The 144179-nt window shown below is 36.7% G+C and overlaps 2 long non-coding RNA genes across 4 annotated transcripts in view; both read right to left on the bottom strand.

Annotated features, from left to right (window-relative positions):
- The window catches only part of LOC143267465 (uncharacterized), a 9663-nt gene extending 7040 nt beyond the window's left edge, over positions 1 to 2623 (bottom strand). For both annotated transcript variants that reach the window (XR_013042606.1, XR_013042607.1), the window contains exon 1: positions 2473 to 2623. This is a non-coding gene — a long non-coding RNA (uncharacterized LOC143267465). The remainder of the gene's footprint in view (positions 1 to 2472) is intronic.
- Positions 2624 to 48388: 45765 nt separating this feature from the next.
- On the bottom strand, positions 48389 to 136682 carry LOC121832141 (uncharacterized). 2 transcript variants are annotated; one of them, XR_006075683.2, is made up of 6 exons: positions 135358 to 136682; positions 113809 to 113909; positions 113176 to 113312; positions 106424 to 106523; positions 100635 to 100772; positions 48389 to 48658 (listed from the first exon to the last, which is right to left on the bottom strand). It is a non-coding gene; the product is annotated as an uncharacterized LOC121832141 (long non-coding RNA). The 2 variants fall into 2 exon arrangements; XR_013042605.1 differs by lacking the exons at positions 106424 to 106523; positions 113176 to 113312; positions 113809 to 113909 and having other exon boundaries at positions 135358 to 135855.
- Between the last annotated feature and the right edge of the window lie 7497 nt (positions 136683 to 144179).

Raw genomic sequence — 144179 nt, 5'->3', positions numbered from 1 at the left:
TTATACCTTAAATTAACCCATTTCTATTAATCTATAAGTTGCTGTGTGGCTTGTGGCTTACTGGTACTTTTTTCTCAGTTATGCCTTCACATCTTGCTTCCTCTGTGTTTGGCTAGTGACTCCTGACTCAGCCTTCCTCTTCCCAGAATTCTCTTCTCTGCTTATCCCACCTATACTTCCTGCTTGGCTACTGGCCAATCAGCATTTTATTTATCAACCAATCAGAGCAACACATTCACAGCATACAGAACATATCCAAAGCACAGGGTAATGCTCCAAGTAGCAGGTAAGTCCATTACCTTCCTGGTTGACATTGGGGCTACCTTTTCTGTCATGACCTTTCACTCAGATCCCACAGTTCCCTCACTAATTTCTATCACTGAGGTGAATGGGATCCCCTCTTTTCCTCCTAAGACCCTCCACTTCCCTTTATTCTTGCAGGATGGTTTTTCTCACACTCTTTTCTAGTCATATCCATTTGTCAAATGTGTTTACTTGGCCATGATATCTTCAGGTGCTTTGGGGTCACCATCTCCTTGGCCCTCACACTCACTTTTGACTATCATCTTTTTCCCTTAATTGCCTCATACATCACTACCCCAGACTGCCCTGTACCTACCCTCTTGGATCCAGTCAAGCATGGTTTATCTCTACCCTGGTGATTGCTACTTTCTACCAGTCAGTCCTAGGTGATCCTTCCTCCTTCCCTTCCAGACACCAGTTTCCTATTTCTAAACCCCATCGTTGAGGCCTCAAACCCATTATTACCTGCCTCCTGTCTCAGGGGCTATTAATTTCTATGGACTTGTGTTGCAACACTCCCATTCTGTCCATGTGTAAGGCTTCCAGGGCCTACTGCTTAGTTTGAGACCTCTGCCTCATTAATGAAGCAATTGTCTTGCCCCACAAAGTGGTCATCAATTCTTATACCCTGCTCTCCAACATTCCTCTTACAAACTTCCCACTCTATCATCCTGGACCTAAAAGACATCGTTTTTACTGTCCCTCTACACCCTGACTACTATTTTCTCTTTGCATTGAGCTGGGAGAACCCTGATACATGGTCTGCTAGACAGCTCACATGGACTGTTATGCCTTAGCTTTTTCAGGATAGCCCCCATTTCTTTGGCCAAGCCTTGATCTGGGATCTTTCCACCTTTTGACTCAATCCCAGCACATTTCTCTGGTGTGTAGATAACCTCTTACTTTATAGTTCTTCCATATCTCTATCTCAGCAGGCTACCTCTTTGATCCTAAACTACCTTGTCTCCCTGGGATACCATGTTTCCGAATGTAAGGCTCAGCTGTGCTCTCCCATTGCTGTATATTTGGGCATTCAGCTCAGCCTGGAGTCTATGATCTTCTCATCTGATCAAGTCCAAGCCCTGCAGGATTTATAGGCCCTGACCACAGCGGACCAGATTCTCTCATTTTGGGGACCAATGAGATTCTTCTATCACTAGATCCCTATCTTTGCCATCACAGCCAAACCCCTGAATGAGGCAGCCAGAGAGATCCCCATGGGGCCCCTAACCCACCTAGCCATCTGCTGCTACTTCTCTTTACTGCAGAATCTGATCCTAACAGCCTTTACTCCAGGTCTCCTGGAGTCCACCTGCCCCTATCACCTCTTTACAGATGAAAAGGTAGGAGTGGCCACTGGAACTTTAGCCCAACCCTGTTTGGGCCTTCAAATTTGGCTGTTGCTTTCCTGTCCAAAAATGTGGTTAGAGGACTTGGTACACCTAGCAGGAAGGCCAGATAACTCAAAGTCTTGGGTGGAGTGAATTCCCATAGAGTGTACCTCTGTAGGAAACTGGAGGGCCTCCAAGAGCTTGGCTATAAGGGGTCCATTGACAATGGGAGAATCCTTGGCAGTGAGGAAGCACCTCTGCTTTTAAAGGACAGATGGGAATTGGCTACAAAAAGGCATATTTAAAGTAGGTGTTGATGTTGGACTGTTAACACTTAGCTATTTGGAGCATCTAGTCAAGGCCTAATTTGATCTTTTGTGAAGAGGTACCCACCTGCAGGCCTTCCTGCTTTTTGTACTGGGTCCTCCAGCCATGTGGGGGCCACGCCTTTCCCTGTATCTTCCTCTCCAACAGACATGATCAATTTTTGACTCGGGGTTAGTCACCCATTTCCAGCTACTGCCTACAGAGGTACCTGGTACCTCTTTCCAGTCCAGGAGCCCTGGAGTCTCCTGCAACTGCACCATGGCAAACCTGATCCATTTCCATAGCAGAGACATTCTCTGTTCTAGGGGATCTTTGTGATGGAAGAAGTCCTTACTAAAGGCTTCCCTGACTCCTACGACTCAACCTATCATAGAGGAGTACTAGTACCCTGAATTTGCCTGATGTCAGGGCTCTGTCAAGTGGGCAAGAGTCTTATCAATAAAAACAAACCTGAAGATATTGGGTGAAGGCTGGAAGATCAGAGAGACAGAACAAGGCACAGCTACCTCACCTTGCCAGTTCCTCAGCTGATTCTGTTTCCTCAGACTGGAAGCCTCTGAGTCCTGATCCTGAATGAATCTCACCTGAACTGCTGCTAGAAGCCTGAAAGCTTAACCAGCCAAATGCTTAACCAGCCAAATGCTTAACCAGCCAAATGCTTAACCAGCCAAATGCCTCTAGTTTCCAGTCCTCATGCCTTATATACCTTTCTGCTTTCTACCATTACTCCCTGGGATTAAAGGCTAGCTTTCTGGGATTAAAGGCATGAGTCACCATGCTTGGCTATATCCTTGAACACATGGATTTCTGCCTCTAGAATGCTAGGATTAAAAGCATGTGCTACCACAGCCTATCCTCTATGTTTAATATTGTGGCTGCTCTCTTCTGTGACCCCAGATAAGTTTATTAACATGCACAATATTTTGGGGAACACAATACCACCACACTGTGTGACCTCCAGTTGCTGATGCTTGATCCTAGAACTGGTGCCTTTTGCATGGTGCATAGAAACCAGGCTCATGCCAAGTCAGATAGTCACAACCCTGCCCTGCCTGGGAGGATGGAAGACCAGAGATTAACAGAGAACAGGGGTCCCACATTTTTGAGGCCCTTTTAGTCACCGCAGTCTTGGGTTAACTGTGTCCTGCTGCCATGCAGCCCGAGGACCTGATGGACATTTAGCACTGTAACCTTCTGTGCAGGCCAGAGAACTACCAGATGAAGTACTATTTCTATCATCGTTTCTCTCGGCCCCAGGTGGGCAGCTTTTGTAAGGGTGTAAGGGACACAGCAGAGAAACATGGATCTGAGTGGGCCAAAAGCAGTGGGCAGTGAAGTAAAGTGCCTTGGGACAGTAAGGCCCTGGCTAATGTGGAAGCCTGGCAAGTGAAAATGTGTATGTAGGGACTGTAAGCTAGACACAGGTTGGAGATAGGATTCCCCCCACCTGTGCCTGTGCTCTTTCAAGAGAGGACACAAGTGTGGAGTAGGGAAACTGTAGAGTTCGGTGCCAATTGTACCCTGAAGTTTTTCTGTTTTCCATCTGGTCTTCAGCAGCTTATAAAATAAACACACAGAGGCTTACATTAATTACAAACTGTTTGGCCCATGGTTCAGGCTTATTATTAACTAGCGCAGTGAGTATCTATTAACCTAGGTTTTGCCACAGGGCTTCATGGAATTACCTGTGTTTCATTATATTTTGCTCCTCAGCAGCACTGCCTCCTCTAACTCTGTCTTCTCCTTGTCTCTCTGCTTGGATTTCCCACCTTGCTGTATTTTGACTTGCCATAGGCCATAGCAGCTTCTTTATTAACCAATGGTAGCAACATGTATTCACAATGTAGAGAAAGACCATCCCACAGCACTTCCCCTCTTCTGTCTAATCAAAAAGGAAGATTTTCACTTTAACATAGTAAAATTATATATAATAAAACAGTTATCAGGCAAGAATTATAGTTACACTATCTAGACTATTTGTATTTAACAAAATTAAAGAAAATATTCTATCATCTATTCTATTTCTGTGAGTCTGAAGTTTCATATCTTGTGGTGATTTATTGTGTATTAAAGCTTGCCTGAGGATCAGAGGACAGAGCCAGTCACTACATTAAACAAAAAGGCCAGGCAGTGGTGACACACATCTTTAATCCTAGCACTCAGAAGGCAGTGATCCAAATAGATCTCTGTGAGTTCAAAACCACCCTGGACTAAATGAGATTAATTTAGTCTAGGAAAGAAAGAGATCAGGCAGTGGTGATGCACACCTTTAATCCCAGCACTTGGGAGTCATATGCCTTTAATTCCAGCACTTGAGATCTCATGCCTTTGCTACCAGTATTTGGGAAGCACACATGCCATTAATACCAGCACTAGGAAGGGAGTGCTCTGGCTGGGTGGAGAAAGGTATATGAGGTATGTGGGGACAGGAACTAAGGCCTTTCAGCTGAGGACAGAGAGGCATTCAGTCAGAGGATTTGTGGAGATAAGATCTTGCCTACCATTTGGCCTGAGGCTTTGGTAGTGGTGAGAAGTTTCTCTAGTGGCTTGTTCTTTTGCCTCTCTGATCTTTTGGTGTTTACCCCAATGTCTGGCTCCAGGTTTTTAATTAAAAGACCATTTTAGAATTTGTACAACATATGGTGCCCAATTGGCTAAGTTTTTATTGCAGACTCTCTGCAACAAACTCCCTAAGTTTGGGGGCTCTAAAAACTACAGGAGTTAACCATTTTTACCCATTTTCCTTTGCAGACAGCTAAGTCCACAGACTCAGTCCCAGACACAAGCCCAGGCTCAGGCTCAGGTGTAAGTGCAAGCCCAGACCCAGGTTCAGGCTCCAGGCATGACAGAATTAGCTGCTTTCACATATTCTCCCCCATGCAGACAGCTGGCTCTTTAGTTTCTTCCTCTTGGCTTTATCTGGGCCCCCTCCTCAGGCTGCTGCCACTCCATCATCTGAATCACCATTGTCAGCATATTTAGTGAGGCAATTGGGGTTTCTTTTAGGAAAGAAGTAGTTGAAAGAGAGTTTTTTCACCCACGTTAAAAATGGGAAATATTTTTACATTGGAAGGTATTTGGTCTCTATTTGATAATACGATTGATGGCCTGAAAATGGAACAATAAATGAGAGGATAATTAATGTTGATGAGTCTTATGTAATGTCAATTATAGATATTATTTGTTCAATCATTTCTAATTTATCATTTAAAAAGTTGATTAATATGAGTGCCAAGATAAAAGTTTTAGAAAAACTTGTTTTAACTGATCATAAAGATTTTCAGACACAGACAGAGAAATTTAAGGAGAACCAATCTCAGCATTGCATCATAAGGTTACTGAGAAACAGCCTAATGTTTTCAAATAGCCAACCTTACTTTATCCATTAAACTTACAGGAACTACCAAATGATAGATATTCCCCCAAACTGTGTATGAGCTGATTGGACTGCTATGCAAATGCTAGATTTGAGGAGATTCAAAGATGATATAGCCTCATATGGTTTCCTTATATATTATAGTCTCATGTAGTCTCAATCACATTTTGTGAAGCATATTGTAAACTCATGGTCAACTTGTAATAGAATCATCCCTCACGACTGGAGAGATTTGGTTAGAGGTGTCTTAAAGACTGGTCACAATTACAATGGAGGACCTGATGGAAGGATGAGGCTAGCTTCATTGGACAACAGATTAGGGCTAGAGGTCTTGAAATCTCCCAAGATCAACTTCTATGAGAGGGTGATTATGCTGATATACAAAGACAATCTTTATATGATGACCACACCCTAGATTTATGCCACGTGGCAGCCTTGAATGCTTTGGGCAGAATTAAAGAAGTAGGATGTATTTCATTATGCAAAATTGTCAAATTAAAACAAGTATACCATACCATTGATACATATTCAGGAAAGTCTGATTTTGAAATTATACATATATTTGAGGATATAGGCATCATGTGGATGCCTGTACAAATTAAGACTGACAATGCCCCAGCATATGTATTTACCAAAACAGTATTTTGCGTATAACAACATATAAAGCATATTACAGGTATATGTCACAATTTTACAGTGTAAGCAGTTACAGAAAGATCTAACTGAACTCTAAAAGATATGTTCAGTAAACAGAAAGAGGTAATAAAGACCCCCAGAAATAGATTGCACTATGATTTCTTAACTTTAAATTTTTAAATGCTAATGAGAAAGAACAAACAGCTGCAGAGAGACAATGGATAATAGAAAAAAAAACTGCTGAATTAAATCTACTTGTATACTTTAAAGATGTGTTGACCTCAGAATGGAAGGCAAGATATGTGTTACACTCAGAAAGAGATTTTTATTTGATTCCATAGAAGAAGAAAAGCTACAGATACCATCAAAATTGATAAAAATTAAATTTGAACAGAGGAGACCCCTTGATTAGGAGAGGTAATAGTTCAATAAGCAGCATGGCCATTCAATCTAAGGTAACTTATATGACTAACAAATGCCTTTTTAAAAAATCAGCTATGACTTGTGAAAAAGAAACCTCCCTTAAGTTAGGGTTGGTTCATGGTTTTCTTTTTATCTTCTCAGGAGAATGAAGGCTAAGTAGATCTGAAGATCTACTGCCACCAATCTCATAATTATTTGATTCCACTTTGATTCTTTTAACTATTCTTTAGGTATGAATTTTATATCAAAACTTATCATATAATAAAATATATATGATGAATATATATATTTTAAACTTTTGTTATGATATTAATGGTCATATAGAGTACTAACTAATTAGAGAAAGAAGGCTTCATTTACTTCATTTAGCTGCCTATACATGTTTTTGTGTTGGAGTCTCTCTCAGTTTTCTGCAGGGAATCATGACCATGCTTAACAGCAAATCTGAACTCTCCAAAAAGATGATGGGGCCCCATAATGACGATTCCACATTGACATTAATAATACCACTAAGCATACAAATATTATCCACAGATCAGCTTTGGACTACAAATTGCTCAGGACAATTTTGAGATGGCTAACTGAGATGATCCAGCCTCACAGACTACTCAAACAAGGACTTGAGATAAGGCCTGCACTTTCACATTATGCAGAGACTGAACAACAAAGGATACAGCTACCTCTCTAGGAACTTGACAATTAACCCCCTTTTTTAAGGTTCCTCTAAAGATGCCTTCACCCCCAAATAGCAGGAAGTAATTTTAAGAACACAATGCCCTTGAAGAGACTTATCATGGAGTTTCTTTGTGGCAAAAGTTAGCCACTGGGCAAAAAAGTGCCCTTGCATCGACTGCTTGACAGTATGTTGTGTTAAATGGACATGCAGGACCCATAGGAAGGTGACCACTGAACTTTTCAAGGTTCTTCAGGTTCCTGCTCTGAAGAAGAAACTGCCAGATATTCTACAGGACACAGAGAGAAGCAACTGAGAGACTCTAGGCCTATAGACTGAAGATGGATGCCCCAACATTGCAGATGAACTTTGGATTATTGTCCAGGCAGGCAGCTATCTTTTATTTTCCAGAATTTTGGAAGTTGCTTACAATGAATTTCCTGTTTACTTAGGTAATAGAATATCCTTCTGGGGTCTTTGATGTAGTTGAAGACTAGATAGTTATAATTTTCCTTGGTTATGATAAAAGATAAATTAGATTTGAAACTTTAGACTCACAAATATAGGATAGATAATAGAATGTTTTCTTTAATTTTTCAAAATACAAATAGACTAGATATTGTAATATAATTCTTGCTTGATAACTGTTTTATTATATGTAATTTTACTATGTTAAAGTTAAAACATTCCTTTTTGATTAGACAGAAATGGGGAAATGATGGGAGATGGTACTCTGTATGCTTTGCATATGTGTTGCATTGATTGGTTGATAAATAAAATGCTAATTAGCCAGTAGCTAGGCAGGAAATATAGGTGATAAGCAGATTTCTTTTTAATAACAAATACAGAGGAATTCCTAGAGCTGGATGATTCTTTAATATGAGGAGCACTTAACTGATCTTGTACCAGCTGTTCTAAGGCCAGCAGTTTCTCTATTGTTAAAAACCATTGCTGAACTCATATAGGCTTATCTGTTAACCATTTTAAAGGTAGAACTGTTGGTGTCTTTGAAAGATCAGCAGTGTTGTGTCCCATTCTTGTCCAATCTGGATGGTCAGTGACTCTTCTTTATAATACCTTCTAATATTTTTGTTAGAAACATATGTTAGTTTATGATTTGCTTATGAGATTGGAAGAACATTAATCTGGGTATTCCAATGTCATAATAAATCATGTGCCCATAGATTCATAGTTATATTAGCCACATATGGCTTTAATTTTCTTCACTGTTCTTCTGTACCTATTCATCTGACCTATCTTGTGCTCTGTTTCAGTTGAGATAATGTTCCAATCCCTAGCAGTTGAACATATACCTCCTCAAAAGGCAAATTTGGATGCGAAGATTCTGGTGTTTATTGTTATGTCCACACCTGTGTCAATAAGACCTTCAATGAGAGCATCATTTATTCATATATTTAATTTTGGTCTTTGTTCATTTATAGAAGTTTGCCAAAAAAATTGCTTTATGGCTTTTCCTGAATTTTTTGTTCACTCTGCTATAGCTATCCTATCACCATGAACAGTATGGTTTTTTTTACAATAGGCATTTGATTATTGAATTGCTATGGGAAGAGTTTTCTTCTATGAATGCAGGAAAGGACTGAACTGAATTTTCCATGGGCCCTGGGAGAGGCCCCTCAAGGAGTTACCTGGTGGCAAAGGCAAAGGATTACCTTATCTGTCCCTTGTTGATATACATTCGTTAGTCCAATGTTTGCCTTTACCACACCTTCTGCATAATCCAGAAGGGACTGGCATTCTGTTGCCATTGTTCCTTGAAAAACATTGTTTCTCCAATTAAAGCATCTGACATTATTTTTCTTCAAATCTCTAGAAATCACCTCTCCTAACCAAGCATCATCATTGTCATGAGATTCAATATTAACTGTATCTCAGATCTATTCCTCCAAGAGTGCTGATCTTGCCTTTAATGGCCTAGTTACCCTTTTGCATTCTGCATTATCATTTTCAAAAGCCAGAGATTCAATTATTTTCTGTCTAGCTTCTAAATTTGGTATCATTCTATTTATTACTAGAGACAGCCTTTGTAAGAAATCATTTAAGGTTTCTTTTGGGCCCTGTATAACTTTTTTAAATGACTACCTCTTTATTTCTGGCCTAAGCATTCAAGGCTGCCATGTGGCATAAAATTAGGATGTGGTCATCATATAAAGATCATCTCTGTATTTCAGCATAATTGCCTTCTTCAAGAAATTGATCTTGGGAAATTTCCATACCTCTAGTCCTACATCATTGTTCTATAGTCTTAGCCTTCTTTTTCCACTAGGTCCTCCATTGTAACTGTAGACCAGACTGTAGGACAGCTGTAACCAAATCTTTCCAGTCTTGAGTGATAATTCTATTATGAGTTGACCATAAGTTTAACATCTGCTTTACAAAGGGAGAATGCATACCATATGAAACTGTTGCTTCTTTGAATCTCCTCAAGTCTAACATTTGCACAGAAGTCCAATCAATTTGTATTCAGCTGTAATATTCCTGGATAGATTATAGTTGTCTGTCTTAAATCATTAGGCTATTTTCCTGTAACTATATAATTCACTGCTGAGATAGGTTCACCTTTAAATTCTTCTGTCTGGGTCTGAATAACTTTATAATCTGTTCTAACAAGATTTTGTAAAAGTTTTATCTTGACACTCATATTAACCAACTTTTTAATGATAAAACAAAAATAATCAAACAAATAATATTCATAATTGACATTATGTAAATCCCATCAATGTTATTAATCATCTCATTTAATTGTTCCATTTTCAGACTACCTAATGTGTTATCAAACAGAGACCAAAGTCCCTCCATTGTAAAACTGTTTCACATTTTTTAATGGGGGGGGGGGGAATTCTCTTTTAACTAATTTCTTCTTTTATGAAATCTTAATTGACTTATCAACTCTGCAGATTGCATAAAACAGTAGAAGTCCAAGGGAGTTTCAAGACAGCTACCTAGTGTGGTAGCAGTCCAAGATGGGGAACCAGAGAGAGCCAACAACCCTCCAGAAGTAAAGTCAAAGAGACTCTGGCCCACATGGGGTAGAGACCCTGGCCACATGCAGCTCAGGCCTGAGCCACAAGCAAGTAGCTTTTTCATGACTTCATGCCACAAATGTTAGGGTGCCAGATGTAGCACAAACTGATAAAGGTTCTTATTAATAAAAAACCTCGAATTAGATATTGGAGTGAAAGCTGAAAGATCAGAGAAATAGAACAATCCAGACACAAATTCTTACTGCTAGGAAATCCTCAGCCCAAGAGAGCTACTTCCTATATACTCAAACCTTATATACCTTTCTGTGCCCTGCCATCCTACTTCCTCTCTCCACCCAGCTTTATCACTTCATCTTTCTGCCCAACTCTATTACTTCCTCTTTTTACCTAGCAACTAGTAAAATATTTAGTCTTAAATATTTTACATTAGTAAATTTTTAGTCACTGAAAGATTTTATTACAACTATTTAGGATAATAGAGAAATGTCACTTAGTAGTTATTACTATCAAACTTGTAGTCGTGTTAGGTATGTTTTGAGGTCAAACAGAGATATATTTTAGATATACAGGTGGTTTTCAAACACTTTAGAGATTTATAGAATATGGCATTTAAAATGGTTTAATAATTTAAAGCTTTTTATGAAAATGAGACATGTCTGCTCCTGGCAGCACCAATCTACTTCAGAGAAGATGATGAGCATCAAAGAAACTCCATATGAAGTTTGCTTTCTTTGCACCAAAGTTAGCCACTGGGCAAGAGGCTGCCCTTTCCTCAACTTCTGACACGATGCTTTCCAAATTGGACAACAGGACACAAAGGAAAGTGACTACCTAACTTTGCCAAAACAAGATGGGACAGTCCTTTAAAATTTCTGCTTTACAGAAAAGTCTGTCAGATATTCTAGGCCTGTAGGCTAAAGATGAATGGCCCCAAATTACAGAGAAACTTTGAATGACTATCCAGACAGTGAACTGCTTCTGTGATTCCTTGGTTTTGGAAGTTGATTGCTTTGCACTTTTTGTTTACTCAGGTAATATTTATATTCTCCTCAGGTCTCTGATGGAGTTGAAGACTAAATTGTTATAATTTAGCTTGTTACCAAATTCAGAAAAGAATCTCACCAAAGATTGTAAATTGTATATACAAAAGGATAATTTTGGGTTGGTAATACGAGTTAGGGTAGAAAGTGAATTGGGCACAAAACTTTGTACTCACCAAGATATGATAGCTAATTGAGTATTTTCTCTGAATTTGCCAAATCCTAATTGAGTGGACATTGTTAATGTATTTCTTACCTGTATATGTTTGTATACAGTTATTGTACTTATTGTATATAGTTTTACTATGTTAGCTAAAACTAACTTTTTATTTAGACAAAAAGGGAAAATGTTGTGTGATATTTGGGTCATGTTCTGACAATAAAGTTTGCTTTGAATCAGAGGACAAAGCAAGCCACTAGCTGACCAAAATTAGCCCTAAGGATCTGAGGACAGATAGGATACAGGAAGTGGTAAGGCAGGGCTGAGAGAGGCTCTCAGCCTGTAGGATTGAGGGACTGAAGAGAGAGCAGGTCACTGCCTTCTTCACTGCATCTCAGATCATTCAGGGTCTTACCCTGATGTCTGACTCCCCCAATTATTCTTTTTTATTGATAAAGAATTATTAAGTAAACACTTTAGTCTTGAAAAAACAATCAGACAAATAAAAATACCATGAGAAGCAGCTAAAGAAAGGAAAGGTGCCTGGTTTGGGCCTTCTCTCTATCATGGAAGGTGAACATGGCAGAGAAACTAAGTGGGCTGGTCACTGTGTATCAGCTGTCAGGAACCAAATCTGTTTTGATGGGATCACATAGTGCTTGATCTGCATTTTATTTTTTTTTCTTCTCTATATTTTACAATTTGTATTCTAAAATTGTACCCTGTCTCCATATGTGGATGTGAAGGACACTGAAGCATGAATTATAATTGATCCTAATAATAAAAGCACAGAGCCAGATATTGGAGTAGATGCCTAAAGATCAGAAAGACAAAGGAGCAACGTGCAGCTACCTCTTACCTCACCAACTCCTCAGCCTGAAAGTCTCCTGTCTTCACCCTGCCTTAGCACTTCCTCTCTCTGCCCAGTCATATCGCTTCCTGTTTCCTCCTCCCAAGAGCTGGAATTAAAGGCATATACCACCACTGCCTGACCTCTGTGGTTAACTAGTGACTAGATCTGCCCTCTGATCTCCACACAAGATTTATTTGTTAGAGCAGAAACGAAATATCACCCCAGGACAAAAACCAATAAACTCTTTAAGAGAATATGCACATATAAATAATACATTCGGCCAAGGAAGACTCTATAAAGAATGCTTTAATAAAAGCTACAGCCTCAAACAGTTCTACATTTCTGGGAAACTAAACTGGCCAAACTGAGCAGTTCTAGTTAATTAGACATCTGTTGGAAGCACAGCAGAGTAGAATACAATATGTTTCAAATATTTTGCATAATGTAGATGACAGAAGCTTTAATAAAGCAAGCAACAAGGGGAATAAGTCTAGTGTTTTATTGACAATTAAGTATGAATATTTGTTCTTGTAAGGAAAGCAATTCAGAAAATCAGTTGTAAGCAAGCAGAGAGCATCTATAAAAATAGAATTTTAAGTAAAAGAAAAAGAAAATAATAATTAACTTAAAAAATCAATGTTCTAATAACTCAGATAAATATTTATGTCATTGTACAATAAGAAGCTGAAAAATTATTCAATATGATTATTTAAAAGCTAACTTAAAATAATATGAGAATAAACTAAACATATGCATATGCCTATATAACATACATAGTGTGCAAGCACCTAAATACATGCTCTAGAAACATATATTATATTATTATATGTTTTATATATATGTGTGTACATGTTCTCACACACATATATGTACAGATATAGATATTCATCACATTTTAAACAGTCTATTCAACAAGAAAAGTATAATGCCTTGCCTTGGTTGTACTTAAAATATTCACTTATTGTATGATGTTGAGATTCATACTGTTTCCCATGTCACATAATGTGAGGACTTTCTACATAAGCAACATTTAAATGAGTTGTTTGTTGGACAAATAAGTCTCCTGTGAAGAAAAGACTGAATTATAGTGAAACTGACCTTGGAAGTTCCTGACTGCTCTGCAGACTGGATTACAATCACTGAGCATATGAGATGTCTTAAGATTTTCTGCATTAATTCACTTGATTCTCTGTCAGTAATGGTTGGTTTTACCTTTTGTTTCACCGTTTACCTTATTATATTTGCATTTAGTTGCTGAGTTGTTGTTCATTAACTTCAAACATCTTAGCATAATATTTTAGTACGGTGAAACCTACTCAGACCCTTTGGTTTGCTTGTTCTCTAGGTCCAGAGGAAGGCACGATCTCAAACCCATTGCAGACAAGTAAATATGCAGTGAAACACTATTGCAGCCCCACAGTGACTACCAAAAATTGCAAGTAACTGATTCCATCTTCTCACATGTTTTCTCATTATTTTATTTTTCTAGGTTTAAGAGATCATAAATTCAAAACAAATGTATAAGTAAATATATTTTAATAAAATGTAAATTGTATAAATTCTATGTCATAGAAATTCTTACATGAAACTGATAATACATACTTACAAGTACTAAACTTAATGTACATATAATGAGATAAAACAAACATTCCCAAAAGGATGTTAAATAAGTTATGACAAGCAAAGTACAGAATTAAATATGTAAGGATAATAACAACATTAATAATAGAAATAAATAAACTCTATCACAAAAATACCAAAGTCATATGTCCAAGAAGTGGTTTTTGTCTTTGTATTGTATCATAAGACATAAAAGTAACTAATACACTTAAATAGATATCAATTTGTAATTTACTAAAAATATATTGGTAAAAATCAAATCATAGTAGTGTCCAAATGAGAACATAATTTTTTCTTTCATTTTCTAATTCTTTGACAATTTGATACACACACACACACACACACACACACACACACACACACACACACACACACATATGTATATATGGTTAATGTTGGTCATTTTCTCACATACCCAGGCATGCAGTTGGGTCTCTCAAACCCATTCTCTTCTGGAAGGAAATCTTCCCAACAATCCTCCCGCTATGCAGTTCCATGTCTTCTTGCATGAGACTGACAGGTTAAATAGAGTCAATTGTATGAACATGAATCGGGAGTTACTTACCTGAGCCTTTTTGAATATGACAAATTCATTCTTGTTTTAGCTATGTCATGTTTTTTTTCAACTCCTCCGAGCTCAATAAAATATCCTACTTTGTATATACCATGACAAATATGTTTGTACTATATATTTTATATTATTCATATTTATGCATCTGATATGTTCTATTTTAATAACACTTTCAGTTTTAAACCTGTTTTTGATAACTGCATAGTTTATTTAATTATTATCTTATTACTGTCACCTTCTAAATTTGGTGTCATATTTAATCTCATAGTATTCACTGCACACACTAAATTTTTTCCAGGATATTCTACTTATTAAAGTATTCTATTTCATTATGTCTCGATATTACTATTACAAAATACATCATAAAATACAAGTTAATATACTGAAATATCTTTATCTATACATTTCTTCTTTAATTAAGATAGAGAGCTAAATAATGATATATTTCCCAGGCTAATCACATATTTGACAGTACCTGGAGATAAAGTCTGTATAAGCAGGGTTTAGTTTCAAATGTTTAGTTGTTAACTGTTGTCAAGTCCCAACAATCCTTTCTGCTCTTCTGCCCGCACATGACTGTAGCTCACACAAAATATGATTATTCCATTGTTATGCATCAGGAAACTGAAGATCCACATACCTCTGCCTTCAAGTGAAATACTAGAGAAAATAATCATACTATGCCAGTCCCATTCTCTTGCATTACCTCCTCATTTCCACATGATCTTAGAAGCCCAGCTGTAAAATCCATGGAATTATTCCCATCACATTTTAGTTTCCAATAGATGTGGGCCACGAACAAAACAATAGATGTGTTTAATGTCATAAAAATCACATTTTGTTTTGTTAAATTTCACAAGTCTCATAAGGCTATTGTTGATAACAAATCCATCATCACTTTATTAATTATAAAAAGGCACTCTTTTGAGAAAAATCAGAAATGACTCACTCAAACCTCTTACACACACTTGTCACAATGATTTCAAAAACCTCTTACCCATCTAAACTGACATCACACATATTTCTAGTAATCCTCATAAAAAAACAATGTTGATGTGATATGTAGCAGTCACAATCGAAATATCTTCTATACACATATGAAAAGGTAATGAACTCACTATTTCATATAACTTGTATATGATAATACATAACTAAGCAAAAAATCTCTAGGTTTGCAGTGCATTCTTATCTAAGATGAAAAGCACATCCTTTGATAAAGCACACATACCATCCTGCCACTAATTGCTCTTGCAATGTTTATGGTTATTCCCACTCTTCCATTTGTTCAAAATAACACTCTGTCCTTTCTCATTTACATTTCCTTTTCTTACTTCTTTATTTAAATGTATCCTTGTGACTGTTTAAACACACTGTGATTTAATCCTTTTAAATAAGAAAAATATCACAAACAAGCTTATTTTAATTCAGTTTCTTTCTCAGTCAATTTCATTTCTCTCCTCTCCTAATATATGTACTTAACCATAACCTTCAATTCTTGTAAAAACTAGAGAATCTTCATGTCCTTCTTCTAGATTATCTTTATTAATAGAACTATTTAATATATATTTTTTCCAAAGAATCACAAAGTGGAATGATATACCAAAGTATCCAACTAGCTTAACTTTCTACATTTTTCTTTGTATCAGAAATATATTTTTCTTTTTTAACAAAAAATGCATGAAAAGACTGAATATTTCCATGAATGTTGATTGTATATTTACTTCAGTAAACAGAATATAGAAAAATTAAAAAGCAAACAAAAACACTAAGAGAGTTTGATTAGAAATAAAGAACATAAAGCATTTTACTTATATTTCTGGTGTGTCTGGCATTTTGAGGAGGAGTCATATCTAATACGTATTTTCAGAAATATATACATCATATAACAAACAGGTAGTAGTGTGTGTGTGTGTGTGTGTGTGTGTGTGTGTGTGTGTGTGTTTGCTGAGAGGAACCTCAATGAATCCCATTGTATGTTTATAATACAGTCTCATTAACATTATTACTTGTGAGAACATGACAGTTTCCATTTCTTAGTATTTAATAATGATAAATAGAATAAATATGCACATCATTAATTTTGTGACAAATTCCTTTGTTTAGTTTTTTCCCTGACCATTATCAATTAACAACTTGTATTCATAATTCATTGAAAGACCAAAACCACCCACCCCACCTCTTGGGAATGTGGGTGATGTGTTCTTAAAATTACTTTCTACTGTCTGGGAGCAAAGGCATTTTTAGGGGATCCTGAAAAGAAATTTTTGGAGTAATTGTCAAGTCCTGGGAAAGGTAGCTGTATTATTTGTTGTCCAGTCTCTGCATAATGGGAAAATGCAGGTCTTGTCTCAAGTCCTTGCTCGAGTAGTCTGTGAGGCTGTTTCATCTCAGCTAGCTATCTTGAAATTGTCCTGAGCACTTTGTAGTCCAAAGCTGATCTGTGGATAATGTTTGTCAGCTTAGTGGTATTATCATCGTCCTGATGGAATCGTCTTTGTGGGGCCCGTTCATTTTTGGGGGAGACTTCAAAGTCACTGTTAGGCATGGTCATGGTTCACTGCAGGAAACTTTTAGTGCTTATTCTATGGTTTGGAGCGATATCAATTGTATCTGTGGCAGAATCGTGTCTCACAGGCAGTCCCAAGTTTGCAACACAACAGGTTCCATTCTTTCTCACCAAGATATCCTTTGACTTCAAATCTCTGTTAGCAATAGTTTGCTTTCCTTGGGTACCAACAACCTCCATGTGAAGATGGACAAGACTGACTGCCATGGACATAGCAGTCTGATCATCCCCTCCACTGTAACAGTGTATCCATTCAAGTAATCCAAAAGGGGTCCACACTCATGGTAACCTGACACCAGCCACACCTGAGTCCATGGGCCATTGTCTTTGTGGTCTGCTGTTATGAGTCCTGGGATGTTTTCATGGTGTAACAACACAGTCTGATAAATCTCTGCCTCTCAGAATCAAAAACGTTCTTCCCTAGAAGAGAATATCTTCACAGCAACTTCTCTCCGCCACTTGCCTCTTCAAACTCCTCCGAAATGACCTTTGCCAATGCTTTGTTGTAATGTGATGGTCCTGGTAAGTGTTCGTCCCAGTAGTGGTGTCATGATGAGAAGCAGCCGGCAATGCAGAGTAGCAGCTGCCTCCTCCATGGTCCCTCTGCCACCTTTTGTGGCCTGGCCCGGCCGCATCTGCAACATCTCCTCAGCAAGCCTCCCAGGCTAGCTTTGAACTGGGGATCCTCCTGCCTCTGGCTCCCTCAGCAAATCCTACCTGCATGCGCCACCACAACCGGCCACATGCAGCTTGGGCCTGAGTTGGGGACTGCAAGGCCACAAGCAAGCATCTTTTTTCATGCCACAAACGTTGGGCAAAAAATGTAACTCAAATTGCTAAATGGTCTTATTAATAGAAAACCCCGGAGCCTGATATTAGGGTGGAAGCTGAAAGATCAGAGAAGCAGAACAAGCCACAGCTAACCTTACCTCACCAACTCCTCAGCCGATCTTGTTTCCTCAGTCTGAAAGTCTCTGAGTCCTCACCCCTGAGGGTCTCACTCAGTTGAACTGCTTTAGTTCCTGTTTCCTCATGCCTTAAATACTTCTCTTCACCCTGACATCACTTCCTGGGATTAAAGGCATGTGTGCTTCCCAGTATTGGGATTAAAGTTTTGTGCCACCATGCCTGGCTCTGTTTCCAGTGTGGCCTTCAATTCACAGAGATCCATCTGTCTATTTCACAATTACAGTTTATATTCCAAGCCAGGTGGGGAGAAAAGATGTCAGAAATCGAAATAGTGTGTCATATTTACAATCAAATGCAAAGAAAAGGTGAATGCTAGCATGGTAATGCTCAGCTAAGTCTGTACTTTTCATACAGTTCCAGGCCCAACCAATGAAATGGTGCCACTTAATCAAGGTGGGTCTTACCACCCAATTCACTCAAATGAGAAAATAATTTAAACAAAACAATTTATTAAGGCAATTCTTCATGTAGTTTCTCCTCAGGTGATTCTAGATTGTATCAAGTTGACTAAACTAATCTTCCTAGATATCTACAAATTATATTTATACTTTTATGTTTTATCTATGTGATACAGACTTACAAACTCAAATCAATGCATGTGCAATCATGTTTATCTTCTGAAAAACAACTCACTAAATATGACCAAGCACATGAAGTCCCCAATGTTAGCTCAAAAGATCAATTTGAAAACCTTTTTTCCAGGACTGATATTAGACAAAATAAAATTTTAAAAATATGACTACAGTGAGGGAAACCATTTATTGTAAATCAAAGTTCAAGAGATGAGTCTACATGGAATAAGTAAAGGCTTCAGCATAAAGAAAAGTGTGGTAGAGACATGAACATCAACTCCTTACTTTTTCAATCTGATTTTGAAGAACAAAATTATTATAGATGAAATGAAAGCAGCCCTGCTATGTGGATTGACTTACCCTAGTTTTAGAAAAGGTATTGATGTCTGTTCTTAGATATTGAAGGAATTTCACAGCAATGGGAGCAGTAAGAAGCAAAAGGCAGAAATGTTCTGAAGCAACGGCTTAGAACTGCTTTTTCTTTAACGTCATCACAAAGTAAGAAGAACAGAAACGAGAAAAACATGTCATGACTTTCAGACCTTAAGGAGAGCAAAAGAAGCAAAACCACAGAGGAGCAAACCCTAAATAGGCATGAAACGCTGTGGGGAGTCTGCCACTCAGACGAGGACATTGACTTGAGACATGTTTGTAATGATAAATCTGTATCATTTGCTATTAAAGGTTATACTATATATTAGGAATGTATAAAATGCATTACAGTGGCTTGAAAATCTAATGGAGCCAATTCAAAATACAAAAAAAAATGTTGGAATTGAACCACCTATTTACAATTTAAGAAGCCAATAACAGACAAAAGTTGTATTTTTATTAATTCTTGGAGAATTTCACACATTATTCTGATTGTGTTCACACTTAACTTTTCTCACATCCACCCCCACCTTCTCATCCTTGTAACTTTAGGTCCTCCATTTTTAAATTTAATAACCTACAAGTTTTGAGCAATTCATATACTTGTGGTATGGGATCATCCATTGGGGCATGGAGAACTTTCCAGGATCACACTCTTAAAGAGAACTGACTCTCCTTGGACCAGAAGCATTATCTATCACTGCTCAGCTAGGATCAGAGACACATGGACCCTTCCCACTCGATGCTGATGCTAGATTTTCAATGGCTTGGTCATGTGTCAATCTTTTGCAGGCAATGAAACCTGCTGTTAGTTCTTGAGCGCAGCAGTCGGGTCTAGTCATGTTTGGAAGATGCTGCTTCATTGTCATCATCCCTGACCTCATGCTCCTTAAACATTTCTGTCTTCTCTTCCACAGTGATCTCTGAGCCTTGAGGGGTGATATACTATTCCATTTATAAATGAGCATACCACAGCTGCTTTTTACATTTTGACCATTGTGTATTTCTGCAGTTACCATCATCTATTACACAAAGAAACCTCTCTGATGAGTTATGAGTTTGTCACTACACTACGGGTAGAGAGAGATGGATTTAGAGGCGGTTTGATACTATATCCACAGCCAATTAACAGTAGGTTCATATCTGGAGCTGGAGAGCTTCACAAACATTGGTTCTTAGCTAGATTTGCAGTACCAGACATGCCTTTCCTCCTGTAGAATATGAGGACTTTTGAAGTTGGATTAAATGCACTTTCCATTATGTTTTGGCTATAAGCCTATGGGATGATGGAGTAAAATGTGGTTGTTTGAATAAATATGGCCCCAGAAACTCTAGAGAGCAGTGCTATCAGGAGGTTTGGACTTGTTGTTGTAGGTAAGGACTTGTTGGTGGAAGTGTGTCACTGTGGAGGTGGGCTTTGAGGTTTTATATGCTCAATCCATACCCAGCGTGATAGTTTTCACTGCTGTTGCCTCTGGATTAAGATGTAGAACTCTTAGCTCCTCCAGCACCATGTCTGCCTTCATGTCACCGTGTCCCACTACGATGATAATGGACTAATCCTCTGAAACTGTAAGCCAGTCCTAATATAAAATGCTTTTTGTTTGTAAGAGTTGTCATGGCCTTGGTATCTCTTTACAGCAATAAAACTCTAACAGGAGGAAAAAAGAAGTCAGAAATCATACCCTTAGGCAAAAAAAAAAGTAGTCATTTCAGAGGCTGGAGAGCTTTGTCAAGGAGGTCAGCAACATTTCAAATTTCAAAACACTATAAGGTAAATATAATGTATAGTTTTATCTTATACATTGAGGATTTGAGGCACAGACTACTTAAAAAAACTCACATAACATACTATTAACGAAAGCATGAAATATCTATATAGCCCAATTTGTGTTTTAAGATGTAGTTCTCTTATATGAAGCAGTATTGCATGGATAAAGGTTATCAAGTTTCTCAACCAATTGAGTGTGTAGCATTATTTTCTTATCACTTATTTCTCTCATTTATTCTTAGAATTTTCACTGCTGTGTGAAAGTAGCAGGCAGGGTATCATTAAGCTCATCTCAGTTCTGCAACATATGGCTGGATGAACACCATCTGGTCAAAACATCCCGAATGAAAAACTTCACTGGCACAGCCTGTGTGGAATATTGGCTGCTGGGCTAAATGATATTAGGGTAGCCTATGTTTAAAATGCCCTATCAGTTAGTTGAATGTTGTGACACAGCATCACACTTGGCCTTATAAAAATTTTCTAATTCAAAACACTGGAAGGGGTTGGATACAAATGACAGGAAGGTAAAGTGGGTCAACTCACTGTTTACTGTCTCGGTGGAATATGTACGGGACTTGTTAGCATTTGGTAAATTCTAATGATTCACAACACCCATGAAATGAATATGGCAATTTTATGTATACTATTGCTCTTTGGAATAATAGTAAACTAGAGAGTATAGAATTTACTCAAAAAACTAATTTCCAGAAAGTTGTTTGTGTGCAATGTTATTATTGAGACCACAAAAGTGAACACAGAATAATAAACTGAGTATAACATACATTATATCTTATATACATCCTAGAAAATAGTGACATTATTGAGTCTCAATAATTTTAAATAATAAAAATAGTCTATGAATATACACCAACAATTCTTGCATTGCTTATTACCTAGAATTCTTGTCAATCATAATTTAGTCTTCACTTTGCATAATTCTGTAGAAACACCCATGCATAATCTATTGCCTTCAACCTAAGAGGTCAACATGTTGTTCAGACTAATGTTCTTTTAGTTAAAAATGAACAAATTCCTGGGAAATAATTGTGTTCAGAAATATAAATTAAAACAGTTAGAGAAAGGCACTTTTCCAGGCATTCTCCCTATCACCAAGAATGCTTTGAAATCTCACCTCCCGTCTCCTGGCCTTTCTCTACATGCCCTGGGTGTCACAATTGCATTCACTTGCTTCCTGATTTTATATATTATCAATATTAAAAATTAGAATTTCTTTCAATGTCCTGTACTCGGACTTCCTTACATTAATGAGCTATTGTTTCGTTTGAATCTTATGACTTTATATCAATGTGCAATTTAGTAGTTCTGTCATAATATTTATTTTCAGTACCATTTGACCAAAATGTAAAATTCATTCTTTGTGAGTAATTTGAACTATATATGTATATCTAAACATATAGTCTTATATGTTCTATATCTGAAGTTGAGGTAAAAATAATAATCCAATTTTATGTTGTTCCAAACCTCCAGAGTGTTATTTTACCCTCAACCTTCCTACTTCTGTACAGGCTTCCCTCCCCCAACCTCAATGAGACCTTACCTGTTTCTCATATTTCCTCTCTCCAAATAACTTTTATCCTTCTGTTACCTGCTCTTGTGCCCTCCCACAATATCCTTACACTTTCTGATTTCTGAGCTCACTTTTCACCTTATATTCACTTCTCTAAATACTTGAGTGAAAAATGAGGCATTTTTCTTTCTGGGTCTGGGTTCACTCACTCAATGTAATATGGTCTAGCTTTATCAATTAACCCTCAAATTTGATGATTTCCTTTTTTAAACAGCAGGATAGTGTTCTCTAGTGCATGTGTTGTACATGCCAGTAGAAGAATATTTAAATGGCTTTCATTTCTTAACTGTTGTAAATAAAGCCACAATGAACATGGCAAAACATCTGTGCAGTCAGATGTTGAATCCTTTAGGCAGATGCTAAAGAGTGGTATAGGTGGTCATATGGAAGATTCACTGTTAGCCCTTTGAGAATTCTCCACACTGATTTTCATAGTGGCTGCATTAGTTTGCAACCCGACCCACGGTGAAGAATGTGTGTTACCTTTCCCCACCCACTCCTTCAACTGTTGCCAGTTGTATTGTTAATCATCATTCTGACTGGGGTAAGATGAATTCTTGGCGTTGCTTTGATTTGCATTTTCCTAACTGCCGGAGGGAGAAAAAAGTTTTTTTTAAGATATTACCGAGTCACTTTTATTTCTTCATTGTAGAACTTTCTGTTCAGATCCCAAGCCCATTTTTAAATAGGTCATTTGTTTTGGAGTGTGTTAGTTGCTTTTAGTTCTTTATGTATTACGGAAATACACATCCTCTGTCAGATATACAGCTGACAAAAATTCTCTCCCATTTTCTAGGGCTTATTTTTACTCAATTCCTTATTTCACTGGCCAGGCAGAAGCCCAGTGGTTTTACAAATTTCCATTATTCAATTGTTGGCCTCAATTCCTGGGAAAATGGTGTCTTATTAAGAAAGTTCTTTCCCTTAACTCCAGCAAGAGAGGCCCTGCCTGTATTTTCTTCCACCAGCTTCAGGTTTTATATTTCAGTCTTTGATGTATTGTAATTAGTTTTTTTTATTTTTTGTTTTTATTTTTATTTTATTTATTTATTTTTTAAAAAGTAATAGGTACAGGTCTAATTTCATTCTTCTACATGTAGAGATCCAGTTTTCTAAGCTCCGTTTACTTAATGTTCTTTTTTTTTTTCTTCAGAGTATGTTATTTTTTTTTTTAATCATCTTTGGGAAACATATGAGTACTGTAGTTTTGGGTACTCATTTTTGGGTCTTCTATATTGTCCACTGTTGAAGACAACATGTACTTGGAATATAAAACCTAGAGAATCTGAGCTAGTACTGAAGTTAAAACCTCCTTTTAGAGGACTAGCTATCATAGGACTGCAAGCTGCTGTACATTCTTACAAGAAAAGAATGCAACAAATATCCCTACTTCTGTGAAATGTCTGTGAATCACAAATGATGAATAGTGCAGTATGATATCCCTAAAGAAGCAACAGTGGCATGTGTATCTTGGTTAAAGCAAAAAGCTCTCCAGCCGAAGTATGGCCTACTCAACAAGAGGGAAATCCTGCTGATAATGGAAACAGAGGCAACCACTTGGGGCTAGTGAGGTCATGAATCTTAGAGATGAACCTATTACTGTCAATTTATTAAAGCAGCCAAATTTATAAGTGCATTTTAAATATTTTGCACGTAGATATAGTATAGTTCTCAGTCCTCATCAAAGAAGGGGATCATTACATAATCATACTTAATCAAAATTCTAAGAGCAAATGATCATGGTAGGTCATACCCCTGCTGAGTAGGTCTGTGGAGTAGGATGTACACCTACTATCTACACCACATCTCCTGAACCTAAAGCTCATGCAACTTCTGGAAAAAGCAAACTATTGTTAGAGCCACAGAACCAAGAATGATGCTGTGAGAGTTTATCTCCTGGAAACTACAAAGGAGTTTCCCTGTGATTCCTCAAAATTACTTCTCTCTAAAGAAAACATGAATAACTTACTATAGGAAACTATGGAATGTTGAAAGCAGGAGATACAGTTTTCCCCAGGGATGCTCCACCCGATTCATTGCCCAATACAAAACCTAACTGGTAGTAATCATTACTCAATGTATTTCCAACACAATTTGTTAATTACCTAATTTGTTGGACCCACCCACCCACACACAAACTGACATAAAAATGGTTTAAGCAGTGTTCACTACTTTAAATCTAAAACTATAAATAATATCAAAGTGAATATTATCATGCAGCTTTTATGTATGCTTTAGAGAGCACAAAAGGAAACTGGAGAATGAAGAACATTATGGCTTGACATCCTTTAACCCACACTGAACTTCAAGTTGGCTTCTGATAGACTGCAAGAAAATTCCCAACAATAAAAGGAAATAGTTATTCATCTATGCAATTATAGTCAGTATTTGTGACAGATGAGCTACAAGACCTGCCAAAGCATAGGAGAGAGGAGGTAGTAAACTACAAAGAAAACAAGGGATAATAAAGGCTTTGTGGTGGTTTGCAGTTTTGTTCACTTATGTCCAGTCCTCTAAACTGATTCTTAAGTTAGAGTTTCTGATAGAGACAGAGCATGTAGAGGATTTTGTTTTTACAGCACAGTCCTTCTGTGGTGGTGTGTCTCCATGAACCAATCTTGAGAGTGAGATATGAAGAAGAAAAGAAGAAATAAACAAAGGTGAAAAAAATGGCAGGAAGAGCAGAGAGGCCCTTTTCTTTTACAGAAAACTAGAGAATAGACTTAGAATTGGTTATACATGTCTGTATTCTAAAACTCCACAGACAATTCACAAAGAATATTGAACTTTCCAGTTTGCTCATAGGATTGAGAAATTACCGTATCAAAGTTACAAATATTTAAACTGCTCTTAAATGGCCACGGTTATTTACAGTATTAGTTGTATTGTCTACAGCATTGCAAGTTTATTTTCTTACTTCTTGAATATAAAAAAGATTGACTCTTTTCCATTCTGCTGTGTCCTTCCTCATCTTTGGAGCCCAGCTCACATATATCTCTTTGTATGGCTTCCCTAGAGGAGGGCATATTTTATAAGATAATGATGATTGCCATTTTGAGCAATTCCAGTTAAATTTTAAGTAGAAGGAATCTTAGCAGTTAAAAATGCAAAATGAGGATCTAATGAATATCAAGACAGAATATATTGAGGTGGAATACTTTAAATAGAGGTGAAAATTGGAATGACTCATGTGAAAAGGGTAATCTAATTGAGCCACGATGAAAAGGAAAGAATAAAACATCGGTGAAATGATAGCTTCGAAACAAATAAAGGTTAAATCGCTAAAAATGCCAAGTACTGTGAGATATTTTTTGAGTTTACATTTTCAATATATTTTAAATGTTCCTTTTTTGTTTGGAGAGAGTAGTATTTATGTAATTATTTGTCACTTTGTATTGAAGAGACAATCTTTCTTCATCAGTTTGCAGATCCCTGGCAGAGGATATTGTGTGGCTGATATTACATATCTACTTTAAGATGCTCTCATGTTTTATTTTTTAATGTTCCATATAAATTTACATAAAATTAAATAATGCATATACACAGGCATACACACATACACCCCCACACAAAAATTCATCTTAATTCTCATTCTAATTTATTATGACTTTTATTTGGCCATAAAATTAATTAATTTATTTTAAGTAATTTTAAGTAATGCATTGCATTAGAAATTTTAATTTTTTTAATGAAGAAAAAAATTTAATTCATTTTATATACCAAAGATCCATCTCTTTCCTCCCCCCGTCCCAGCCTTTGCTTCCCAACCCGCCCCTTATTCTCTCCTACAAGAAGGTAAGGCCTCCCATGGGGAGGTACATTTAGTAGAAGCAGGTCCAAGCCCCTTCCCCTGCCCCAAGGCTGTGCGAGGTGTTCCATCATAGAAGTGGGCTCCAAAAGGCCTGCTCATGTACCAGGGATGGACTCTGATCCTACTACCAGGGGCTCCCCAAGAAGATTGTGCTACACAACTGTCTCACTATGCAGAGAGCCTAGTCCAGTCTCATGCAGGTTCCACAGCTATTGATCTAGATTTCATGAGTTCCCACTGATTTGGTTTGGTTGTCTCTGTAGGTTTCCCTGTCATGGTCTTGATGCTCCTTGCTCACAGAATTCCTCTTCTCTCTCCTTGACTGGACTCCTGGAGCTCGGCCTGGTGCCTGGCTGTGGATCTCTGCATCTGCTTCCATCAGTTACTGGAGAAAGGTTCTATGATGACAGTTAGGGTATGCACCAATCTGATTGCTGGGATAAACCAGTTCAGGCAACCTGACTTCAACACACTCACCTATGAAAACCTGATTTTTGACAAAGAAGCCAAAACTGTACAATGGAAAAAAGAAAGCATCTTCAACAAATGATGCTGGCATAACTGGATGTCAACATGTAGAAGATCGCAAATAGATCCATATCTATTGCCATGGACAAAACTCAAGTCCAAGTGGATCAAAGACCTTAATATATAACCAGTTGCACTAAATATGTAGAAGAGAAAGTAGGAGGTAGTCTTGAACACAATGGCACAGGAGACTACCTCCTAAATATAACATCAGTAGCACAGACACTGAGAGCAACAATTAATAACTGAGAAGCTTCTGTAAGGCAAAGGACATAGTAAACAGGACAAAAGAACAGCCTACAGAATGGTAAAAGATCTTCACCAACCCCACATCTGACAGAGGGCTGATCTCAAAAATATATAAAGAATTCAATAAACTAGACATCAAAATACTGAACAATCCAATTAAAAATGGGCTACAGAGCTAAACAGAGAATTTTCAACAGAAAATCTCAAATGGCTGAAAGACATTTTAGGAATTGCTCAACAACCTTAGTCATCAGGGAAATGCAAATCAAAAAGACTCTGAGATACCATCTTACAACTGTCAGAATGGCTAAGATAAAAAACACTAAAGATAGATTACATTGGAGAGGATGTAGAGCAAGGGGAATACTCCTCTACTGTTGGTGGGTGTGCAAACTTATAAAGCCACTTTGGAAATCAGTATGGCAGTTTCTCAGAAAACTGGAAATCAATCTTCCTCAAGACCCAGCTATACCACTCTTGGGCATATACTCAAGGAATGCTCAATCATACCACAAGGACACATGCTCAACTATGTTCATAGCAGCATTATTCATCATAGCCAGAACCTGGAAACAACCTAGATGCCCTTCAACTGAAGAATGGATTAAGAAAATGTAATACACACACACACACACACACACACACACACACACACACACACACACAAAATGGAGTACTACTCAGCAGTGAAAAACAAACAATGACATCGTGAAATTTGCAGGCAAATGGGTAGAACTAGAAAATATCATCTTAGTGAGGTAACCCAGACTCAGAAGGACAAACATGGTATGTACTCACTCATAAGTGGATGCTAGATGTAAAGCAAATGATAACCGGACTACAACCTACAACTTCAGAGAACCTAGTTAACAAGAAGGACCTAAAGACAGATGAATGGATTGCCCTAGGAAGGGGAAATAGATGAGATCTCCATGAGTAAACTGGGGATGAGGGGTGGGCAATAGAGAGTAGGGGATGGGGGATGAGAATATAAGAGAATGCCATGGTCAACCCGGAACAGGGATAGAGAGGGAGAGCAAAGAAAGAGATACCTTGATAGAGGGAGACATCATAAAGATAGGGAGAAAACAAGTGCTAGGAAAGTTCCCAGGAATCCACAGGATGACCCCAACATAGAAACTTAAACTATTTTTAACAGTGGAGATTGAACCTAGAGAATTATATATGCTGAACAAGGAGTAGACTACTGAGCAATTACAACCAGACAATAGAACAATTCCTTTTATGTGCAATTTCTCAATTCATCGTAGAAAAACTAACCTCTATAAAGACAAATTTCTGGGAAAAGAGGATTTTTCATTCTAGTATTTGAGCTTTGAAAGAAAAGTTTAACTATGGGTCCACCAACTCTGATAAATACAAAAGGCGACTTATTTTTTTCAACTTTTTCTCTTACTCATTAGGGAAGTTATACACACATTCGGAAATTATTCTTCCCTGCATTGTGTTCACACCTATCTGTAACTGGAAAGTTTTCTCTCTGGGTCTCACCAAGTCTCACCAGTCCCAGAGCCCACTTATAAAATAAACACACAGACTCTTACATTATTTAAACTGTTTGGCCATTAGCTCAGGCCTATCATTGTCTAGCTCTTACTCTTATATTTAGCCCACTTCTATTAATCTATACTTTGCCACATGGCTTGTGGTTTACCGGCATCTTCACATGCTGTTTGTTATGGCTACAGCTGGCAGTGTCTCCCTCGGCCTTCCTATTCTCTCAATTCTCCTCTCTGTTAGTCTTGCCTATACTTCCTGCCTGGCTACTGGCCAATCAGTGTTTTATTTATTGACCAATCAGAGTGACACATTTGACATACAGACCATGCCACAGCACCTGTCCTTCCATAGTATGTTATAGAGTGAGGCTTGTCTGTTCTCCAATTGAACAGTTTCATTGTCTAGTATACACAAACAACTGGTGTCAAGACAGTTATTGTATGAGATATGTGTTACTGTTTACTTCCCAGAAGAAGGTAGGTTGACTTGCTTGATACTTATTATGGTGTTTGCTCCTTTATGCAAACTGTAAGACCTTAGAAACTTAACCCTCAACTGTTCCACAGATATTTGTATGTGAAGAATGTTTTAATGCCTAACAAATCTATAGAAATTGAATATACAGAAACAAATACATATATATTGTAAATCTGACTATAGCTTATTCTGTGAGTAATGAAGTCTTGAGACTAATCCAAGAGGTTTTCTTTAATTTTTAATTTTTTTGGTTTTTTGAGACAGGGTCTCTCTGTGCAGTTTTTGGTGCCTGTTCTGGATCTTGCTTTGTAGACCAGGCTGACCTCGAACTCATAGAGATCCACCTGGCTCTGCCTCCCGAGTGTTGGGATTAAAGGAGTGTGTCACCACTGCCTAGCTCTAATCCAAAAGTTTTATAAGTGTCCACAGCATTGTGCCAGGCTGGTTCCTACCTTTAAATATGAGTAAAATTATAAGACTTTCAAAGTTCTTGATATGATAGAACTATTGATTGTATATTTTATTAAAATTTAATTTAACCATATCATATAAATCAAATTGTGTTTTATTGGACAGTTATAATCTCCACTATCTTTCTGATTATTTTTATGGGTAGAATTTCATTACTTATACCAAGACTCAGAAATATGTTCACGTAAATTATCCTTTTAGCTGTCCAGTTTTACTAGAATTCTTCTTTTTCAAGATCTTTCCTGTGTTTACTTGTGCAGAGTTTTCTTTTTTTCTGACCTTTTTAACCCTTTCACTTTTCAATACAAATACTGAAAATTTAATCTGAGGTAGTTTTAACTTGACTACACCTCCCTTATTTGCCATTCCATATTAATTGTGCTTTGTTGTACATCTTTAATTCAGAAATATTATGCTGTCAATACATCTCTCTTTTAGGATCAAATTTTTGCATGTTAACATTTTTCTCTGGAGGCTAAGTGTGTGTGCGTGTGTGCGTGTGTGCGTGTGTGTGTGTGTGTGTGTGTAAAAATCATTTAAAATGCTTTTACCAAGATGCTTTTTTGAAGTTCTCTTTATATGAGTTTTATACTTCAGAGATAAAGCCACCATTATAGATTATATGCATGTAGATCCACCATGAAGCAGACATATTTCTGAGGTACTTATGACTGATAATTCACATCCTTCCTAATTCCTAGAAATGGTTCAGTGAGTTTACCAAGTTTATGCATCAAATACTTGATAAAACTAAAACGCAAATTAGGTTTGCAAATCTTTTCCTAGCTATAAAGCTAGGAGGCATACATTTGAGTAGTGATAAACATAGAAGTTAATTCCAAGATTTTCATAGAGATCCTTTGAAAATAGGATGATGGTTAGTAACTACTGAAATCTGGAAACAGCTTTCCAACCCTAGCAATGGCCCCAGTAATACATATGCTATATATGTGACCTCTGGTGACAAGTAATGTTTTCAAGATATTTCTCAAAATTGTTGTCAATTTTTCTTTGTGGTACCTTCTAATGAAACAGCATTCTTTTTGAGTATAATTTAGTACTCATTACTTGGCATATAGGCAAGTTTCAGTTGAAGGCATCTATTGACCAATTTATGAACTTGAAGTACCCATAAGTTACACATTTCTTGGATTTCATTACTTTACTTGAAAGCTTGAGAGAATTATGGGTTTACAGATTTTTCTAGTCTATAAATGACACTACTATTTATTTTGTACAATATAAACCTACAATAAATATATTTTTCCTTCCTTTCAAAGTATATCATGGGTTGTTCTTTAATATCTGCCATCTGTTTCAATTTCACACATCACTGATCTTTGGTTTAGAAATCTGGAGGACATAACACACATTTGTTAAATTATTACAAAGAACATTACTTTGAAATCCATATCTTTATTCTAGTGTATTTCAAAATAAATTACCTGTGAGGAAGATAATATTTTTTAATCACCAATTAATTTTGTTTAATTTTTTAAAATTATTAAACCATCTTTATTGACAGAGATCAAAGATACATTTTCAGTATTTTTGTTTAATTAATGGAAGTAACTTATTTTTAATAAACATTGAGTAAAATGCTAAATTCCATATTACTTTTAGTTGTTCTCTGGAATCATTGTTTCTAAGAGAGAAATTCATTTTGTTACACTGGGATTTGTATTAGAAAACACTAAATTGTGGCTCTAAATTGGCAAAGCTCTAGGATGTTACAGGGGTGTTAGAGAGAATGTCTACAGAGTTAGCTCACCACATCCTACTGTTCTGTTTATTCTCTAATGAATATTTACTCCAATATCACATCCTACTGTTCTGCTTCTTCTCTCATGAATATCTACTACAATATCACATCCTACTGTTCTGCTTCTTCTCTCATGAATATCTACTCCAATATCACATCCTACTGTTCTGCTTCTTCTCTCATGAATATCTATTCCAACAATAGAGAACTGGTGTGGCAAGTATAGGAAACGAGGACAGACACTGAAGTCGACTGAGGCCTTTCAGGAAAGCACAATGGCATTCTTTTATGAATTACATGTTTTTGACAAGCTGCAGGATAGTTGCTTTAAACACATTACAGATGATCTTTAGACTAAGAATTGGGATCTTCTATTATAAGCTAAGAAATATGAAGTATACTGAACAACTTGCAGGCACTTCAAAACTGTAAACTGTTTCTTTGAGGAAACTCAGGGTGTGTGTGTCTCTCTCATGCATCTTAGCTGACAGCAGCTGCTTCGGGGTGGCTTGCCTACCCTTTGCTTCTTCCACGTGGCCTGATGTCTCCCCATAGTTCTTATTATCTATACATGCTTGTTTAGGGAGAGATCTAGAAACGTGATCAGTTTCAGTCTTACCTCCCTCTAAAACATCCTGTAACTAAACGTTTTTCCTTGTTGGGTGGTTTGTTAATGACTTCTCTGTTGTGATAAGGCACCATAGCCAATGATAAGCACCATATTCCTTTATAGGATAGTTTATTATGGGTTTATGGAGGATTGGAGTACATGACTATCAATGATGGGAAGCATAGCAGAAAGAAGGTAAGCAAGATGCTAGAGCAGTAGCTGAGAGATTACATTTTGATCCATAAGCATGAGGCAGAAACAATTAACTAGGATTGACATGGGTTTTTGAAACATCCAGAGACACACCTCTTCTAGTGATTCCATACTTCCTAATCTGTCCCGAACAGTTCTACCAACTAGAGATTTTTTTAAATTGGTTTTTTGAGACAGGATTTCTCTGTGTAGTTTTGGTGCCTGTCTGGGATCTCACAGTGTACACCAGGCTGGCCTTGAACTCACTGAGATCCGCCTGGCTCTGCCTCCCAAGTGCTGGGATTAAAGACATGTGCCACTGCTACCTGGCCCCAACTAGAGATTCAATATGGAAATATATAAACCTATGGGGACTATTGTTACTTAAACCACCACAGATGGAATGTTTAACCTCCCTTTAGGTTAGAAAATCCCTTGTCTTCAGGAGCTTCCCTCCAAGATTGATGGTTTTGTCTCAGGGGAAATTGTTGCATAAAACTACATGGAAAGAATAAATTCAGGAATAGGACTGCGTGATTATAATCTGAGACATGGAGACATGGAAACAAGAGTATCCCAGAAGATTTCTGGCCAGTTAGTCTTACCAAATATATGAGTACCAGGTTCATTGAGAGACTCTGTCTCAAATAATAAGGTGGAAAATAAACAGAGGAAGACAGTCAACATTAACCTTTCAGTTCCACACACATGCTTATACATGCGGGCATACACAAATTCAGAATGACAGAAGCCACTAGAGAATTTACCACACCATACACAATAACAGTAATAAATAAATGTGGTGAGCATCCTTAGAAAACTTGGAAGGATGATTTCTTTCCTCTATATTATCCTGGATTTAGATGGGAAGAAGTAAATTTAAGTAAGCTAAACTAATTGTAACTAATTAGAACTATGATGAATAATTGGGAAAATAATTAATGGTTTGACATAGAGTCAATGATATTTATACTATGTGAATTTATTTTGACATGTTTTATATGAAATATTTCTTTAGATCAACTACAATTAAAATTTAATATCATCTAAGATGTACTTTTAGAGTAGGAAGTCAAATTACAGTCAATGTCTAACAGCACATTTGAAAGAGTAGAAAAATGACTTTATCTTGACTTTGAATAGTTCAATTTATTCCTTGAATTTTTAAAATTTTTATAAATTATATTTTTCTATAAAATGAAGTCTAGAATATGAATCATCCTCATAGCTTTAGATTATGTAGTTTCTCAAATTTTTAATTAGGAGATTTTCTATTCATTTTACATATCAACTACAGATTCTCCCTGTCCTCCCTCCTCCCACCCCCCAGCCTTGCCCCCCAACCCACCTCCCATTCCTACCTCCTCCAAGGCAATGTCTCCCATGAGAAGTCAGCAGAGCCTGGTACATTCAGCTGAGGCAGGTCCAAGCCCCTCCTGCCTGCACCAACACTTCACAAAGTGTCTCACCATAGGCACTAAGCTCCAAAAAGCTGGCTCATGCACTAAAGACAGGTCCCAGTCCCACTGCCTAGGGGTCTCCTAAATAGTTCAAGCTAATCGGCTGTCTCCCTTATCCGGAGGGCGTGGTCCAGTTCCATAGGTGTTCCTCAGCTATTGGTTCACAGTTCATGTGTTTCCACTAGTTTGGCTAGTTGTCTCTGTACTTTTTCCAATCATGGTCTCAAATCTCTTGCTCATATAATCCCTCCTTCTCTCTCATTGATTGGACTCCTGGGGTTTGGCTGTGAATCTCTGCATCTTCTTCCATCAGTCATTGGATGAGATCATGACAGTTAGGGTGTTTGGCCATCCACTCACCAGAGTAGGTCAGCTCAGGCACCCTCTCGAGCACTGCAGTAGTTATGGTGGAGTCATCCTTGTGAATTCCTGGGAAACTCCCTAGTGCAAAGGATAACCAGACTGCAATCCACAGCTCCAGGGAGGCTAGCTAGTAAGGAGGACCCTAGGAAAGATGCATGGATCACCCAGCAATGGAGAAATGGATGAGATCTACATGAGCAAACTGGGGGTGAAGAGGGGTAATGGAGGGCAAGGGATGGGGGAATGAGAGCTTAGGGGAGCGGGAGGTTCGAGCTGGATCAGGAACAGAGTGGGAGAACAAGGAAAGAGATACCATGGTAAATGAAGGCACCATGAGAATAGGGAGAAATTATGTCATTTCTTAAAAGCCAAGCAGCCATACCATAATATTTTTTAATTGAAGTAAGATTGTATCCCATGTAACAAAATTCTTGGATGACAGTATTGTTTTTCACTGTTTGACATAGTGATTCCTCTTCATTGTTTCTCTCCTGCTATAAGAACTTTGTTTAACAAATGTGATGTTTGATGAAAACTGAAGATTTTTTAAAGTCAAAAATAAATAAATTGGAGTGCTTACTCAGACCCGCAGCAGCTGTGTTTTGATGTTTACAACCACAGATGTTAGATGTTTCCAGATGGAAACAAGGTTGTCAGTCATCAATTTTCTTGAGAAAAAAAAAAAAAAACCAACTATATAATGATGGGTACTTAACAACCACCACTTTCATAGTGTTTGTGTGATTCCAGTCATGAAATTTCACAGTCATTGGAAATAGTTTTTCGTGTAGCTTTTTCATTTCTTTTGCTCCTCTTTAGTTTGAACATTTTAAACCATCATTTTGTTTAAACATGCTTCGTATAAAATATAGTTCTGTTAGCTACTTTCCTCCTTGCTGTGATAAAACACCACAATCTAAGCACTTATAGAAGGAAGCCTTGAATTGGGTTTATGATTCTAGGGAGGTAAGACTAATGATAGCAAGGAAGTGTGGCAGCAAGCATTAGGCATGCCTACAGAAATTGGACGCTGAGAGGTCATCTGTGAAACCTGAAGCACACAGCGGAGAGTAAGCTGGGAGTAGGGAGAGGTTTTTACAAAGCCCTACCCAGCAGCAAGGCCACATGTCCTAAGTATTCACAAACAATGCCAGAAATAGACAACCAAGTGCTTCAATGCCCAATTCCACAGGTGACATTTCTCATCTGAGCAACTACATTCCACTATCCATTCCCACCACCCACCCCCCCATCCCCCAACCCCCCGCCACTACAGTCTTATGTCCCTTATCTTAGTTAGGTTTTCTGTTGCTGTGAAGAGACATGATGACCAGGGCAATTCTTAGAAATGAAGTATGAGTTGAGGCTGGCTTATGTTTCAGAGGCTTAGTTCATTGTCATCACGCTGGGAAGCATGGGGGCACCCAGCCAGACAAGGCACTAGAGAAGGAGCCAGAAGTTCTACATTGGGATTGGCAGGCTGAAGGAAGAACAAGTGAGCCACTGGGACTGAGTTGGGCTTCTGAAACCTCAAAGACCGCTCTCAGTGACACACTTTCTCCAACAAGGTGACACCTCCTCAAATAAGGCCGCATCTACTCCAAGAAGCCACACGTCTTTTTTTTTTTAATTTAATTTAATTTTATTTTACAATACCATTCAGTTCTACATATCAGCCATGGGTTCCCTTGTTCTCCCCCTTTCTTCCCCCTCCCCTTCCCCCAGCCCACCCCCCCATTCCCACTTCCTCCAGGGCAAAGCCTCCCCCGAGGACTGAGATTAACCTGGTACACTCAGTCCAGGCAGGTCCAGTCCCCTCCTCCCAGGCTGAGCCAAGCGTCCCTGCATAAGCCCCAGGTTTCAGGTTTCAAACAGCTAACTCATGCAATGAGCCCAGGATCTGGTACCACTGCCTAGATGCTTCCCAAACAGATCAAGCCAATCAACTGTCTCACCTATTCAGAGGGCCTGATCCAGTTGGGGGCCCCTCAACCTTTGGTTCATAGTTCATGTGTTTTCATTCATTTGGCTATTTGTCCCTGTGCTTTATTCAACCTTGGTTTCAACAATTCTCTCTCATATAAACCCTCCTCTTTCTCGCTAATTAGACTCCCGGCACTCCACTCGGGGCCGAGCCATGGATGTCTGCATACTCACTCATAGGAGGATACTAGATGTGGAACAAGGATGACTAGACTGCTACTCACATCACCAGTGAGGCTACCTGGAAAACAGGACCCCAAGAAAGATACGAGGATCGCCCAATGACGGAGAAATGGCTGAGATCTTCATGAACAACCTGGACATGAGTGGGAGCGATGAAGGACGAGGGTCGAGGGAAAGAGAACAGGAGATCCCAGCTGGATCAAGAGAGGGAGAACAAGGAATAGGAGACCATGGTAAATGAAGACCACATGAGAAAAGGAAGAAACAAAGTGCTAAAGAGGCCCACAAAAATTCACAAAGATACCCCCCAAAAAAACTGCTGGCAATGGTCGAGAGACAGCTGGGACTGACCTACTCTGGTGATGGGATGGCCAAACACCCTAATAGTTGTGCCAGAAACCCCATCCAAGGACTGAGGAAGCCACATGTCTTAATCGTTTCAAATGTCACTCCCTATGAGTTTATGAGGGCCATTTTTACAGCTAGAGTTTTCCTGCCTTGCCCACAGTCAGGACAAATCTCTGTCGCCCGCCAGTCCCACAGCCGCTCAGACCCAACCAAGCAAACACAGAGACTTATATTGCTTACAAATTGTATGGCCGTGGCAGGCCTCCTGTTAACTGTTCCTATATCTTAAAGTAACGCATTTCTACAAATCTATACCTTGCCACGCGGCTCGTGGCTTACCAGCATCTTCACATGCTGCTTGTCCTGGCAGTGGCTGACAGCGTCTCCTTCTGCCTTCCTGTTCTTTTATTTCTCCTCTCTGTTAGTCCTGCCTATACTTCCTGCCTAGCCACGACCAATCAGGTTTTATTTATTGACCAATCAGAGCAACTTGACATACAGACCATCCCCCAGTACAGCCAAGTGCAGACCATCTCAGACACCTGCACTCAGGCCCATGGTCCTAATCATCCTCTATGCAAACCTGCTGGTTAACACCACAAGGAACTCAAGAAGGGCTCCCACAGGACATACATTAACATCCCACAGCACATTTTCATTCAAACCACGACATCCATATAGTACAAATGCATTTATTCCCAACTTAAAGGTGTCTATAGATTTTTTCATGAGCTCAACATTGCTTAAAAGTCTAAAGTCTTTTCTGAGATTCAAGGCAATCTATGAGCTGTAATGCCTTATAAAATTAAAAGTCAAATCATGAACCTCCATCATATAATGGCACAGGATATACATTATCATTCAGGAAGGTAACAACGGGGTCATGGAGAGGACTCACTGGACCAGAGGAATATCAGAACTCATCAGAACAAACAGAAAATTCTGTATTGTCATGAGAATGGACCTAGACTTCTTTTCTTTAAGGATTACTGCTAGGAACCTACACCCCTTTCTTAGGCTGGTTCCAACTCCTATGTGCAGCTCTCCTTGGAAGTTATTCACCATTCTGTCTTCTCCATTATCTTGGGGACTCTAACACAACTAAGGCTTCACTTCCACTACTTCACATAATATTCTCTCAGGCCCTCTTGCCTTCTCAGGTTCTTCATATGGGATTACCATGACATGGATTGCCTGGCCTCAGCATCTCTCTGAAAACATGGAGGAAGAATCCCTGCTCCCCTTACTCCCATATACTTTGTGACTCTAAACCTAGCATCACGTAAAGGACACAATAAAATTGGATTTGAGCTTGGCATTGTCCCAGGGACATTTGAAACACAGTTAGAGCAGGTTTTCATTGTATGTCCACTCTAATCACAGAAAATGCTTTATGTTCTTTTTCAAAAGTTGGAAGCTTAGTTGAGTAGGGTGATGTAACATGAATCTTAAATGGTCTTAATGAAAAACCCAGAGCCAGATATCAGGGTGAAAGCTAAAAGATCAGAGAGGCAGAGCAAGCCACAGCTACCACCTCTTATCTCACCAACTCCTCAGCCTGAAAAAGCTTTCTAGTTGAAAGGCTTCCAGTCAAAATGGGTTCCTCAGACAAAAAGGCTTTAGTTCCTGTCTTCTCACACCTTATATACCTTTCTTCACCCACCATATCACTTCCTTGTTACTGCTGGGGTTAAAGGTGTGTGCCACAACTGCCTGGCCTCTGTGTTTAATCTAGTGGCTTGTTCTATTCTCTGATCTTCAGGCAAATTTTATTAGGGTATACAACATATAGATCAGGCTTCTCCTTAATATTGCCAATCTCATTAATATCAGGCCCAAAGGAAATGCCATTTCCCTAAATTCCAAAAGACAGAAGGGACAAATTAGCTGGCCTCCAGGTTTCCTCAGTATTACAAGTGCCTGTAAGTGTACCTTGTAAATGTAAACACACATCAGAGTCCACGCTAGCATCTTGCCCTTCTCACCTCCTCCCCGACCTTAAACTTCTCCAGCTCATGGCCTTCCCCATGTCACAGCTTCTCATTCAACTTATGACCCTGCTGTCTCAGCTCTGCTTCTTCTCTGCTTTGGCTCCTCACACTCTGCTATTTTACAACTTTGCTTTGGACTCTCCAGATGCCTCTGGCTGTTCTCTCTCTCTCTCTCTCTCTCTTTCATCTACAATAAAAATATTCCATTTAATCATAACATGGAGTTATCATATCGTCAGTTCATATACTTAATCATTCCAGCCTCTCTTCTAGAAAAAGCCTGGGCAGTAATAGTAAGATTGCCAGTGTCCATTTCTCTCCAAACTGTATTATTTCTTTCTAACACATTTGCCCTTTTTGCATTACAGGACAGCAGAAGAATGATTACTAACAGCCATGCAACGGTATTAGTCAATACTGGGCCATACTGAAACTTGATCTGCCTAACAATTTGTCCACGTCTCCTCCAAACCAGCCTCTACAATATTCTTATAAGCTAAACTTTGAATTCAATATTAGGGCCCAAAATATTTGCTTAAATATTTGCGAAACATTTACCTGCTGTGAGTCTTTCCTCAGGAAACTACTGGCAACTAAACTACTGGCAACTACTCATTACTAAAACCCAAGTCAGGTGAAGGAAAATGAAAGTTTAAGGAAAGTTAAACAACTATAAGGAAAGAGGAGGCCAGAAGGTGCTGAAGGAGCAGGAGTTGGGGGAGAGAAGAAGAGAGAAGAAAGAAGACCACGAGATGCCAGTGGAGAATATCTAGAGATCAATGTGCCTCTACCCATTAGGATGAAATTGAGAGATTGAAATTACAATTGTTGGGCTTAAACTGCTGTGTCTGTTAAAATTTTCAAAAAAATGACATAGTGCAAGATTTAAAATTATAAAATCAATAAATAAGTAACATCTATGCAAAATGTATAGCACTTTTATCATTACATAATAAATACCTGAACATATTAAAATACTAAATTAAAGTTGCTATTAAAATTATTATTATAGCTATATTGGAAGAGTACAAAAATATTTTCTTTCTGACAGTCACAGATATTGTCTTATAAAATTCAAAGATAATACATATAGAGTGTCAAAATTAAAATTTGTAGTTTAGAAAAAATGCCAACATATTTGGTTGGAAAATTATACTGTATAAGTATACAAAGTGAAATTATACAAAGGATTATATGTCATATTTATTGAAATTTTGGAAACTAACTTTATTTTTCAAACATGGGACATGATCCACTCTGATAGAAATAAACTTAAAATAATGAACAACCATATAGGATTTAAAGCATTATTTCTGATAGAGTTGAACAACACAATAAAAAATTTTGTGTATTCAAATTCCAATCCAAATCCAAACTCTTTTCATTTATATATTTATTTATAAATATTATATGACATATTGTCTCTCTGTCTCTGTCTTTCTGTCTCTCTGTCTTTGTGTGTGTGTGTATGTGTGTGTGTGCTATGTGCGTGCATATGAGACCTGGGCATTGAACTCAGATTGTCAGGCTTGGTGACAAGTATGCATCATCACATTCAGAACCATCTTGCTGGCTCTATTTTAATCTGTTTATGGTCAAACCACATATGTTAAAAATGTTGTAATATAGTTTTAAGCACTGATCTCAAGAAAGAAAAAGAGATAAGAAAAAGATTGCTGTATCACCATGTACTAGACACAGGCATATCAATAAATTCATTCATTTGAACCTTGGATTAGTGAATTCAATAAATTAGCCTTATGATCATGTATATATAGATTTATTGTATATTTTTGTATACCATGTAAAGTATTAATACATTTGTTTAAGATTTATATCCAGTTAGTAGTAAATTCTGCAGATAGAAATACCATGGATTCACTCTTCATTCAGGGGATCAGTGCAAGTTGTGAATGAAACCTTCCTCTGATGAGATAGGCTGCATTTTGTTACAGGTTCCAAGATTCTCAGCAATTTTTGTTTCACATACCTGTCACAGTTGGCACTAAATGCTTACTGATGGTGCTGTGAAAGCAATTTGCAAACATAACTAAAGCCCCAAATAATTGTTTTTTTAAGTTACAATCATTATTCTCCATGGGCATAGTTCTCAAAAAGAGATACATCTGCTTCTGTTTGGAAGAGTCCTTAACAGCTGAACAGGATGTGATGCAAGACACAGTCTCTCCTGCTGGTTTCAAGATATAAAGCACAGAATACAGAGGCTTCTGTGAGGGTGGAACATTCTCTCTTGGCAGCAGGAGAGGATACAGGGACCTCCAAGGAGTCTTGATGAAATTGAGTCAGTCCAGCATTGTTGGAGCTTTGAAGAGCATCTGCACTTCAGATGGGAGTGCTGCCTAACTCACTTTGATTTCAGGCTGAGGAGATGCTAAGCAGAAAGCAGTGAGCATTTGAACTTCCAGTTTGGAAACTGAGATCACAGAAGGGATTTGTTGCATTGTGCACCAACAGGAACTATTAACCTGGAAAACACAAGAGAAGTTTGTGGATATATTTGGAGAGATGAATCTCTTCAAAGTAACACCAAGTAAATTCTAATTCTGAAGTCAGGGTCTTTATAATGATCCCTTATGTTGGAGGTCCTAATCTGGATATTTGATTGAAAATCATATACTATAATTATTCACTAGCTCTTCCTAGTTACTAGAAGCTAACTTAACTTCTAAGGAAGAAAATGACAGAAATGCGAGGAGCAGTGTTTGGGAGATGCGTTCTCCGAGTTATTTCCTGATTATAAAGTTGCAGAGAAAAGCAATTGGGCTGCCAGTATAGACAAACAAACAAGCACCAAACTTACAACAGCCAATTCTTAAGTTGAATGTTATGGGAGTCGAGGAATACTCAGTCATAGAGAAGGTAAAACAGTTTTAGCCTTAGAATTTGCATATAATATAAATTAGTGTTTTGATCATAGAAAAATGAGGAAATTGAGAAAATATTTTTATTCATTGATGTTTTCAATGTTACTTTCTTTGAGAAAATATATATTATGGATTTGAAATATTTTTTGGGGGGGCGGGGAGGATCCAGCTTGGCCTCAACTGAACGTGCCAGGCCTTATTGACTCCACATAGGAGGCCTTATTCTTTCCGAGGAGTGCATGGGGGTGGGTTGGGGGAGGTAGGGAAAGCAGGAGGATGGGGGGAATTGTGGTTGGTATGTAAAATGAATAAAAAATAAATTTATAAAAAGATTATAATTTGTTGGAACAAATTACAATGTTCATATCTAACAAATTTAGGAACAATGATCAAACACTTAAAGATATTTGACCTTTTGGACCCTGTTACTTCACAGTTCAAGTTAAGTGATCTTAGGATCATGCATGTAAACAGTGCAGAGCTTCATGTGGTACTTATACAAATAGAAAATTCAGCATACAATGTATCTTGACTTAAGTATCTGTAAGAATGAAGGGAAAAACCATTTCCTTGTGCATTGAAATAGCAAAAAAAAAACAAATGGGAAATATAAGTTCATGGAAGGATTGACAGTATTCTTAAAAGCTACATTTTACTAAAAGTAAACTAAATCTCCTGTACACCACTCATAGTTCAGAAAGTATAAGGCGCAAAATGAGACTTGTTTTTGTTCTTGTTGTTGTAAACTCATGATATCTTCTTTTTTAAAATATTTTTATTTTATAATTAATTTAATTTTACATATCAGCCATGGATTCCCCTGTCCACTCTCCTCCCATCCCCCAGCCTTCCCCCTCAATATACCCCCTATTCCCACCTCCTCCAAGGCAAGGTCTCCCCTGGGGAGTCAGCTCAGCCTGGTAGATTCAGTTGAGGCAGGTCAAGTCCCCTCCTCCCTGCACCAAGGCTGAGCAAAGTGTCTCAGCATAGGCCCTAAGATCCAAAAAGCCAGCTCATGCATCAAGGACAGTTCCTGGTCCCACTGCCTGGCGGCCTCCTAAACAGTTCAAGCTCATCAACTGTCTCACTTATCCAGAGGGCCTGGTCCAGTTCCATGGGGGCTCCTCAGCTATTGGTTCACAATTCATGTGTTTCTGCTATGGCTATTTGTCCCTGTGCTTTTTCCAATCATGGTCTCAATATCTCTTGCTCATATAATTCCTCCTCTCTCTCGCCAATTGGACTCCTGGAGCTCCACCTGGGGCTTGGCTGTAAAACTCTGCATCTGCTTCCATCAGTCACTGGATGAAAGCTCTATCATGACAGTTAGGGTGTTTGGCAATCCAGTCATGGGAGTAGGTCAGCTCAGGCACTCTCTAGACCATTGCCAGTAGTCTACAGTGGAGGTATCTTTGTGGATTTCTGGGGACCTCTCTAGCACTCTGCTTCTTCCTATTCCCATGGGGTCTTCATTTATCATGGTATCTCTTTTCTTGTTCTCCCACTCTGTTCTTGATCCAGCTGGGACCTCTGACTCCTCTAAGCTCTCTTTCCCCCACCCTTGCCCTCCATTACCCACTCATCCCCAACTTACTCATGTAGATCTCATCCATTTCTCTGTTATTGGGTGATTCCTGTGTCTTTCTTAGGATCCTCCTTACTAGGTAGCCTCCCTGTAGTTATGAGTTGCAGTCTAGTTATCCATTGCTTTACATCTAGTATCCACTTATGAGTGAGTACATACCATTCTTGTCTTTCTGAGTCTTGGTTACCTCACTCAGGATGATATTTTCTAGTTCCATCCATTTGCCTGCAAACCTCATGATGTCATTGTTTTTCTCTGTTGAGTCAGAATGGCTAACATCAAAAATACTGATGACAGCTTATGTTGGAGAGGATGTGGAGCAATGGAAACACTCCTATACTGTTGGTGGGAGTGCAAACTTGTACAACCACTTTGGAAATCAATATGGCACTTTCTTAGAAAATTGGAAATCAACCTCCTTCAAGACCCAGCTACACCACTCTTGGGCATATCCCCAAGGAATGCTCAATCATACCACAAGGACACATGCTCAACTATGTTCATAACAGCATTATTTGTAATAGCCAGAACCTGGAAACAGCCTAGATTCCCTTCAACTGAAGAATGGATAAATAAAATGTGGAACATATACACAATGGAGTACTATTCAGAGAGCAAAATGAGACTTGTAAGAGGAGGTATCTCTAGAGAAGCTCTTACAGAGGCCACAAACACAACCATAAACTGGCACTTCTACACATACATGTTGTGCACATGTGTGGATGTTTGTTTTGTCTAGCATTACTGCATATCTTAATTTTTATTTAAAATATTTCATATTGCATTACATAGACAATAGAAGACTCAATAAAAGAATAAAGACTCCAACCATGGGAAAAATAAAACAACTTTTTCACTCTCCTCTTAAATACAGACAGTAGCTGTTTTGGACGTATTACCTGCTAGTCCATGACACTGTCAGCACAAATACAGAATTGTCAACCGCCTAACTCCCAGCTAACCTTGCTGCACTAAAATATAAGTGAATCCATCTAGGAAGAATACAAGAAGAGACGGACATACAAAGTATTCTGAAGACATTCAATTTCCTGGTTCCACTCAACCTCAGATTCACCCTTGTCCTTCCTGGATACATGGACCAATAAAGCTCACATTGAATCTGGGCTAGTTTGTGTTGACTTTCTGTTGAGTGTCACCAGAGGATACTCTTTGCTGCAGAGAAGTTAATTTGGCAGTAGGACACAGTGATCATAGACTTATAGACATTTTTTTCATCTCTTTTGTTTTACATTTCTTTTTTCTATTTTCTTGTCTTCACCTTTTTTTTTTCTTTCTTTGAGATAGTTTCTCATGTGGACCATGTTGGCTTTGAATTCATTATGTAGCTGAATCTGATCTTAGATTTTTAGCACTCCTGACTCCATTTCCCAAATACTGAAATTGTGTGTCCTCTGGTACTTATTTGTCGAAGAAAGTGCTTATTTGTTTATATATAAAGAGGAAAGAAAGGATTGAGGCATTTTACAAGTTCCAAAGTATACACTACAAGGAAAAACTACAAATGTCCTAGAGAACTTAAAAAAGAAATGTGACCATTAGTATAACATAAGGTTTATTTGAGATTATAGTATAATTACAACATTTCTCCTTTCCCCTTCCTTGCTCCAAACCCTCCTATTTAACTCTCCCTGCTTCCTTCAAACTCATGGCCTTTATTTTTTCATTAACTGTTATTTCATGTTTATATATGTATGTCAATAAATGTATATTCCTAAATATAACCTTTTCAGTCTTTTAAATGTTTATTGTAAGTATGTCTTCAAGGCTGACCATTTGGCACTGGACAACTACTTGGGCTGCTCTTCTGTGGGGAAGACATCTAGTCCAATCCCACCTTTCCTGAGCTAACTATAGTTCTTCGAGTAGGACTGAGGCTTCATAGGCTATTTCCAGTCCACTGTGGCACATCCTCTGGTGTCATCATTTTAAGATTATGTTGTTGAGACTTTATGGGAGTAGCTCCTGATATTACTAGAAGACACAATAAGATTATATAGTATGTAAAAGGTTACAATTAAAAATAAAAAAAACACTTTAATACCAGCTTTCATATATTATAACAGCATCCCATCAGGAAAACAGAAAAGGAATTGGGACATGGCATACTGAAGTTCTTTAAATGCACCTCATTAAAATAGCATAGAGTACAGTCCCTGTACTATATATTACCAAACTTTGTCATGTCAAGTTCCTGCTAAAAGTTAGGAAGCCAATATCCTTATAGGTTTCAATGAACTATCTAGAGCTCAAATGCTAAAGGAGAAGATCAATAACCCTGAAATACACACTCAACAGTCAAAAATATTTTAAGAAAAAAAATCAGGGCTTAACCTAGTACATTGAATTAAGGAAACAGTATGCTTATATACTGAATGTACTGCATGGATGGAAACATCTTGTAACCAGCCTTGCTAAACACTTGCTCTACAGGAATGTTAGAGTGAAAGAGGGAGCAGAAACATTCCCAGACTCAGCTGCTCAGAAATTCACAGTAACAAATGACTAGGGAAGGCTCAGCATGAAAGCACAAAGGCCTCATCAGAACTATTGATCTAGGGCAAGAGAAAGAACAATAAAATCTGTGCACATGAAGTTCTGAATGCAAATACAGCATATAATTTTAGGTGATAATAACTATAGATGAACTGCACAGAGCTATCTGGATACCCCAATAATCTGGAAACTCTTCCCTGACAAAATCTAACCATACTTCTATTTCTCAAATATTTTGATTTTCATATCTCAATTCATTAAATCACATCTAATGTTCAATAACTGGTCTCCATGACAACATTCATTTTAATCATGAGCCCATATCCCACTATATAACAAGGATGCCCTATCTAATATTCAAAAATAATGGGACTTAGTTCTACAATACTACATATCCTTGGATATAACAAAGTATTTACCCACTGTGCTAGATCCTATATACCTATTGAAAAGCATAGGCCTATTACTATTGATTTGTTATCAAGCCCTATAATTTTTATTGTATTTTATGAGCACCACTTATTATCATTTCTGAAGACCACATAATTTGCCTAGATTATATATCTATGGCATCAACCACTGTTATACAGATTCACACTTCCATATGAAAAATCACACACAGTCATCTTATGTAAGTAGCCACAATTCATAGCAAAACCAGAGATGACTATCTCTCTCTCCTTCTTCTTTTTCTTCTTCCTTCTCCTCTTTCCTCCCTTTCTTTATAGTAACATGATAAAATATAAATACAATATATATTAACGTTATAAAGCATACTACATTTTTGACTCTTTCATTTGTTTCTATGCGTTTGTGTGCAAGCGTGTGCCATAGCCCACATGTGTTTTACCTACTAAGCTACTCCATGAGCTACTAATCACTTCTAACCCTTAGTTTATTTATGTGTAAATGCTATCTGTTATTTCAATTATTTTGATAATTTTACATGAAACATGTAATGATTATTCTCATATTAGCTCTAAAATTATGAGTGGAGATAAATAACCTTCACTTTCTTTAATAAAATGCTTACAGCCTGCATTGTTATTATCTCAAAGATAAATCTGTGAGAGTATTTCACAACGATTTTGTAGGATATTTCTCACACAGTCTATCGAAGTTCTATAAATTTTAACTATTGCAGTATTTTGACTCATGTTAAATGTTGGTTTAAAGGATATAAGGAAACATAAGTATCAAATACTAAAATGAATGTTTTCTCTAAGGAAATATATTTGCTTTGGGAACATTCCAGATAGTCTCTCCTTTTGGCAACAAAACTCTAATCTTGCTCCTAGCCCCTAAGTATTGGATCAAAAAAATATGCTATGATCTATTTTGCCTAGTTAGAGTAAAATCACTGTGCTCATAGTTTCAGATTTCTTTACGTCCAGTGTGCCTGTGTGACTGCGATGTGCTCAGTACAACATTTTTTGAGAGTTTAAGTATTATTAGAAGCATCAACTTCTAATGCTTATTTCCATTTGCCTGTGTTTTGAGTATGATCAAAGGTTAATGTACCTTTAGTTATGGCTGCTCGCATGGGATCAGAAAACAGCAGGGCAAATCATCAAATATTGAAGATTTTAGAATGAAGAAATAGTGTGTCTCTGGTTCTGTGAGTATTATCTGAGTTTGTATATCCACACTGGAGCTTTCTACATGATGGTTCCTGTGAGGTCAACTTACATTTCTGTTAATACATTTTTGAATGATTTTGATGACTGTCTTGCTACCTGATATGATATTTGAGTAGAGAAGCCACTAATCTAGGAAAGAGATGAACTGAAGAGTAGTCTATAATGTAAACTCTGCAGACCTTCAAAATAACAGGTGGATATGAATTTTACTGGCAAGTTATCCAAGATAATATTTGTATAGACATCTCGTGTTCACCTTGGGTATGATGCATGATTAATTCTGCTCATCTCCACAATTGTTTCCTTATTGTTTAAATGCATTGACCCTTGGATTTGTGAAAATTTTAGTGAAATTTATTGCAACACTTACATTTATTTCCTTGGTTTTACTTTTCAGTGAGTTTGTGTGTAATTCAATTATGTTGTGATGGATTTTTGTGGTGGTTAGATAAACTGTACCTTTCACTAAAACACCTGATACTTAACTCCCATATAATTTCATTGTTCACATATCCAGATCCTTTGAATTATTATACAACATATATTGTGAAGAACAAGATAGCACAATCATAGCAAATGAAAGACTTATAAATGTCCCCACATGATTTAATTTTATTGGTAAATAATTGGATAAACCTTTTAAAGGAATGCACACATTCATCACAAGGATTAGAATTTTTTTATTGTAAAAACAAAAAAAAACCTGTGGTTGTCATGTCTCAACTAATCCTTAGGTGGCTCTAAACTAGAAAAGTGTGGTGCCTGGAACAGGTGCTTCACTGTATGTTATGGTGTAATGATACATAGATGAAAGATAAATGTAAATGAATATTTTTAATCAATAGTCCAAATATTCTGATAAAAAACAGATAATCCCAAAGCACTGATTCTTCTGAAAATATTTTAAGATGCATGAAACTGTTTCACCTGCATAATTTCAACATCTTTTGAAATAGCAAAATCAAAGAGTACTGTCCTTCAGATTAAACATATTTTATTGATTTCTGCCTTCAATGAAATAAAGGCTATTGAAGTTTCATTTGTAAAAGTCTGAAATACCTGTTTGGAAAATCTGTTTTGGCACTGTGAACTTCTCTGAGGAATACATTGATCGAGCAATTTTTTCTCCATCTTTTTTTTTTATTTTTAGACTTGGTGTTTATCTAAGAAGCAATTGATTCATATGGGTAGAATTTTAAAAAACAGACTCTTTTGAGAGGTATTTTTGATCATGAAAAGCTACCTAGAACTTAATCCAAATGAAATGAACCAGAAAGAAACTGCTGAATAATTACATTGAATTAAAACAGTAAGATCAGTTGTACACTATGGTGGTGAGGGCAAAAAAGAAACATGACACACATTGTCCTTTTTGTTATTTCTTTGTCGAGTTCATTTATTCTCAGCCTAAAGAATGCGAAGTTTCTTAGTGCCACATGTTAATTTCCCATTTCAAAAACAGAAAAGCCCGATTATTAGTGAACTTTTTTTTTTTTTTTTTGTTTTTTTCGAGACAGGGTTTCTCTGTGTAGCTTTGCGCCTTTCCTGGAACTCACTCAGTAGTCCAGGCTGGCCTCGAACTCACAATGATCCACCTGGCTCTGCCTCCCGAGTGCTGGGATTAAAGGCGTGCGCCACCACCGCCCGGCAAGTGAACTATTTTTAAACAACTGAAAAATAACATTTTTTCTTAAATTTTTAATTTTAAACACTTTACAATGTTGTTTGCTTCCTTTTACTGAAATAACTTTCAAAATAACTTTTAATTTACTGAACTTAAAAACTAAGATAAGTATATAACATTAAAAACTTATTTACAATTTTTACCTGAATTTATTTTCTAATAGTGCCTTTAATACTTTATTTCTCTTCTTCATGCTTTTCTGTTATACTTTTCCATTCCTTGTCCTTCTTTCTCCCTTATGCCTTTGAATATTGAATTGATAGTTTCATGAATATTTTTATAAGATAAAACGGAGCATGTAACCAAATGCAATAGGAGGTTACATCATTAAACAGCATAAACACATTGAAGAAAAAAATAGCTAAATACTATGAGTACTTCCAGGGAATCTTAACAATGACATGCCTCTGGATAGAGGGTCATGTCTTTGATAGAAGCTGGGCTACTTGCATACAGTAAAGACATCAGAAATTCTCAGTGATTTGATCATGTATTCAAGTAACCTAATGTGATCTCTCTTTTCCATCTCTTATTTCTTATCATTAGGCTTTTCAGGATGATGTTTAAAGCGTCATTAAGTTGTCTCAGTCCTTTTCCTTCATCTCTACAAATATCACATTAAGAACACTTTATGGGAGCAATTCAATGGGGCCTTAGAGACACTTGATGTTTGAAAATAGATGTTTCCTCTGTGCATGGCACTTTGGTAATAGTATACATCTCTACAGATCTTACTCTTATAGAATTAGTATTCCAAAAGTTTGGCTTTGCTTTGCCAACCAGAAGATCCATGGAAATTCAAGAATTTCCTGTTCTGTTTTTATGTAAATAAGTATAGCCATCATGAAGTAAAGAATTGGAGAGAATTAATTTATTAAATAGAAATTGTCCTGAACCTTATTCTATGCCTCTAGAATTCTCTCCTTATCATATTTTCTGGATATGAATTAATTTTATCCTACATCTTATTTTAGGGTTGTTTTGAATCAAGATCTAAACAAAACCCCCATCCCCAGATATTTTAATCTTTCAGAGTCCCATATAATGTAGTTTAGTAATATCCATCCCTTCCCCAACTCATTACAAACCCTCTACCACCTTTCTGTTCACTCAACTTCCTTATCTCCTCTGTTATAAGAAAAAAAATTCAATTCAAATCAAATCAAAACAACAAAACTACAGAGTCCAGTCTTTGTTGCTCATCTCCTTCTGCATGTGGGAATTTCCCTGGAGTGGGGTTGACATAGTCGGTGTTACCAATTTGAAATTAGCTGACTTTTCCTCTCCCAGAAGCTACCCATTGGCAGCATCTCCTTAGCGAGGTGTGGGACTACCGTGTGCTTACTGCTTTTCTCTGAGCTGGAGGTTGAGCTTCTGCTTGTCTGTACATACTGACATGGTCTCTGAGAGTTCACATGCACATCTGGCCTATTGTGTCTGGCAAATGCTGATTCTTTAAAGTCATTTAAATCTTCCAGCTCTTACAAATCTTCTGGGCCTTCTTACACATAGATGCTGGAGCCTTGAAGGAGGAGTTTGATAGAGATGGCTGTGACTCTCATAGGTCAGAATATAGATCATCCAGCCCATATGTTGAATTGTTTGAATGAAAAACATCTGTCTCAGTATGCAGAAGTGACTGAATCTGATGATCTCGAATTAGCTTAATACCACTCCACCAGAGAGTTCTCTGTGTCCTGCATCTTATTCACCAAAAGAACTTTGTAACTCTCCAGTCCTTATGAGACATCCCTTAAGAACTTTGTAGCACTCCAATTTTCATGAGACAATCCTTAAAAACTTTGTAACTCTCTAGTCCTTATGAGACAGCCCTTAAGAACTTTGTAATGCTCCAATCTTTATGAGATAGTCCCTAAAAACTTTGTAACTCTCTAGTCCTTATGAGATAGCCTCTATCCCTCATACAAAATAGTCTGGAGAAAATGACAAATGGCCTATTTCTCCTTTTAAGACTATTTCATCCAATTAAGGGAGTGCTTGCTTAATAGAATATTTTTCATGAGTGCATATTTAATCATGTAATAAACTGTGGGAGAAATCTGAATTATAGCAATTGCTAAGAACATGAACACATTTTCCTCCAGACAGATGAAAATATCTTTTCAGCTATTCCCGTTTTCATGCTCAACTGTTACATTTTCTAATACTCTTTTTCAATCATAAACTCCATTAAACAAAATAATCCATTTCCTATGACTTTGTAATTATATTAGAACAATTTTATATCTCTCCTTATTTATGCTGAAAATAATAACATGTACATTATTTTATATACAAAGTATCTTTACTAGTGGTACTTTACATTAAAATGCTTAAATGAAATGCAAGTAAAACCAAACAATTCGACTCATAACATATCTAAATACTAATTCATTTTTATTCATGCTTAGTGAGCTGGAATTCTTAATGACTGAAATAAATCCATATGATGAAGTAATGGCTACATTTCTAATTAACTAGATAAATGGATTCAAGAACTATTAATTCAGTGTTTTGTTATTAAAGTCTTTACATAGTTATCATGGAGTTAAACTATGAACATAGTCATAAACAACTGAACAGCCAATTTCAAAGAGGGTCAAGTTAATGATTTACAGAAAAAAAAGAGAAGAAATTGTGTGTTTTTCTACTAGTATGAATTGAGTAAACATAAAAATATTTGAGAAGTTGAAAATACTAGAGTTAAAAAAAACAAAGATTGCCGGGTGGTGGTGGCTCACCCAGCACTCACTCGGGAGGCAGAGGCAGGCGGATCTCTGTGAGTTCGAGGCCAGCCTGGGCTACCAAGTGAATTCCAGGAAAGGTGCAAAGCTACACAGGAATCCCTGTCTCAAAAAAACCAAAAAAAAAAAAAAAAAAAAGATTAAAAAATTCTATTTTAAATAGAATATGAAATTAATGGCACACATTTAAGTAATTTGAAGTTCCCAAAAGGAAGAAAAATTCACATAGATTTTGAAGAATCTACAGTGCTTAATGAATAGTTAGAATCTAATGTTTCTGGAAAGTTGATAAGTTGTAGATATACAACCAAACTATGCAACCAAATTAACAGCCATTCACAGCTCAACCTATGCTTAGCCGACTGTCTTTTTTACTCTTAGGTGAACCCTTTGAATAGACCACTGCTATCTACCAACACCAAAATTATGAACGTCATCAGATTACATATTAAACTTTCAACAAAGTTTTGCTAACTTTTTGTAGCCTACTTACTTGAAGTCATTATGACTACAATGGGCAAATGTATTAATTTATGTATTCCATTTGATCTATTACTAATAAGAGTGGCTTTTATAACAGAGAATGCTACTAAGACAGCCTGAATTTGTTTTAAGGTACTGTGGTCACTCATATTTGGCTCAAACATAAACTATTACACCCTCTGAGGTAAAGTCTCTTTTGCATCAACTATACAAATGAGTCAATTATTGAATAAATTTGGTCACTTATTGGATTTTATCAGGTGCATATTATGCCAGCTGGTCTCATAAACTGGAAGCCAGAAACACATTTTGAAAGCCAAAGGCCTTCTTATGAGAAACTACTAAATCTTGTCTTTGAGTTTGTGGGGATATTTTTCCTTAATAATTCCTATTAAGTGATATTTAAATGTATGTGTGAAGTGTTATCTTCAACAATGTGTGTGAATGATATTTTTGCTTTAGTTATGGTTTTGTTAAATTTGGAAGATAGACTTCCAATGATGATTGAGGGATGAAACACATTACCTCAGAAAAAAAAAAATTTCATGATGATTGCATCAAAACTAAGAATGTAGTTAAATGTTTGTTTAGATGCCTCTTTTCTCAGGATGACAATTTTTCTTTGTTCTTCATACAATTTCTACCACTATAATTAACTGTTTAATGTGTATGTTTCACAGAAAAATAAAGCTACCATTTTATGAAGATTTCTCCTATTTTTATTCTTAGCAATTAAACCCATATGCTCTGTGTGTGTGTGTGTGTGTGTGTGTGTGTGTGTGTGTGTGTGTGTGTTTAAGAAGTGTGATAGGCTGGGTGCAGCGGCACATACCTTTAATCCAGCACTCAGAAGGCAGAGGCAGGCAGATCTCTGTGAGTTAAAGGCCAGCCTGGTCTACAAAGCTAGTTCCAGGACAGCCAGAGCTGTTACACAGAGAAACCCTGTCTTGAAAACCACACACACACACACACACACACACACACACACACACACACACACACACAAACACACACACAAACACAAACACAAACACAAAAGTGTGACAGTCTGTGACTGAAAACTGGGATAGCACTTATAAAGGTAAAATCACAGTACAGAATAGAATCCCTATAATTGCCCTATATTCAGATACTTATAAAGTATGAATAAATAAGAAGGGTCAAAGCAACAAAGAAGTAACTGTATTCTGGGGTAAATCAAAAAGAAAGATTATTCTCACTTAATTAAAAAGAAAGATGTTCCTAGAATCAAGGAAGAGATGATAAGACTCTCATAGAAGCAAAGAGAAGCTCAGAGAAAATTATAAATCTTTTCTCAACTCTTATCCCATATGGTGAGGGTTGGGACCATGGTGCCATAATAGATTATAGCCTGCCATACTCATTAGCGATGATCTCACAAATGTACTCTCAGGAAAACCCTACGGTTCCTATGAGTTTTATGAACCTTGTGGCCAACCTTAGGGAAAGAACACTACTGCAACAAGCACCATAACTTTACTCCTTACTCTTTTGCTCTTTGGCTTTTTTTTTTGGGGGGGGGGTGCGCCACCCAGATCTCAAATAAATACACATGTAGGCTTATTATTTCTTTCTTATAAATGCCTGGCCTTACCTTGGCTTTTCTTTTTTTTTTTTTTTTTTTTTTTTTTGGTTTTTCGAGACAGGGTTTCTCTTGTGTAGCTTTGCGCCTTTCCTGGAACTCACTTGGTAGCCCAGGCTGGCCTCGAACTCACAGATCCGCCTGTCTCTGCCTCCCGAGTGCTGGGATTAAAGGCATGCGCCACCACCGCCCGGCTACCTTGGCTTATTTCTGACCAGCTTTTCTAAACTTAAATTCTCTCATCTACCTTTTGCCTCTGGACTTTTACTTTTCTCTGTTTCTGTATATATATTTTTTCCTTCTTATTTTGTGTCTGTCGGTGTGACTGTGTGACTGGCCCCTTCTTTTCTCACTCCTTGATCTTTTTTTTCTCCTTCAATTTATTCTGTCTGCCTGTCCTGCCAATCATTTCTCTTGCCTTGTTATTGGCTGTTCATCTCTTCATTAGACCATCAGGTGTTTTAGACAGGCAAAGTAACACAGTTTCACAGAGTTAAACAAATGCAATACAAAAGAATGCAGCACATTGGCCCAGAGGTGGTGGTACATGCCTTTATTCCCAGCACTTGGGAGGCAGAGCCAGGTGGAGTTCGAGGCCAGCCTGGTCTACAGAGAGAGATTCAGGACAGGCACCAGAACAACACAGAGAAATCCTGTCTTACCAAAATAAAGAGTGCAACACATTTTTGCATCATTAAACAAATGTTTCACAGCACAAAAAAAAAAACTGTAATACATCTTAAAATGTTCTACAACAGAGGACTATAGCAGAGACACTACTAAGAGGAGGGAGCGATTGACACTGTGCTACTTTTGGGATCAGAAAATGTTGAATGATACAATTAAAGGATGCTCCTCTGTAGTGAATATGCCATAAAATATGCCTATGTGTTAGGGCTTTAAACATGATTGGTGGATTACCACATTCAGATAGTGGAATAAGAAATAAGAAATTATCAGCAGAACATACATGATCTAAGAGATTTTCCTCCAAGAACATACCTAAACAAAGAAATCAGGGTGCAGGATAAAAGCCTACAACATAACCCCCTAAAGTGAAATGTTGAATGCTCCCAAATCTTATGAGAGATATGGACATCCAGATACATAAAGCATTTAGAATTCAAATAGACATTAGCAGAGAAGAAATCTTGTGCACATTTTAGTGAAACCGCCACCATTATAGAAGAAAGAACGTTGAAAGCAGTAAGGCAGAAGTGCCAGTCTGTTATAAAGAAACTTCATGAGAACAGCAGCTATTCTCACCAGATCTAATGACCAGAAGAGCAACAAGGGTTCATTTCAGAACCCAATAGAAAGCAAAGGCCAACCGGTATTTTTTACTGTCTCCTGAGGAATTGTAGTTTGTGATCAAAGGAGAAATAAAGATAACCTATCGTCACATACACTAAGAGAATTCTTGACCAATGTGTCAACATTGTAAAGAGACTTAAAAGAATTCTACACATAGAATAAGTGGCATAAAACAATCACAGGAGCACAGATAGAAATAAATCCCAATAGAAGCGCCAGCAAGCAAATAAAAATAAGAAAAGCATCAATGATTTATTAAAGTACCAAATACCCTAGATTAATAAGAAAAAATAAATTATAGATAATCCAAAAAAAAGAAGAAAATAACACAATGCGGGAAATCATACATAATAGCTTTCAATAATAGTGATTAATATAAACAATATTAATTCTTCGAAGGAAAAAATATAGATAGGCTGATTTATTTTTTTTAAATATTAAGAATATTTGCCATAAAGAAACATACTTCATGAGCTGAAACATTCAAAGACTTAAAATCTAAGGGCAGAATACACTGTCCTAAGCAAATGATTACAGAAAATAAATATTTCATATGAAAAAGATGACTGCATGACAAAAATTAGTCAATAAAGACAGAGAGAGTCTTTGCATGTTGGTAAAATGAAACATCCACCAATAAGACAAAGAAATGCAAATATACATACAGCAAACATCCAAACACCCTGTTTCATCACCCAATCACTACTAGACACTAAGGATCTGAAAGGTCACCACATAATAATGTTGCTAACCTCAGTCACATCCTCTCAGCAATGGTTGCATCAGCCAGACAAACAACAAGAATAAGAATATTAATTAAAAAAAACAGACAAATTACAGTGTACATATCCCAAGGGATACCTACAAACATATTCTACAGCAGCAATAGGAGACATACTCTTTCAATTTTCAGATCGAATTTTCCCAAAGTACATCATAGGAGGCCATAATGTAAATATTTACAAATATAAGATCATTGAAACAATTTCTTCATTCTTATAAGATCATAGCATAATTAAACTGAAAAACAGAATAGAGTGAAAATGCCCAATGCATGGAGACCAAATAATATCGATTTAAATTAGCAGTAAGCCTTTCAAAATATTAAGGGAGAAATGACAAAATTCTCAACACCAAACAAAAATGAGAGCAAACATGCCGGAACCTTTCAGACATATCAAGAGGGGGCCAAATAGAAAAAGTTTAAATCATAAATGGTTTGTTTCCCCATGTCTATGGGAACATGATTGCATTGGCTGTGTCGTGTCCACAAGATGGCAATACACAGCGCTTCTCCCATGGTTTGACTGTTACATTCCCTCTGTCCTCTCTTCTCTGATGTTCCACGAGCCTTAATGGAGGTGATGTGGATGTACTATTTAGGGCTCTTGACTGTCAGTCATTTTCAGTAACTTGGCTGGCCATGGGTCTCAGTATTTGCCACTTTTTATTATAAACAAGTTTTTATGATGAAGGCTGCAAACAGCATTGGTCTATGGACACTAAAATAGATATTTAGAGGGCAGCTTGCTGGGCAGTGGTGGCACACGCCTTTAATCCCAGCACTCGGGATGCAGAGCCAGGAGGATCTCTGTGAGTTTGAGGTCAGCCTGATTTACAGAGTGAGTTACAGGAAAGGCGCAAAGCTACACAGAGAAACCCTGTGTAGATGTAACCAATCGTCTTATTAAAATAAGAAACACAGAGCCAATGTAAAAGAGAAAGCCGAGAGGTCAGAGCTCAGAGATAAAATCTTACCTCCTGCAGTGCTCCTAACTTCCCCGAGAGAGAGCTACTTCCTGTTTGTCTGTGTTTAAATAGTCTTTCTGTTCTGCCTTCTCATTGGTTGTAAACCCAACCACATGACTGCCTCATCACTGCCTGTAAGTACCGCCCTCCAGGTCTTAAAGGCGTATGTCTCCAATACTGGCTGTATCCCTGAACACACAGAAATCTACCTAGCTCTTCTAACCACCACGCTCCTGCTATGGCTCTGATAGCTCTGACCCCAGGGCAACTTTATTTATTAACATAAAATTAAAATCACATTTCAGTACAAATAAAATATCACCATAACCCTGTCTCAAAAAAAAAAAAAAAAAAGGCAGCTTGATGCTGTGTCAGTTTATCTAAAATCAATGCTCTTTACCCCTGATGCTTCTTAAGTGTGGTTTTTAAACCAGGTTTACAGTATCAGCAGTGGATTCCATTTTGTGAAGTAGAACTCAAAACCAGGCTAAGCGTTTTGGTTGCCTCAACATCACTAATTGATGTGGAAGATTCAGCTTGACTGTGGACAGGACTATTCATTTGGCAGTATCCTTGACTGTTAGTAAAGAGAGAAAGCAAGCTGAGTATTGGGATGCATTTGATGCTCACGTCCCTGATACCTTTGTCTTCCTTCCAGCATGGATTGTGCCTTAAATTATAGGTAAAAATAACTTCTTTATCCCTTATCTGAGTTTTCAGAGAATTTTTCCAGTTCTTGAAATTATAATATTTGTTATTTATTCTTTGTTAATATGTGAACACAAACCAGTCCAATCTTGAAAGGAAGTCACAATTTTCTGGAAAATGTGTCCTCTTGGATTGGTAAGGGACTGGTCTTGTTTTTTTGTACCAGTTTTACTAAAACCAACATGTCCTCCTAATGTTTTTCCTACTAAATGTCATTTTCCCCAAAACTAAATCTTCTAGGGACCCTGATTTCCATGTTGTCCCATGTTCAGGATAGATGAGGTCATCACAAATGAGATTATCAACCCCATGGATCTTTCTTGAACTTTCTGAGAGAGTCTGTTTGAGAATTTTCAGTTCCTCTTGCCCTTTTCTACCTACCTGTAAGTACCTTTTCATGTACCTAGCTGTGTGTAGTAATCTGTGAAGGGTCACATTGAATCTACCTCCCAGCCCACCCCCATATACCCCAGGTCTCATGAAAATTGGCAAGAATTTTTATCCACTGAAGAATTTATATTTCATTACTAAAAAGAAAGCTGTATTCATCTTAAAATACTACCTGTGTGAGTTCTACATAGTAAATGCTTTTCAAATTACAAATGTAAAACACAATTAAATTTGAAAAAAGCAAGCAAGTAAGCAAATTAGAAAAAAAAGAGAAAGAAAGGAAAAAATATATAATATAGCTTTCACCCTGGTAAGTCTGTTTCATCTGTGTGTGTGTGTGTGTGTGTGTGTGTGTGTGTGTGTGTGTGTGTGTGTGTGTGGGTGTGTGTAAATAAATACCCCAGTGCTCAAATAGAGATCAGTGTTGTGGTATTGTGTTCACCAAAACATTGTGCACCCTAATATACTTATCTGGGGTCAGAGAAGAGAACAGCCACTAGATACAGAGGCTAGAAAATGGTGGCACTCATGCCTTTAATCCTAGCATTCCAGAGGCAGAAATCCCTCTGGATGTCTGAGTTTAAATCCACACTGGCAACAGCCAGGCATGGTAACTCATGCCTTTAACTCCAGGAAGTGAGCCTTTAATTCCAGGAAGTGATGGCAGAAAGCAGAAAAGTATAAAAGGTGTGAGGACCAGGAACTAGAGGCTGGTTAAGCCTTCAGGCTTTGAGCAGCACAGTTCAGCTGAGATCCATTTGTATGAGGACTCAGAAGCTTCCAGTCTGAGGAAACAGGATCAGCTGAGGAATTGGCAAGGTGAGGTGGCTGTGGATTGTTCTGCTTCTCTGATCTTCCAGCATTCACTCCAATACCTGGCTCTGAGTTTGTTCTTATTAATAAGACCATCTAAAATTCGTGCTATAGATCAGAGCATAGCTTATGGTTGGTTTTCTTTTCCCTTTGGGTCCTGCCATCAGGCTTGACAGTAATGCCTTTATCCACTAAACCACCTTGCCTGGGTAAGAGTACCTCAAATTACATCTCATGCCAAATTATGTAAAATAGAGAATCCAAATACTTGATATTAGAATGTAATACTTTCTATTTTCTTTTTTGATATTCCACTTTTTATTTTTATTTCTGTTTTGTTTTTTATTAAGAATTTTTTTATTTTTACATACCAGTCAAAGATTCCCCCTCTTTCCTCTTCCCACCACTCCAACCCACCCCCCATTACCTCATACAAGAAGGGGAGTCAGCAGAGCCTGGTACATTTACTAGAGGCAGGTTCAAGTCCCTCCCCCTGCCTCAAGGCTGTGCAAGGTGTTCCATCATAGGTATTGGACTCCAAAAAGCCTGCTCATGCACCAGTAATGGACTCTGATCCTATTGCCAGGGGGCTCCCAAGCAGATCAAGCTACACAACTGTCTAGCTATGAAGAGGGCCTAGTCCAGTCTCATGTAGGCTCCACAGCTGATGATCTAAATTTCATGAGCTCCCACTAGTTTGGTTTGGTTGTTTCTGTAGGTTTCCCCATCATGATCTTGATGCCCCTTGCTCATAGAATCCCTCTTCTCTCACTTTGCCTGGACTCCTGGAGCCCTGCCTGGTGTTTTGCTGTGGATCTCTGCATCTGCTTCCATCAGTGACTGGAGAAAGGCTCTCTGATGACATTTAGGGTATTCACCAATCTGATTACTGGAGTAAGTCAGTTCAAGCACCCTCTCCACTATTGCTAGTAGTCGAAGCTGGGGTCATCCTTGGGGATTTCTGGGAACTTCTCTTACACTCAGTTTCTCCCACAGCCACTTTGGAAATCAGTATGGCAGTTTCTCAGAAAATTGGAAATCAGTATTCCTCAAGACCCAGCTATACCACTCTTGGACATATACCCAAGGAATGCTCAATCAACTATGTTCATATCAGCATTATTTGTAATAGACTGAACCTAGAAACAACCTACATGCCCCTCAACCAAAGAATGCATTAAAAAATGTGGTACTTATACACAATGGAGTATTACTCAGCAGTAAAAAACAATGACATCATGAAATTTGCAGACAAATGCATGGGACTAGAAAATATCATCCTGAGTGAGGTAACCCAGACTCAGAAAGACAAACATGGTTTGTACTTACTCAAAAGTGGATATTAGATATAAAACAAAGGAAAACCAGACTACAACCTACAGCTCCAGAGAAACTAACTAACAAGGAGGGATGCCTGAATCACCCTGGGAAGGGGAAATAGATGAGATCTCCATGAATAAACTGGGGATGAGGGACAGACAATGGAGGGTAGGGGATGGAAGATGAGAACATAAGGGAACGGGATGGTCAAGCTGGAGCAGAGACGGAACGAGAGAACAATAAAAAAGATACCATGATAGAGGGAGACATGATGGGGATAGGGAGAATACTTGCTATTTTCATTTAGATAGAACTAATTCAGAATTATCTGTGCTGGAATGCATTATGAGACAGGCATTTGTCAGGAAAAATCTTCATTTCTATGACTATTACATTTGGTTCTGATCCTTATTTTTTTTAAATAGATGCACTATGTGTTTTATAACCATACATGCCACATGATTTTTATCCACTTAAATAGCAAATTAATTTGAATGAATATTACTTTCCTTCAGTTAATCTAAAATGTAGATTTCCTATATACTATTTGACTAAGTTGAAAAATAATTTTATAACATTTATTTCTGGAGTAGTGATTATATATTTTTCATTTATATAAATACATATTTATTCATGGCAAATATTGTTTTGGTTTGGGATTCTGCAACCACAAATCAAACTAAGATCCAAAAATGCCTACTCTACAAGAAAAAATAAAGCATAAAATAACTAGATGCCAACATTTCAGCAGTGTGTTATTCTTGCTGGTGCGGTCTGACCTAATCTTTTCAGACTGGGTTTGCTAGGCAGAAGGTCATTTCTAATGCTCTTCATTGAGCATCCAAAGGACAATTTTCTGAAACTCTCCTATATGTTTTCGTCTTTCTAACATTAGTGACCCTTTGCAGGATGACTCTTTCTGTCTACATGTGAAAAGTGCTGCATTTCCCTTAGCAATTTAAATTGCTTTTAGCAGGTCAGGTCATTTCATTTAATAGTTCCACGTTACTTTATTCAGCTTTCAACTCTTAGAAACACACAAAAATGTTTCACTCCAATTCTTCTTTTCAATGGAACTTAATATTACATTTGTATGGTTAAAAATTACTTCTGGAATAATTCGTTTTTCTGTCATTTTTAAGTGTTCCAAACCCTTGATTTTAAATTTAATCTTGGATAAAAGTTTAGAAATCCAGGTTTTAAATATGCTTGATGGATAAACCTTTGTCCTGTTCCTATAGGTTTTGTTAACCCAGAGAATGTTAGGTTATTCAATTATTGCTATATTTAAGTAGCATATATTAAACTACAGTCAAAAAATAAGATTTTACATAATTTATAAACTTTAAGAAAGAGGTACTTTCTCTTCTGCCAGCATCATTTTCTGAGTTTCCTCTTCTTAAATACTTACAGGAACTTAAGTTGAGTGTCCACCAACTCTGTGTTTATTGCAGTATCTTTGGGAAGTACCTAAGGCGTACTATACATACTGACTTTCAGAGGCATTTGTCCCAACCCTTCCTATATTAAATATTTCAAAAATCTCTCCCTCTGAAACAATAAGATTGCTGTCTAATTCCTATTATCATGTAAGTCTGTTATCTGAAACTCACAAACTGAGTCAATGAGGGCTAGGATGTTCTATAAAAGGGGATCCTGGTGTTAGGCAAATTCAGTCCATTGTAAGAAACAGTTGCCTGTCTAGGGAAGACAAGAGACTTAAATTGGAGGCAAATAAAGAACAGAATGCAGGATGGGAGGGGGAGGTGGAGTTAGGAGAATATGGAGTACTGTAAGAATAGGCATTTTACAAAGCCCCCTGTGTCCTCTCATTTGTCTCATCATCTCAAACATGGCTGTCCTTCAGCAGGTCGTCTTCATCCCATCATTATTCTCATGAGAAAAGAAGTGTCCTCTTAGGAAGCCATTACCCACTTATCTTTATCTGCCTCTTTTTGTGGCTCTTATTGTTGTTGGCTTTGTTTGTTTATATATACCTATACCTCAATTTTAGTCTAAACTTGTTTTATATTATGTTGAGAAAAAAGAAAAAGGTAGCATAGTAATAATTATCACAGTTCACTATAAGTTAATACAAAGTATATGTGGCATCTTGTGACTACACATTTGAAATTCTTTTTGTAATCTATTAAAATGTCAAATCTGAAAGATTAAATGTAGTGGGCTGTCTTTTGGGCCACCAACCAACTTTCAAATCATGACACGGAGACTAATTATTAGTTATGGATGCTTGGACTTATCTTAGCTCTTATTTTAATCTGTTTCTCATTCTCCTTATCTGTGATTTGCCTTGGGGCTTTTTACCTTTCTTTCTTTTTGTAAGTCCTGCTTTTGTGCTTCTCATGTCTGTCTGGATGGCAGCTGCCTAGTTTCTGGCCCCTGGCATGTTTTCTTCTTTCTCCCTCATTCTTTTCTGTCTCGTATCCTCTCAAGCCTAGATTTCTCCTCCTACTTATTCTCTCTGCCTACCAGCCCTGGCTATCCCTCTACTGTCTAGCTATTGCTCGTTCATCTTTTTATTAGACTAATCAAGTGCCTTAGGCAGGTGAGGTAAAACAGTAACATATCTTTACATAATTAAATAAATGCAGCATAAGCAAATGTAACACATCTTTGCCCAGCTAAAGTAACATTCCACAACAATTGTAATTATAACCTGAACAAATATTCCCTAGTGTAACTTTTCTATTTTCAGGAGACTTAAGGAAAGCAAAATATAAGGAGTTCCTATTTATCACTTATAAAACACTCCTTCATGTTAAAATGTTATGAAGTGTCAGGAAAAAAATACCTATCTGGACATAGGCAAGAAAAAATTTGCAATAGAGAAAACTTCCTAAATATAGTCCAGAAATTTCCTAAGACTAAGATGCAAAGTTTTTCTTTCATTCATAGGAAGAATAAACAATGCTAGGATTAATCAGATGTGGGAAATGAGATGACATTTTAGGAAATATATGACAACATGTTTTGACCTTGCTTCAGTCTACTCTCCTGGGTGTGTACGTATTGCTGTATATGGAAAATATATGGGTGTGGAATGTGTTGCTGAACCTGACTAGGGATGAAGATCTAGTGATTTAAATAGAATCATGAATACAAAAAACAAAAATCAAAACTTTGGTTAATAAACATTTTGTCATGAATGACCACTGCTGGGTATAGCATGAAGTTTAGAGGGTTTGTGTGCAGCCCTGTGGATAGAGGATCCATTTGTGCATCCTAGCTAGGACTCAGAAAGAAGAAAGACACAGAAAGACACAGGTGTTGGTGGCAGGCTTGCCTAATTGCAGCTGTTTTCACAATCATGTGGTTTTGGCATATTCACTTTAATGTAGAGTTTTTGGCTTACGATGTCAAAGGGATTAAAAGCCACCATGGTGGGAAGGAATGGGTAGAGATGATAGTGGCAGGAAAATTAGACAGAAAGGAAACAGAGAAAACAGAAGAATCAGGCATGGGTATAGCCTTCAAAGGCTTATTAGGGATCATCTACTTCCAGTCAAGGCCCGCCTTCTAGAGACTCGATGGCCTTCACATGATTCTATTCAGTAATATATGTGTTTATATGAATAAATATATACATGCAATAACAATTAATAAAAAGAGGCTATGAATTTGAATGAATATAAAGAAGGGTATATGGAAGAGTTTGGAGGGAGGGATTAAAGGGAAGGGACAAAAAATAAATAAATAAATCACAATCTCAATAAATAAACAAAACAAACAAAATCTTTAGATGTAACAGTTTTATTAAGTAAGAAACACAGAGCCAAATGCAAAGTTAAAAGCCCAAGAGGTCACAGCAATAGCTAAGAGCTGATACTAAAAAACCTTTCTTACTCTTCGCTGCCACTGTTGTCCTTCCCCTCAGAAAGAGACCTACTTCTTGTGTATCTGTCCTTTCATTGACTTTCTGTTCTACCTTCTTATTGGCTGTAAACCCAACCACATGACCTCCTTGTCACTGCCTGTCTATACAGACCTCCAGGTCTCTATGGTTGGTATTGAGATTAAAGGTGTGTGTCTCCATGCTGGCTGTATCCTTGAACACACAGAGATCTGTCTGTCATGTGATCACGATTAAAGGTGTACACCACCACTGTCCAGCTTCTGCTATGGCTTGCTATTAGCTCTGATCCCCAGGCAACTTTATTTATTAACATTCACAAATAAAATCACATTTCAGTACAAATGAAATATCACCATAAAAATCAATTCTAAATCAGAGTACCCAGCATTCAAAACATTAATTTTGGTGGGCATTTCAAAATCACACTATACAGTAAATTTTAAACTTGTCAGAAAATACAACATAACATAAAAAAGGTAAAACAGCAAAACAAAAAGTTCAGAATAATATTCTCAATGTGAGTTTTAACTTAGTCAATGCTATGTATTTTGCCATGGTTGGTATTTCATTCAGAAGAACAGGACACAGCTAACTACCACCACAATGTTATATAAAACTGTGACCATTAGTTTCTGTACCTAGTGTCACAATCTAAAATAAGTATTTGTTTAAGAAAACAGAACACAGTGATTAAAATTTCTCTCTTCATAGATCAAAGATACTACTTGTAAATTAAGAAGAAATATGCATTTTGAGATTTATTTATAGTTTGTATCTTATTTACCTTTCAGTAACCTATAAAAGGTTTTAAAATATTAATTTTTATTGATTTAAATTTACTGTGTCATTTTTTTATGTCACAAGTACCAAATGGCATGGAGTTTAATTAAAAGCAAACATTAAATGTATTGCCACTGAATGAAACCCTTCCCTCCAGCTAGTGTTCTTTGGAAGGCTTAACATCTGTGCTTTTCTGAAGAGTTCTAGGTAATTGCAGCTGATGAACGTGACCATGTAAGTCCAAATAACTAAGGACAAGCATTCTATATACATAAATTGATGACATGAGCACTCCATGGTGTGGGCAAGAGGAAACTTTTTATTGTAGATGTGAAAGAAAGAATAGTCAGAGGCATCTGGAAGCAGAGTACAGAAACAGAAAGAATACTGATCATGGCTTACTGACTGGACGGCTAGAGTTATCTGCAACAGAGTGGGGGGATAGCAGGGGGAAGACACTGATAGATAATGAGAGAACTAGGGGCAGAGTAAGGAGAAAATGTAGCAATAATAGCAAGGTTTTAAGGAGAATGAGTACCTGGGGGAGGGGGGAGCCTGTGAGCTGGAGGGAGTTGAGGGTAGATGAAGAATTGTGAAGGGCTAGGATGCTATAATGGGCTTTGAAATGCATAGCAGGTATTTGTGATACTGAGGGAGCCTGGAGGCCAGTATGAGTTTTAATTCGCTAAGAGGCTACTAAGGGGTAACCATAAGTCACTTCTGCCAGAGGGAAGGGAAATAACTCCTTTTGGTAGAAGGCAACCAGCCTCAAAGTTCCTGCAGAATTCTGGCTTTTATCTCACTGCCAGAAATCCTCCTGTAGCCCAGGCTAAGCTCATTTCTGGATATTTGGACAGCCTTTTGGAGTTTGGAGAACTTGGAGTTTCCTTCAGACCTGACAATATCACCAATTACTGAAAGAACATAATTTCTTTCTATAACATTTAAATAGATATATAATTATTATATAATATAGAATCATTTTAATATAACATTTACATAATATGAAATAATTTCTTTCTATAATAATGTAGTTTTGAAGTAATTGGTAAAATAGAAAGACACAATTTATCATCACTTGAACTGCAATGAAAAAATGCTCTATTGCATCTGAAATCTGATGTTTTATCATGTTGAATATAGCATGGTTTAGATTATGAAATTTAATTGAAAACAAAATTATAGACCTTATTCATATTCATTTTCCATATAGACTTCATAAACTAGGAAAGATTTTTCTTTATTTATTATTGAATAATTTCAACCATGGTTTCTAATAAGTATTTTTTAATCTTGATGTTCAATAACTTCACTTTCAAAAAGTAGATTCATATGTGATTTATATACATGATTATAACAAGAAAAGAGAATGATGTAGTCATAGGAGGTTTATAAATGCCAGTTGGTATCTTCTTAGTTAGGCTACCAAGGAGATCCTTCTTAGAATGCAGTTAAAGGAGTTATTGGACCAAGAACAGGACAAAGTTCAGCTTTTTCAGACTTCAAGTTTATGCAACTATAAGAGTTCATTTAAAAAAAATACATACTAAGTTGTTTAAAAACATAAACACTTGTGTCACGGTAGACATACATAAACCCCTCAATGCACTGGGAAGTTCACTCTAGTACAGCTGGGATTCCTAGAGCAGAAAGAACAGCAAGGATCTGTTTCTTCTTTTCAGTACTAAAGAAATCCAGTAAATTATTAATATGATCTCTTGCATTGTTAAAAAAAAAAGAAAGTCTTAGCTGATATTAAGTGGTTCTAGTAAGCTAAGGTTTTTCACAAACACCTTCCAAGTAGCACCTTGATCCAGCACTCTGCAGGGAGCAAATTGTGGACCTTCCTGAAGAAAGCTTTTAGGGAGTGGCAATGCCAACCCTTTAGATCACTTCCCATATGAGCCTGACATTGAAAAACTACTTAGTAAATCTTCAAGAGTAATAGAAGAACAAAATCAACCCATCAACTTTTTCTGACAGAAAATATTTTCTTAGGTACCAGAAATTTTGCATCATTCAGATATATTCTCAGTGACCATGTTTTTTGTATTCTCCGTTTTCAGCAAAATGAAAGAAAAAAATAAATAGAATTGTTTTTTCAATAACTCTTCATACAGTTTTAGTTCAATTCTGTCTTTGTTTACATAAGTGGTTGTAGATGAATTATATCTTCTTTTCTTCAGTGTCTCTTCAATTAGTTCTTTAGTTTTAATCTTAATTTTGGAGTAATAATACCCCAGATGTACAATTATAAGTTGGACCAATGTATCATTGCAAAGGTGGTTTTTATCACAGTTGTTTGGATGATGCATTAGTGTGCGATATCATCATATTGCTGTCCCAGGAATGATTTATTAGAATACTACATCATAGTGTAGATAGAGAATGGAAATATGCACAGAATGCTCTCGTCATTTACAATATGAAAATTATGTAATATATGTGGACATTTTGCAAATCTTTAGAAACAGAAGTTTCATTTAAGCCTGGTATCACTCAGGAATAATAAGTTAAAGAATGTTTCATTAAAATATCCAGTATTTAATACTTTTTTCCATGCATGTATGGTACATACAAATAAAGGTAAAACATTACAGAATTTTGTGGTAATTCTAATGGTCTCAAGTAATGACAGCTCTCTAAGTCAGTATGCTATTATTAAATTATGCTTTATCTGTGCACACATGACATATAAAAATATATTGTTTTATATGTCATGGTATCAATAATTTATAAACAAAATGTGGTACTGAATTTATTTTAAGATATTGAAATTATTTTTCCCATAGGTTATAAATTGCTTGCCTAGAAATTAATATCATTTATTTATTAGATAATCCCATTTTGGATTTAAAAATTTCATGCTGTTAATAGATATTTTGTTTTGATGATTGGTATTGCATTGAAAACATATGCTTGTAATCCTAGCAACTAAGGAGGCTCAGGTTGAAGGCACACATGAGTTCAGGGATTTAATTGGAGAGTAAGAGGGATGAATAACAGGCAGAATAGGACGTGGAGGCAAAAGAGGAAGGGGAAGGGCATGTCTGGGGCAGGAGAGATGAAGTAGAGAGAAGAGAAAGAATAAGTTCCGTGTCCTGTTTAAAATACCTAGGAATAGGAAAACATGAAAATTTCACACATAGATTATTTAAAATTAGGTAAGAATATTCTTTGCATCTGGTAAAAGTATTGTATGTGAATAATGAACTTATTTTGATTTACATTATTATTATTATCCAAATTCTCCTAGTTACACTACCCAAACCAATCTTTCATCTTTGAGTGGAAAGTTGGCTTTGTAATTATTGGCAACAGTAAGATTGGAAGACAGAAGGTATTTCCAATTGTTACAATCTCAACAAATAGGGTAACTTTGATAAATATGAAATTTAAGATATCGCAAGAGAAATATGACATGTATATGTTTATATGTAGATATGAGCTGTCAAGTCAGTGAGGATGAAGCTGCAGAACCACAGCGGTTGTGTTAGGAATATAGAAGGAGACTCTTCAAGGAGGGCTGCTGATTAATCTTGAGAGGTAAGGGAAATAGAATACTAGGGATGGCTGGAGTGGTTGAAATGGGGGAATCCAGTGGGGATTGGAAGGGAAGGGTGGGACAAGGGAGGAAATACAAGGAGAGACAGCTCAAAGTAAGTGCCATGTGAGGGCTAGTTTGGAACCCTAGTATAGTGGATGCTTCCTATATATAGGCTTCATTTCTATATGAAGGCAACTCAACAAATTGCCAAACAATTGGGAGAGGCAGAGCCTCAGTTGGCCATCTCTTGTCAAGAAATGAAGTTTCCAATTCCAGGAATGGGTTACCTCTAACTGAGTTTTTAGCCAAAGGGGTCCCATGGAAACTCCCAAATAACCCAGGCTGTCACTGCATATGGGTTGATCTCCACACATGATGTCAAGGCCCCTTTGGTGAAGACAACAGCTGCACAACTCATTTAATGTGGATAAGTCAAGCTGATGCCTCCATAGAGCTTTCATCCTCACATCGTAACATCTGTGGCACAGGAAGGTACCCTGCCTGCTACTAAAAAAGAAACATGACGCCAATTCAGCCACAAGCCCTTGGATCATCAATGATACCCTGCCTGCAAGATATGCTATTGTAATAGGGGCACAAAGCTTGGGGTAACCAACCAATATCTGATTTGACTCAAGGTCCACTTTATGAGATAAAACCCATCCCTGACACTGCTTGAGTGGTGGTGCCTTGCTCATCCATCACCCAAAAAGCATTGTATTGCAGTAGGTGGAAATAAATAAAGAGACTCACAGTCAGAAATTATGCAGAAAAGAGAGACCTTGGAACACTTAAAGTGGATATCTTGATCAAATATCTTCCCTCAGGGGTTAAGAATCCCTGTGGAAGAAGAGGCACAAATAGTATAAGAGTCAAGGGGTATGGAAGACACCAAGAAAACAAGGCCCCTAATCAACATGATCAAATCTCATACAAACTCACAGAGACTGAGGCAACATGCACAGGGCCTACACGGGTCTGAACAAATTTCTCTGTATATATATTATAACTTCCTCTTTCTGAGTGTACAAACGAGTGGGTCTTGTTTCGTGTGTCTCCTTTTGGACCTTTTTCCTTCTGTGTGATTTTTCCAGTTGCATTGTGTTAGGTTTTTTGGTTTTGTTTATTATATTTGATTTTATCTATATCCCTTAGAAGTCTGCCTGTTTTCTAATGAGGGAAGGAAAGGGAGAGCACCCAGATGGTAGAGGGGGTGAGGAGGAGCTGGGAGAAGTGCAAAGAGAGGGAGATACTCAAGAGATTGTGGGAGAAAAATAATTTTCAATTAAACAAAAAATGCAAAATAATCTTAAAATTCATGAAGATACTACGTTTTTATACAAAAAATTTTAAAATATATTAGCTGTTCTTATACTCCAATTAAATATTGAATACTGATAACATAGATTTAACTGACTCTTTGGTGTACATTATTACTTGCAGCATGATTTGTATTTAAACACACATTTTCAGAAGTAGTTTGGGAAAGACAGCTCAATAAGTTGGAGAGTGTGTCTCCTAGGCAGCTCTGCTGGTCTGTGCCTTCTCCAGATATTTGGGCTGGTTTGGCAACTGGTTAATACTCTTCCATGCAGTTTAGGGTAAGATTATTTTTTTTTTATCTTGACTACTTATATAACCTTACACAGAGAGGAAACTAGCACATTTAGTCAACTTTAGGGAGTTCATTGAACTTTTGTGTTGTTTTCTTCCTGACTTTTAAGGAGCATTCTTGAATCTTAACCAGTTTCCCAGTAAGATGCAAAGGTCTCTAGCAGGAATTTATAGGCAGGAATTACTATGCAATGATGCTCTGATCATGTACATTTTAATATTTGTTTTATATTAAAGTTTTATAGAACTAGGAGTTGCTTGTGTTGGTTTGTTTGTCTAGTTCTAATATCCTTATATAATAGAAGTTGAGCTTAATTTCATAAATAATTTCAACAAAAGTGTTTTCAGATACTTCCTATTCTCAAGCAGTCTTTCAGACACAGAGATTTAAAAAAAAAAGAATGGATAAATATTTAGAATGTGGTTAGGAATTATGGTGGTCTAGTAAAGGGTTAGTTGTTACTTTTCCTCCAAGAGCAAAGATTTCAATCGCTCCTAGTAGCTGGCTAGGTTTCCAGTATCAGGAGTGTTTTCTTTCTTGTTGAACAGGCCTTAGTTCAATTAGATAGCCAGTGGTTACCATCAAGGTGTGCCTGCCAACAGAGCATCATCAGGTATATTGTGTCATGCCAGTATTTAGCATCATAACTGCAGATAAGTCTAACCCATCATCAAAGAATCATCTCCTTGCAACAGAACCAAGACAATTACAGAAAACTGTAACCAATCAAAATGTAGAGAAATGACACTAATTCCCACTGCATATTGATATATCTACCAAACAGCCTCCAAACACATGTTCAGAAATCATAGTGGAAAAGGAGATAGAGAGATGGTAACAGCCAGAGGACTAAGAAGTTTGCTGTGAGATTTTACAGCCCTAAATAATCAGAAAGGCTACAGTAACAAAGTCTTACAAATATGATAGCATAATTAAGACCTGGACAAAGATGACCCAAATAAAGATGCCTACATGGAATGGAGGATAGGTCATCAAATTTCAACACTACACCAAGAGCTACAAATGCTACAACTACAGAATGCTCAGAGTAGAAGTAGTCTTGAGCAGGGAAGAACCCCTAAATAGCTATCTAATACTGAGTGAGTGGTCATATCTGAAATCAAATACACACAAGTAACAGTATACAGACTGAATGTGTTGTATTTATATATTTAGGAATAAATAAGCATACATATATATGTGTATTTGTGTTTATATATGCACATGTAACAACTATAAAAGAAAAAGATGCCAAAACATGGGATGTGTGGGAAGGTTGGAGGAAGGAAAGGAGAGAGGGAAATGGTGGAACTATATTTTAATTTAAAAAATGAAACCATGTTTACAAAAATATTGAATGCTTTCTGTTTCAAGAATAGTCTTTCACAATCTAGTAACCATCAAATAGGAAAAATAATTCCAATTTCCCCTCTGTTTTTTACTTTGCATTATCATTAGTAACAATAAAATCAAGTCATAAAATATACATAACAACATACCCATACAGTTATAAGAATTTAACATCATAGAAGAGGATGATCTACAAATACTTTTTTTTTTTTTTTGCTCCACAGGCTGTTATGCCTGTCAGTTGCTACCTTTGCTATGAACAATCTATGATATACTCTCACTTATTTTTGTGTTTATTTCCTGTGAGTTTTGTGTCATATCCAAGAAATCATTTCCAAGGCCGATGCCATAAAGGATTTTATGATTCTTTTTAGGGGATTTTCAGGTTTGGGTCTTCAGCTTTAGTCTTCAGTTTCAGTTGAATTAAAAGCACGGCACAAGACAATGGTTGAGTGTGTCTGTTTTATATGTTCACACCAGGCTTTCTCAATGCCGTTTGATAATCTACTCCTCACTGTGCATTCTTGGCAGTCTTACCTGGTTGCAGTTGATTATATATTCCTGGACTGATTTCTGAGCACTCTCTTCTGTCTCAGTGGCATATATGTTGTTCTGTATGCCAAGTTCAGGCTGCTCTGGTAGTTTGGGAATATGTTTTGAAATGAAGACTTGTGACAGTCCCAATTTTGTTTATCATTCTTAAAATTGTTTTGGATGTCTGAGGTCTGTTGTGGTTACATGTGAATTTTATGTGGTTTTTAATTTCTATTTCCATAAAATCCATTTGAGTAGGATTTGCACTAAATACTAGTCCTTGGCAGTATGGAGATTTAGCAGTCATAAGTCTTCTAACCCAGCACTATTGAATATCTTTGCATTTTTTCTCTTCTTTGTTTTACATCTGTTAAGTTCCAGTGCAAAATATTTTTAATTGCTTAATTTAATTTATTCTTCATCTTGTCTTTTCCTTTGTTTTTCATCAAAAAAATTCAGGCATTATATTCTTAAACTAACTCCTATTTTTTTCTTATAAGTGCTATTCTTTTTTATTTATTTTTGATATTATGTTATTTAGAATTAAAATTTATTTCATATATTAGGATTTTGATCCTGTAACTTTATTTAATTTATTAGTTCTAATAATACTCTGTATGTAATTCAGGCTTATCAAGATTAAGATCATTTTCCAAACAACTAATTTGTCTTTGGATATCCTGTTTTACTTCATTTTTTTCTTTTGTAATGTACTGGATAGAACTTTGGTGCTATGAAATAGACTTGGTGAGCCTTCATGCTTTCATCATTGAGTGCTACTAGCTTTTCACATAAGTTTCTATCCAAATGATTTCTCTCTAATCCTAGTTTGTCTCAGTCTTCCATTATTACAGCTTACTAATTTGTCTAAATAGTTTCTATCTATTGAAATAAGCATACAATCTGTATTCTTCATTTTATTTATTTATTTGTTGGAAGTTCTGAGACAGATTCTCACTATATTGCTCTGACTTTGCTTGATCTCAAGATCTTCCTGGCTTCTTCCTCTCCAGTGCTGGGACTCCCTGTTTGAGTAGCCATACTGAGTCTCTGTTAATCGCTTTTGACACACTGACATAGAATTGCATGCTATGATGACAAGGATGTATTTCAGTGAATCATGAACATTTGATCCTTATAACGTGTTGGATTTTTATGGCTCATTTTTATTCAAGATTGTTAGAACTGTATGAACCATGATTATGACACAGAATATTTCTTTTCTGGTAGTGCCTTTTTATAGTTTGAATTGGAATATATTTATGCCATAAAATTGCTGTACATACATATTTCTGCATATCTTACTTTGGATGACTTTCAAAAAATTGAAATTAATTTTCTTTTAATATGGAGTAGAATTCATCAGTGAAACATAGTATCTAGAAGATTTTCTCACTTGGGAGGTTTTGCTTATTGAGCCAATCTGTTTATTAATTGTAGATCTGCTCAAATTTGATGTGTCTTTCTGAGTTAGTCAAACTGGATGTATTCTTTTGGTTATTCGTCTATTTCTTTAAAGTTATTGAGTTACTTGATGTATAATCAAGTTTTTTTTCTTCTTGAGATGGTTTGTTATTTTAATAAATACTGTTATCTTCACTTTACAGAAAGACAAACTGAGCTGAGTCTTTTTCAATTTAGGTAAAAATAAAAAACAAAAACCCTCAAAAACTACCTAATTTCAAAACTAAAATCTGAATACAGGTGTTCTTTGTTATTCCTGTTTAACAGACTTATTAATTCACTGTACTATGTTATTGCTAAGATTTGTTCACTGGGATCCATCTTTAAAAGGTTATTGGGAGCCTCAGACACAGTGATTAAGGGCAACACATATAACACCAGCATTTTATGTTATTACTTGAAAGCATTTGGTTTTTTGAAATGTCATAAAATTATTTTACTTAGTCTTTCAATATTCAAAAAATAATTTTCATTGCAAAGAAAATGCATCAAGTGTATCTCAGTTTGCTTAGCTAAAATCTACATATACTATATATAATTATGGGATTATCAATGTATTTCAGTATAGTCTTAAAGCCAAGTGCAAGTTCATCTGTAATTGTTTCTTGAATTTAAAACTGCTTTCTACTGCTGACTTTGAGTCAGAATTTTATGGTTTTATTTTCACTTACCATGAGGGTCCCCCCCACCCTTCAGCTTTCAGCGCTGAATGAAATGTTAAACTAAAGATCACATACAGTATTAGTATCTCTCCAGTACAGAGTTTTCTTACAAAATTCCTTTGTGTTAAGGAGAAAGTTTTAAGAGATGATGATCCATGTCCATTCTTTCTTTATCCTTTCCCCGGGGTCCCTTGAATTCCCACAGACTTTTCTCTCTGCACATCCTCATTACTTACGTGGATATCGGCAGTGAACTCGGGACATGTCACACCTTTCATCCCCGGGCACACCCATGGCACCGCAGCTGTTCCTATTTTGTTGTTCTTGTTAGGTAATGCAGTAGCTGAATTGTGTGTTGCTTCAAATGGGGATGGTCAAAAAAAAAATATGTTGCTTACTCACGCAGCTAACTTTGTTCTCTCTGCTGCATCATACACTCTAGTTTCCCCCGCCCTCAATATTTATATTTCCATTGCTTTATTTTTATAAGTTTAATTTTTTTCACACAGTATATTCTGATCACGGTTTCCTCTACCTCACCTCCTCCTGGATCCTCTCCAGTTCACCAGCTTTCCAGCTCCACTCCGTTCTCCCACACTTAAGAAAACAAAGATTTGTGGGAGTGGCCAACCAATGACTAATTTGGAGTCAACTCCAGGAGAGGGAGCCCATGCCAGACACTGCCTGGATTACTAGGAACTGGACACTGGATAGCCCAGAGAGCTATGGTAGAAAAAAAAATCAGTGAAATGATTCCTAACTATACTCTAACTATAATGATTCTGCTATACTCATACATCGGCATCTAATATAATTAGCATCAGAGGCTTCCTCTGTTGAAAGTAGATGCGGAGACCCATAGGCAAACATTAGCCTGAAAGAGAGACCAAATTGGAGATCTCTATTTGTTCCCTCCCTTAGGAGATAGAGAACCCAAAGAAGAAAAGGGAGGAAGAATTATGGGAGCCAGAGTGGCTGAGAACATAGCCCACAGAACTGCTCATAGGGAGCAGAACCAGCAACTACGGAGGCTACATGGGTCTGTTCCAGGTCCTCTGCATATATGTTATGGTTATTAGCTTGTTGTTTTTTGTGGAACTCCTAGCGGTGGAGGTGGGGGTGTCTCTGACTCATCTGCCTGCTCTTGGGACCCTCTCCCGCATACTAGGTTGCCTCATCCAGTCTTCATATGAAGATTTGTGTTTAGTTGAATTGTAATTTGTTATGCTGTGTGTTTGGTTGATATCTGTTCTTTTTTGGAGGCAAGCAGAGGAGAAGTGGATCTGGGGGAAAGAGGAGGTGAAGGGAATTGGAGGAGTAGAGGGAGGGAAGAAGATTGTAATCAGGGTGCATTGAATGAAAGAATAATACATTTAAAAAAGAAGAAAAAAGACATTTTAAAAATAAACAAAATCTGCAATCTTTGTTGTTGTTTTTGGATTTTTTTCGGTGTATATTTTTAAAGAGACCTTAGTAAAGGAACATACTTTGTTGAACATTTCTAGATACTTATAAAAATAATATAAGTTTTATCAACTGGCTTTCTTCTCTCTTAGGAGACATAAAGGCTAAAGCCACTACTTTTTGACTGAACAAATTTCTCCTGTTGTCTAATAAATTTGACTGTAACTAGATTGCAAAATTAAATTAAAAACATTCTGAATTTTATATTCATATTTGGGAATATTATTTTTTATTCACTTATGGTTATACTTTATTTGTGCTGAAATGTGATTTTATTTGTATGTTAATAAATTTGCCTGAAGATCAGAGGTCAAAGAGAGCCATAAGCAGAGGCAGGTGGTGGTAGCACATGCCCTTAATCTGATCACATGGCAAGCATGGTGAGATGAACCTTTAATCCCAGTACCAACCATAGAGACCTGGCGGTCTGTATAGATAGGCAGTGATGAGGAAATCATGTGGCTGGGCTTAGAGCCAATGAGAAGGCAGAACAGGAAAGCAATAAAAAACACAAGTTGCACAGGAAGAAGCACTCTAAGGAAGCTACTGCTGGTGGTAAGCTAAAGCTAGTCATGGCTACTGCCCTGATCTCTTTGGCTATTTCCTCTGTATTTGGCTCTCTGTTTCATTTTACTAAGACTGTTCAGAATTTCATCTACATTCACTTCATTGTCATTTTTGGTAAATCTAATAAAAATTAGTTCATTATTCATAAATTCATCTTGGAATAAGAGCTTCTTTGAAATTATATATTTCTTGGTGTGAGGAGATAGATTATTCAACAAAGTACCTGCTATTCAATGTGAGGAAGGACCTGATGTGGTGACATATACCAGCTACCCCAGTGCTGGGGAGGAGAGGTGTGTGGAGAGACAAGCAGATCCTGAGAAATCCTGGCTCAGCTAGTCTAGCCAATCAATAAATGATGAAATTCAAGAGATAAGATCTGTAGTGATGAAGACTCAATATCTCCTCTTCCACATGCACACACACACACACACACACACACACAACCATATATATATATATATATATATATATATATATATATATATATGTGTGTGTAGACATAAATCACACATACATACACATGTGTACACATGTACAGATATCGACAAACCAAAGTTCCCGATATCAATAATATATTTGTCATAAGAGAAAGATAGAACAAAATTTAGGATTTATGTATTCTTAATTCTTTTAGCATTCTGTTACACATTTTATGCTCAATTCTGTATTAAGGAAATAAAAATAAATTTTATATTTCAAGTCATGAGAAATTTTTAGTTCTCGTAATGGTGGTAAACTGTTGTTTAAAACTATTACAAATACAATATTTGCTACTTTAAAAGTAGAATACATTTTTATTTACATGCTGCTTAATTAGAAAAATAATTTAACTTCAGTAGTCAATACAAACAAATGTTGAAAATGAGAATAATAAAAAACATTTTTATTTATTTAATTTATATTTTAATGTCAAACATTATATTTTCAATTATTTTGTTGAAAATGTTCAAATAGATCCAGTATCTTTTAGTTAAACATGTTATAAGATTAATACTTTTTAACCACAGTTGATATGTATGACAGTTTTAACTGTTTTTAAAATTCCTATATGTATTGATATAGCTTATGTGGTTGTTCCTATACCAGAACCTGTGTGGGGATGTCAAAGGATTGATTACTTGCAGGACTTTGTTCTCCCATTCCCACAACTGGGCACCAGGAAGTGCACTCAGGTCTTCAGGCTTAAACATAAACCTTTTCAAACTGAGCCATCTTGCTGGTCCCTTGATCGACTTGCCATTTTATTTTAAGGTGTGAATATCATTAAAACATGGCTGGTAATTTGTTCCATCAAAATGTGATAATGTATATATAAGACATAATTTATAATTAGATATTATACTAACTAGATTTTTTAAAACTATAATCCATCACTTGCTGGTCTAATTTGTGCTTAAAATTAAATTTCATATATTTACCTTGTATAATATAAATAATTAAAATAACTACATTTGGCTAATTTTTACCTTGTATCATTATCACTTGTGTTGTTGAAAATAACATACACTCAGTTCTTTTCAAACTGCACTGCATTGTTAACTGTAGACCATATATTGAACATTGAGCATTTCTCAATGTTATGATATATCATTTTTATCCTTAGCGTACTGTGTAACAGATCTTGACTTAGGATCATTTACCTTAACATCTTCCAAAGTTAACTTCAGCTTCTGGGAACCAACTTTTCACTTTCCCCATCTACAAATCTCTCTCTCTATTTTTAGAGTGTATGTGTATGAAAGTTAGAGCTGTGTTTGTAATTCTTACCTTGCTAAGTTTATCTAAGACACTGTATGCAAGATAATCCATGTTGGCACAATGACTCAGTTTCCTAATTTTCATAACTAAATTCCATTGTGTGTTGTCTGAGTTTCTCTTTCTGTTACGATGATAAAAACAACTTAAGTAAGATTTCATTGTAGCTCATAGTTGAAGGCATTCTGCATTTTGGCAAGAGCTTGATGCAACATTATGCTGCATTCATCAGGAATGCAGACTCACTTCACTTTCTCCTCTGTGTACAATCTGTGATAATTAGAGAATGAGCCTGTCCACAGGTAACTGGGTCTTCTTACAATCAACACAGTCATTCTTTCCTTGTTCTCCCACTCTGTTCCTGATCCAGCTGGGACCTCCTGCTCCCCTAAGTTCGCTCAACCCTTGCCCTCCATTACCCCACTTCACCCACCCCTGCTCATGTAGATCTCATCCATTTCTTTGTCACTGGGCGATCCCTGTGTCTTTCTTGGGGTCTTCATTACTAGGTAGCCTCCCAGGAATTGTGAGTTGCAGTCTGGTTATCCCCATGGGAATAGAAAGAAACAGAGTGCTAGAGAGGGGCCCAGAAATCCACAAAGATACCTCCACTATAGACTACTGACAATGGTAGAGAGAGTGACTGAGCTGACCTGCTCTGGTGACCAGATGGCCAAACACCCTAACTGTCATCATAGAACTCTCATCCAGTGACTGATGGAAGCAGATGCAAACATCCACATCCAAGCCCCAGGGAGAGCTAGAGGAGTCCAATCGGCAAGAGATATTGAGATCATGATTGGAAAAAGCACAGGGACAAATAGCCAAACTAGCGGAAACACATGAACTATGAACCAATAGCTGAGGAGCCCCCATGGAACTGGACCAGGCCCTATGGATAAGTGAGACAGTTGATGAGCTTGAACTGTTTAGGAGGCCCCCAGGCAGTATGACCAGGGCCTGTCCTTGGTGCATGAGCTGGCTTTTTGGAACCTAAGGCCTATGCTGAGACACTTTGCTCAGCCTTGGTGCAGGAAGGAGGGGACTGGACCTGCCTCAACTGAATCTACCAGGCTGGGCTGAATCCCCAGGGGAGACCTTGCTTTGGAGGAGGTGGGAATGGGAGTGGAGTGGCGGGGGGAAGGCTGGAGTAGGGGAGGAGAAAGGACAGGGGAATCCTTCTAACATGTAAAATTAAATTAATTATAAAATAAAAATATTTATTTAAAAATAAAAAAGACAATCATTCTTAGATCTTCTTAAAGGCTAAGATTAATGTGATTTAGATACTATATAATTCCCAACATTAACCTTCCTGTGTTTGCAGCCTGCCTTTGGTTTCATTGTTCCTCCACTGACTGATACATACGCATAACCTGATTTCGTCTTTTCAACTTTCTTTTTGTTTATTCTTTGTGTCTTTCACATCATGCCTCCCAATCCCACCCATCTCTCTTCATCCCCCAACCCAAATAAAACAAAAGAAAATTTAAGAGATAAAAGAGGACAACAGGAAGAGATAATCTGATCCTGGATGCTGTAGTGGTGTAATACAATGAGTCATGCAGTAAATCTTTTTATCCCCATACATTTTTACGTTCAGATATTCATCGAAATGAGTCATTGGTCTGATTTGAGGCCCCAGTCTCTGCTACACTGTCAATGGTCAATTCTGGGCCCTCAGTGGGCCTCTTCCTGAGCATCCTGTTTGCTGCCTGTGTCATGGAGATCCTGCATCCCTGTGTCCACAGGACATACACACACACACACACACACACACACACACACACACACACACACACACACACACACACACACACACCGTGCTCCAGTAGATCTCAGATGGGTTGGATGTTGGGGAGGCCAACATATAACCCTGGTTCTGGGTCTGAGTTGGTCAGCCCATCAGCTTCCCCTTCTTCACCACCAGGGTGAGTTCTTCAGCTCTTCCCTGGCTAATTCACCCCTTGCATAGATGAGCATTGCTGCTGCAGGGCCAGTTCTGCTTTCATGTCCTGAGGAACAGTTCTCCCACACATCCACCTTCAAGGCCAGCTCTACCGTACTACCCAGGTGAGATGTAGGGGCCACTGTACTGAGTGCTGCAGCAGATGAGGGGCCAGGTCAGCTCCCCTGCTCTTATGACCTCAGGGTCAGCTCTTGCACCTGTCTCAGGTGTCGATGTGTGCGGAGAGGGGCCATCCCTCCCTGCTCATGCTGCCATAAGGCTGGTGAGTAGTGGGGACAGCTCTTCCGTACAGCCTTATTTCTTAGTCTGGCAATTGTAAATGTAATTCATTCGGGAACAGACTTGGGGATCCCCTTGCCCTGTTGGTTTTATATCATTGGTCCCATGCCCAGAAGTTGGATTGCTGAATCATATATTAGTTCGTTTTTTATATTTTTGGCAAAATATTGTAATGTTTTTCTTAAGATCTGTATTATGTCTGTTTTCACTAACAGATGTAATGTGTGTACATGCCTCTGTTCTCCATATCCTCAATGATAACTGCAGTAACTTGTCTTTTTCATATTGGCCATTTCTTTTAAGTAGTAATGTGATGTTTCATTACAGTTTCAATTTGCATTTAGATAAAAAAATCTGTAATGTTAAGCATAATTTTATATATTTGTTTATCTTTTTTACTGCTTTTTGAGAAATCAGAGTATATATTTTCATCAGTCTGTGTTTTTACTAATAAGTTGATTGAAATTTATCAAATTATAAATAATATGTTTCCATTCTATATTTAATTTCTTTTCTTCATTTCTTTGCTGTTGTGAATTATTCTGTATGGTTATTTATCTGGGTTGCTTTGTTTGATTATATTCTGGTACTTAATCCCCGAATACCATTCATGTTACTTGTGTTACAGCAACTTCTCCTGTATTTTCTTTGGGTAATTTGATTGTTCTGGGCTTTCCATGGTATTTGTAACACATTTCAATTCAGGTGTGCTGTAAGGGTATAGGGTCTTTTTGGTTTTTTTTTTGGTGTGTGTGTGTGTGTGTGTGTGTGTGTGTGTGTGTTGGGAAATTCCATTTTCCCAGTGACATATATGGAAGAGGCTGTCCTTTCCCATTTGGTATTCATCTCATGTGTGTTAAAAGTTAAAAAAAAAAAAAAAAGAAAGAAAGAAAGAAAGAAAAAAGTCCCAAACCAGGGAAGATGTTCTTTTCTGACCAATCATTCTATGGTATTAACCATGCAGGAGAAATATTATATTTCACCGTGGTCAAACCGTGGTCTGCTGGAAGAGCAGCTCTTAACTGCTGAGCCATCACTAGCCCCATAATGATACATTTTAAATTTTAAAAACCTGGTACATCTTTTCATTAATTTGTGCTCAATTCAGTTTTTAAAGGATTTATGACATTGTCTTATACTAACTTTTATAATTTATATTGACACTTACAATGGAATTACTTTCATTATTTCACTTTTAGTCCATTTTTAAGAATGTACTGATACTAAAAATATTTCATATTATATAATGAATGTGAAAATTTTAAAATATACTTATAACTTCACCACTCAATATATTGAAAATAACAGACACCTGATTATAGAAAAGCATAAGGAACACTTGAAATTAAACAGAAAGCTTAAATTGAAAGTATAAAAACCCATTATGTTTTTAGATTCATTATAATTACACCTTTAGAAACTACTTCCAGTTCGGTTTTGGTGTCGTGCCGAAAATAATATCTGAAACTACTTGGAGATTATTATGACACTCTTCCCTTTCTCATATACATCAAGTAAAATTAATGCTCACAGATACCATTTACAGTAGATATATGTAGTCATAATTAACTTTAACGTATGTTTAACTGACCTGTAAAAAATGGAGTGCACAGCCTGCCCCTGACGACTTCCCTTCTGGACCAGAGAGTTGGACAAGAGCACTCCCTTTTGGACAAGAGAGAGAGTCTTCCTGAGTCTGTCAGATCTTTGTGAAACAAGTCCACTGATAAGACCAAGAAGGAATCACAAGGAGATGGGCAGACGTCAAAGCAGAAGTACATACAGCAAAATGAAGAGCAATACAGCATCACCAGAACCTAGCTCGCCTCCAACATCTAGACCTGAACACCAAAAATTGGAAGAAGCAGAAGAAAGTAGCCTTATGAGTAACTTCATGAAGAAGGTAGAGGCTTGTGTAGAGGAAAAGACAAGAAAATTGGAAGAACGCTGTAAACAACTAGAGGAAAGGGCAAACAAATTAGAAGAAAACAATAAAGCCCTCCAAGAAAACAATAAAGTCCTGGAAGAAAACATTAAAATCCTGGAAGAAAACAATAAAGCACTGAAAGAAAATCATGAAAAAGCAATGAAACAAACAAAGGAAACAGTCCAAGATCTGAAAAGGGAAATTGAAAAAATGAAAAAGACACAAACAGAGGGAATGCTGGAAATAGAAAACCTGAGTAAAAGATCAGGAACTTCGGATGCAAGTATAACCAACAGAATGCAAGAGATGGAAGAGAGGATTTCTGGCATTGAAGATACAGTAGAAGAAATAGTTCCATCAGTCGAAGGAAACACTAAAGCCAACAAAGTCATGAACCAAAATGTCCAAGAAATCTGGGACACCATAAAAAGACCAAACTTACGAATTATAGGGATAGAAGAAGGTGAAGAATACCAACTCAAAGGCACAGAAAATATATTCAACAAAATTATAGAAGAAAACTTTCCCAACTTAAAGAAGGAAATGCCTATGAAGATACAAGAAGCCTATAGAACACCAAACAGACTAGACCCCCAAAAAAAGTCCCCTCGACACATAATAATTAAACAACTAAATGTACAGAATAAAGAAAGAATATTAAGAGCAGCCAAGGAAAAAGGCCAAGTGACTTATAAAGGTAAGCCCATCAGAATAACACCCGATTTCTCAATGGAGACTTTGAAAGCCAGAAGGACCTGGACAGATGTAATGCAGACACTAAGAGACCATGGATGTCAGCCCAGACTAATATACCCAGCAAAACTTTCAATCATCATAGACGGAAGGAACAAGACATTCGAAGACAAAGCCAGATTTAAACAATACCTATCCACAAACCCAGCCCTACAGAAAGCACTAGAAGGAAAATTCCAACCGAGGGAAGTCAGATACACACTTGAAAACACAGGCAATAGATAAAGCCACAACAGTAAACCCCAAAGAAGAGAAGTACACACACACTACCACCAAAAATAACAGAGATGAAGAATCACTGGTCATTAATATCCCTTAATATCAACGGACTTAATTCACCTATAAAAAGACATAGACTTACAGAATGGATACGAAAGCAGGACCCATCCTTCTGCTGCATACAAGAAACACATCTCAAATTCAAAGATAGACACTACCTAAGAATAAAAGGCTGGGAAAAGACTTTTCAATCAAATGGTCTTAAGAAACAAGCAGGGGTAGCCATCCTGATATCCAACAAAATAGACTTCAAACTAAAATCAATCAAAAGAGATCAAGAAGGACATTACATCCTCGTCACAGGAAAGATCGACCAAGATGAAGTTTCAATTCTGAACATATATGCCCCAAACATAAGGGCACCCACATATGTAAAAGAAACATTACTAAAGCTTAAACCACATATAAAACCCCACACATTAATAGTGGGAGATCTCAACACCCCACTTTCACCACTGGACAGATCTCCCAAATCGAAACTTAACAGAGAAATAAAGGACTTAACCGATGTCATGACCCAATTGGACCTAATAGATATCTACAGAACATTCCATCCTAACAAGAAAGAATATACTTTCTTCTCAGCACCCCATGGAACTTTCTCTAAAATCGACCACATACTTGGCCACAAAGCAAATCTCAACAGATACAAAACAATCAGAATAACCTCCTGTGTTCTATCAGATCACCATGGTTTAAAGCTAGATTTCAACAACAACAAAAACTACAGAAAACCTACAACCTCATGGAAACTGAATAATGCTCAACTGAATCACCAATGGGTTAAGGAAGAAATAAAGAAAGAAATTAAAGACTTCCTAGAGATCAATGAAAATGAAGACACCACATACCCAAACTTATGGGACACTATGAAAGCAGTGCTAAGAGGGAAATTCATAGCACTAAATGCCCACATAAAGAAGTTGGAGAAATCGCACACTAGTGAATTAACAGCACATCTGAAAGCTCTAGAACAAGAAGAAGCAAAGTCTCCCAGGAAGAATAGACGCCAGGAAATTATCAAAGTGAGAGGTGAAATTAATAAATTAGAAACTAAGAGAATAATACAAAAAATTAATGAAACAAAGAGTTGGTTCTTTGAGAAAATCAACAAGATAGACAAGCCCTTATCCAAACTAACCAAAAGACAGAGAGAGAGAATCCAAATCAACAAAATCAGAAATGAAAAGGGGGACATAACAACAGACATTGAGGAAATCCAGAGAATTATAAGGTCATATTTCAAAAACCTCTACTCCACAAAACTGGAAAACCTAAAAGAAATGGACATTTTTCTGGATAGATACCACATACCTAAGTTTAATCAAGACCAGATAAACTATTTAAATAGTCCAATAACCCCTAAGGAAATAGAAACAGTCATTAAAGGTCTCCCAACCAAAAAAAGCCCAGGACCAGATGGTTTCAGCGCAGAATTCTACCAGATCTTCAAAGAAGAGTTAATACCAATACTCTCTAAATTGTTCCACATAATAGAAACAGAAGGAACATTACCAAACTCCTTCTACGAGGCTACAATTACCCTGATTCCTAAACCAAACAAGGATGCAACAAAGAAAGAGAACTACAGACCGATCTCCCTCATGAACATTGATGCAAAAATACTCAATAAAATACTGGCAAACAGACTCCAAGAACACATCAGAACAATTATCCACCATGATCAAGTAGGCTTCATCCCAGGGATGCAAGGGTGGTTCAACATACGAAAGTCCATTAATGTAATACACCATATAAACAAACTCAAAGAAAAAAACCACATGATCATCTCACTAGATGCAGAAAAGGCATTTGACAAAATCCAACACCCCTTCATGATAAAAGTCTTGGAGCGATCAGGAATACAGGGAACATACCTAAACATAATAAAGGCAATATATAGCAAACCAACAGCCAACATCAAATTAAATGGAGAGAAACTCAAAGCAATTCCACTAAAATCAGGAACAAGACAAGGCTGTCCACTCTCCCCATACTTATTCAATATAGTACTTGAAGTTCTAGCCAGAGCAATAAGACAACATAAGGAGATTAAGGGGATTCAAATTGGAAAGGAAGAAGTCAAGCTTTCCCTATTTGCAGACGACATGATAGTATACTTGAGTGACCCCAAAGATTCCACCCAGGAATTGATAAAGCTTATAAACACCTTCAGCAACATAGCAGGATACAAAATCAACTCAAAAAAATCAGTAGCCCTCCTATATACAATGGACAAAGAAGCTGAGAAGGCAATTAGAGATACATCACCCTTTACAATAGCCAAAAATGACATAAAATACCTTGGGGTAACACTAACCAAGCAAGTGAAGGACCTATATGACAAGAACTTTAAGTCCCTGAAAAAAGAAATTGAAGAAGATCTCAGAAAATGGAAAGATCTTCCATGCTCATGGATAGGCAGGGTTAACATAGTAAAAATGGCAATCTTACCAAAAGCAATTTACAGATTCAATGCAATCCCCATCAAAATACCAACACAATTCTTCACAGATCTGGAAAGAACAATACTCAACTTCATATGGAAAAACAAAAAACCCAGGATAGCTAAAAGAAACCTGTACAATAAAACAACTTCTGGAGGCATCACAATCCCCGACTTCAAGCTCTACTATAGAGCTACAGTAATAAAAACAGCCTGGTATTGGCATAAAAACCGACATGTGGACCAATGGAATCGAATTGAAGACCCTGACATTAACCCACACACCTATGGACATATAATTTTTGACAAAGAAGCCAAAAGTGTACAATGGAAAAAAGAAAGCATCTTCAACAAATGGTGCTGGCATAACTGGATATCAGCGTGTAGAAGGCTGCAAATAGATCCATATCTGTCACCCTGCACAAAACTTAAGTCCAAGTGGATCAAAGACCTCAACATAAATCCAGCTACTCTGAACCTGCTAGAAGAAAAAGTAGGAAATAGTCTTGAACGCCTTGGCATAGGAGATCACTTCCTAAATATAACACCAGTAGCGCAGACACTGAGACAAACAATCAATCAATGGGACCTCTTGAAACTGAGAAGCTTTTGTAGAGCAAAGGATACGGTCAACAAGGCAAAGCGACAGCCTACAGAATGGGAAAAGATCTTCACCAACCCCACATCTGACAGAGGACTGATATCCAGAATATATAAGGAACTCAAGAAATTAGACATCAAAAGGACCAACAGTCCAATTGAGAAATGGGCTTTAGAACTAAACAGAGAATTCTCAACAGAGGAATCCCAAATGGCTGAAAGACATTTAAGGAATTGCTCAACCTCCCTAATCATCAGGGAAATGCAAATCAAGACAACTCTGAGATACCACCTTACGCCTGTCAGAGTGGCTAAGATCAAAAACACTGAAGACACTTTATGCTGGAGAGGATGTGGAACTAGGGGAACTCTCCTCCACTGCTGGTGGGAATGCAAGCTTGTACAACCACTTTGGAAATCAATATGGCGCTTTCTTAGAAAATTGGGAATCAATCTCCCCCAAGATCCAGCTATACCACTCCTGGGCATATACCCAAGAAATGCTCAATCATACCACAAGAGCACTTGCTCAGCTATGTTCATATCAGCATTGTTTGTAATAGCCAAAACCTGGAAACAACCTAGATGCCCTTCAACTGAAGAATGGATAAATAAATTGTGGCACATATACACAATGGAATACTACTCAGCAGAGAAAAACAACGACATCACACGGTTTGCAGGCAAATGGATGGATCTAGAAAAAATCATCCTGAGTGAGGTAACCCAGACTCAGAAAGACAAATATGGTATGTACTCACGCATAGGAAGATGCTAGATGTGGAACAAGGATGACTAGACTGCTACTCACATCACCAGTGAGGCTACCTGGAAAACGGGACCCCAAAAAAAAGACACGGAGAAATGGACAAGATCTACATGAATAGCCTGGTCATGAGTGGGAACAATGAAGGGCGACAGTCGAGGGAAAGAGTGGGAGATCCTAGCTGGATCAAGAAAAGAGAGGGAGAACAAGGAATAGGAGACCATGGTAAATGAAGACCACATGAGAAGGTGAGAAGGGGAGGAAGCAGAGAGCTAGGGAGGCCCACGGAGATCCACAAAGATACCCCCTCAAAAGACTGCTGGCAATGGTCGCGAGACGGCAGGAACTGACCTACTCTGGTGATGGGATGGCCAGACACCCAAATAGTGGTGCCATAAACCCCATCCAAGGACTGAGGAATCTGAAGGCAGACATCCACGGCTGGGCCCCTGGTGGAGCACTGGGAGTCTAATTAGTGAGTAAGAAGAGGATTTATATGAGCGAGAATTGTTGAAGCCAAGGTTGGATAAAGCACCGGGACAAATAACCAAATGAATGGAAGCACAGGATCTATGAACCAAAGGCTGAGGGGCCCCCAACTGGATCAGGCCACCTGAACGGGTGAGACAGTCAGTTGGCTTGATCTGTTTGGGAGGCAGCTGTGCATTGGTGCCAGGTCCTGGACTCGTTGCATGAGTTGGCTGTTTGAATCCTGGGACTTATGCAGGGACACTTGGCTCGGTCTGGGAGGGGGGAATGGACCTGCCTGGACTGAGTCTACCAGGTCAACCCCGGTCCTCGGGGGAGACCTTGATCTGGAGGAGGTGGGAATGGGGGCTGGGCTGGGGGGAGGGGTGGGCGAGAGGGGGAGAACAGGGGATTCTGTGGCTATTATGTTGAACTGAATGGTGTTGTAAAATAATAATAATAATAATAATAATAATAATAATGAAACCAAAAAAAAAAAAAAAGAAGTAATCTATATGATTGAGCCCACTGATGAGTATTGTGTGCAACAGCTGAAAGAATTTGAGGGTAAGACCTTTGTGTCAGTTACCAAAGAAGGACTGGAACTCCCAGAAGATGAAGAGGAGAAAAAGAAACAGGAAGAGAAAAAGACAAAATTTGAAAACCTCTGCAAAATTATGAAAGATATTTTGGAGAAAAAGGTTGAAAACGTGGTTGTATCAAACCGACTGGTGATATCCCCATGCTGTATTGTCACGAGCACATATGGGTGGACAGCAAACATGGAGAGAATCATGAAAGCTCAAGCCCTCAGAGACAACTCAACAATGGGTTACATGGCAGCAAAGAAGCACCTGGAGATAAACCCTGATCACTCCATTATTGAAACCCTACGGCAAAAGGCAGAGGCTGACAAGAATCACAAGTCTGTGAAGGATCTGGTCATCTTGTTGTATGAAACTGCACTCCTGTCTTCTGGCTTTAGTCTGGAAGATCCCCAGACACATGCTAACAGGATCTACAGAATGATCAAGCTTGGTCTAGGTATTGATGAAGATGATCCTACTGTGGATGATACCACTGCTGCTGTAACTGAAGAGATGCCACCCCTGGAAGAAGATGACGACACATTGCGCATGGAAGAAGTAGACTAAACTTCACCAGAACTTTGTTTGACGCTTACCTTCATTCCTTCTCTGATAATATATATTCCAGGATTTTTGTTTATTTTTGTTAACATTTAAAACATCTGTGTGGCATGTAAACTAAGGGGAAGATAAAATTTCTTTCTACTTGTGATACTATGATACTATAGGTTTAATTCAGCAGGTTGGTAGAACGTTTGTTGTTAAGACGTAATGTAACCTAATAACTTTGTGGTCTGAAGTGTTTAGCTGTTCAGAAGCTGGATTCCTTAGTAGACCAAATAATTTGTCACTTGGGAGTATTCTGAGATTTAGCTTCATGTTTAAAAGGAAAAAATTAAGATGGCTTAAGTTTCATCTTAAAATTTTTCATCCCCTGTAGTCATTCTGCATGTTGTAGTCTTAGAAGAATACAAGCTAAAACAGAAGAATTCCCCATGTGGCTTGTTTTCCAAAGTACTGAGAACAAAACCCTATGCTTCCCTAGGTCTTGTAACCCTTCAAGTCTGAATGGAAATATAGTGCTTGGTCATATTCTACTTTAAAAGGTAAATACAGATGAGATTAAAAAAAGTTACATGTTTTAAACACTAAAAAAACAAAAAAACAAAAAAAAAAAAAATGGAGTGCAATTTTACCTCTCTGCTTGCCTTGTGTTTTCCTTTTGGAAAATGTGGTTGTTTTTGCTAAAAATATTTTTATGTTAGTATGTAATGAATTTAATTTTGTCACTTTTAAGTGAACAAAATGTTTTGAATTATTTAGTTACACTTTTATTATAGTAAATATGCATATTAATGAGTCAGCATATAATAGTGTTTTTAAATTATCATTAACGTTTGTAAGGTTCTTAATGCATTTGTTAAATCAAATGTCTGAAGACATTTGTACACGTGTGTGTCTGTGTCTAACATGGGTGTATTGTGTCTGCATGTTCATGTGTGTGTCTGTTTTCCAAGTCTTTGTGTTCTGTGTGTCATTTTGTCTCAGACTGAAGTCTCAGTTCTTTACAGGATTAGATATGACAGAGTGATATTCTCATTAACATGAGCTTAGATTCTTGTAGTGAGAGTACCTGATAAATCATAACATTTACTTATGTAACTCTATGTTCACCCACCTTACATGAGGAATACATTTCTAAATACAAAGAGAATAGACACTTCAAATTTAATAAATCGCTTTTATGTGTATATACTCAAAAATAAAATATTTGTGTTTCTGAGAATTATCTGTAAGTAGGTGTATAAAATACTGTGAGATTATCTATTTAAAGGAGATAAAGCTTCTGGAAGTGTGCTCTTCATGGTTCTGAGTGTGTTGAAACTAGCTTTCTAGAAAACTAAAATTGTGTTGAGACATGATTTCTTTAATGCATAACTCTTGATTGATTTTAATTCTTGCAAATGATTTATCAGTTTTAAGAATAAACACTAATCAAGTATGAAAAGTAAATTGTAAAGCTGCACATTTAGGTAAATTTACCTAACTCTAAATTAAGTCATACAAACATACTACAGAGAAACTTCATTTTCAAGTGACAGAGCACTTGATATTGCGTCATACACTCCCCACATCAACAATGGCAAAACTGGTGAATTTTAACAAGAGGATTCTTTATCAATTACAAGTTTAAATATATTTGTATTTTTTTTTCACTTTTTTTTACATTTTTGATTAATTATTTTAATTTTTTTTAGTATTAAGAAGTTTTCTATTCATTTTACATACCAATCAAAGATCTCCCTCCCCCTCCTCCTCTCACCCCTCAGCCTTCCCCACAACCCACCCCTGATTCCTACTTCCTCCAAGGCAAGGCCTCCCATGGGGAGTCAGCAGATCCTGGTACATTCAGTTGAGGCAGGTCCAAGCCCCTCCCACTGCGAAAAGGCTTTGTAAGTTGTCCCACCTTAGTCAGTGGGCTCCAAAAAGCCGGCTCATGCACCAGACATGAATCTTGATCCCATTGCCAGGGGCCCCTTAAGCAGATCAAGCTACACAACTGTCTCACTTATGCAGATGGCCTAGTCCAGTCCCATGGAAGCTCCACAGCTGTTGGTCTAAAGTTTATGAGTTCCCACTAGTTTGGTTTGGTTGTCTCTGTAGGTTTCCCCATCATGATCTTGATGCCCCTTGCTCATAGAATCCTTCCTCTCTCTCTTTGACTGGACTCTTGGAGGTCAGCCTGGTGCTTGGCTGTGGATCTTTGCATCTGCTTCCATTATTTTCTACTAATAAAACCACAACTACATGTAAGTTGTGAATAACTGAACTACTCTGAAAAACAGCATTTTTAATTGATAAACAACAACAACAATCATAGGAGAAGCTCATAAGAAGTCGTGCATTGTAAGATTTGGAAACAAAACACCCAGTTGAAGTCAAGAAGCACACCGTCACCAAAAAGGAGAAAGAAACTTGCCTGTGTCCTCTGTGCCCAGCAGCTTGGCATTCCTGCCCAGAATATGGTGACAGTTCCCTCATTAGCCTAGCTTCATTGCCCAGGGATGATTTACTGCAGATCTAGCCCAGTGACCTGTGTTCTCTCTTTATTTCATCCTCTATATCCTCCCTTCTTTTCTCACCCAGTGTGCATCTTACCATCCTATCTGTAGCTTTTGATGGGTACAAAAGCCTCTTTAACAAAAACAGGTTTTGACATTTTTTTCCACACAATTTAATATAATTTCTTTAAAAGTCTGGCAGCCTCTTATATCAAATTACAATGTACTCCACAAGACAAAATCAAACCCAATTGATTTTTTAAAAGCTCTTTTATACCTTGGAACCCCTGAAAAATCTATGAGGACATGACCTGTTTAAGACTTTCAGGAGGTTTATTGCTTGAAAGAACTGGTCTTCACATTTACGATTATAGCTCTGAGATGTTCTGTGATACAGTCATCAACCCCTACATTCAACACAAGATTTTGGACCATTCTCAACTTCTTTGCCTTTAGGCTAAATCTTTATGTTCTGATTATAGTATTTGTCTAAGTGTTATTTATTTCTTGCCAAGAGTCCTAAAAACATGTTTTCCCAAAATGATGCTTAATAGTTGAACATATAGCCTTATAACCTCATTATACTTTGATATGAAGTACCTCTTAAACCTCCTAATGTGTTGAAGATTGGTTCCCAGTTGGTAGCACTACTTGGGGGAGGTCTGGATGCTTCAAGTTTTCGAGCTGAAGGGTATAGGTCTCAATATATTGTACCTGGTTCCTCACTGGGTTCTTCTCTGCTTCTTCTCAGCCACACAGTGAAGAGTCCTCTTTTATTCACACTTCTACAAACTATCTCTTCTGGCTGAACACCCCCTCCCCTGTACCTGGATTGCAGGGGGCCATAATGATGAAGTGAACCTTCTGAAACGAACTCCTCTAAAGGATTCTTTCAGATACATGTGTCACTACCACACAAAAGGAACTCTGTTGTCTTTGAGAAGAGTCTAGTGGAATACCTGTATACTTATCATCTGGATTCCCTATTAATCATTTTCAATGTTTCAATAAAGTATTTTGTTACTCTATGCATTTTTTCCAATTATCAGTGCTTTTATCGTGGACATGCAGGTCCTTACCAACAGTATCTAATGTCCCTTCTAAAACTGGTTTACTCTCTCATTCCAACCTCTTTTCCATGTGATGTATGGACTTCGGTGATTAATAATTTCTACTGTAAAGTATTATTAGACAACCTCGCTTCAGTGCCGACATGATCAGGGGCACAGGCCCCAGTGAGCAGCTTCTGCTGCTTCTGTAGAACCATCTCATCTAATTAGCAACAAGGGCCAAAAGCAATGAAAATTTGTTTTTCCAGTTGTGAAGACTGAAAGGGCAAATTCAATGTTTCGTCAATGTCATAGGAGTTTGAAACATTCTAAAAAATTGTTTCTGGTTTTGCAAAAAATGATCTATTGACTTGTATTACAATATCAGTATGGAGATTAAATATTGTATACTTGAGTCACTATTATGCAAAACTGAATAACACTATAAATAAATAGCTAAGAGCATGTAATGTAGAAAATCTTATATCTGCTATTAAATATATGAATTTTTAAAATGTATGCAAACTCTTTATAAATTATTTCCATATTTATTTTGAAAGTAAATAACTTTATATATACACATATATACTTACATACACATACATATTATACATACATATCACATGCACACACACACACACACACACATATATATATACACATATACATACATATATCACAAGATATTCATGGCTCTCAAGAAAAGGGTTGATCTTAAGATTTTTAGTGTACTATGGGATGAAACACATAAATCACCTTTCAACTCAGAATCATTGGGTCCTTTCAATTTAATGTCAGTGAATGATGCGAAGCAAGAGAGTCCTACAGAAGGCACTGATTTGCACCTCTCTCATGAATATACAGAGAAGGGTTTGCTGTCTACAAACATCATCTGGGAACTTATTAAAAATGTAATAGCGCAGCTGAGTTACAATTGTGGGCCATTGGGTCTAGGAATCTTTGCTTTAACAAGCTCTCCTGGTGATTCTTCTGTGTGCAGAATTAAAGAAAACAATGATCTTCATTGTCCATCTCATTACTGTCATTGCACTTAAGAAAATCTTCATTAGAAGTTCACTCAGTGATCATCTTGTATTTGGATAGTTAGTAAAGGGTTCATGTTCACATTGGGAACTGTTAAAGAGTGAATGACTCTTCTGTTTGTAGATGTGTAAATTAAAGTGATCTTGGTAGTGATTAAGCATGCTGTGTGAAGAATAAAAGTTGTTCATAGAAATTTAAAAGGACAAAAAGCAAACTAGAAGGTATTTCTGTGAACTCACGTGAGATCAAAACTTTGAAAACACACATAAATCCCTAAAGAAGGAATTGCAAATGGAAATACATTAAATAATAGGTTGTACAAGGCTAAGATTTTATAAGTTGTTTACAGAAGAAAATGATACTTTTGTAATTATGGTGATATGGCACCTGCTACTGACAGCTTTATCCATCTTCTGTCATCTATCTGTCAACCTGCTTATCTGTCATCTACCCATTATCTATCACATATTAGCTTTCCACACTTCACCATATAGCTTCCATTTTACTATCAAGTGTTACCTCTCTAGCATTTGTTTTCTATCTAGCAATCTTGTATTTATTCACTGCCTAGCTCATGGCTGTTATGAATACCATTTTAGGTATAACGACGTAGATTTTGCTACTTCTGTTCACTGTTCTGCCTGTCTTTCATTAATCATTCACTATACAGTTGCAACAAATTTTATACACCATTCTCTGTGTATTTCTTCTTTCTTTGATGCCTTAAAAATAAATTGCAATGTTAAAAAAGACCTTGCAACTTATTTTAAGCCTTTTCCTTTTCATAGTTTTAATTATGAACAGGTGTGATATGTCTTTGTGGGTATATGCATGGGAGTGTGGGTTTTTATAGAGTTCAGAATAAAGCTCTATATAATTTTAAAAGCTCCTCTTCCATTGAAAACAATTTGACTTTGCTGTGTCTCTTCCTTCATAAATTTACAGTTTTTGTGCTACTCATGCAGTGAGTCTTTGTCTAGGTTATTGCCTTTAATGCTTTCTCAAGTCAACCTAGTAAAACAGTAAAGAACTACTTTAGTCCATAGATAAGATATGTAAATATGCTTTTACCAATACACCCACTTCATTGTGGCATCTTAGTACATAACGTGGGACTTACACTTAGATTTCTTTTATTTACAGACATTCACTGTCTTTGTATTATTTGAAATAGAATTAAAACCTACATTCAGCAGAATCTCAGAACACACTGCAGGCATCACATTTACTCATTTTCACACTGTTGTACAATTCAATAATAAATCAAAACACCACACTATTTCTAAATAACATCACCTCTTTCAACTTTTAAGTATTTATACATTTTTATTAGTGTATGCTACTTATACATAATAATGGATGTCATTATGGCATTTCAGTACATAACATGGGAATTTTACACTTAGATTTTTTTTGTTTATGTAGATCCATTTACTTTGTGTATATTTTACAAGAATAAGTTTGGAAGGGCTATTTGATAAACTTAAGCATTAACTACCACTCTACAGACATCTTTAACAAGAAATGGCATTTATGTTGGCCCTTTGCATATTAGGCAGTGTCCTATTGCATTTCAAATGGTGGAGATGTAGTGACAGATTTAAGGGCACGGTACTAAAGTAGTTAGATATTTCCACTGCTATTTAGTTGATGAATACTACACAAACATATGTGAACAGGTGTCACCACCAAAAGTAATTTATGCATTTGAAACCTGTAGGTTTCTATCTACTTTGAAAGCTGGAACTAGTAAGAGTACCCAGTTGTCATTTATACATGATCCACTGCAGGTTCCTTTAATTCCAGTTTCTAAAAGTTGTAGTGAGAAGTTAAAGAAAGAGACATGGGTAGGACAGGCAGCCAAGTGAGATCAAGACATTGCTTTAGAAAATATCAGTGCTTGCAATGGGCTTCAGGAATGGATATGGCGACGGAAACGGGATACAATGAAGGGGTGAGTTTGAGTGCTGGGCGTGTGGCAAGGCCATCACAGACAAGGCCTTTGTCATCACTCAGTGCTGCTCTTCAGGCAAGCTACCTCCTTCTGACCATCAAATACCAGGTTTAGAGCAGAGTTTGGGTTGATAGTTCAGCTTTGATAAGACTTTGTGATATTAAGAACACAAGTCTGACTTAGTAATGACTACCAATAAATGCTCAGTGGTATACTTTGGATACATCAAGTAAAAAGAGCAGCTAATTCTAACTGTGGAAATAATAGCAAGTAGAGGCCTTGTCATGACTGCCATGAATAATTTGGAGATGTTTCCAGACCAGCAGTACAAGATTATCTAACTACAAATATGCCCACTCCAATCCATCCAAACCTCTTCCAACTAGGCATGAGCTGCAACTGTTAGTCAGACGTTAGCCTTTAAGATGCTTCTCATTGGAGATACTGAACAAAACAGACTTAGACTTGAGTCAATTTGCCTTTAATGTTTTTAATCAACTTCAGTTTATTCTAACATTAAAATTAACCATTCCTTAGACACAACTTTGACATAGAAATGGACAATTAAACTCATTTAATCAAAATCTTCACTAAGTTATGACCAAAGAGCCTGCAGAATGTTTTCAATAAACTGAACTTTCAAACAGAACAAAAAACAAGAAAAGGGGAGACATTATGGAGTAAGGGAGAAGCCTGGTGCTTGGTAAATTCCCAGGAACACACAAAGACAGCAAGCAATAGTGGAGAGGATACCTAAACTGGCTTACTCCAGTAATCAGATCAGTGAATACCCTAATAGTCATCATAGAGCCTTCATTCTTTGGAATTTTGTAAGACGGATGTTTAAGACCACAAGTTGGAAGACAAGTCACATAATTCAAACACAAGTAAATGGACTGCAAAAGGTTTGTATAACTACTCGGACTTGATTATCCCCTGGCAGTCGGATCAGAATCCCCTTTGGTGCATGAGCAGGCTTTTTAGAACCCGCTACCTATGGTAGGACACCTCTCACAGCCTCGATGGAGGGGGAAGGCCTTGGACCTTCCTCTACTGAATGTACCAGGCTCTGCTGACTCCACATGGAGGTCATATGTTGTTGGCAGAGGGAATGGGGGATGAGTTGTGGAGGAGGCTGGAGGGGCAGAAGGAGGGAAGAGAGGGGAATCTGTGGTTGGTATGTAAAATGAATAAAAAAATTCCTTAATAATAAAAAAATTCAAAAGGAAAATACATAGATTTTTCTAATCAGCATTAGTATATAAAAACAAAGGAGTAAAGGGAAATCTGTGAAATTTTCCTATGAAATGATATTCATAAATTTATTTAAAGAGGAACTTAGAAAGACTAAATTAGAAATGTATGCTGTTACAATATCATACAAGGTAGTATAAATTGGATACCATCAGTGGAACTAATTTTGATATCATCTAAGTTGACAAAGGAACAATGTAGCACACTGCAATTCCTACATGTTACATATATTTAATAATAACATATTCAATGCAAAGTAATATATTAATATGTGTGTACATAGAATGTAACATTTGTATGTATTTATTTATATATGTGTATATTTATATTATTTCTCTGATTTTTCTTCAAGCCACCATGAGTTATAATCTATAATTATTCTACCTTTGCAGTAAGTATGATTTTATAGTATTGAAATAATTTCTCCATGTTATATTTACAAAATTTGGTGCGGAAATTTGGGAATTCCAGCCTGTGTAACCAAAGCCCATGCAAAGATGGACTAACTGCTGAATGTCAAGATATAAATATCAAAAGACATGAAAATGGAAATACATAAATTTATAGAAGAATGAGAAATCATTAAAAAAAGAAAACTGAGAGAATTTATGTACAGAAAAAGAAAAATTCAAACCACTAAGAAATATTGAAGGAATAATATTTTATCCCATCATTTTATACATGTATGATCCTCATGGGTATATGTAATTCCTGAGTTGAACCGATTATTGGACTAGAATGATCTCATTTTAATACAAGGTAAGTAGACTATTAAGTGTCCCAGTTAGCACTGACTTTTTATGATATATCAGAAATGAATCAGAAAATTGAATGCATTTTTAAAATGCTTTTATAAGTTTATACATACTTTAAAATTAAAATGAATTAGGAAATGCAGTGGCATTTAATATAATGAGCCATTTTTTGACTTTTTAAAAAATAGATAACTGGAAAAATATGTACCCCAGAATATGACTATTAGTCTAATTGAAGTGTAAAATTTCTATTTAATTTTAAACAGAAATATAAAAATGTCTTGCTATAGAATATAAGTGAGTTTATTATTTTTATGATATGTCAGAATTTGGAATCCAAATTACTTCCAAAGAATACAAATGCTTAAAAGCCACACAAGAAAGGTCACTTAGATCATAAATACATATATCTCCAGATGACAAAAATTGAATAATAGTCAATGAAAATTTAATCCATTTGCTTTCTTACATTAGTATAAGAAAGCTATTTTATTTTTATGTTAATATCTCATATTTGTCATTGTGTTAGCTGTCAGAACTTTGATATTCATTTATATAGAGAAATCCTTAGAAAATAATTCTTTAATTTAGTTTTAACTTCCAAAGTCGAATAAAGCTGCTATGTGATATATTCCAACATGATCTCTAGGCATTTGGGGACAAAGACAATGGCTAATTTCTGTGGGCATGGAAGTTACTCATAAGTCAGATAGAGCACATTATAAGTCAGGGTGTCCAAAACACATCTATGCTGAACAGCATTTGTGCAGCTGAAGAAAATATCAGACATGAACCAATGTACAAAAGACACAGTCATTTGCCTCTTGTAAGCTGTGGTAGCAAACTTCGCCAGGGAAAAATAGAAATGTGCTAAGTGTACACACTGGACTAATTTAAATATTTCATATACCACCTCCACTGACGATTTTATAGAGCATTTGAAGGTAAACTCTGTTGTTTATGTTTAAATACATGTTGTCTAGAACAAAACAGGTATTTGATTAATTATAAGAGCACTTTTAAGTAAAAGTGAGGTATAATTTATATAACTTATGTAACTTAGATAATGATTATTTTCTCATTGATTACCAATAAATAAGATATTCACTTTCTTCAATGGAAAAGAGGCTGATTAAATGAATAAACTAAATATTATGCTTCTTCAAATTTGATTATAGGAGAAAACATGTGCACCCTGGGAAATGCATGAATTTCAAAAAATACCACTGGTATGATCACATATTAAAAAAAATTGATAATCATAAATTTACCAAAAATGATTCTATTCAACATAAAGTATAACATGAAGTTACTGATAATGTGAATTACTCAATCTGAATTTTTAGGGTTTTCATGTACAAAAATGTATGCATGTATGTATTATATAACAATATAAACATATTAATTCTGATTTGAATTCAACACCCACATTAAATTATTTAACATAACAGAACAAATAAACAATACTTACTTTATATCAAAATAATTGAATATTTTGGTAATTTGAGAAGAATGTATGAATATTTGATATTGATATCAAATATTATATAACTATCAAATAGAGAACAAAAATAAACATAAAAAGTATTGATAAGCTCATACCACTTTGTAAAAACCACATGTGTTTCTCCAGTGAGAAATGAACAAACAGATCTTTGGGGACATAAAGCTCATATACATTTCAGTAGTTAAGTACTTCCCTCTCATCTATTGAGATACTTTCCAACAGTAACATGGGTTTCCTGAACCCATAGGCAGCACACACACATGGCAATTGGGAAGCAGTGTTCACAGGCATGTATACTGAATAAAGAAATGGCTCAGGTTCTTCCAGGAATGTCGGATGGAACAGCATTTTATCAAATTTCAGTAATTTTCAAACATGAGTTGTTTACTTGATTGCTTTAGTCTGATGCTATGGATATCACTCTATATAAATAAAACACTGATGGCCAGTGACCAGACAGGAAGTATAGGCGGGACAAGGAGAGAGGAGAATTGGGGAAACAGGAAGAAGGAGGGAGAGACACTACAGCTACTGCCAGGACAAGCAACATGTAAAGATGCTGGTAAGCCACAAGCGACGTGGCAAGGTATAGATTTATAGAAATGGGTTAATTTAACATATAAGAACAGTTAGCAAGAAGCCTGCCATGGCCATACAGTTTATAAGTAATGTAAGTGTCTGAGTGATTATTTTATACATGGATTGTGGGACTGCGGGGCTTGGTGGAACCTGGAGAGAAGCCCTCCAGCAACAGTCTGATATTTGTAGTCTGAAATTTAACACAGTGAACCTAACCTGCTAAAAGCAAAACCATGGGTGACGTTAGATGGTGCATTCATTTCTCAGAACTGTAACAGCAAGCTCTGTCAAGGGAGTGTTTGAAACAGGGGAATGTTTTTCTACATTAGATGTTTTAACTGTTTACATATATTTTGTCAGATCTTAACCAGAAATCTTGTAGATAATTGAAGGAAAGGTGATGGAATTTTTACAATTTTTGGTCTTTGTTTTCTAAATTATTTTGTAATTATTGATATCAATAACATTTCTCTTCTCACAGTATAATGCATAGATATACTAAAGTTGTTGATGATGTAGCACTTCCTAAAGACTGTTCATTTATTTCCCAAGAATGCTTTCCCAAGTTCTTGGTACCTTCTTCCATTTTCTGTAATTCCTATGCTAGTACTTTCTTATTTCTGAAGTTATCTTTTCATCTTTTTCTCAGTAGATTCATACATATGTTTAAGGTGTTCACCTTTTGCTTAAGAAATAAGAAATCTCTTACAAATTGATATTCATGTCTTAATGATGATTTTGAGCAATGTGTGATCAGCTTCTCATTATTTTATACTGTCTTTCATCTCTTCCAAGCGATTTAGGCAATTCTCCTGCCTCTAGTTCCTTGGCTCAGTATGTAACAGCATATTTTTGCACAAATCTCAATAACAAATTTACCAAGGTTTCACCTGAATGAACATCACTTCTTCAGAAGGAATTTTTAAATCATGATTACTGCTATTTCAGTGATTATTTCCACTACAGTATTTATTTAGTCCCCTTTATGCAGAAAATAGCTTAATATTTCAATCCCATTTTAGTGGCCTTATTATGCATAAATACCATGCAAGTTATCTATCCTTCAAAAGCAATCATTGTGTACTGCTAATAGTCTTGAGAAGCCTGAAACAAGTCACTAAAGCATGCAGTTCCAGAAGTCTGCAAGGGCTTTTCACAAACTCAGCTGTCTGAGTTTGGCAAAGATTTTTTTGAATGGCAGTACCTAAAGTAAACTTATTTGTTCTCTAGCCAGAGATCCAGCACTTACATTTTTAAGTCTACTACAGTGACACAAAATAGACCAACTGTGCAAAGGAAATATATTGCTTGTAGATAGGCAAGAAGCATAACATCTATGCTGAGCTAGTATCCATCCTCAAGCAAAATGCAGGGAAACAGGGTCTTTTTACACATGTCCTTACCTCACAAATTTGAAAACAGGACTTCAAACGTATTCCACTCTGGGACTGACAGCCTCAGAAAAAGATATTTCAATTACTTTAAGAGTTACAACAAATCCAATTTGAAAGTAATTAGGTCAAAATTAGGTAGATTACAGCAAGTTCATCCTTATTCCCTGATGGTGCCATTTTCGCTCATTCTGACCAAGAATTGTAAGAAAACAAGGACAAAGAAAGGTCTGGCAAGAGTGTTTAGATTGACTCCGTCATGTTCCCTACTGTCATGGTTAAATATCGAACAAAAGCGATTTAACCGAGAGTTTGCTGTGGCTCACAGTTAGAGGGGACTGCCCGTCATAGTGGAGATATTCTGACAGCAGGGGTGTGAGGCACCAGCCCATGGAGATCCACAACAAGGAAGCAGAGAACTATGATTGCTGGGGATAGCTAGCTTTCACCTTTTTATGTAGTCCAGGAACACAGCCTAGAACATGGTTATGCCTCCTTTGAGTGTGACCTTTCTCTTCCCAATTAACCCAATAAATATAATCCCTCACAATATGATCTGAGGCTTGTAGACAATGATATCAGAAATCTTGTCAACTTGACAATCATCTCAAATAACCACCTCAATGATTTTTTTTTCTTCTTGCCACAGTTAAAAACCATTTAATTGAGAAACAAAATAAGATTTGAGATAAATATCAAAATCTAAAAAGCTGTGAAAAAGTTCACACATCACATACATTTAGATTTGACTTACATTTCTTTCAACAATTCAACAGTTATCTGGTATCATAAACTTATGATGGAAGTTACCTTCAGGGATTCCAGTATATGAAAAGAAATTGGTACCAGACAAGTAGAGAGTAATTCTATATCTGTTTAGAATAAAGAAATTTCCACAGACCATGGCTCCCAGTGAACTTCTTGGTTTTCTCTTGCATGTGACTGCATCTAATTAGAGAAAGGAAATATGTTTCAAATAAAAGAAGCTACATATATTTAGACAGTAAAAATATTTGAAGTGCCAAAGCAGGTAGGACTCAAATTCCCAAAATACTTGTGGTAACAGAGTCTAGAAGTGGAAGGCTGACCTCCGGAATCTGCTTTCCTTTCTAACAGCTCAATATGAAAATGGCAAAAGCCAGAAGAATATACATTGGTATCATTATAAGCTTATTATAACAAATATGAAAATCATAACCATTTCCAAGAAGTATGTAAATACCTGATAATTGATTTAAAATGTGGTTACATGCTAGACGCCATTGCAATTTGTTCTTGGCATTAATGTGTCTTTTAAAATTGTGTTTGTAATTATGCATATTTTTAGGTTTGAAATATTTCAATACAAATATAAATTGTCACATTACAAAGTGAAAATAACTATTATGCCCATCATTTCAGATATGTAATTATTTATGGGGGGTATATTTCAAATTTTCCCATTTAGCTAGTTTGAAAGTCTATTTCATGATTTCAGCTGTCATTTCCATGCATTACACATTGGCTCACAGGCCTCCCATGTAAGTGTAGCCACACACACCAGCCATCTCTGCCTTGGCTCCTCTCACTACCCTTCTGCTGTCTTGGTTTACCAGTCTCGGCTTTGCAGATTCTACATATAAGCCACGTCAAAGGGTTTCTGTCTCTCTATGCCTGGCTTATTTCATGTAACAGTGTGCCCTTTAGAGTCACTGATCTTGTTACAAATAATAGAATATCTTGTTTGGCTTGAACTTCTTTGTTTTGAATTATATTATAATATATATATGCTTTCCTAGTATCAACTTACTTGAGCATATATGAGCACTAAGGTTATGTGTATCTTTTCTATTGTTTTTCATGTCAGTGTGAGCATGAGAGTGTATCCTTTCCAGAACTGAAGCAACAACCTGCAGATAAATAACCAAGCTTGTGATTGCTATCTCATATGCTATCATTATTTTTATTTCATAAGGAACTTCAATATTAATCAGAATGTCTGTGTCTTTTTTATTATCTTCAGCATATAAAGAATCTTTTCTCATGCCCTTGCCAATATATTCTTTTTTTCTTTATTAAGAAATTTTTATTCATTTTACATACCAACCACAGATCCCTCTTGATTTTTTTTGATTCCATCATTGTTGACATTTAGAAAACTGAGCGAGTAAATACTCAAGATCATGATTCTGTGTGACAGTTGCAGGTGTAACCATTGGGTGGATACTTGCCCTGGGCGTTGACTTATTCCCAGCCATGGCTGCTGCTGTCACTTTACTTGGAGTAGAGACAACAGAAGTTGGCTTGATATTGGCTGTCAGTGGGTCTGATGTGCTGGCAATTCCTCTTTCCCCGGAAGCTGGAGTGGTTTTCAGTGTGATCTGTCTCTGCTGTTCTGGAGCCTTATTAGTGGGTTCCTGAGGCTCATATCTCTGCTCAAGTTGTCTCTCTTGATGCTCTCTGAGCTCTCTCTCTAAGCGACTAATCCGGCCTTCATACTGGGACTTAAGAGCAGTCATCCGGACATCCAGTTCATCTTTCTGTTGATCTAAAGCCCCATTCCTTTGTTTAAGCTCTTCATTTTCTTTAGTTAATTGATCTTTTACACCAGCCAGGTGTGCAATTTTTGACTTTGCTGCTACAATTGCCTTCCTTGTTTTTTCATCCTTCTCAGTTATTTGCTGCCGGAGCTGCTCCTCTTGGGTGGTTCTATCCTGAAGGTCCTGACGAAGGCGGGTCAGTTCAGACTGAAGCTGCGCAGTCTGCTCCTGGAGAGTTCTAGCTTCTGTCTCTTTTTCTGATAATGTCTTCTGCAGTGTCTCCACTTGACCCTCCAGTGACTTTGTCTTTGTTTCAGATTGGTTGAGGGTATCTTTGAGCTCCTGCATTTCCTGGACAGAGATGTGCCGCTCCTGATGGTCTCCAGAAGACTGAGTGGAAGTCTCCATGGCCTTATCCTGCTGCGCCTTCAGCTCTTCGTACTGAGTCTTGTACCTGCGTCCGATCTTCTTGACTTGAGTGATCGTTTTGACTTTTTCCTGTATATCAATTATTTTGACATCTAAATCTTTCTGAATGTTTTCCTTTTCAGTTCGCACTTTGTTTAAATCTTCCTTCAGACTCTGGATTAAATTCTGGTTGTTAGTCAAGGATGCATTTGATCTTGCAATTTCAGCCTTAAGTCTTCCAACTTCTTCATTTAGCTGCTGAATTCTCTTAGTGTGAATTTCCTTTTCAGAAAGAAGCTTTCCATATTCTTCTGTATCTGGATCTTTCTGTTGATTTACCAGATGCTGGTTCCGTGCCTTCCAATGCATTGATTTTGGAACAAAATATACATAATTGCAATAACAATAGCAAGTGAATGCTGTGGGATGTTCTGTATGTCCTGTGGGAGCCCTTCTTGGGTTCCTTGTGGCATTACCCAGCAGGTCCATATAGAGGATGATTAGGACCATGGGCCTGAGTGCAGGTGTTTGAGATGGTCTGCACTTGGCTGTGCTGGGGGATGGTCTGTATGTCAAGTTGCTCTGATTGGTTAATAAATAAAACCTGATCGGCCGTGGCTAGGCAGGAAAGATAGGCGGGACTAACAGAGAGGAGAAATAAAAGGACAGAAAGGCAGAAGGAGACGCTGCAGCCACCGCCATGAACAGAGACACTGCAGCCGCCACCATGACCAGCAGCATGTGAAGACGCCAGTAAGCCACCAGCCACATGGCAAGGTATAGATGTATGGAAATGGATCAATTTAAGATAAAAGCACAGTTAGCAAGATAAGGACAGTTAGCAGGAAGCCTGCCACGGCCATGCAGTTTGTAAGCAAAATAAGTCTCTGTGTTTATTTGGTTGGGTCTGAGCGGCTATGGGACTGGCGGGTGACAAAGATTTGTCCTGACTGTGGGCAAGGTAGGAAAACTCTAGCGACAAATGGCGCCCAACAACGTGGGGCTAAAGAAAAAAAGGGAAGAAAAAAAAAAAGAGGGACTAAAGAAAAAGGACAAATGAACAGGGATAAAGGCCGGTGTTATGAAAAAAAAAAAAAAATACTAAAGACAAAGTCCCTTAACCAAGAGGCGCTCCAATAAAGTGTGATCTGAGAAGAATCCTCGCGTGGTGGTAAAGAGGATTCAGAACTCAACACACGGAGCGGTGACGTCCGTAAGTTCTCCAGGAACGGTGACGTTGGTAAACGCCCCACAGTTCCTAATTCTCTCTCTCAAATGAGCGGCAGCCGCCGGTTTGAGTTACTGGCGGGTTCCTGGCATGTGTGCTTAACCTGCAGTAAGGCGGAAATGAGGCCTCTGCAAGTGGCACATTAAGCTGCGTGGTGGATTTAGCCTTTGCTAGTACAAAACAAAAAAGGTTTCTGGGCTACACGCTGCTTGGATAAAAGTGTAGACCCACAATAGCTCCCAGAGCTGGTGGAAAACATACTACCACCATGTGGGGAAGCTGAAGGGGGTGGAGCCAGCAGCCACAGAGCTGTTTCAGGCTTAGAAGGCTACAGTTTAAAGCAATAAGTTCGCAATAAGACAGATTCAGATGGAACAAGACTTTAAATGCTTTACAATGTGTGTAAAAATGTACATAGGCTTGGAAGAGAGAGGAAAAGGAACATAGACAGTTATATAAAGAAATAGAAAGTTTAAAAAAATAGTCTTTAAAGAGAAAGTAAAAGTAATATAAAAAATAAGCCATGTAAAGATGGATATCACACAGAGTTTGGATTATATTGTTTTTGGGATTTTTAACTGCAGAAAAACATTTGATCGTAAAAGATGTTGAGTTAAACCAATATGTATATATTAAAGATATCTTGACTTTAAAATTTGGATATAAGGATGTGTTACTTTGGAAAGGAGACTCTGCTTTTGTCTCTACAGAAAGCCAGAGGCTATGGATTTGTTCCAGATTAAGATACATCAGGTTTGACCAGCCAAGACCACCTGAAAGTTCTCCGATGACACCATGGCCCAGATGATCCAACATCCAGAATCGTTTCAAGGCAACTGGCTCAGATGATACGGTCTCACGGACTACTCCATGATCCTAAAATTTTCTTTGCATCCCCATAAGATACAGCGCCCCCCTCCAGCAGGAAGTAGTTAAGAGAAGCTACGCCCAAATTCCCAAATATACCAAGCTGACTTTGGAGATGTGTAAAAGTTAAAACCTTCCTTTTTAAAAAAAAGAAAAGGGGAGGTGCTGTGGGATGTTCTGTATGTCCTGTGGGAGCCCTTCTTGGGTTCTTTGTGGTGTTACCCAGCAGGTCCGTATAGAGGATGATTAGGACCATGGGCCTGAGTGCAGGTGTTTGAGATGGTCTGCACTTGGCTGTGCTGGGGGATGGTCTGTATGTCAAGTTGCTCTGATTGGTTAATAAATAAAACCTGATCGGCCGTGGCTAGGCAGGAAAGATAGGCGGGACTAACAGGGAGGAGAAATAAAAGGACAGAAAGGCAGAAGGAGACGCTGCAGCCACCGCCATGAACAGAGACACTGCAGCCGCCACCATGACCAGCAGCATGTGAAGACGCCAGTAAGCCACCAGCCACATGGCAAGGTATAGATGTATGGAAATGGATCAATTTAAGATAAAAGCACAGTTAGCAAGATAAGGACAGTTAGCAGGAAGCCTGCCACGGCCATGCAGTTTGTAAGCAAAATAAGTCTCTGTGTTTATTTGGTTGGGTCTGAGCGGCTGTGGGACTGGCGGGTGACAAAGATTTGTCCTGACTGTGGGCAAGGTAGGAAAACTCAAGCGACAATTCTGCCTTTTGTTTTTCTAATGGCATTTATTTATTCTTTCTCTCATTTACATCTATCTAGCATTTAAGTATATCTATCACGTATGTCTTTATCACGTATATCCATCTATATTCTATTCATCTTATATCTCTCCTTTATCACTCTATCATCTATATATCTCCCTCTCTATTATCTGTCTATAATTTATTTTACTGATGAAGACTTAGGATCAACATTGAATAGCAGTAAAATTACTGTTTTTTCCCCCAATATTTGGTAATTATTAGAGCTTTTGAAAAAAAGAATAACTTATACTAGATTAAGGAATTTCTTATTTAATCTCTGTTTCATGGGGCCAATTAGAACTAAATACAAATGGCAACATAAAACAAAAAAAAAAAACCCAAACAACAACAAAAAAAAAAAAAAAAAAAAAAAAAAACCAAAAAACTGTTTTGAAGTACTGTGCCCCGATCAGGCTCACTGACTTCTCTTGGTTTCTGCTCATGATTACAGGAATAACATCATTTTTAAACTTGGAGATTATGCAAACTATTTAACATTAGATGGGAAATCACTTAGTTTCCTGAACTCTATATGTTTTAAGTCCAGAAAGTCTTCTTACAGGCATTCCCATGTACACACACACACACACACACACACACACACACACACACACAAACATATATATATATATATATATATATATAACTTGTATTTTATTAATTAGAACTAGTTTGTGTGACTGCAGTGGTTTGAATGAAAATGGCTAATATAGGTTCAAAGGGAAAGGCACCATTAGGTATTGGTGAAATTATTAAGACCACTCCACATAGTTAAAAGGAGATTTATTTAATGGCATAACTTACAAATTAAGAGATAGGTAGGTTGCAGGGTCTGGGGAAGGTGTATCACAGTCCAGCAGTGTTCTCTGGAGCTCTGCTTGGTCAACCTCCACTGTTCAGGGTCCTGGAAAAGAGAGAGCGATTGCCCATCCACATCTCGGGTCTCCAGGCACTTCCCTTGGCCCCGCCTTGTAGGCATGACAGTTGCCAGAGTCTCAATGGGGGTTGGAACTTCCAGATCAAAGCTGGAATGACTACCCAATACAATTAGGAGTCTTGACATTGTTTAAGTAGGCGTGGCCTTGGAGAAAGTATGCCAATAGGGGGTGGGCTTTGAGGTCTCAGAAACTCAGTCTAGGCCCACTGGCTCACTATTCCTTCCTGCTGCCTGAAGATCCAGATGTAGAACTCTCAGCTACCACTCCAGCCCCATGTCTGCCTGCATGCCACCATGCTTCCCTGGATTGGTGAGTATTATAAATCTGCTCTTCAGCTCTTAAGCCCAGGAGTAATAAGTGGTATACTTTTAGAAGAGAACACTACTGAGATTTATCACTGTGTGCAAGTGTTGCCTAAATGAGAAAGGAACACAACTTTACTTGGAGAATAAAATCACAATATTAGGAAGTCTGAACCCTGAGTTAGAGGAACTGTTGCTACTGATAATTTTGGTAATAAGTGTGCCTGATTTTCATATTAAGGCATCTGTTTTCAACTAGAATTTGGTGACTGATGCCATCATTTAGAAATATAAATCAAAGTTTGTAGAAATATTAAGAGTTAAACTATTTAAATATTCAGGAGGAAAGGACTAAGTAAAAATACAAGAATAGTCCTTTCTGGTAAAGAAAGAAAATTATAGGAGAAACTTTAAAAATTAGTAATTTAAGTAGGTTTTCTTTTTTTCTTTTTTCTTTATCTCTTCTTTCTCTCTTTCTTTCTTTCTTTCTTTCTTTCTTTCTTTCTTTCTTTCTTTCTTTCTTTCTTTCTTTCTTTTTTGAGACAGGATTTCTCTGTGTAGTTTTGGTGCCTGTCCCAGATCTCACTCTGTAGACCAGGCTGGCCTTGAACTCACAAAGATCTGCCTGGCTATGCCTCCCAAGTGTTAGCATTAAAGATGTGAGCCACCACCGTATGCATGGCTTAAGTGGGTTTTCAATGAACATATATACATAACAATTAAAAATTGATCAGTTAAACTAAGACAAAGTGGAATACTGAGACAGTATTAATTTCGCAAAGTTGAAAAGATGGAACAAAATTTAAAAATAAGAGTGTGGGTCAGTGCTAGAATGCTTACCCAAAAGAATGAGCCCTGAAAACTGAGGTAAAATGATGATAGAAAATAATTAGATAATAGATAGAGGGCTGTATAGATGATAGGTAGGATAGATAGATAGATAGATAGATAGATAGATAGATAGATAGATAGATTAATAGGTAGATGGATAGCTAGATGATAGATAGATAGATAGTCAAATAGATGATAGATAGGAAGGTAGGTAGGTACATAGATAGATAGATAGATAACTAGATAGATAGATAATTAGATAGATAGATAGATAGATAGATAGATAGATAGATAGATAGATAGATAGATAGATAGATAGATGATAGACATGATACATTAACTAAACAGATCAGGTAAAATTAAAATACTCAATGTTTTCCTAAAGCTCATATCTGTCCAATTTATCATTAATGCTTCATCATATGACATGTTTAAATCCCAAAAGACAGCAGTATTAACCTTACAATAAAATATTTTGCAAATTATTGTATCTTTTTTGTTTGTTTGCTTGTTTCTTTGGTTTTGTTTGTTTCTTTTTTTAGTTTAAAACATTTTTAAAATTTAAATATATTTTGATCATATTCTTTCCCTCCCCCAAGTTTGTCCACATCCTTTCCTCCTCTCTAGCTACCAGACTTTTAGTTCTTTCTCAAAAAAACAAATAAAAAATCCTATAAAACAACAAAATCTAGAAAACAAAATACAACAACACCTCAAAAACAAAACAGAACAGAACAACAACAACAACAACAACAAAAACCAAAGCAAAATAAAACAAACACAAAAACAAAAAAAACAGAAATACCAAACTGTATCCAAATAGCACACCAAAACACTGTGGAGTCTTTTTTTGTTGTTGTTGTTGGTCAGCTACTCTTGAACATGAGGCCTGTCCTGCAGTGGTTGATCTACCCAGTCTCACTCCATTGTGGACAGTTGACTTTTCTCTCCCAGAAGGTATAAACGACAGTTCCTTTTTTTGAACTTTACTCTAGTGGCTAGATTTACCGTCATCTGCTGTGGGATGGTCTGTGTGTTAAATTGCTCTGATTGGTCAATAAATAAAACACTGATTGGCCAGTGGCCAGGCAGGAAGTAGGCAGGACAAGGAGAGAGGAGAATTCTGGGAAGTGGAAGGCTGAGTGAGGGAGACACTGCCAGCCACCATCATGGCAAGCAGCATGTGAAGACGCTGGTAAGTCACGAGCCAAGTGGCAAGGTATAGATTTATAGAAATGGATTAATTTAAGATGTAAGAACTAGATAGCTAAAAGCCTGAGCCATTAGGCCAAACAGTTTAAATAATATAAGCGTTTGTGTGTTTATTTTATAAGTGGGCTGTCAGATGGCTGGGGTTTGGCAGGACCCAGAGAGAAAACTCTCCAGCTACAATCATCCATCCATCTATCCATTCATTCATTTTTTTTTAAATACTACAAGATAAAATATACTGAGAAAAAGCAAACAACTATCACATCAAAATGTGACAAAATAAGCCAACAGAAGAAAAGTCCTTCCAAAAAGCACAAGAGTCAGAGAAGCAATCAGAAAGTATTATATTCTAACACTCACACACTGATGTTATACCTAGTTACCAACAAATAGTTCTTTATTTTCATATATATGTACAACATTTGAATTATTTGTAAATTATTATTTTAATTTCATAGATTGTTGAAATCTTGTTTTGTAGCTTACATAAAATATAATTTAGTGAACTTGCACAATATGAAAACTTTCTACCTAAATATTAATTCTAGTTATACTATTGTTATGTAACAATTATTACAATGATTGAATTACTCAAAAGCAATTTGTTATTTTTTTTTCAAAAATCATTGAGTTGTGTTCACAATAATCCTGCTGAGCACATTTTATAATTGTCTACACTTCAGACATAAATGAAAGAGATTTTTAAAATGTAATAATTTGAACATACCCTTAATTTCTACAGTCAATGTACCTTACAAGAAAATACTATGTATATCACACTCTACTTTACAAAATGCTTACTTGCATAGGAAAAATAATTTTTTGCACTGATAATTTTGTATCACCATCATTTTCTTGCTGTCTGTGACAGAGTTGTCCTATTTGATTGGAATTTGAAGCTGTCATTTTCTTATTGCTGGTGAATGTGTTTAAACTAGTTATGCCCAAAATAAATGCCACATGTGTTGAAAAGCAAACATTATTCTAGCATTCGTAAAAAATTTTCATACACTTATTACAAATGTATGAAATACAAAATATATTTTATTTTATCTTTTAAAACTTCAAATTTTTTTGGAGATCAGATAACTTTTTACATTAAGATTTAAAAAAAGAAATCTGAATAATGAGATGTCTCTAAAACAAGAAAGCTGAATAGAAGTTGGAAGTGTTGATGATGTATAATGGGGAAAAAGAGACTTCTGCATAGAGAAGCATGCTATTTCTTAACATAATTAAAGTGCTCATAAAGAAAATGAGTTTAGATTTATTGTGTGACACTTCAAAGAACAAAACTAGCATTGTTGAAATGAGAAATTGAAATATCTATTTTCAATTTAGTAGAAGTTTTTTTAAATAATAGATCTCTCCTTTAATGTGATGTTTAGTCCTTGGAAGAAAGTGAAAAGCTTCATCCTTGCCCTTGAGGTCTCACACACACACACACACACACACACACACACACACACACACACACGCGTGTGTGTTCTGATGATGATTTTTCTTATAGTATATTGTAGGAAATGTGTGTGTGCGTGTGTGTGTGTGTGTGTGTGTGTGTGTGTGTGTGTGTGTGTTCTGATGATGATTTTTCTTATAGTATATTGTAGGAAATGTGTGTGTGTGTGTGTGTGTGTGTGTGTGTGTGTGTGTGTGTGTGTGTTCTGATGATGATTTTTCTTATAGTATATTGTAGGAAATGACTTCTAGGGGTGCAAATTTGAGATTCACTTATCTTATAGAATGCTGCAACATTTGGAAGAGTGGGAATATTGTAATCAGTAAGATAATTCACTATAGAAGAAATATGAATAGTTATCAAGCATAGAGAGATCTCCAGAATTATAAATATTCTAAATTAAATAAAAAAATGGTCAACATTTCATATTCTTTTAAGTTGGGTGAAAAGCAGGTAAAATTGAATATTTAACAGAGAAGAATTAGAAAATGACAAAAACATAGATTATCACATTATGAATTGATACAGCTGTTTAATATTTTATTTTAAGATGCTCACAGTTAAACTAACTAATCATTAAAATCACAGAAGTCATGTATAGTAAAGGTTAAGTAATGTTTTGCTACATACATGAAAAATAACCTGAGTTCCTGGCAGTAAGCATATCTACCATGTGAAGCATTTGTTATTCCATCGAGGAAATTTAAATTCTGTTTTGTCTTTTGTTAATTTGTTTGATTGGATGGTTTGTTTGTTTTTGGTTTTATTTGGTTGGTTTTCTTTGTAAACCTCACAGTAACTTTTTGTTAACTATAGGCCCAATGTTATAATATAGGACTGTCTTAGTTAGGGTTTCTATTGGATCCAATGAAATACCATGACCAAAAGCAACTTAGGGAGGAAGAGGTTTGTTTAGCTTACACTTCTGCATTTTCCTTCATCATTGAAGGAAACCAGGACAGGAATGAAAAGCGAACTGAAACCTGGAGGTAGGAGCTGATGCAGAGGCCATGGAGGGGAGCTGATTACTGACTTGTTCCTCATGACTTGCTCTGCCTGCTTTCCTCTAGAACCCAGAACCACCAGCCCAAGAATGGCCAAAATGAAAATGGCTGGGCTCTCCCACATCCATCAGTAGTTAAGAAAATGCCCAATAGGCTTGCCTACAGGTCTATCTTTTGTTTGTTTGTTTGTTTTTGTTTTTGTTTTTCGAGACAGGGTTTCTCCTTGTAGTTTTGTGCCTTTCCTGGAATTCACTCTGTAGTCCAGGCTGGCCTCGAACTCACAGAGATCTGCCTGCCTCTGCCTCCCGAGAGCTGGAATTAAAGGCGTGTGCCACCACCACACGGCACCTACAGATCTATTTTAGGAGACATTTTCTCATTTGGTATTCCCTCCTCTTTTATGACTCTAGCTTGGGTCAAGTTGACATAAGTAGCCAGGACTGCAGACTCCTTGTCCACTTGACACACAAAATCATCACTGTTAGGCCACAACCTATCCTTCCTTGTTCATCCCCAAGACTGCACATTAATAAAGACATCACAATATAAAACACATTAAAAAAAACTTAAAAAGCCTCTTAGCCTTACAAATTCAAATACTTTAAAGTTGTCTCTTTAAAAATATTCAGTATTACTGCTTTTAAAATCCAATTTCCCCCTCTCTTTCTTAAAGGCTTAAGCCTCTTAACTGTGGGCCTAACTATGGACTCCTGTGGGACAGAAAACTGTAATCAGCATATATTATATAAAATTTATTATCAATAAAAGAAAAACATAATTATTTCTATAATTATTTTGTGATTTTATATCTTTGTAGAGATTCAGAAAAGATTACCCATTTTAAACAAAATTTGCATATTGTAAAAGGTAAGAGTTCCTATGCATAGGCCAGTGCATATGTGTAAGCAGGCACTGGTGTGGCTGAAGCAAGAATGTTAGAGTGAGTGTCCAGCGAGTCGGGTTCAAAGGCATTTCTGTATGGACTAGGCCAGCTAAGGATATAGCATCCTCTCAAATAAAGTAAGTAGAAATCTGGGTATTGTTGATATTATCCCCAAATAACTTATTATTAAATGCTTATTAGATGTTTCTATAATTTATATGGTTCTTTCCTCTTCAAAGTTAACATATATAGATACTTGATAATACCATTTATCTGAGTAGTAATTACATTAGTGAACATTTTTCTTTGCTTCCTGCATGTTTATGGTTCAATAGATATTGAAATCTATAAGAAATCCTTAAATATGGCATAAATGAGGCTTTTCTCGAAGGATGCTTTTTAAGCACAGATTTGGAATATGAGTACAGTTGATTTACATAAAAGTAAGAAAGAATTACAATGAAAAGAAATTATAAGCTTTAAGATGACACATATGAAGATATTGTTGGACCTCTAATTGATAGCCTACCCAACCTTAAACTAATGAAAAAAGGACAATTTGTGAACAAAATTTGCATGAATGGCATCAGATTGAAGAGAGGATCAAACACATTCCAAATTTCAAGTAGCTCACGTGCAGAGGGCCCATTGCATTGGTTTGCTTTCTGTCACTAAGATAAAGACAGTGTGATGAAGGATAGCTCAGCTTACAGCCATGAAGAAATGTCAGGACTTGAACTCAGGCAGGAACCTGGTGGCCAGAACTGATTTAGGAGTCATAAGTAGATATTGCTTAAAGCCCTGCTCTCTGTGGCTCACTGAGCTTGATATTTTATATCATCTATGATGACCGCTCAGTGTGGCACCATCCACAAAAGTCTGGATCATCCCACACCAACCATTAACCAAGAAAATACTCCCACATACTTGCCTACAGGGCAATCTGATGGACACATTTTCTCAGCTGAGGTTCCCTCTTCCTGGAGGACTCTAGCTTTTGTCAAATTGATGAAAAAACATATCAGCACACGCATAAATTACATTTAAGTACTTCATACAGATATCTGAAAAGTAAATGGACTGGTGTAAGCTACAAAAACATGGAAAATGATTATAAAATTATAAAATACACATTTTGGCCTAGCCTTAAATAGTAGCACCAAAACCAATTTACTAATCTACACATGTATTTTTATCTGATTTTGAACATAAAGTTAGGAAATGGAAAATTTTAAATGTGCTAAATTTGTAACAAAGGGACAAGTGAAATATAATTATTGAACTGTGAATGAAAAGGAAGACAATTTTTCTTATGGTTCTTATCCACAACCTAGATGTGACATGCTGTTTAATGTCCTAATTTTTGCAAGGATCATAGAACAGTTAATGTTAAAGATTTGGAACACATGCAGTTAGACATAGATGCAAAAAAAGGCAGCAGAAATAAGTTTATTATGCATAGGAGGCTTAATAATAACTTATTTAATGTCAAATTGAAAACATGAACTTCCATGAAAACAGACTAGTATAAATAAAATATGATATTTTAATATCACATACCTGCAAACCAGAAATTGAAAGGTAGAGTCAGGAAAATTAAGAATTCAATGTCATCCTTGCCTTGATAGTAAGTTTGAGGCAAACTTGGACTACCTGAGACCCTGCTCAAAATAACAAATATAAATAAAAACAAATGAATGATTATATGTACTCCCTATTTTCTAAGTACAATTGTTATAAGATTAAACACCAGTCAACAAAAATATTCTTTTGAAAATCATCAAGCCTTGTGCAGCTAATAATTACTTGCCGGGTAAAGAAAGACAAAAAAATCTCATAAGGATACGTGAATGACTTACAGAAGCCTAGATTAGTTATGTTTCCCTAAATCAGTAGAACATTTCATGGTAATTTTTATTTTCTTTTACATATTAACTATTATGTATATGTATGCACACTAAGGCACATGTATGAAGGTCAAAGGTAAACTTCTTAGAATCTGTTCTCTCCTTCCACCCAGTTGGTTTTAGGGATCCAATTCAGGTTGTCAGGCTTAGTGGCAACATTCCCTACCTGCTGAGCTTTCTCATTGAACCCTATAGTACGTAGTGTTATTGTCTATTTTTTTTCTTAGAGTTTCAACTTCCTTTTATTAGCTTATACCAAAGACGTTTCTTAATTTCTTAGACTATTCATGGTAAATAATGATTATATATGCAACTTTAGACATCAAATTAAAACAAGGCATTGTCACTGATTCAACTACAATAATCTCATTCCTTGGGATCCAGATCTTTTTCTAAATTAGCACTTCCTCAAAAGTCCTATGATCCCACCTTGATGTCTGTCAATTGGTTCTCCAATTCCTAAGGTCTCTGTTTTGTTTTTACCTTCCTTTTCCTTATTAAGTTCTAATGTTCATTACACTAACTTATTATTATCTCAACACGTTTATTTGCTAATCCTCCAGGCACAATTATAACTGCTTTTTTGTCTACAGATTACTGAATGTGTGTAAATACTTCACATGTAATTCTTTATATTTTTTCTCCAAATTATGATCATGTGCAATATTATATTCTTTTTTTTATTTTTTATTATTATTATTATTTTACAACACCATTCAGTTCAACATAATAGCCACAGATTCCCCTGTTCTCCCCCTCTCGCCCACCCCTTCCCCCAGCCCACCCCCCATTCCCACCTCCTCCAGATCAAGGTCTCCCCCGAGGACCGGGGTTGACCTGGTAGACTCAGTCCAGGCAGGTCCATTCCCCCCTCCCAGACCGAGCCAAGTGTCCCTGCATAAGTCCCAGGATTCAAACAGCCAACTCATGCAACGAGCCCAGGACCTGGCACCAATGCACAGCTGCCTCCCAAACAGATCAAGCCAAATGACTGTCTCACCCGTTCAGGGGGCCTGATCCAGTTGGGGGCCCCTCAGCCTTTGGTTCATAGATCCTGTGCTTCCATTCATTTGGTTATTTGTCCCTGTGCTTTATCCAACCTTGGCTTCAACAATTCTCGCTCATATAAACCCTCTTCTTACTCACTAATTAGACTCCCAGTGCTCCACCAGGGGCGATCATGTGCAATATTATATTCTTAAGTCCCTTTTGTGAAATATTTCAAACATGTCAGATATAGCCATTCTGTTTATTTCACCAAAAAATTACAGGTGAAAAATTTTATTAAGATCCTCATTATCTTTACCATTATAATAATCCTCCCCACTTTTCTAAATCTTAAAGATTATATTGACAATATTCCCTATGTATGCACAGATAGACATGTTTAGGTGTGTCCTACACTGATGAAAATTTGTAAGGGTTTTTAATAAAAGTCAATCGCATTGTTACATAAAATATTCTTATCAATATGAAGCAATATCAAGTATAACAAGTAATTGATAATGTCTATATCCATATATTATAATCTATTCTACAGTTCAACAATTGCTATCTGCACAAAAACAAATGAGATTATCTACCACTCTCAGAAAACCAAAAATTGTCTTGGCTGTCACCACCCAAGAACGCTTTCTTAACTATCGCTCATGTCTCACTCCAACCTTGACACTAGTAACAGTGCCGCTATCCCAGTGCATACACCTCATCCTGAAGATCTCGCATAGTCTTGTAATATGGTGAGGAGACGACCCAGACACCAGTCCAATTAGAATAAGCATCATTAGGCTGTTAGAAAGTGACACTACTATGGAGAAAAAAATAAGGCAAAAGGAGATGATGGATACTGGCTGAGTGTAGAAAGCAAACCAATTGTCCACCTAGGAGGCAGGTCTAATAGAGCCTTTTTGTGAGTCCCGAGCTCAGCACCTTACATGTGTTTTCTCATTTTATGTAATCATTACATCAACGCCACTAGTAGGTACTATTTTTATTCCAGTCTGCAGATGGCTGAACTGAAGATCAGGGAATTAAGTGGTAACAACACAGTTTCTGTGTACCAGAGCCAATTAAAGTGGCCATTTGCCTGAGATCACAATGTGAGATCAGATTTTATTTATATACTAGTCAAGAAGGAGATAAGTAAGTATCTTAGATTATGTAAGAAAGAAATCTTGTTTTTCAAGAAACAGCAACAAACTGAAACAGTCTGATTTGTTATTTCATTTTAGCAAATAAAATTCAATTTCAATTAAATTTAGTTCAACTGTGACAGTGACGGACACTGATCAAGTAGAACATGCAACTGTTAATCTTTTCTTTTACACTTCTAAACCATCACCCTTCTGGTGTTTTCCATGCATTATCTTGTATAGATCTACAGATGAAGTATGAGGGAGTAATGATAAATTTTTAAAGACATCCTATTTATCCATGTCCTGTAACAATTCCTGAACTGCAATGTATGTAGATTCTGAAAAGCATCATGAGGTTAATAGCTAAAACTCAGAAGATTCACTATATTGATCATCAATCAAGGATTCTGCTTTATAGTAGTCTCGTCTCACTCTTCACTATCACACAGAAAGGATGACGGAATTGATTTCCAAGTTAAGAGCAGAGATAAGTTGATTCTCTTTAGAACCTTTTATTGAGTGGGCCACTGGGAAGTATATGCATCAGGTCTGACTACTTACATTCCTAGGAATCAAATTTAATGTGGGCATTGAACTCAGCACTAGCCGGCCTTGAGCCACCTAGGCTGATCTGCCATTTCAATAAAATAGGGAATTACCGGGCTATGAGTATCAAAATAAATGGAAATTAGCAAATTAATGTACAATAAAGAATTCTTTCTAGTCATTAAACAAAGACAGAAGGCTTAGATATGTCTTGGAAATTGCTTTCTCTTAGATGTTTGTCAGGTTTATGGTAACAGTGAAAATATTTCCTTGGAATGTCAATTGGATCTTTTCCATTTGCTCTCCAGTGCAGTAACCAAAATACCTATTTTTTTATAATGACCATGCTGAGGTAAGAGCCAAGCATACTGAGAAAGCATTCACTTCAAAACTTTAAAAGTTCACTGTGTCAGACTCCTACTAACTCAATCTTCAGAATGCTTTTTATGGAAATGTGTTTAATTTTCTGTCCTAAGTATCTTTGTTCAAAGTATTTCCAAAGCATTTCATTTTTTCAAGCAAATATTAGATTAGGATATTAAACAATAATATCACATCCAATTTGGTAGCTAACTAGGACACCATAGCAAGGTTTACAAATAAAATTTACTAAATAACTGGATGACGTGAGATATCAAAAGGTAATTTCATGGTGCTTTTTACTTCACTTCTTTGTTAGGTTTATACTTGATATAGAAAACGCATGCTTATTGCCAAATTGGGCCAGCCCCTTTGCCAAATTTGAGGACACTTGTTATTGCTTTAAACTGCTTTCCACATGGAAGGTGACAGCACAGCGTACCACGGGAGTCTGAACTGCTGAAATAATCCACAAGCATGCTTTGTTTAGTTGAACTTTCTTACATACAGCCAAAGAGTAGTATCAAGGTTGAATACAATTAACAACTTCAGAAGTATGTCAGAAAATTGTCAGAGGGATATTTTGTATAAAATGGACAAGCTCACATCAACACATATCAGTGTTCTTATCCAACCTGATATCATCTACATACCATGGTACATTTAAACTCCCAGTAATAACCTGCATCTTGAAAATCTTCTGTTTTGTCTTTTTGTAGATCATTATCGTCAATAACTAAGAATGTAAAATTGCCGGGCGTTGGTGGCGCACGCCTTTAATCCCAGCACTCGGGAGGCAGAGGCAGGCGGATCTCTGTGAGTTCGAGGCCAGCCTGGGCTACCAAGTGAGCTCCAGGAAAGGCACAAAGCAACACAGAGAAACCCTGTCTCGAAAAAAAAAAAAAAAAAAAAAAAAAAAAAGAATGTAAAATTGCATTAAAGCACAATGACTCAGCCTGCTCAAGCTGCCTCACTGAGGCTACCATCACAAAGCTCCAGATTTGAGATACATAATACATTCATTCAAGAAGATCTATAGATAACCATAAATATTTATAAGGTTATTAAAAAGAAAAAGAAGAAAATTTTCTGTTTGTTCCCTAACTTCAATGAAAAGAGTATTTGGGAACTGGTAACTAACAACTTAAACAGACTAAACAGAAATCCATTAACAGCCTCTATAGACATCAATGCCCAAATGCTTAAAAATAATTGATTGACAAGTACACAGTAAAAAATAAGATGCAAATAATGCATAGAACTGTAAAGTTTATGTGTCTCAACGTTAGCATGAGTTGGGACATTATAACGAACATATATAATTTGATGTATCTGTAGTTATGTATTGTGGACACACAGTGCTTTGCTGGTTTATTCATACATGAAATATTTTCTTAAAAACATGATGGACTATTTAATATTAATCAATTACATTGTAACATTCCTCTCTCTCTCTCTCTCTCTCTCTCTCTCTCACACACACACACACACACACACACACACACACTCTCTCTCTCTCTCTCTCACACACACACATACATGCTATCATCATCTAGCTTTATATACAGTTTCTATCAGCATGAATGGAGGTGATTTATATTTATGTCTTCTATTTATGTGGCGGTATACACACAAAGGATGTTGTGTAGCATAAAAAACAAGTATTTTCTCCAACTGTTTTTTAAAATATATATATTTGCCTAACAGAAATCTGGAAAAGTTTCATCAGAATTGCATTATCCTTCTCTAGTTCCATGTAGCAAATATTTTGTGGTCAAAAGAGCCTATTCAAATATGTTTGAGATACTAGATTATGGTGGTATTTTATTTGTATTGAATGTGATTTTAATTGTATGTTAATAAATAAAGTTGCCCAGGGGTCAGAGCTATTAGAGCCATAGCAAGAGCGTGGCGGTGGTGGCGCATGCCTTTAATCCCAGCACTTGGTAGGCGGAGCTAGGTAAGTCTCTGTGTGTTCAGGGATACAGCCAGCATTGGAGACATACGCCTTTAAGACCTGGAGGGCAGTACTTACAGGCAGTGACGAGGCAGTCACATGTTTGGGTTTATAACCAATGAGAAGGCAGAACAGAAAGACTATCTAAAGACAGACACACAGGAAGTAGGTTTCTTTTGAAGAGGTAGGACCACCGCAGGAGGAAGGATAAGATTTTAGCTCTCAGCTCTGACCTCTTGGCTTTCTCTTTTACATTGGTTCTGTGTTTCTTATTTAATAAGACATAAAAGAGCCTATTCAAATATGTTTGATATGCTAGATTTCACAATATGTTCTTTCTTGATATACAGTAAAGGTTGATATAAGTAAGGCATTAACAGTATTTAAAACCAACAATAATTTTGATAACAAATGACAAAACATTTCATTGAAAACAATTGAAATTAGTGAATACATGTGTTCCAGAATGTTTTCCTCAGTCATAAAACTACATGCTATCATAATACAAGAAAAGAGTGAATTGAGAACAAATATCTTAGATGCTTAACAGCAGAAAATCTAAAAATTAATAACACTGGCTTGGAGGCAAAATTTTATTATGTCACAGTAAATAAGAAAATGAAGCATTACAAAATACTGTTACTTAGTAAAGTACTTGAGCATGCAGAATGTAAATATAATTGAGTATATTATCATTTAAGTTCTTAATTAGGTTCTGTTTATCATATTACATAAATTGTATTTATATACTCTCTTGTTATCATAATTTAAAGGGAGTTCAAATGATCTTTAAAGGTCTGCCTTGGTTATATTATACCTTACATATGATCTATAATAGTCATATTATGGTATCATATGTTTATAAAAGTATGGGTTTTGACACAGGTTATGTTTTAATTCATTTTATTTAGAAAACATGGAAAATACATTATAAAATATTTTCCTAAGTATTATTGCTTCACTGTGTAGAAATATCCAGAACTACAGAAGGCTTAGGAGAAATATATGGTCCCACACTACCTTAGCAAAGATATAGTCTATCGTGATGTATGTGATCAGCTTCAGAAAGGAAACATTGCCAAATACCAACTGAGAAATCTTTGGAAAGACAGTGGATACATTTCTTTAACCTCATCATACTTTATTGAGAGGCATGTTTCTTTCAATTTAAATTGTTCTTGAGAATGAATGTAGATGTAATATAGTTTCAACATATGATATTTATTAATGCATTTGTACTTTTTATTGCATACATATTTCATATTATTTTATAGTTTGTTTTGAAACAGGGTCTTACTATCTAATACAAGCTAGGCTCAATCTTGTGATCTTACTGCACCAGCTTTGGAATGCTAGAATTATATGTGTATACTACCATTTCTGGCAATTCCTTAATACACTTTTTTATTTTATTCTTCATTAAAGGGGCTATTACATTAGTTAAATTATACAAATTTAATATTTAAATCACTCATGTTAGAAGCAAGTATCTGGTCATAATATTCAGCAAGGTTTCTTTCTATAGGTTTAGAGTATGATATATTCTTTGCAAGCTTGTCCAAGTATTTGACCCCTCACTTGGCCTGAGAAAAGAACCAGATAGAAGATAAAGGGAGAGACTTCCATAATGACATGGGCTTGATATTGCATAATAATTTATCTCTGTGACATTATTATTGGATCTCTTATAACTTCTCTGAATTACCCTTTTCTATTATATTTGCAATTCTTCATATCATAATTTATTACTTCTAGATTATCATATATGAAATCAGCACACACTGGGGATCTTAATGCAGCACACATCCATTATCTTACAGATCTGATGGGTCAGCAATCTGTGGTGGTTTAGCTGAGTCCTCTGCAAGACCATAGTCAAGGGTCAGTTAGCATGGCATTTCCATTCAAAAGCTTGGCTGGGAAAGGTGCTACCCACTTCCAGCTCATTCAGGTTATTGGCAGATTTCACCATTTTGTTTAATTCATAGCAGTGACTTTTTTCATGGTTAGCAGAGAAAAGAAACTAGGAAGTGAACCTAGAGCAAACTGATTCATAAGATGTAATTCTCTATAATGTAATGGGATCACAGATTCACTCCTCTGCTCTTTTCTAATGATCAAAAGCAATTCATAGTTCTTGCAACAATAAGCAAGATTTGAGAGTGAAAAGGGAGATTGACACATAAGGTTCCAAAGAAACTCAGGACAGGGGGCTAACTGTGGTGCTTATTGGCATGCTAAAGTATTTGGCCCTTAGACTCACTCTACAGCCCAGTTCAATGTACTGGTCACATTTATTTGGTGCTTTCTCTCCCTGTGCCTTGGACTCTTTCAAATGCCTCTGGCTGTTCTCTCCCTCATATCTAAAATAAAATCCTTCTTCTCAACAATAGTTATGATTGGCTATGTCCTCATTTTTCATTTACAGCAGGCTCCAGATCTTTCTACCACAATGAGGTGGTGTAGAGGAGGATTTGGGAATGATCATCTTGTCTGTAGTTTTTCCCTTACTGTAAAGATAGGAGATAGCAGAACTCTTTGAGCTTCTAGGTGTATAACACTCAATTTAAAATACTAAATATCTTATCTCCTTCTCTCAAGGATCATTGTGAAAGGTCTAGAATGCTCGAATTCTCAGTTTCTTATTTGAACAAAGAATCTTCACATGAATATGAGAAAGGCAATTGGATGAAATACAGAACTATTAAGCTGATGAGCATGTCTTATTAGACAAAGGTCCCTTGCCCTATGTCTGCCATGAGGTCACTGTTCATATAGGGTGTGTGATCAACCTGTATGATAACAAAGTACTAATTCTCCTCTGGCTTTTGGAAGTCTGACAACTTGGCCTCTACTTTCACCAGTTTATGAGGCTACAGGACCAAAGGGTAGATCCCCAGAATATTCTCTACCATGATATAATTTTACCTAGGAAATGATTCTGCATAAAGGTTGTAACTCAGAGAAGTTGGACTCTATTCTTCCTCAGGCTCCACTGGAGGCTGTTACTTGATAGAATAGGGTCTACATTTCCATTTGTAAGAGCAGTCCTTATGAGGGCCTGAACAGCTATAAGAACACGAAGGTATCTATACAGTTTCCTAGACTGAGCTCTGACAATAGCTGACTGTTTACTTCTAGTTTGAAGATATAGCCACATTTGAATGAATCTGAGCCCAAATGACAGAACCCTGGCTTCAAATGTTGGTCTTAGAGCAAATAACATGCTTGAGAAAGCAGTTTTTGTTTCCTGCATAAAAACTTGTCTGGGCATCTGAAGGTGCAAGTATAGCCTGCATCTGCTATAAATTTTGTCTTGTTTGCCACCTACTTGTCTGTTAGAGAAAGTGAATGTTTGTGATCTTTCCCTTCTTCAGATCAACAGATCAGAATTCCTGTTGAATCAAACAAACATCTACACAGTCAAGATTTGTAAATTGTGATTTATCTTATGATAGAATATAGAATAATTTACTGCTCATACTATGTTATGCATAGATACATATTCTGTGAGTGGTTTCCATGAACAGATGTAAAGAATTTCACAAACATGAGTTCTAAGAAAAACAAATGAATTGTGTGTAAGCAAATTAATATTTCAAGTAAAAACCTCATACTAAAAGATACAATGTTATAATAATTTTGCTTCCAGGCCATGGCCAAAAATAGATGCAAGACCTCAGATTCTGTCTGAAATGAAGTTTTTAGGATATAAAATCCAATAACATAAAGAGGTCTACTAAATTAGTTTAATAAGGGTAGTCTAAAGAGAATGATTGTGAAGCACTTCCAACTGAACAGAGATATATGGCAATGCATTTAAATTTGCTGAAGAAAAATCACTTGTGCAAAGGAGATTCTGACTCAAATGACAAGGAGAAGGAAGCTGTAAGCATACAGCACCACTTATGTTATTAATCTGAATGACAGGGAGAAAGAAAAAAGGATAACAATAGATGCTGACACTGCACAGTGTGGGCTATGAATTAATTTGCTCTGACAATGACACCTTTGGAAGGACACTTGCTGGCCACACACCATATCACTTTGCCCAGAATATAAAATCAAATATAACAGAATAATGTCTTAGCCTTTGAAAAAATGCAGAGTGATTTTAGAGAATATTTCTTTCTTTATTATGCTTGGTATTTTATGTCACACTGTTGTTAAGAACACTGTACTTCCCAATTTCTTATTTTTTACTCTTTCGTATTTAAAACAATTAGTTATACTGACCTCAGCAAAGCAATTTCATCTGAAGAGAACCACCCCTAAAATCAATAGCTGAAGCAGATTTTTGTTTTTAAGACATTGCCTAAGGGTAAATGGGATTTCCGTATTTTAAAAACAGAATTTATGTAGTAAATAAATATAATGATTCTTGGAATTTATATAGTAGCAATAAAATTCAAATGTATAATAACTTGGGAGCACAGACTGGCTATACATCCTCCCCACTGAAAAATGAATTTAGGGTGTGTGGGTTGGTTCAAACCACCTTGTGCCCTTTTATTTCTAGCAGAAAAATTGAAGCAAATGTCATTTTAGGCCTTTATATAGGTATAAGTTTGAATAGGAGAATTTCCCACCCTGATTATCTACACCCTGCAAAAGACCTCAGAGTTACTGTCTCTAGGATAATGGAAAATATCCCTTCTATTGCCTACTGTTCTTTCTCTACATAATAATCTAACAATTATATTTGTATTACTTTTATTTATTTGTATGCTTGGTTACACTGCTGTGACAAGGTTCTGGAGGACATCTCATGGGAGTTATCTCCTTCACCATGGAGTAAATATAACTTAAGTCATCTTGTTTAGTGACAGATATCTTTACCCATCTAGCCAGCCCTTGAACTTCTGTTTCTGATCCTCCTTTCCCACCATCCTAAATTTGAGGAATTGCATGAACAAGCTCAGTTTATGTGGATTTTAAGGCTAAAATCTTAGTGCTGGGTGTCAGGGCTCTGGGTACACTTTGTAAAGACAATGTATGCATAACTATGTAGTTATCACTCTACCCATATATTAATGAACCTGCTTAGAAGCATCTATACTGTATGGTTGGTAGTGGAAGGAGAATAAACAGACAGAGACATGGGAGAGGAAGCCACTGTGAATTTATGGGGTCCTCTGGGTCAACAGTCTTGAGAGAACTGCTAATGTGTCATGAAGGATGGTCCAAATTTAATTTAAATGATTCCTCAGAAGCCTGTGTCTCCTGGAAGGTTCTTATACTCTTTCATAACAAAAATATTTTTATTATACAATGGCTAACATCAACATCAAGGTGACTTGAATTGGGTCAAGCCTCAAAGGAGTCAAGAGATTTCATCTGTCCCAGAACCCCACCTCCTAAAGAAAAATAATATTGACTTAAAGCAAAATTTGCCATCCACATGACTTTAATCTTACTGAATTTTTGTCTCCTTTGTCTTGGAGTTAACAAATAGGGAGAAGAGAAAAAGAAACTATAGAGTCTTTGTAGTTACGTTTACCTGGTCCTGTCTGGCCTACAGTCAGGACAAATCTCTCTAACCCGCCAGTCCTGCAGCTGTTCACACCCAACCAAGTAAACACACAGAGACTTATATTACTTATAAATTGTATGGCCGTGGCAGGCTTCTTGTTATGTAGTTCTTTTTATCTTAATTTAACCCATTTCTATTAATCTATAAGTTGTCACATGGCTTGTGGCTTACCGGTATCTTAACATCTTCTCATGGCAGTGACTTGCAGAGTCTCTCTGCCTCAGCCTTCCACTTTCCACTTGTCCCACCTATACTTCCTCCTGGATACTGGCCAATCAGTGTTTTACTTATTAACCAATCAGAGCAATACATTTAACATACAGTTGGGCGCCATTTGTAGTTAGCATTTACCTGATCCTGCCTGGCCCACAGTCAGAAGAAATCTCTCTCACCCGCCAGTCCCGCATTGCTCACACCCAACCAAGTAAACACACATAGACTTATATTACTTATAAACTGTATCGTCATGGTAGGCTTCTTGCTATCTAGTTCTTACATCTTAAATTAACCCATTTCTATTAGTCTATAAGTTGCCATATGGCTCATGGCTTACTGGTACCTTCCATCTTGCTTGTCGTGGCGGCTACTGGCAGTGTTTCTCTGACTCAGCCTTCCACTTTCCAGAATTCTCCTCTCTCCTTGTCCCACCTATACTTCCTGCCTGGCTACTGGCCAATCAGTGTTTTATTTATTAACCAATCAGAGCAACACATTTAACATACAGAACATTCCACAGCAAGTCTTATACAAAATTTGGTCAATTATCTTAAAAAAAAAAAACAGAAAAACAAAAAAAAACCACTTTTCACTGAGACTTTCTTCCAAATCTGTTTATAAAATATATTTAAGTGATTTGGTGTATAAACCTGCCCTTTGTGTAACATAAATGTGAGTATTACTCTTTACAGGTCAAGAGTTCAGTATCTAGTAGTGATATATTCTTTTTATATTTTCTTTAAAAAATAAATTCTTTAAGAATTTTACACAATATGCATTATTATGTAATAATATGTATTAATACCCCCATAATTCCTCTAAGGTCCTCCACACCCCATTTCCTACCCACTCTATCTTATGTCCTTTTTTGTTTGTTTGTTTTATCAAGTTTAAACATTTTTACATCATAAATAACTAGGATATTCTTCAAAATTTACTCATGCATTTATTTTCCATACATTGTACTAGTATTTTAAACACTTAAACATGACATTATTGAAATAATATGTAGTACATCTTAAAATAAATGTGATTCAATTAAACATAAATATGAAAGCAGAGAAAAATGATAACCCTGGGAACATATCAGAACAAAGCTAATAAAATAAGCCTCATTATCTATAACATGCAGATTATTAAAATCTTTTTTGCCTGGCAATATGGCTTTGAGTGTTAAATAAGTTATTGTAGCCAGTGAATCATTTGATACAAAGAATGTGTTCAGTAAATTGTGATTATTGTTTTAATTAATAATCTTGAGATCAAGTACTGGAATTCCCTTTGCTACCAGATCCAGGAATTACATCTTGGTCTGTGTGCTTGTTGAAATCTACTTTCATCTTCTTTAGGAGTTCCCCTGACTATGCAAAAAGTGCCTCTAGCATCTATTTAAGAACTATAATGCTCTAACTAAAGTAGAGAGGGTTTAAAGCAGAAAATATAGCTTCTGACTGACAATTTTTCCCTTCATTTGTAGAGAATATTATCAGAATATTAAGTTATTGGGCCAATGCCCACTTAAAAATTTGGAGGGGATATTCAAATATTGTTCTAAAATCTCCAAAACATGTATTATTTCTATTGTAAGGTTTGTTCCTTTATGTGTACCTTAGAATCTTTTGTCTTTTCTAGAGAATTCTCACTTAATTGTTGATGATTTTGCTATTGTTTAGGTTTCAACATTCATTATCTTATTATTTAAAGTACAACTCTTTTGTCTTTCATAAAAACCTAATCTACAATAATAGAATTTGTATTCAACTAAAATATAGTACATTCCTGTATAAACATATATGTTTTGCTGCATTTGTATGGCATATTACATAAATTGGTGGATTATTTATTCGAGTATAGGTCCTTACCACTAATGTTGATAATCTAAGTTTGATTCTTTGGTTCCCACAGTGAAAAGAGAATTGAATCACTAAAATTATCTTTAACTTCACACATGAGTTATGTCATATAGATGTAACTAGAGTTTTCCTGCCTTGCCCACAGTCAGGACAATTCTCTGTCACCCGCCAGTCCCACAGCCGCTCAGACCCAACCAAGTAAACACAGAGACTTATATTGTTTACATACTGTATGGCTGTGCCAGGCTTTATGCTAACTGTTCTTATAGCTTAAGTTAATCTATTTCCATATATCTATACCTTGCCACGTGGCTTGTGGCTTACCAGCATCTTCACATGCTGTTTGTCATGGCGGTGTCTGGCAGTGACTCTTTTTGCCTTCCTGTTCTTTCTTTTCTCCTCTCTATTAGTCCCGCCTATACTTCCTGCCTGGCAACTGGCCAATCAATGTTTTATTTATTGACCAATCAGAGTAATTTGACATACAGACCATCCCACAGCATATAGACATGTGCTCACAGACACAGAGTAAATCAGTTAGTTGTTTGTAAAAGAAAATAAATTTGTAGAGAGATCAATTGCATAAATAAGTTAAATTTGATATGATAAAAAGAAAGTTACCATATAGGCAATTCAATGCAGCTCTTATAATGCATACATCACCAATGACAGAAAATGTGATAGAAAATTTTGAGTAACTAATTAATAACTGAAGCCAAATGGTATTTTAAAACTCTTAATTATAATATATATATATATACTATTTTATAGCATTATTTAGTTATCTAGAGAAAACTGGATGCATATTAGAATAAAATGTGAATGCACTATTAAGAAAATAATCCTTGAAATCTAGGCATAAGATCAGTAATGATGTGAATTAGAAAACAAGGATATTAAGTATAAGTTTGTGATTTATATTAAAACAGTATACAAAATATAACAGGTAATATATGGTACCTAAAGTGCAAAAAAGGTTTTGCCATAGTTTTGAGGACAAATTTAGGTATTAGAATGCTCTGAACTGATTGGAAGAAAACCTATGTCTGGTACTGTAAAACAGGTCAACAAACCCTGGTGAGTGATATCAAAGGCTCTAAGTGGGAAATGAACCCCCTTTTAAAAACCAAATTGACACAGAATCAGAATGCAAGTTAAAATACTTATGTTTATGACCATCATTGTATGTTACTCTCAGTCTTAGGCAGTGAATCTTTTTTTCAGTGAACAATGGTGAATGTTCAAGGTGCCAAGAATAAGTGATGCATGAAATAAGACACGTATACTATCCCCTCTAAGACTCAGGTAATAATCTGAAAGAGGGTCAAGAAATCATGTAGGTGACAGAAGATAAAAGGATCACATAACGCCACCTTCACAACCACTGCTATCACAAACTTCAGCGATTGTTGCTGCCTCCACTGGGTCAGCTTAAGAATGAACCTATCAATAATCTGTCAAGGATGATGCAGGAGCTCAAGGGAACATAGCCCTTACTAATGAACTATTTGCTTTCAATAGATTCAGGGAGAGGCAGAGTAATTGTCTTCAATTATGCAACCACTGCTAAGTTTCCCAGGGTACGGGATTCTACAGTAGTAACCCAAATAGCCTTAGCTGAACTGAATGGATCAGAAAAAAAAAACAAAAAACAAAACTAAATTATAAATCTGGGAAAAGGACTAGTAGAGAGAAGGGAAGGTGATTGGGATGATGAGAAAATAAAAGTTGTTAGGAGTGTGGAATAATAGTCTGAATACTATATATATATATATATATATATGTATGTATATATATGTGTGTATATATATATATATGAATGAAGTTGTCACATAGCAAATGTAATCAAAAAATAAAAATATTCTAGATTGATTTAATATTATAATTATTTGAAAAAATAGCATGAAAGTTTTAGGAACCAATTTTTCTTTACTATTCAGTTCTTATAAGAAACTGGGAGAATATTGGATGTTTTGAAAATGTTAATTTTATGGATAAATATGCAGTAAAGTAATGGTTCTTAACAAAGGAAGCACTGCACATATTTTAACTTTTAAGGAAAACAACAGAATACAGGATACCTTTTCCTATTCTACTTATATATTTTACATCCATACACAGAGATGGGCAAGTATCTGTATATACATACTCATAAACTATATACATATTCATAAACATACAATATATATACATATTCATAAACTAAACATATATATGGAGAAGGGATGTGAAAGAGAAGTCAGAGACAATTAAAAATGTTACATTTGATTTTTTGCCACTTTTGCTGAGAATTTCCTACATGTATATCATGAGCATGACACAGCCATTATCAGTTAGGCTCACTCTGTGTCATGCTCATGGGACACCTGTGAATTGTCAACAGCTTCTCAGTTATGGGTGGAATTTCATGATCTATTTCTTTCATTCTAGGACTTTGCCTGGCTTGATATTTTACAGATATTGCATGTGAAGTCACAGCACCTATGAGTTCATGAGGATAACAGCTATGCCATGTCTAGCAAATAAGTTTTGCTGCAAACAGCTACTATATCTGGCTTAAACTCTTTCCAACTTCAGTTCTGCAATGATGCCAGAGCATTAGATTGAGGAATGTGCTATAAATATCATATTATTGCTAGGCAATCCACAATCTCCTATTTTATGCACGTGGATCATTTGTAGTGCTCTGTATTGATTGTCATCTCTGGCAAAAAGATTTTCTGATGAGAGATGAGAGAGCCATCAATCATGAAGTTTAAAGATAAAAATTAAAGAGACATTTTATTACTGTGCTCATTAAGCAGAATATCAGTATTGGGTATATGTTTTATGGATAAATTTCAAAATTATTTTCAATGAATTAACATACATTGATATACAAATTACCTTTGTCCAAAAGATGATAGAATAATTTCTATTACTTTATGTAATACATAAATGCATTATCTCAAGTCTAACAACAGATAGTCTCAAAGATTACTTGAAAATATTACCAAATTGAAAAGAAATAAAGTGAATGACATATTAGTAAATGATTTAATATTCACATGAGAAATTAAAACATAAATTTCAAACAAGTACAACAAAGGAACACTTAATTTGCTTTGATTTCTTAATACTCATGTGAACAAATGAATAGCTCACTTTCTAAGAGCCTGTATATTCCCTCAGAGGAACTCAGTTCAGCTGCCAGTACACATGGAGGGAAGTTTGCAATCAGCACTAGCTCCAGCTCTGGGATTCTGAAACTCTCTGTGGCCTTAACGGGAAGTTGCACTCAACATGCACAAACATATACACACACATGTATGTACATAATTTAAAAAAAAATACGTTTTTTAAAAAGATAGATGAACAACTTAAAAACATCACATAAAAGTTATAAAGAACCATTTCATAAAAACAAATAAGTAAATTTTTCAAAGTATGTTACATTCATTTGTCCTAAAAGATATTCAAACTCCTTACCAACACTATAAGAACTGGAGAATCACCCTCATGTAATTGGCAAATGCATTCAGCAAAGGTGATTAGAGGACAGAGGACAGTTTGACTTGAATCAATGTTTTGAAGTATCATTTTTTTGCTTAGTTCATTTGAGGTTTGTACTTCTCAAAGGATATTCACTTGACAGTGATGGCATATGCTGCAGCATGATCACAACACCCAAATATTTTAAAGCAAGCTAAGTTCCTTTAAACAGCAATTGTAGACAAAGAATGCAATATTATAAAATATAGAAAAAATAATAAAATAAATTTTAGAGGGATGATGTTAATAGAGTTCTAAAGTGCCCTTTTAGACTCATAAGATGAATAAGAACAGGATTGTACTGTCCCATGCAGATTTGAATCATGTTTTCCTTGTTTCCTTTTTGAAATACAATTACCATGAGCAAACTATATAGCACATATTCGAGTGCATAACAAGTTTTTTTTTTTTTGTTTTTTTTTTGTCTTGGTTTGTTTTTCAACACAGGGCTTCTCTGTGTAGACCTGATGGTCCTAGAATTAACTCTGTAGATCAGGCTGGCTTCAAACTCAGAGAAGTCTTCTGCCTCTGCCTCCCAAGTGCTGGGATTAAAGGTGTACACCACCACTGGCTGGCTAACAGTTTTGAAACACATATCCACATTGTAAAAATACAACATCACCAAGTAATAAAGCACGTGTTGCTTACACAAATGGTGTTGTTACTATCCTGTGCCCCCCCTCCGGTGATGAGTTCACATCCCCAGAGACCTTGAAGTACTCAGCTTGTCCTTAAATATAATCGTTATGCCTCCTTGTCATTCTCCAGAACATGTTCATTGTATAATTGTAGACCTTTAGACTGACACCTCAGGTTTTCTGCTTCCCTCTCCTAATGATAATCATCTTTCTACTATGTTCCCGTGAGCTGAAGGCTCTATTCTAAAATGTGATCATGCAGGGTTCATCATCTTGTGTCTCACAGATTTCATTTAAGACAGTATTCTCCATCTCTATCCAAATTATCACAAATATCAGGTTTTCCTTAGTTAGGGTGAATACTATTCAACTATACATACTTATCATATGCCACTTTTCCATTTAAAGACACAAAAATACTTTCTTGAAACTTTACCTAAAATCTTATGAGAACCCTCAAATCTTGATTTAAAGACTCATAGAAAAACATTTTTGCTTTTTGGTTTTGGTCTTTTTTGTTGTTGTTTGTTTTGGTTTGAGTTATTTTGTTTCATTGCTTTGTGAAACATTTAGCTGAAGCTGAGTCAGACCCAGGGTCCACATACCTCAACCTCCCAAATGCTGGGGTTTTAGGCATCAACTGAGACAACCACACAGAAAAATAACACTCATTTTAAAATTAGTCTTGAGCAAGGAATATGACTCAGCAGGAAAGTTTGATGACAAGAGGTGAAGCTTCAGAACACATGGTAGAAAGAGATAACACGTTTCCAAAGATTGTCCTTCTAACTTCTACACAGGCATAATGGTATTTATGTACACGTGTATACACACACGTAATCATACATGCACACACACACACACACACACACACTCCCATTCACATACCATTTTTTAATTAAAATTATTTCCTGTAAAACAGGCAAGATTACATCAAGAACCTACAAATATACTTTCTGGTAGACTTATTTTTATCATATTTCTGCAGTGTTACACAAACGTGGACATAAAGACTTTTTCTTACTCTTTTATTGTGTTTTAGTAATTATTGTTCTTTTATTTACATATTCTTCTGTTAATTTGTGATATATTAGAATATGTAGTTGTGATTTCCTGTATTTTGATGCTAACATCAATATAAAATTATAATCTAATTTAGGTATGTGCCTATTTATAAATAGAAGTGTAGTTAAACCTCTTACAATGAAAATGTTAAAATAATGGGTTATTTTTATTTACACTCATACTAACAGGATGATTCTTTTGACATTAATAAGAACTATGAAGTTTAAGACCACACCTTGTATCAAAGCTATTCACTTTCAAAAGATGGTTTAGTTTTCAATATTTTTGTCTTTCCTTAATTTTTTTAGTAGAGTATCGAGTTTATTGCCAACAGACAAACACTCGGATGAAATTAGCCGTCCCCATTTAAGTGTAGACTGCAGCAAGACGAGCAATGAAAATGACTCTCCTGCACTGTCTCCCAGACTGAATAAATATACATTGTACCAACCCAACAAAATTCCCCTGAAAATGAAGTGGGGAACTTCTGCTCTCTTGGTATCAGGAAGGTGGATTCTTAGCAGACAAAATTGGCTGGACTTTATATTATTAGAAACAGGGCCCCCTAGGGAAACAAATAACTTCGTAAGATGTTCTTAAGCTACTTCTCAAGAAACCTAGATAGGATTCTTGGGTAAAATAATGTTTGATTAACCTATTTTTTACCTGGACCTTACATTTGAAAAAAATGGCATAACTTCAAGTAATATATCAATTAATTTGATTTAGAGAATATATAGATAATTTATTAATTTTATCTAAAACCAAATAAAAGAAACAGGAAAATTATTGACAAATTGTCCACATAAAATTTCTATAACAATGTCTAAAATACTTTTAAATCCATGAGTACATGAAGAGTGAAGGAAAAAGAATTATTAGGATAAGGAGTTTTCAAAATTGCATCATAAATCTAAAAAATTTTAAAGCATTAATCTCTCAATAATTTCTAAAATGTGTCAAGCTTAGTAAGTCTTTGTAATTAATTTTTTTCAAAATTCAATAAAGATGTAAATGTAATGTTTAATATGTGTTTTAATGTAATGATGAGGCTAAATTACTATAAATTATATAGCAGAATGAATCATAGAGTATTTCATTGTCTTGCCAGCTTTTCTTTCTTGAAACAATATTTTTTTGCAATGATGCTATACAATGGTGAATATCATACTTAATGGTGATAGATCATAGAACAGAAATTACTGAAGAAGTTTAAGGATCCTATTCTACATTTCATTATAGAATAAAAGTCAGTATCCTAGTAAATTGTTTGAGTGATTTTTTAAATTAATTTTGAACTCATAAAGTTAATAAAGTAGTTTTTAATTTTGTGATGGCTTTTCTTGGTTGTCTTCTTTACTACATCTTGAATTAACTAATACCCCAAAATGAATGGCACATCTGTGAGGGATATTTGTTTGAAGTAGGAAGAGCCACTTCTAATCTAGATCTTTGAGGTAGGAAGTCATGTCTTTAATCCAGATCTTACGAGCTGGTCAAAGAAATGCCTTTAACTCCCAGCCATTTGAGCTGGGAAAACCTATGACTAATCTGGACCACACCTTTAGCTGGAAGTCTGTGTGTGTGTGTGTGTGTGTGTGTGTGTGTGTGTGTGTGTGTGTGTGTTTATATGTATGTATATTATCACACTCATATATACATACATACATATATGTGTATATATACATATACACACACATACATTTGTGTGTGTTTATATGTATGTATATTATCACACTCATATATACACACATATATATGTATATATACATATACACACATACATATACACATACATATATGTATGTGTGTGTATATATAGTATGGATATGTATGTATGTATGTATATATACACATATATGTATGTATATATGTGTGATAATATACATACATGTAAACACACATGTATACATATATAGTATGTATAAATATGTGTGTATATATACATGTATATATATATATATACATAGATAGATAGTATGGACATGGAAGAAGAAAGCGTTTAGTCTTTGCCTGTTAACAAGTCCATTCCTTCACTGGCATTAGCTCTCTACTTGTTTGGGATTCCAGTGTATACTGTGGACCAACTGAGACATCCAACCTCTTGGACTGAGCAACTACTGGGTTCTTGGTCCTTCCATTCACAGTCGGCCATTATTGAATCAGCTGATCTCAGTCACTAAGTCATTCTACTAAGTGCCCTTTCTACATGTATAAGTTTCTGTAAGTTCTGTTACTCTAGAGAACCCTGACTAATACAAATACTAAACTTTCAGAGTACTAAAATTTATTTTTTTATCTATCTGCATGTAGTAAAATAGTAGACATAATGGGCACCCACTATAAATTAGCCTGGGTGTTTGAATTCACAGCTGCTGTTTTGTTTGAATTCATATAGCTTTATATTCGTTTTCATTGAAACAATTACTCTGCATATTTTTCTTAGTAAATTAACATAAAGCATATTATTTGTATCTTTTACTTTCAAAATATTTTTGTGATAAAATTTGGAAGGGGCTAGCTCATGATTTGATAAAATGTGATTCATACAATACAAAATTAAGCATATTGGACAAAGGATGAATCATATGTACATAGATATGTGCACATTCAGTCATACCACACACACAAACAAAACTTCAATACATGGATTTCACTCAAAGTATACTTCTCCTATAACTAATCAGTTAGTATGCAAAAATACTTCAAAATATTCTCTTTTGAAAATAATTGGTCAGAAAGACTAATTTCTAAACTTTCAATTTAAATAGTTTTGAGTCCAATTATTTATAACTGATTGTTGATGTTAACAAATATCAGAGTTAATGATTCCTTGAGACACTTTTTAAGCCCTTCAAGCACATCAGAAATCCAATTATATCTAAGTTGTTCATAGAATGTTACCTTTCAAAGTCTTCTTTGATACAAAATGGGATCTGCCATTGGAAGTCATTTTAATGAATGACTTTCCACCTAGAAAAATATGCTCACAACACTCATTAATGTCAACAGAAGAAATCAAACCTTGACATTTTACATATGAACAGCATTTATCTATTGAAGTAAGTGTGTAGACTCTTGATAACATTTCATCTGAATTTTTTCTAGCCACCAATTAATAAAACTTATAAGGTACTTTAATAAATGGAAATCATTAAGATGCATATAACAGGCAACTATATAATAATATAAGACCCATTTACCTTACAAAATATCAAATTCTTGCTTTGTTCTTAAAACTTAAAAAAGTAAGGGTAATATAACACTTGAATTATATTTTAAATTAAATATATTTCTCCTTTATTTATAATCATGAGAGATTTTATTAATTAGGCTTATTCAACTTAAGCATTGATAGAATCATTCACCTGTAAATGCATTCTGCCTTTTCCACTCTCCTCTTTCTCCCTCTCACTCCTTCATCTGTCTCTGCTTCCCACAAGTCCTTTTTTTGTTGAGCAATAGGCTCAGGTCATGAGGAATTGCTTCAGGCTGTACTTGGCAATAGCCCCTAGACATAAAGAACTGATTAATCCCAGGCTGACCTTTCAGCCCCACCTGCAGAAACAGTATTTCCAATCACCTTGCTCCTACTCAAGCTGCATGCCCACAAAAAGCTTAACTTCCTGGTACCAACCATGTACATGCATGGCCTCCAGCCCCTCTTACTGCACTAAAGCTTCATTACATGGAAAGCTCAGGGCCCCTCCCTCTTCTAATAAACCAATCACAACCTGATAACATGGTCTGACTGCTTTTCTGCCTCATTTTACTTACATTTTTCCAACGTCTACTTTTTAAATTTTTTTCTTTGCCTGTAGTTACTATCTTGTGAATCATTTAGTTAAGTTACAGTCACTCACATGTCCTTTAAATTGGGACTATCAATTGAAATCTGGTGGGTTACCAGTGAATGTATAACTTAAGACATTATGCCCACCTATTTCTGAATCTATCCTTAAGACATAGTTCAGTAGTGAAGGGTAGGGCACCCTAAAACCCTCTTCTGTTGGGGGCACAGATGTCCTTGGCTCACAGAGAAGCACTAAGAAAACCAGAAATTTTAATCACACAGGGTTATATCCTCAATGGAGGAGATACAAATCTAATACCTGCATTCTATCCAGAAAGCTGAAAGTGGATGTTCTTAGTGAATTGGTCACCTTTTTGCTATCGGTAGGGACAGAACTCAACCTAACTCCCCAAAATGATTATTCCAGATTCTTCCCTTCCTAGACCATTAGCTATCTTCAGGGCAGATGTCACATGTACTTTTTATCCTAATGACCTCTATGCTATCCATCAGAGACCACACTAGATTCTAGGCCTTTTGACTGTAGATCCCACCCTCCTGGTCACATGTACTTTGCAAAGGAGTTCCTATGTAGTCACATCTTCAGCTTTATTGTGCACCTAGAACTGGACTGATTAGACGGATTGTTGCCTGGAAACCTTTTCCCAAATTGTACTGTTTTAAATATGCCGACAATTAACTACTGTTCATTAGAGTTCCCAAAGGGAATCTGCACTGGTTTTCATTCTTATTTCTTCACACAATTGGCTTCTCTGTATGATACCTGCAGGGATGCCCTCACTCTTCTTACCTCCTCTGGCTGTTAATTCGTGTATGTCCTCATGCAAACTCAATGTGGCAGCCACAGTTGCTGAGCATTTTTGTTTTGACCCCCTTGAATTAGCATATTAACCTGGTTGGCCTCCCAGTAGGGGCAAAAAAAAACAAACAAACAAACAAACAAAAAAACTACAGACAATAGTCCCGCTTGCCAAGAACCGATAGGCAGTCTTTCCCCAGGAAGGGTTAGGGTACCATGAACCCTTCTTGCGTCCACCACGGAACGCTGGCAGCCCCGGTTGGTACAGGCCTGGTGCAGACAGCCACAGATGTCCTAAGTCCGTGATTGTAAGGTCTGTGTCACTGATAGGGTCCAGCGGCGCGGATCAGAGACTTCCTCTCTGCCAGTTAAAGGATGAAAGGGCAAGGAAAGTGTGAAGTGCCACAGGCAGCATCAGAGAAATCTCAAGCATAGCAGAGAGAATCGGCAGCTGAACAAAGGAGTTATACCACTGAGGAAACACACACACATACAGCAGACACACAGGAAAAATCCCTCTGCTGGGCAGAGGGGACATTCGGTAAGCCAGTTGCCCAGTCTTTTCTTGAGGCTGGATGTTTGAAAGCCTCTGATGAGTTTCCTTTTCCTATTTAAGGGTTGTTCAGTTTGAAGACAGATAGGATGCTGAAGGGTCCAGAACTGCTGTGTGACATGTCCTGATCCTACTTTGAACTCACTGAGCAGGTCCTTCAGCATGTACCTGTTGGTGGGAGATAAAAGCTTCCAGGCTATCATTTCAAGTTGGAGGTTGAGGAAGAATCTGGCCACTCAGAAATTTGTCACCTTTATTACCTAGCCATGGCCCCTCTACTTATCTGTCTCCATACCAGGGACTCTAACTCCTGGTCTCTCACCATGACTAGAGGTGATAAAAGGGAAAAATCAGAGGCCATCTTGAGAGATGCTTCCCCCTCCCCTCCTCCAAAGGTATTTGCTGACCAGCAGTTTTAGAAGTGACCGGAAGTTGAACTTATAAGGCTGAGACAATAAATCTATGCATCCTGGACTTGGCAAAATCAAGATATGGGTAGTAATGGGTTTAACTGACCAGAAGTTGACCTCAGAGGAGAGTAGGACTGGAACAATAAATCTGAATGTATATATCCTGGGTTCAACAAAAGCAGGACATAGGGAGTAAAAATTTATGACTCTGTAGATACCCTGAATCCTGTTAGCCATCAGTAACCTCATGCTTTTAGTTCAGCCAGTAACTTCAAAGAACTACCTCACCCTTAGCCCCCTCATCCAATCCCAAGCTGCATGTAAACCTTTCCTATATAAACCCCTTCAAGTGAGTACTCAGGTGCCATCCTCCTCCACCAGATGTGTTGGGATGTTGGATGCACTGACCAAGCCCCAGGCTTGCTTGTTTTGTTATTTAAAAGCCTCTGTGCTTGCATAGGATATTGGCTCTCTGACAGTCTTGCTTGGGGGTATTGTGGTCTGAGCATGACAGTAACATATTAAAACCTTCTCCCTATCATCTGGCTTTTACAGCCTTTCTTCCTCCTCTTCTGGGATGTTCTCTAAATCTTAGAGAACCTGAGAAAAGTGTTCTATTTAGGGTTACTAGGTCTCAACCACAAAATGGTAGTCTGGTCTCATCTCAAGCTGGACTCAGATATGGCAAACAGAAGCATTGCTGGAGGATAGACAAACGTCTGAAACCAGCATCCTCAGAAACTTGTGAAATAGGTTTCTGTTTGTCTAATTTCCTTATCTCCCTCTACCTCCAACAAATAGGGCATCTAGTTCCAAATTAGAACATACATGTAACATATCAAAGCCCCAGTGCCAGCCTTCTGGTTCTTCCAGACTATAAAACTCTTGAACCTCTACTCTAACTTCTGGGCACTTCTAGGTCACACACCTCCCTCCCACAGCTCCTCAACTCTCTTTTAACCAGCAAGGGTCTCCCTGATTCCGTTTAGCTCTGCCTCCAGAGAGATACCCTTGACAGCTTTGAACTTCCTAAAGGGCTTCCCCTCCTTTTTACAATTTTCTCTATTCTACTTATTGTGATAGGCAGCCATGGCAGCTGTGAACTACCACAAATAAACATTTCCGTCCTGTGGAGCAAGGTTCCAGTCTATTCTGAGGCTAATGGGATGGTTATCACGTAGTACTCACGCTTCTACTGCCCTAGGGGGTTCATCTCGGCTTCCACATTTGTATTGTGGTTGATGCTGTTAACAGCCATGAAGGCAATTGGTTTTCAAAATAGATTGTATATTATGATTTCATAGTATCACATCTATGTTCTTCTGAGAGTTAAAAAATAAAACTTTAAAAACATATTTAAAATGTCCAATTGTACATTATTTATCCAATTAATTATCACAATATCTAAGTGAATCATTTATCTCATGGTAAGCTTGAACTAGAAAAATTTCTGGGCGGTGGTGGCGCACGCCTTTAATCCCAGCACTGGGAGGCAGAGACAGGTGGAACTCTGTGAGTTCGAGGCCAGCCTGGACTACAGAGTGAGATCCAGGACAGGCACCAAAACTACACGGAGAAACGAAACAAACAAAAAAACGAACTGATAGCCGGGCGTTGGTGGCGCACGCCTTTAATCCCAGCACTCGGGAGGCAGAGGCAGGCGGATCTCTGTGAGTTCGAGGCCAGCCTGGGCTACCAAGTGAGCTCCAGGAAAGGCGCAAAGCTACACAGAGAAACCCTGTCTCGAAAAACCAAAAAAAAAAAAAAAAAAAAAAAAAAAAAAAAAGAAAAATTTCTAAATTAAAATTGATTAATATTAAAAGGTATATGCATATAAAAGATTTTATAAATTATTTTTATTTTGAATATAGCCATGTGAATTTAGTAAATTATTCCAATGCACAAAAATCTCCAATTACATATTTTATATAGCTACTACTATGCATCAAATATTAATAATCAATAAACCTCAAAGTAACTAGTTTTAGAATTAATATGTGGATTAATTTTATATTATTATTTGTTTATTCCACTTTTTGACAGTAGAAAACACTTGCATTCTTCTTAGGAAAGTATTTTGTATTATATTCTCAGAATTATTATTTAGAAACTAGAGGAAATATATTATTTTCAAAAATTTCATTTTACAGTTTACAAATTAAATATGATATACAAATTATACCTAAAAGTGAACTTTATTTGTGATTTTGTAAAACCAAGGTATAGTCACACATCATGAAGACAAGTGTGTTTTTGGTTTTGAGCCTGGCCGCAGTGGCACAAGCCTTTAATCCCAGCACTCAGGAGGCAGAGCCAGGCGGATCTCTGTGAGTTTGAAGCCAACCTGGTCTACAGAGCGAGATCCAGGACAGGCACCAAAGCTACATGGAGAAACCCAGTCTCAAAAAACCAAAAAAAAAAAAAAAAAAAAAAAAAAAAGCAAAAAGAAAAGTGTGTTTTTAGCTTTTTAGCTCCTAGTCAGTTTTAACTCTTCAGTGTTTTCACTTTTCATATCGATGAAATAAGGCAGCTCTAAAAGCTTTGCTAACACAATTGCCCCTCTTGTGTTTCTCAATCAATGATGCCATCCTTTTTATGACTACCAGTGAATTCCTGTTCTAGATGCCAAGGCCATTTTTTTCACCTGATCCAGGCTGTTGGCTGTGACTTGAAACATCTGAACATACATTCAAAAAGGACATAAAGCTTCTGTACAGTGATACTAATATCCCTTAATTCATTCCCTCTGGCTTGCATAGATAACTGATTATTTCTCAACTCAGACTCCTCTATTTCCTTATCCTCGTAAAGAGCTAGCTTGAACTGTTTGCCATTGAGAACCCTAAGAGCATAAGAGTTTTAAATATTTTTAGATTTATTTATTTTATTTTATGTGTGTTATGCCCAGATCACTCCCAGAGAGACCCCCAAAAACCAGGGATGTCCAGAATGCACAGCAAGATTTATTGCAGGCACACAGTACAAGCCTCCTCAAGCACTCGTCACAGTGAGGCAGGGAGGAGTTCCTCTTTCTTTGTGAGGCTAGCTTTTTAGAAGCAAAAACCCCAAGTCCCTCTAGGTTGTGGGGGAGTTAGTATGGGTACAATTCTAATTGGCTCAATCTTCCCGGGCCTCTGTGTTATCTTATTTTTAGTTTGTCCATTTGCTTTGTCAGACCTTTTACAGCCCATCTCCGGAGTTGAGACATGCTATCTCAGGGTTTGGGACATCTCGTGGTTAATCACTCACCACCAGATGGCCTGACTTTGTACTTTGACTGTCTCTGGCATTTGGGGCATTCTATGGTTAATTAGTTGCTACCAGATGGCTCTTCAAACATCCTGACTTTGTAGTTTTGAGTTCCTGGGGCTGGCGCTGTCATTTCTGGGGACTTGAAACTAGCCTGGTTCTATCTATATTGAGATATCTTTGTCTAAGCCCCCTTTTTTGAGAGAATAGAATAAGGGTCTCACAATGTGTATGAGTGCCTTGTCTGCATGTATGTATGTGCACAACCTCATGAATGCCTGGTGCCTAGGAAGATCAGAAGGTGTCAGATCTCCTGGAACTTGAGTTATAGATGGTTGTGAGCAACCATGTGAATTCTAAAAAACAGAACCTGGGTCCAACTCAGGATTCAACTGCTCTTAACTTCTGAACCATCCTTCCAGCTCCTAAATGGAGTTGCAAGAAGAGGCTTGCACCACCATGCCCTGCTACCCTTCTTTTTTTTAAGTGAGGAATGGGCTAGCATCCCTTAGATTTTCAAGTGTTTGGAAACACCATTTACTGTGGGGTTTCTGGAGCTGAAAGTCTAGGGTTACTGGCTCAGCTTTCTCTAGCCATGCTATGGACAATGGTTAGAGAATAAAATACTAACCAGGGAAGGCCATTGTCAGATCAGATATCACAGCACAATATTTGAGTGGATAGTGCACTGGAAAGAAAGCTGTGGATCTGACCTGACAATAAAATAGTCAAAATAGCCTACTTACCAAGCTATCAGAGAGGTGTGACCTACTTACACTGAGGTTCTAATACTAGCAATCATGAACAGGCATGTTCATGGAGATCCACAGACCACAGCCTCACCTATGTACCACTCACAAGCCTCGAGGGGATGCCGTGTCCTCTCTGTCAACTCCAAACTAGACTAAATCACATGATCAGGTGCCCTCCTTCCTCTCCAATGTTGAAGAGGACTGATATTTTAAGATACAGGTGACTGTAGATGAGGTTGTTGTCTATCAGTGCAGTAAACTCGCCTCTATACAGTGCTGTAACAAGAGCCTCAATTCTATATATATAATTGTGTCAATGTATTAAGGGATTCTATGGGGAAAAACAGACTCACTGATACAAGATAAGGTAAATCCAGTTACAGAGTCCTTGGAAAGCTGGAGACCAATCATACGTCGCTTCACTCATCCTGATTGGGTCTTTACCACCCAAGCAAGTGCGACCCCTTTTCTCCTCCCTTTTAAGCAGTCACAGGTCATCTAGGCAGATAAGAAGCACTGCCTCTATCAGGCCAGATAGCCCAAGGTAATGGGTGGATTGAATTCCCACTACACAGTGTAGTCTGTCAGGAAGAGCTGTGGTTGCAGCCAAGCTGCTTTGGGTACCAGTCATGGATACACCTATTATCCCAACTCCAGTGATCTCTACACATAAAGTAGCACTTCCTCACAACAGTCATGAAGGATTCGAAGCTAAGGGCTGATTTGAGAAAGTCTAGCTATCGTCAAAAGGGGCTGCTAAGTTGACAGTTTCTCATCAAACAACTGGGCATGACAGAAGGACTGTCAGCCTTCAATCAATGGGCGGGGTGGCCTGCTCCTGACTGCTTTGCTCACAGAAAACTTCAAATAGTGCTTAAGAAAAAAGACAGAAGATGAAATTAACAACCTCAATAGTACTTAACAGTGTTTAAATTCTATGAAAAGACTCCGGACAAGAGTTTGGGCCTTCTGATCTGTCTCCTCAGAGAACAAGTGTTTGCCAATTAGACCTACAAAAAAGAGAACTGTGCCTTCTCAGATCATCTTCATAGAAGGAGTTCAGGAGTCAGCAGGGAAAGTACCTGCTGCAGTGGGGGGCAGGGGTCATCCTCCCGCAGAGATTGACAAAGGGAGGTGCCTTCTACTTTGAAAGTGGCTTGACATCCCAAAGGGAAGGTTCACAGGTCCTTGACAAAGGCATTTTTGGCTGTAAAATTGCTAAGAAGCTTTTAAGAAACAGGTTCATCTTAAAGGAAAGGGAATGATTTTTAAGTTTTCCAAGCAAATACTCTGGGTATTTGGAAGTTGAAGTCTGGAGTTATGGAAAGTCTCTCTTGAGGTCTTTGTCTTAGAGGACTATTGATGATTTGCTTAAGTTCTGGCTATATTTTGCTAGTTTTTAACAGGATCTCTAAATGGTGGGGGTGCTTGAGGACTCACCACAGAATAGTCACAATTTCCATCTGTCATCAAATAGTACACTTCTCTATATTTATAATACATCTTTATGGAGTGACTGATTTGAAATGTCATCTACATTCTGTTAGTTGACAAACCCATCTCTGTAATCTTTGGGCATAGCCTCTAGTTTTATATTCTGAACATCTCTCTGTCACAATCCATACACCTAAGGCTGAGGAGCATTGAGGTGGGGCAAAACATTTGCAAGAGCCCAAAGAATGGAACACTGTTGCATAACAGTTCTTGTGGACAGGGCCAAGGTGTTGCTCCCATGAACTCTCAAGTGATATGCTTGCCTGTACAAACTCAAAGACCACAATAATTGACAGGTCAATGTGAATGAAGGGACATTTCCCAAGACCCCACCATAAATGAAGAACTTTAGGCAATGGCTACTGTGGAGGGGCAAACACTTTTGTTTTTATTTTTATTTTTTCTGAAATCCTAACACTCTCTTTCTCTCTCTGTGCTCCCCCCCCCCGCTGGTATATGAGTATGAAAGATAATTAGCTATAGAAGATGAGGTCACAAACTTGGAACAGGGTAAGCAGGAGTGATAAGAAGAGGGGGATGGGGGAGATGAGAGTAGGAATGATATAAACAGTCTGTATTCATTTATTAAATCCTTTAGTTAAAAAATAAAACACCTCTTTGTTGATAACATTTCTAAAGTATTTGCTTCAGTGTTCATGAAGCTCAGGCATACAAGAATTAAGGTTTTTATTTCTTTTAATTTTAAAAATTAAACAAGAAATATATTCTACTATATAATTAATGTTATAATTTTTAACTAAGTATAAAAGTTGCATTGTATATTAAAAAATCTTTCATTGTACTGTGTGTTTTAATTTTCATTAATCATTTTGTTATAAAATGGTACAATAATTGAAACATAAATAAACATATAACAATCTCTTCTATACCATTATACAAACAATGGAATCCTTATGTACCAAAGATCTCTTCTGGCAATAAAATTATTAATTAAAAATAGTCTCTGTACAAACCTCATATTTTTATACTAAGCTCTAAAAGGGGGTTTTGTGCTTAACTGTACCTTCAGTGTATTAGTGTAGGAGATTTATTGATTCAAGTAAGAATATACTTTGCCTGGACATATAAGTAGCAACTATAGAAATATGTTAAAATGAG

This window comes from Peromyscus maniculatus, chromosome 9 (assembly GCF_049852395.1).
Source record: "Peromyscus maniculatus bairdii isolate BWxNUB_F1_BW_parent chromosome 9, HU_Pman_BW_mat_3.1, whole genome shotgun sequence".
NCBI lineage: Eukaryota > Metazoa > Chordata > Mammalia > Rodentia > Cricetidae > Peromyscus > Peromyscus maniculatus.
Note: the sequence above shows the minus strand (reverse complement) of the source record. Positions and strands in the feature narration are given on the sequence as shown.